This window comes from Dromaius novaehollandiae, chromosome Z, assembly GCF_036370855.1.
Source record: "Dromaius novaehollandiae isolate bDroNov1 chromosome Z, bDroNov1.hap1, whole genome shotgun sequence".
In the NCBI taxonomy this organism is placed as follows: domain Eukaryota; kingdom Metazoa; phylum Chordata; class Aves; order Casuariiformes; family Dromaiidae; genus Dromaius; species Dromaius novaehollandiae.
In genome coordinates this window covers 38,126,128-38,252,754 of record NC_088132.1, presented here as the reverse complement: position 1 = coordinate 38,252,754, position 126,627 = coordinate 38,126,128, and the positions used below count along the sequence as shown (strand labels likewise).

Here is a 126,627-nt window from a genome sequence, read left to right as displayed (position 1 = left end):
GTCTAATTCTAGCAAAATGCAGCATGGTCTTGCTTTGATCATTTTTTAAAACAGTATATCTTTAATACGAAGTAATAATGTGAAGTTAACCAATAATACTGGGAATGAGTGTCCCCCGGCATCCCAAATTATGTGTATTGTCTTGACTGTAAGGCATGAGAGACCATTTGATCATGTGTTTATAATTTTGTGTATATTAGAGACCTTAAAAACAGAAAACGAAAATCTTGTGCTGAAACAAAAACCTGGTGTTTTAGTAACATAAATTTTCTGGAGAAATAGCGAGTTGCCATATGCAAACGTCAAGAGATGGAGAGCCTCTTTCTTTGTGCGGTAACTTATTCTGGTTCTGAAACACTGCTCAATGCATTTTCTTGTTTCAGAGTTGAATTTGTCCGAGTTCAGTTCTGGTTGTTGCTTTTTGATGTGACTTCTTCTCTTGTACAACAGTACAACATTTGACACTACAGCACTCACCCTTACTGCTACACTCCGGGTTCTTGAATTTCTATCATTGTAAAAAAACAGGTTGTAGGTAGTTATATTGCAGGTTTTTAAGAAGGCCTGGAGGCTTGAGTAGTTTTGGCTAGGGAGGGAACATGCCCACAGATGCTGACAAAAATGTACAATTTACCTGGCAGCTTCTTTCTTACTCTAGTTATATTTGAAATCTGATTTCTCTTGGTGTAATTCCTGGAAGTAACTTCTTTTTATGAGTGGTGTATTGGACTTTATTCCATATTGAAGTGCTACAATGTGTAGCCACAATAGATATGATATCAGTAAATAACGATTTTTCAAAAGTTTTTAAATGATGTTTATTCTAGAAACTAGAGTCAGATTTTTTTTTTTTCTGGCTGAGAAAGCTAATTAAAATTTATCCCTCAAGTGGCCTCTCCTTTTTCCTCATTAACTTTGAGCTATCAACGTTCATCGCTTTTTGTTCCCTTCTATTTTTGGCCTTCTTCAGTCAATTCGTATTTTCCCATATTTTCTCTTTCTAACCTGCATAATCCTATGATAGATTTTTCCTCTTTCATTCTTGCAATTAATCTTTTTTACATTCTGTTCAACCCAATGCCCCAAATTGATATCTTTTGATAACCCTCTATGGATAATCTCTATAATCAGTTTTATCCCTTTATCATTCCTTTTCCTTTAATATGCTGTTTACCTGAATACAGACTGCTGTCATTTCTCTGCCCAGTCTTTTTTGGACAAAAAGATCTCAGGTCTCCAAGTCTTGTCTGTTGGTCACGTTTTCAGTATCAGGATCTCTAGTTATCTAGTATCTCTAGTATCTCTATCTGGATAGACTATATCAGATGAGGCCTTATCACTATTTTGTAGAACAGAATTACTGCATGCATTTTCCTGCATAGTCTCTACTTTCTCTTCTAAACTACCTAATGGAAAAACAATCACTACTTGCTGTTACTGTTCTTGGATTAGTTTTCTGTCCATTTAAGCAAGCTGGACTGGTTTAAGAAAGGGTCAGGCAAATGCCAGAGCAGGCGCAAGGAACAAATGAGAGCGTGTGTCTTGCAGCAGTGGTGTGTGGGTGTTTGTGTGCGCACATGTCAAAGCATGTGGGACCTCCCCCTTTGGCAGCAGCAAGCCCTTAAATCAGGTCAGCTACCTTGTGAAACTTTATCCTCAGATGTTCTCTCCCTGTTCTAGCCTGACTTCTTATCTTTAGGTTACAGGTATTAATTGTACCAAGAGCCTAATCAACAGTAACCTCTGCTAGTAAAGACTTAAAAAAAAAAAAAGAGAGAGACAGGAAAAGACATTACACTCTTTGGTCTTCTCAGCTTCTTTTGTGCATCCTGATCTGCAGCAGACCAAGTTTTTCTTTTATCTTCCTATCATCACCAAAGAATGTTTTCTTATTACATTTTCTTAATGTTGACTTGTTGTATTTCATCTTGTCGATTTGCCTGCCTGATACTGTCTTCATATGTTTCTGCTACATCTTATACTCCTCCTCAGTAATTTACCTAGATCATTGAAGAGCTCATAATTTAGCTGGAACTGTCCTTCCCAATTTTTGCATTTCAGTACTTTACACATATATCCTTAAAGAGTTTCTACAGGGAACTGTCAACTCTCCTGAACTCTTTTTCTATTAAACATGTTTTCTAAAGAAATCTTACTTATTTTTCCTTTGAGTTCACTGAAATCTGCTTTTTCAAAATCTGTTATGCCTTTTTTTAAACCAAATTGGGACAATCTGATGACTCTTAGACCTCAGTAAACATATTGGGGTTGGAAAGGCACCTAAATAGAACAATATGAAGATTGCCATTGTAGTAATAAGATTTTTAAATGTTACCATGCCACACAGTCATTTTTAGTTATTTGCTAGATAATTTTTATCTGTCTGAAAAAAGTGCATTTTAAGAAATGAAGATATATTTCAGATAGAGTAAAAAAATTGTTCATTAAGAACATTCAAAGTATTTTCTTAATAAAGTAGTCACCCCGTGTTTCAACTGCAGTCAGTGGTTTCTATAATATTGAATTAAGACTATGAAATTCAACATGTTTTTCCATTTTCTGAATTTAATTCTGTTTATGCACATTAGAAAAATTAATATCATTCTGCTTCTCATTTAGGAATAGAATTAGAGCTATAACACTTTCAAGATCCTTTTGTCAATTTATAATCCAATTTGCATGAAGAAAATAGAGTTGATTCACTGTCTTGTGCTTAATTACTACCTTCACTTACCCCACATCTCTAAGGAAACAACAGAATTAAAATTATGTAAATAAATAGTATCAGATAGCTCATAAAAACAAATATAGTAGTAAATATTAGAATATTTCAGTTACCATTGGTTACCAAATTTTCTTTATATAGCCAATGGTTGAGGTAATTATTGAACGACTGTGTGAATTATGACTATCATTACTGAATGTTTTGGTCAAAATTCATTGGGTTTTTTTTCTTTTTTTTCTCTTTTTTTTGTTTTGTGTTAGAGGCTATTCAGCTGTAACAGTATCTCTTCCTGACTTTCATCGTTCTAGTAGCCAAATGCTAATAGTAATGCATTAAAGACTACAACTGGCATCTCTTAGAAGCTGGGTTATTCATCCTCCTCAACAAGAAAAATATATACGGAGATTGTTTGTATTGTATTATTGTTAATAATATTTATTTATTTATTTTTTAAATGTCAGTGAAATGAGCTTCAACTAAGAGTAGAGGGTGATGAGTTTGGTAACTGCTGCATCTGTAGGTTCACTGTACTCTATAGTTAGTCGGTCCTTTCTCATCAAGCATTGCTTTCTGTTAGTTTGCTCAAATTAGGAACATTGTATTTCCCATTACAAATCAGATGATCAGTCTATCAGCTGTAGCCTGACCACCAGCTGTAGCTGTACTGCTGATGTTTCACAGCATGGTGTATTAGCTTCAAAGATCCCCCCTTGCCATCTTTAACTCATAATTAGAAATCAAGTGTACAAATTGAACAGGATAGAATAGAGTCATCGTGAGGTTAGCTGAGAAGAGATCATACACAATTTAAATAGGGATGAATTATGCTCTCCACTCAGACATTTGGTTTCTTTGTAGCTAGCCCTGAAGACCTTCCTGCTTGGAAGATGGTGTTGTTTCATTCACTGTTTGGTTTGGAATGGGTTCTACAATGAACATCTTAATTAAAAAAATTCTAATGCCTTTAACTTCATGTTGTTTCTGGTGTTTTCAGCTCAAAATGGATCATATTTGTTTCTGAAAGAATTAACAAATAACCTCAGAGTAGCTGTTAATTAACTCAAGTTCTTTCGTTTAACCTGCCTTGCATCTCCAACATTTGCCGATCATTTTACCCAGTAAGATTGTTCACACACTGAATGTGGTAAATTGCTTTATCCCTTCACGATAGGGATGGAAATTGCAATGTGTTCTAAAAACATAACTTGAATGCTTTTCTTGTGGTTGTTTGGTTACACTTGTTGGGGGTATTCTTAAATGTTTTGTTTCTTTTACCATAAAATAGAACTTCAATAAGAGCATACTTTATACAGAGGTTGAACATGTGGTAGAGTAAAATATACTGTCTTTAAGGCAGAATATAAATCGGAATCACTTCTCGGTCTTCGCTGCATGACCTGGTAATGCTCAGGAAGAGCAAAACAATAATTTAAATCAAGGAAAATGAAATTTAAGAGGGGCAGCTGGAGGCTCTTTTACAAAGATTGGATTAGCAGAGCAGTAGACTTTATTTTTCTGGAAATTTCTTCAGAATAACAAGGAAAAGACTATTTCTTCTCCACTGACTCTGCTGTACTATGTATCACGAAGTGGTGCAGATGTCACCAGAATGTTTATTGTAATGCCTAATTCATAGAAGCTGTATTGGTGAATAGTACCATCAACAAAATCTAGAAAATTGTTAGATGAATAGGATCTGAATGAAATGGGCAGTCCTATAGAAGAAATGAAATCAGAGTATGCAGTGGATATCCCTGTATTTGAGGCAAGAACAATGCCTATGTTCCACTCTCAGTTCTAAGACTCTCTGGAATTATCTTCACTCTATGACAAAAAATTAGAGCATCCTGCAGTATATCTTAATATATTTTTGAACTCCCTTAAGCTCACTTGTGCTATGATACTTCCAGGACTGTTCTTTGAGCTTACAGGATTGCTACCCTTTCTCTTCAGACCTTTTCAGCAGAGTATCAGGTCAGAGTCTCTGTGTGAAAATGTCTGTGATATCGCTAAGACTGAAGATGATTCATGCTTTTTAAAATCTAAAAACCTAATCTAATCATTGCATATCTGAGTGTCTTTGGTAACACGGGCTCCTGCTGCTTGACTGCTTTCTACTTGGTAGAGTATTACTAATACTAAAGAAACAAGAATTGCCAGACACTAATTACTTGGAAGGAGGAAGACTTTTATTCCAATTTTTGAAAAAAGCAGTCATTCTAATGACTCCTTAGAAGTGGGCATGCTGTTTACCTTAGCTTCATAGGCTCTGTTTTCAAATGCTCTGGTATTCTTACAAGCATTTGCATTTTTCAAAGTTTTAACATACTTGCCTTGGGGTAAAAACATCTTAAAGGGTACAGTGTGACTGAAATGTGCATTGAAATAATTTCAGAGAATGGCATTTCCTCATGATTAATGAGGAAGGGAATCTCTCATATCATCAGTTTCTCCTGGTCACTCATTCATTCCCAAGAAACTCCTTGCATCTTGTGAGCACTAATAAATCTAAGTTAGACTAAGGGCCTAATTCAGAATTCGTGGGAGTCAATGGGAAGGTTTCTTCAAAGGGATGATTTCAGTGGATTTTGGCTCAGGTCCCAAGCGACCAGTGACAAACTCCAATATCTCTGCAAGCAGAAAGATCAGCTGCATAGTTCATGTTGTATTTGAACACTAACCACAGTAGAGTTTTGTCATTTCACCAAGGAAAATAGTATCGTTTTGACTTGCATCACCTGGCAGGCCAGTGAAAAAGTGAGAACGTTGGTCTTCTGAATCTTAGTTCTTTTATCTATATACTAAGCCTTGCTGGTCTGAATATAAAACAAGATACCTTCTTTCTTCTCCAAAGACTCATTTGTGAAGCTGAAAATGATATTTAATATAAGAATGGAGAAATTAAGGACAAAGTCAGTAAATGAGTTCTTCAGTCTGCAGTCAGTGACAGCAAAGATGCTGAGCTGAGCTGATACATTTTAGCATATTTAAAGAAAAAGTCACTTGTGCCTGGTATTGCAGTTTATGTTCCTACCAGACAGAGCCATTGTTAGTAATGGGACATACACACCTAATTAATTTATTCAGACTTGAAAGATTAAGAGTAGGCAGGAGCACATCCATTGAAAACCAAAAGAGAACGTGGACTCAGGGAAGACTTAAATGCTGCATGGGAGTTTGTATCCCCTGCTCAGCCTGTCTGTGCTAAGGTTACAGAGCAAGTGTTCTTCAGAGCTTAGTGAAGAAAAGAAAAAGAAAAAATCTCTATGCAGTGTTCAGTGGAACAGCATTCTTTTTCCATTTATCTATCACAAGGATCAACTTAAATATAATTACCAGTTATAAGGAGGCAAGCTGAAGATTCAGAGTAGGCGTAAGTGTTACCAAGTCAGTGGTAAAATGTGGTTATGGAGTCTTAATAAACTACATATGACAAGAAGCACTAGTGCTGTTCTGCCCTGAGGGAATGACATTAATCAAAGACTGCTGGCACTCAGTCACCTTTCCAACTCCGAGATTACATTCCTTCCCTTAAATATGTGATTCCTAAGATTCTAACTGTACAGATGCACAACATCATTTTTCTTGACAAATTCACTAGTACTCTGGGGCATTCAGGCACAAAGAAAAATTTGAAATGAATGTCAAATACATGTCTGTGATTATGACATTAAAATCAAGTGATGTAAGTGACATTCTAGGATCTGCTTCCAAATATGTTAAATATATGTTAAGTATTCTGGAGCTTCCTTATAGAGGCTTACATTAGAGAATAGTCTTTACTGTGTGGTTTGAAGAGCAGAATATGGAGAAAATATATAGAAAAATATAGAGAAAATATAGAGAAAACTCTATATTTAAGAAAAATAACATATAAATATTCCACTCCAAAGACCAGAGTAGTGCAAGGCTGTTCAAGCCAAATCTAAAGGCAGCGATGAAGATTGACGCTTCGTAATTGTGACCTGTATAAGACACAGGAAGTGATATGCAGAAAGAGATAGCCTAAGTCCCAGAGAGTTTAAGAAGCAGTAATCCATATTTGCATTTGGGGGCATTTGCTCACCCTTCTGTTGGTAGCTCCTCACTAGTGGGAGTTAGTATCTGGTCTTAAAGGGAACAAATAAAGAGTTAGAAATAGGACATATTATTAACCCTATTATAGAGATGGGTGACTATGGAATAGAAGGATTGAGCGGCTTGCCCAGGGATGCATGGGAATGATCGAGTCACAAATTTAATCCTCTTTTCTCCATTCCGATCTGATGTCTTATCCAGAAGACCATCTTTTCTCTGAGAAGTTGCTGTTTGAACTAATTACAATGTACTGTGACATTCATAAGATGCTAGATAGTATGTTCTGTCATGTACATTGTTTTCTGTCTTTCTGATTGTGGTACAGGATACATGCTAATTGCTGTTTAAATTTTGAAATCACCAAAATGACAAAAAATTGCAATCAGATAAATGGATGAACTCCTTGCTTCTCTCACAAATTTTTTGTAAATTATTGTCTGAGTGAAAAGTACTTACAAGAGACTTCAGTATAGGATCTTAAAGATCTTTTCCTGTTTCTATCTTTTTTATTATGTTGTCTATGCATTTAGTACCCAGATCAGCATTCACTGAAGTCGGTAGGCTTTTTTTTCCACTGCTTCAAACAGTCTCCAGATCAGATCTGTAAAGCAGCATTCACTATGTACATTATCTAACACAAAGGACATGTTTGTAGTTTGGGCCTCAGGTTTATGATGTACAGTATCTGAATCATGCAAGAAAGGCTATACTCTAGAAACATTTTTTTCTCAGCAATGATATTCTAAAATGAAATATCAAAGTTAAAGTAGAAAAAGTAGACAGCTAACCAAAATTTGTCAATACAGATATTTTTAATTTACTACTTCACGTACTAAGTCCATAAAAATGGTGAAATTTTGATGGGATTTGGCATCCTGAGCCAAAAGCTTCATTCTTTATTATAATCTCAATCTGTCGCTGGTAGAAACTGAAGCTACCCCACTGAATTCAGTTCAGCCATGCAGACTGAAATCAAAAGATATCTTCGTTATTTATTTAATCTTCTTTTAATTTTGTAACTCTGATCTCTTTATTTTAAACAGATTAGTCTACTATATGTTACAGTGTACAACAGTAATTTTTCAGACAATGATATTTCAGAGCAGGATCAAGGCAATTAATGCTTATAGTGTTAGTGATTGAGCAAACCATAAATCAGTACTGCAGCTCCCATTGATTCTGACATAGTTGAGGTGAATTTGGGGTCAGGAGTTTAAGATGAGTTCATGATAAATGCTAAAGCAATAACAGATATTAAAGCTGGATTATTCTAAAGAGGATGTTAAAATAACCATACTATCATTTAAGTTTTCTCTTTGGCTAACATATGCATACATTGAAGTTACTAGTCTTATTTGTATGAAATTATAAAAGGTATGTTTTACAATGAGATGACCCAAATGGTTTGGTAGTACTATCTTTGATACTGGATATTTTTTTTTTCTGTCATTATCTTGTGTGGTTTATTATTAAACTCTCCAAAGCCCATTTGGATATTTGGCATCATGTACAAAAATGTATTTTTCTTCTTCCATTTCCTAATACTTTTTTTCTTTTCGTTTATTTAAAAATTAGTGTCAAATTTCAGCATTTACATAACATATATGGTATTTCTATTTTAAGTAATTAATATATAGACTGGTATTTATACAAAATAAGTCACTTGCTGTTTATATAGATTTTACACTAGCAGGATATTTAGAGATTATTTAGTAACATCTAGTATACATATATTTCAGAACACAAGAAGATGGTGTTCAAAAACACTTGTCACCCAAAGTTTAGCTAGTTATTGTTCTTGTTAAATTAGCCACACACCACTTGAGCCATGAAGTCCTCTTAGCAACAGGTTCCTGTGAAGAAGGTAATAGTAGTAAATATGTCCTTTACAAAAGTGGAGTATCTGAAGTACTGCGCTTATCAGGGCTAAATTAATTATTAGAAATTAGAATTATAGATGCTAGGAATTACATTAGAAATTACAGAGGTACTGATATTCTTTAAGGTTCAGCACTAAGCAATTTTTTGTGACTAGGTTGACCGGGCAGAGAATTAAATCCATCATTTGTGAGGTAGTAGAATAAGTTTAATAATATAATTTACTTACAAAATGTGTATGTTTTATGACTTTTACAGAGAGACTAAAACTCTAGTATAAAGCTGGATATAATCTGGCAGAACATTTGATGATCCCAGTGGGTACTTTCAGTCATCTGCTCTTTTCTCAGGACCCCTTACCTGGTGCTTTCCTTTATGTAAAGAATTCACATATTTTGTATGTAAATATGAAGGGGTTGCAGTTAGTGTTGGTCATGTGTTTTTTACATGTGTGCTGGGTCATGGGCACCTGCAGGCATTCCCCGTTACATGATGTGGTAATGATTGGTTATATGGCCCTCTGGTATATAAATAATAGGTCATGTATCCTGCTTTGGCAGAAAGCTTGGTTACTTTTGCTTTGCTGCATCCTCTTCCCTTTTTAAAAGTGCTGACGGTGTGAAAAGAAAAGAGAGAAATAAATAGCCTTTTAAACCATTTTTTCAGTACCTTTTCTCTTTCTTTCAGTATTCTTTTTCAGGGCACTTCCACCAGTATGCTAGTCTTTCACTTGTTCTGAAAAGATAACTCGTGACCCAAAACTGTAATTTTCAGCTTCCATATATTCTGATCTTTTCTATTTAAAAGCTGGTAGATATTTTGTATCTGTTTTGGACTAAACACCTGTTCTCAGTACCATTCTTGCCTGCTGTTTTCAGTAATGTACATTAATTTAGCAAGTTTTCTACCTTAATAGTCAATGATCTGAAATGGTAATTCTGAAAATGCTTGTCCTCACTACAGACACATTATCTCTTGTAATTAGAGATGAATTAATTTTGTGTATGTGATAAGAATTTATTTTTCAGATGAATGGCAAGCTATATCCAAATCTAGTGTGGGAATTTTTAGACATATTTATCTGTCACACCTTTGATTTAACAGTTAGGCAGATGGTGTGTTTTTTAAATGAATGTGACCTTGCAAAAATCACCTGTCATCAGCAGTTAAACTATATGGAGAAAAATGATGATGATTCCAGGCTGATTTTACTGTAACTGTGTATGCCAGACACATTTGATATGGATATTAGATTTGCTGGGAGTAGAACACTGTTGACTTTACTGCTGTCATGCCTTATTTATGATAACTAGTTTGTTGGCTGTTAGAATAAAAGGAGTGTACACACTCTTCAGCACTTATTATTCATGAAGTTAGGTTATTTCGGCTGTGGTAACTGGGCATATGGTGGCTCCATTGCCAACTCTTTCTTGCCTCCAGTGAATACCCAATACCTTGTACTGGCTTGGTAAGACAGCAATGGGCATTACGTTATGGAAGTATAAGGATTTTGTTAATCACTTGAGAATTAACATCGAGTAATGAAGAGATGCATGTTTATTTTCACAAAATTTTAGCATTAGGAAAGCATAGAAAATCAGTATATGAGAAATGTACATCGTGCCATAGCTGTACTTTGGCAAATCACAGTCTGTGCAACAAACCACAGGAATCCAGTAGTTGCTTCTGTGAATGTGATCAGTACAGACTCTAGTGGTTTGAACTGAAAATATTTCCATTTTAGTTCCAGCTTCAAGGCTGATCCTTTTGGAACACAGTTTGTGTCATTTATGGACCCATTTTCATAACTGAATTATTTGGTGCATCTCGCTTTCTGGGTATCCAATTTGAAATACATTATTCATGATTTTTCAGTGGTAGTGAAAACTCACAAGTGTCATTGATTTCAGTTTGAATTGTTCAACTGTGCATGAATGAGAAACTTCTGAAGATGAATGCCTCAATTTCTTCACCTTTAAAAAGGAAACAAAATTAGTTAATTGCCTACAGTGTACAATTTATTGTCTATAAGTTGACTGGAAGATATTATGAATATTATTTTGCATTGATTTGAAATTGTAGTTTTTCCTAATGCCCTCCTGAATTTCTCATAGTGGTTTTCAAATTTTATATCAAGCCATCTTACACTACATCTGTGATATTACTGGATGGATCTCTTCCCAATGATCATTGTAAAAGAGGGTTTCTAAAATCCTGGTCCAACTTTAGTTAAGTTTATAGGAGTTATCCCAGGCCAATCACATTCTACTCGGAACTATAAGGCCATAGTTATTTTACAAACATTTAACATCCATTCTGCATATTTAAAATATTCATGAGGTATGAATTCATTAAGTCTTTTGAATATCTGTTATTAACCTTTCTTGAATATTTAACAAAAGAATAGTTCAGGTTTAATAGAATCAATGGTTCTGGCAAAACAATTTAAGTTTTTAAGGAAAAATTGTTAAAACATTTTCAATCAGTTCTCAAGAAATGTGTTTTCTAAAGCAGCAGAACCATGACTTCTGTTGTTATGCTTGTATTTTTTGCAGATGCTATAAAGCATGAAAGCAAAGGCTCTCTTCAGATCTCTTTGAGACTGGAAATGAGCACAGACCAATGCTTAAAAGTACACTACATGGCCTATTCAATAAGATATTCAACAACACACATGAACATTACAAAACAATTTGGGGTGTGAAATGAATGTATACCTTCTTGATTAACATTGTAGAGAGAATGTTAGCCATAAAGTTCTTATGCAAATGACATCAGTAGTAGTATATTAGAACTATAATTTTTAGATAATTCTTCATGAAAAAATCAAAATATTTTTCATAAAAGTCTATGGAAAGTAATTCTGATTTTTAGAAAAGAAACATTTTGCTGGACATATTATCCAAAGAACTTTGTAACACAACATAATATTTGAAGAATTTTGTATTATCACCCACACTGGTGTTGCATTATAGCACTAGTTAGAACTGATTCAGAGAGAAGAGTAGCCCACATCCTGAATAACCAGTTATGCATCATCTTGTGTTTGCATGTTTCTGACATGTTTTCAAAGATGAGGCAAAATAGTTATGCCTGAGACTGAAAGGGTTTTATGTGCGCCACTTGAAGCTGTGCACCACCTCGCTTCTCTGCATTACAGCTTAGCTATAGGGGAGGAGAAGGAATTATCTGGCTTACCTGGTCCATCAAGCATCCTTATATTTCTACAAAGAGTGTCCCAAGGAGTTAAACCCCTCATGTGCACATTATTTGCACGACCATCCCCAGAAGTTTCCAGCACCCCGACTCACCAGTGAGACAGAATGAAAAGTTTTCACTCCATTGAGTGATATGGAGTGAAATCCCCTTTGAGATTCCTGCAGAGGAAAAAAGATTTTATTCCTGACCCTGCCTTAGGAGCTCAGCACATCAGTGCTCAATAAACTTGGTCTGTATGGAGACAGAAACCAGGGGCTTGACTCAGTTGCCCACACATAGGTGCCTAAGATTTAGGGTGTCTTGGATATCGATGTAGGACTGGCGTATATGCCCACAGGACCTACCGGGGCCCGTGTCCTTCTGGAGTGGCAGCTGGAGACCAGGCAGGATATTTCAGAGCATTTCAGATAGTACTTGGCACCTTCATGTGGCCAACTGAATCAAGTGCAAGGTGTCACAAGGTGGATCTCAAACTGTTTAATTAAGGACTTATCTAGGAGTGCTGTCATTGTAAAGGTTTTGTTAGCATTTCTATTGTAAAGGAGAAAAAAAAGCAACAGATGAGTTATTACCACTTGAAAGCTGGCTTCTGTATCAGTCAGCAGTTATACCCTCTGATGGTTTGGTTTCAGTCTCTACCCTGGTGCTTTGAGGATGCACTGAGGTGTGCTGAGGCTCAACACCCTGTGATACCTGTCAAAGTCTCCTTGCTCTATGAGTACAGATTAAAAGGACAATGGAAGTGCAACAGAACATATGGTAATGAAAAAACTGTCTTTTGTATCACAAGATAAATCACTTGAAATTTTGTGCAGTGGGTAAAAATGTAATGCAGTAAAGGCCAAACTGTTTGCTGCATTGCACTGTCAGCTTTTTATCAAGTCTAAGTACAGTGGTCCAAAGGTGGGGTACAAGGCAGCTTGTACACTGCATGCCAACATATGTTCCTTTTATGCCATTGGAAGGTTCTCCAGCCAGATAGTGCCACAGTTGCTACATATATTTAAAGCGGCTATCAGAAAGAACTACAGACAGGACACAATGTGGACAAAAAAAAAAAAAAAAAAAAAAAAAGCTTTTTCTCCTAGTCTTGTTAAAGAAAGGTCCACTTTCATTTTTCAAGAGGGTTTAGTTTTTTGGAAAAGATCATAGCTATCCCCCAGAAGCTAACAACTATAAATTCTGCTCAGGTGATTGTGCCATGTAGAGGCCTTTGCATTCATTTTTCTGGGAGCCTTGCTCAGTAGCATTCTCTGTGAAAAGATTTTCAGCTGTGCTTAGGATATGATTTCTCACAATGAATTACAGTGCTTCTCAGGAAAAGAAGAGCTTGTCTTTCTTACATTCTTTTTTATATTAGTTCTGGTATTAGTTATCAGCATTTCACCATCCATTCCATCTTCTAGAAATCTTATGGGAACTTGAAACAAATGAATGTGAACCCGTAACTCTTTATTTTTAATGATCTCCATGCAATTGTAAAATGTGTGTCTCTGGTATCATGTGTCGCAATGTCTCTCAGATACGTAATTTCCCATATAATTAGTATAAAACTGAAATTAGTATAAAACTGAAATAGATTTTTAGCAAAAGATTAATTTTTATACATGTGATATTATCACTTCTGGATTTGATAACTGCATCTGTCAGTACGAGATTGTGTATATGGAAGTTTAGATGATTTAATCCTACTGATAGTTTAGGACTTGGAATTTAGAGGTATCTGTTTTGACAGGGAAGGGTGTGAGAGAGAGAAAGCAAACATATTTTAGCAAAGTTTTTTTTAACTAGAATTAGAATAAGAGTTATAACTCCCAAGTACTAGAGAAAATAAGAAACTTTCATAACATACATTTTGTCTTGTCTTTACTTTGAACAATATTGTTAAAATTGTTATGGGGACAATTACTTTCCTCCACTTGTCAGAATTTTAATTTTCTTCTCTAACTACATATTTAGAGGAATTGCGATACCATAAACATCAGCTGCTGAGTACAGCAGCCAATCTTTGTCTGCTGTTTCATTTTAGTAAGCTAGAATTACTGTTCTCTAGACTACTCAGCTGCATAAAAAAACCCAGATATATTTTAGGAATAATTACATTTAAATTAACTAATTGAATCTTGCTTTGTTATATCATGCCCATTTAAGGAAATACTATTAATTAAGAAAATCCTAATAAATACGTTCATATTACATGTAAGCCATTATGAGATCTAATTCTCTAATGCATAAAGCGATGCTCCACCACATTTATGGTGTTGAAGAGAATCTAAGATAGTATGAGAATGCATAGACTCATAGCTACTGTAGAGCTGTTATAAATGAATTATAGTTAATTTATTGTTCGTCCCAGTTCTTAGATGCTCCAGTCAAGGATCAGGGTTCCCTGGTACAAAGTGTTGACAGGTATCAAAGGAAGAAATGATTATTGCTCTCTTAGTCACTACCAAGGTAAATCAATTTTCAGCTGGCTGTCAGACATAGCACCCTTCTGGCAAGAATCCTCCCTTACGTGTGAGCATAGTATAGGTGTTGGAGACTACTTAAAGCAAGTGTTATCATAGAATATTTTATTACCGAATGTTCTACATGTTGCATAGACTTTGCCCACTCCGAAAAATTTATACTTGAAATCCTAATGGCTTTGTCTTGTTAGTGCATTCTGATCAAGCCTAGATTCTTCCCTTCTACTCTTGCTTTCACAGCAATATCAGAGAAACATTTTTAGAAGTCTTAAATTCTTTGCTTAAATTGGGTAGTGTCCAAAGATTAGACAAGATATAATTTATTTTGGAATATTTTACTTTTTTTCCTACCTCTTCAGTACACTACTGACTTAAGGGATTTTAGTTTTTCCACTGCCTTCCATCTAAATGCTATTAGGTTTTAAAAGTGCTGTGTAAAAATCAATAGCATTCACTTACAGTTCCAGATAAAGAAAATCTAGCAGTGCCTGTAGTTTAGACTTAGGCTCCTCTAAATAACCTTGAAAAAATTAGAATGAATCAATTGGGATTGTACTGGAATGCAACCAGAAAGACTAGATTGTGAAGGACACTGCTCCCAAGACATACATTTTTAGTAATACACAGAATTATAACAAGATGATTTCCACATCACTGCACCTCTGGGGTGAAAAAATGTACTGTATGAATTTGCAAGTTAATGCCTTCTGCTGTGTGTTAATATTTCCACGTCCCCCAAAAACTCTTTGCAGAAGATCAATAATGCCTTAGTGCCTAAAAAAAAAGTTTATTTTTAATATAGTTATTTCAAATTGTAGTGGCTTCTATGAGTTGCTAAATCATAAAATATTTCTAGGATATTCTGTGCTTGTCACTTTCTTGGATAAATACTTTAATGGCAAAATGTTAAATGAATGACCTAGCAATGTGAATTAAAATAACACCTAAAAGCATGTTTTGTAGTGAATGAAAAATTTACTTGTATTGCTGAAATCAGTGTGTTAAATCACAGAAACTGCTCTCTTTCCAGGGGCTAAGTCTTTTTTTTCCCCTTAAGTCTGCAGTCTTAGGTTTATAGCGATCCACTTACAATATAGAAATGCTACCAGAAATATTTTTTAAAAGTTAGAGGAATTTTGCAAGAAGATTCATTTATTTTCTCCTAGTCTATTCATCCAAGGAATGTGATGAAATTTGTCTTGGTACTATACAATAGCAAGAAAAGTGAAGAACTTTATTTATTAGGATATCAGCATCATGTAGTTTTGCTCTATCTGTTTTAAAATGTGAATCATCTTTTCATTAAGGACTGATCTCTTTGAATAGAATAATTTGCCTTTTGCTTGCATGTAACCAGGTGTCCAAGCAGGAATTTCTGGGACTGAAGTCAAGGGCACAAAACTCATTGGCACTGATGGGTGGTTGATTCCACCCGAAGCATTATGCAAGATCACATGAATACCTCAGTATGAAAGGCTGAGATGTATGTTAGTGTGAATATGCACTTTGACAACAGAAGTCAGGTATAGTGGATAATGTTGACTTATGCGACAACACTAAAATGAAATTGCAGTAATTTAAAAATGCTTCAGTTTACTGGATACCTACACATCTGTTTAAATCTGTTTTATCTGCACTGTGTTTTCACTGTATTGTATTCTGGGGGAAGTCTGACACATGGTTTTGTAGTTTCTTAATATAAATAAATTTCTGCCTTTCTTATCTTGTGACACAATTTTTTAACATGATAAAAATTATAATCCTTATCCCGCCAACCCTGAAAAATGTTAGCAGTTCCTCTGAAGTCAACAGGGTAATTCATGTGGAAGAAAAGCTATTCATATGCTTGAGAGTTTTCAGGATCAGATCTTAAATTTGTTGCATGCCTTCTTCTCAATAGTGAGAACACATATACCTTTAAAATTGGCTTGCAGTCATTCTATGTGGTAGAGAAATGTATGTCCTCCAGCTCTGAAAAACTGATATGCTGAGGGAGGAAGTTATACCTCATGATTATATTACATTTTCACTCCATGACAAAACAAAATATATGTGTATCTGGAGAAAATTCACTTTTAGATGAAGAAAAATAATTAATACTAAAGTGAAAGGTAGATGAAATTATTAGAGAGGTGAATGAACATAAGTATTTTTTCATAATTTCCCTGGTGGTTAACCCTATTTGGACCATTTATTTATTTAATGCAATACATAGCAGAGGTAAAAAGTACATTGGGTAGCTCTTTGTCTTGTCTTTTCCTTTGTTCCTTGATTACTGAAAAGTTTTTATTTACCTGTGTGCTTTCACTACTTATTGTTTTAGATTGTTTTTGATTGTATGTATATTTGTAATGAGGCCTTTACAACCATATCATGCACGTGTGTACCTCTAAACGTAAAACTACCCTCATAAATTTATCGAATTTCCATAGACTCCAAAGCTTGATAGGACTGGGCTTTCAGCAGTTTCTCCATTGACTTTAAATGGGTTTTAGATTAGGCCATTAACACATTTCTTTCAGATCAAGCTACTTCAGTATTAACTTACTCAGTTCTATCTTTCTGTTTTTTAATACAGAAGTTCAGCTGCAGCTATCGATTATATGCACTTTTTAAGCTCAGTTTATAGGTCTATCCTTTTCCCACAGTGCTAGGAAGTAATAGAAGAATAGAAATATCATCCCCATAAAGAAAACAAAGCTTTTGCTTATGCTTCCTAATCTTACAAAAGTACAGAATTTATAGATTGACATGGTACTAAAGTTAAGGAGTGACTTTGGGGCTATATGCCCAATTATACTGTGATTGGAAATCTTGTAGGAACAGATTAGACAAGCATTTGGTTGAATTAATGTAGGTATAGTCTTTAAGTAGGGGGATGGAAATTATGGCCTCTAAAGGTCTCTTCAAGCATTATTTTTTAATTTAATTGTTTCTAATTGTCAGATGCCTACAATACATGTGTTGTGAATTTTAAATTGTAATTGAGATTTCAAGAGATTATGTGAATATAGATCACCTAATCATAAGGGTCAAATTTATTAGAAGTGAAAAAGCAATGTTGAACAAAGTTCAATAAAATGTTGGTATTTTTCGTATTTTTAAAAAAGCAATAAAACTGGGGGAGAAGAGTGGCTTCTTTGAATAGTAATACCGTTCAGTTAGAGAAAGTAAGAATGTTCGGTTCTTTTTCCTGTGGCTGAATATTAAAAATACACTGGTAGGCAACATCATTTAGTTCTGATAATATTGTGTGTGGACACAAAAAACATTTCCAGTTGCTGTAATTACTTAGCTGAAAAAAAATTTGCTTACAATGATCTAAACAACTGAGAAAGTAGCTTACTAAAAGCTGCTATAAAATTTTTATAGTGATCTCTCTGAGAACGGATAGTATATTAACGGAATAATAGCAATGGGGAAAGACTTCATAATTTCCACAAATTCGTATGGTTCCATTTATGTCAGCTTTGCCAGAGAAAAAATAAGAGGCACATAACCAGTGAAATAATAGATAATTTTGTTCCTGTTCACTTGGAGGAAATGGAATTTGTATACAGTATATAAAAGTTGTATCATTTGAATAATAATGGCAGAAATAAAGCTATTGGGATAAATGGAAAATGAAAAGAATCTTTCACATTTCAAGCAGAAATGAAAGAATACAATGAAATAATAGTGTGTACCACAAGCAGTGCTACAGCCTATGACTTGATGGGAACTCGCAATAAATTTTATATATATTCCAAATTATAGCTCTACAATGCTCTAGTCCATGAAATTGCTGCAATAGAAACAGCAGTGGAGAAATTACAGTGGAAAGATAACTCAGCACATTTAAATTGATATTGCTGAAAAATATAGGATTATTGGCAGATAATTATAAATGTTACTAAAAGTACAACTGGAAGGAAAAATGTGAAATTATTTCTACAGGATTTGTGTTAGGCATAAGCAGTCATAAAATGGATCAGAAGAACTCATATAATTTGGAAGATGTTATATCCCAGGAGAAAACCACACAAATGCACAGTGGAAAGAAAAGAAAAGAATAAAATAGAAGGATGCTATCTCAAGACACCTTTTCAAAGCTTGCGGTGGTCCTTTCAAGTCATTCCATTCTTCTTTTCCCTGTGACATCTCTTTTGTTCTCCCTAAAGAAAAGCTCCAGACCTTTCTTCTGTGATCTGGAGGGATAGTTCAGCCATAAGGACAGCTCCTTTTATTTAATTCAGGAGTGCTCAACATCCAGTCTAGCTTCCTCAGCCATTCATATTGTTGCTTGTTGAGATTTTGTGAATTTTCAGCTGTGCATTGGTAACTCAGATCCAAACACTTTTCCCTTCTGGTGTTTCCCATTCTGGAGGAAAGAAGTAGAACATACACATTTCCTACTGACACAGTTTTATCAACTAGAGGAGGAACAGAAAAGTCCCGCTTTCCTTAAAATGAAAGGATGTTGATCTAGAGCCTTTAAAGGTTTTCCTTCCTCCCTCCTCACCCCACTGGCAGAAAATGTTTGCAAGCATCATTTGCTCTTTCCGAACACTCATTTTGATTTTTCCTCAAGTTTTTATCTGTTCAAGGACTTCAAAAGACTTGCAGAGCCACATCACATTCGCTAGCTTCTATGTAATACTGTCCATGAACTGGACGTTCATAGTCTTGTTTGCAGCTTATGATATGCAATGGAAATGGGATTAAAAGCCTTTAAGCAGTGCTGATTCTATCTAAAGCAACATTGCAGTGTATTCTCCTGCCATGTGGAAAAACAGAGATATGGACTTATGGCCAGTTTGAATGGAAACAATTAACTTCAATGCAGTGTTTTTTGAAAGGAGTAAATTGCCTGTATTTTTTGGAGTCAGATGCACAAAGAAGATAATTCTTCAGTGGTATGTTGGCTTCCTAATGTACTGTACCAATCTTAGTATGAGGGAATTTCCAATTTTCTTAGGATAAATGTCTTGTCATTCACTTTTTCATTTTATGAAAAATTGTTTTCATCTTATGAAGACAAAAGATAAAACTACAAATCCAAGTCTGCTGTATGTGTTAAATGTAAAAAAATGTATATTGATATGTTTTTTTAGCTGATCTAATGATAAAACTTCCTGGACAACACAGCACCTTAGGAGACTGAGTGACGTAACAGGCGAAATGGCAGATGAACTTCAAGATAGACAAAGGTAAAATGATGGACGTGGGGAATAACAATACTAGCTTCACATATAAAACAATCGTAACTGTTCAGGAGCTGGACCCTAGGTTATAGAACATCTGTGCAAAATTTCAGCTTAATACTTTGTCGTAGTCAAAAAAGCAAATCAGGTATTAGGAGTTATTTTGAAAGTAATATGAAATAAAATATAGATTGCTATGCCATTTAAAATAGCCGTCGTTCTCCCACACCTTGAATAGTATGTAAAGTTCTGATCCCATTTTCTCAGGAAAAGTTATATTAGAAAAGGTTCAGAGAAGCGCAACAGGGATGACCGAAGCATGGAACAGCTTCTTTACAAGGAACAATGAAGTAAGATAGTATTTTTCTGTCTGGAAAAAAGAGACAGGTTAGGAAGCGCTGTGGCAGAGTCCTGCAAAATCATCAGTGGCATAGAAGGATCAATAAATTCAGCAGCTCTTTTAACACAAGGACCAAGGGTAGTAGGAGCCAAGTTCAAAGCAAGCAAAATTCCTCACACCATGAGTAACTTGTCGGTGGAACTCCACACTGGAAGATGTTGTGAATACAAAAATGTGATGTTAATTCAAGTGGAGCCTGGACTAGTAAGAGAAATCCATTGAGGGTTTCTAAATAGAAAAAGCCAAGGAAACCCTCAGAGCTGGAAGTAACCAGAGCCTGGGTGAGTACGTCTGGGGGGTATCACATATGGTTGCTCTGTTCTTATTATTTGTTGGGCATTGAATGTTTCATGTCCTTTGGACAAATAATAAGGTAGCTGTGGCCTGTTGGCCAAGGGCTTGTTTGCAAAGATGCTGAGGGCTTCCCTCAAAGTGTCTTTAAGTCAGTCTGATGTTACCTTTTTGTTAGCATTTCTTCAGATGCTATGAATACAAAGCACTTACAATAAATCTTACCAAATTAATTTTCTTAGCAGGATGGGGAATTCATCCATGGAAGTTCTGCAAAGGGTGAACATTTTTTTCAGATGAAAATAGGATGCATGCAATGATACCTCTGGGTAGTGATACATCTTTGCCTTCAGAAAGCAAAAGAGGAAAAATTAAGTAATATATGAGCTAGTCAATTCACGGATACATTCGCTGCCTCAACCCAGTTACATGCCAATGCCTCATTTCCTCATATAAGAATATAAATCAAGACAGATTTTACCTTTACAACCTTTTGATACAGGATATAACTGAGGATAGAATATGACCCATAGAAGTAGAAATCTGTTATTCATTTTTGGACTGATAAATTCTCTCTGGATTTTGTTGCTTAAAATAATGTCTAAATTCTTGGAAAAAATCCACAAATATATTGGTTTCTTTATGGATGTCTACATATTTGTGTGTGGCAATCTGTTTGTAAAAAGCTCACATTATACTTCTCTCTCTACCTCTTCCCACACAATCTAATTTGTTATATAGCAACTGCCAGAATTTATGGGTGACAAACTCAAGGTTTTTCATAGAAAGGCAGTTCATAAAAACATCCTTGATCTTGTCACAGTAATCATCATCTCTTGTGCTTATCATTATAATGGCTATACTATTAATTATTGTGAATGAAGAAGTTCTGTGGAAATAGCCATGTTTTCAGCACACCATTAGTGAACTCCATGATAAATTTATGTAATAGCAGTAATGCAGAGAACACAGTGAGCCTTCACAAACAGACTTTTATTGAATTAAATTAAAAGACAATGAGGTTAAGGGAGCAAAGCAATTAATATCTCTTCCCTTATGCTCTGACAACATGAACAGTTTCTATTTTTGGATGGAGCAGGAAATCTTTTTTTTCTTCAAATCCATGTGAAGCACTTCTTCTGAAATTTAATACTCTGATCTCAAAAAATACATTGAGCTTCTTTAGGGTTAATGTTCAAATAAAATAAAGCTTGAAGCTTTCTAATTCATATGTGTTGGAAGAAACTCTAAGCAATCGGTAGCATAAATACAAACATAAATATGCTCCTTTTGAATGCAGGTTAGCAGCAAAGTTCTTTTTTAGGGCCACAGTCTGCCCTGATTTACTATTTGTGAAATATAATTGATTAATCTCTGGTCTCAGAGAAAACATAAAAAGCAGTGATCTGTCTAGTGCAATATTTATATGTGGAAAACCAAATAAGATCAACCCAAATCTGAATATGAACTAAAGTACTGTAAAACTAGTTAATTCTAACAGGAAAGCAAAACTTAGGTGATGATGGATATGTTTTGCTTGTCTTAAATATTTTAGTGACAAATATGTGTTCCCATCCATTTTCATAGAAGCCAGTATAGTGGGACACCAATATTCACCTGAGTCTGTAGATTCTCCTGTACAAAAAAATATTTGGTCTAGGCTGCAGAGCCATAATTTTATCGTTTAGCACTGCATCTGCTCAATTCCCCAATTTCAGGAAAAATGGCAGAATGCTATTGATTGGGAGGACAACTAGAAAGCCAGAAAGGGGAAAATGGAAAACCTGTAGAATCTGTTTTGCCTGTTTAGCACTGTGACACTCAAGCACCTTTGTAATTGTCCATTAATCAAAGAACTGTTTGATAGAAAGGGCAAAATGTAAATGTACTCACACTCGCTAGAACCAGGCTGGAAAATGGCTCCCAGAAGGTGAATAAGGTACAGAAAGGACATAGCTCTAGGTATGTGAGAGGAAAGGCTGGATGACAGGCTTTGCAGAGGAGGAGAATGAACCCTTGTCACTTCTGGTAGTCAAAATTAGGGTATATACAGAATGAATGGCAAATACAGAGTTCAGAGGATTCCTAAAGAAAGGTAGCACACAGTTAGCTTAGGTGTTGAAATGGAGGAAGCCCTTGATGTGTGCAGTAAATTTGGCTTGCAGAGACTAAAGAATATGTGATGTCTCAATAAGTAACAGGATATTCTTGAACACTTTATATGATATTAAATGAAAAATAACAGGCTTTGGGAAAGAGCTGCTGCGATTCTCTCAGCAATCTAATTAATGATTCCCCTCATCTGCATACAGTTCTCATCCCCCACATACTTTCCATTTAAATGCTCTCCTGCTATATGTGGTGACTTCTGACCATATTAATACAATATGCAAAGTAACTTAGTGCTATTATGAAACATTTTGTTTCATCTCTCAGACTGAAAAAGTTTCATGGGAAGCAGACAGAATGCAGACAGTGGTGGGATGTCTTTGAAAAACACTGGAGGCCATCATCTGCCAATGTGAGAAAGGGCGAGAGCTCTAAGAGATGATGAGAGAGAGGCAGAAGTGTCTAAACAAAAAAAAATTTTCTTTTGCACTTTTCCCAGCTGCTTCTAATAGACCTTGCTTTTCTGCTTTGTTGTTCATGTAACCTATTCTGGAAATGATTAGGGGGCAGAGTGGGTGCATCGGTTATTGAGGAACAGCAGTTAGAGCAGTGGTTGGAAAATGTACATTTTGGACAGCAGCAGCAGCTTTAATAGTACTCTTTGTGTACTGAGAATTAGTACTCTTGTGACTAATTCACTATTGATTTTGTCAGGCAGAATCTGAACAGTTCATGAAATTAATAGAGAGATAACAGGATTTGAGGGCAGGGCATTGGGGTGTAAGAATGATAAAAATCTAGATTGGGCACTGGACTAATCATTGCTTCTTGTCAAGGCAAAGGATTAGAGAGTACTACAAATTCTGATGATGCCAGTTCCTGAATCTTTTAGCATTTGGCACAAGAAACAAGTACAATTTATAGTATAGTTTGTGATGTCTTAGCAAATGCAGCATTTAAAAAACCCCGAAACTTAACTAATTGCTGTTAGGAAAGTGGAAATATTTCAGAATAGCTTGAAACACATAAATGGTTTATTTGGATTCCCTATTACATTAAGAGAGAGAAATACACACAAAGATGCAGAGTGCCTGAAAAATATTGCATATGTTTATATCATAGAAGATTAAGCAGTATTTCTGCTTGATTTTTAATTCAACTTGCAGCCAGAGTTATGAATACATTTCTGAAGCATATTGAAAATGGAAAATTGGGTAAAGAGAACATAAGGAAGTACATACTACTGAAAAGAAAATGCTACTTTGTTTTTAACAGAAAAAAAAGCCTTTAAAATATAGTCATCAATGAAAACTCTGTTTTTAAAGTTTAGATCAGCTTTAAACTAAATTAATTACACTTGGAATCATAGATTAAATTAAATTAGTAGCTTCATAATAAAATCAACACACTGATTTATAAGCATCCTAACACAAGAATGTAGTTCCATTTTCAACAGTTACTGGGAAGCTTAACTTCGAAAGAGATTTTAAAGTGGGAAAACCTTTTAAAATACATTTTTTGCACAAGTCTTTATATTTTTCTTTTGCCTAAATTTTGAGCTTCCACTGTCATTTTTAGGTAAATGAAAAATATATAACTTCTGATGAATTAGGGTACAGTCCTCAGCCACCTAGATAAATGACAGTGATTCCCATTGACTGAATTGGGTACATGATTTAATGCTTAAAATAAACAAAATCCTCTCTCTACACGCTGCAGCCTTAGATCAACGTTCACATCACAGTCTCTTAAACTTGAGAATGCTAACGTTTTGCTGAAGTGCCACAGTGTTTCTGTACCTCAGCAGGTGATTCTCATGATGTAGTCTTTTCAGTCCTTTCACTTGACACGTCATTGTTTTTCCATTATGCACTTTAATGGCTTTATTCCCCAGTTGTACTGAAATAGATTTCGATACAGTTGAGGCATGGCCCCAATGAAGATAGGCATGTCCCCTTTCTTCTTTTTTCATGTAAATGTGATTTCTGCCACCTTTTAAAAGCTGGACCATTTTTTACGGTCTATTAGTTTGGAAGGCATCAGCCAGAGCACAGCACATTTCCACCTCTCTCCCACAACTAAGAATATCCCCAGTTTGTAGGGAGTTCTCTTGGAGAAAAACTGGGAATAGCAAACTGCCAAGAAGGCAGCTGAACCAACAGTTCCGGGATTGTGGAGAGAAAGAAGTAGGATGTTTGTCTATGGATCAGATGAAATAAGTAGCCAAAGCCTGTTTTTGCTTTTTTACTTTAGTAACGACATTCTATCAACTGCTTAATGTTGTATGATACATGATGATGATGTACACAGGGATTCTCAAACTGGGCATGCTTTTCGCCACCATTGTCAGCAGTGGTGGTACTACACTGGCAATAGCATGAGCTCCTGTCCCTTTGCTGGGCCACGTTCATGCACAGGAGAAGGTAAGTCCCACCTGTCTCTCACATGGAGTTAACACACATTATTGGGGTCTCTACATTGAGAGGAAGACTGTAAAAGGCTCTTTGTGGTCTTAAAATTTTGGAATCTATAAACATACCTCAACCCTAATCTGCAACACACACTGCTCAGCCCAGTCAGGTAAGGCTCTCTCCTTCACGAACAGTGTGTGCTGCCAAACTGCATGGATTTTAGAACAAATGAAAAATATCCAGTTTGCTGTTTTCCTGTTTGTAGGCAGGCATTTACAGCAGTCAGGCACAGATCCCCCTTTACTGCCTCTCCACACAGGGCTGAGAGCTGGCTCATCAGTCTGTAGTTTACTGTGTTGCAGTGGTTTGCATATCACAGACTGCAAACACAGTCTACAACAAAAAAGACTTTAGCTAAAAGTTAGAAATCAAACAGAATTTAGAGGACCCATAGGAAGGAATTAACTTGTGGCAGCAGCTTATATTACTTCCTGTTTAATTCTATTTTTAGGTGTTTAGATCCTCTGATGAACATGAACTAAGACTTACAGCATTTGAAAAGCAGAAATTTGAAAGGATGGTGATGGAGAGGCTGTAGTGAGAGCAGTCATTCCAAGTGAGCTTTCACTGGTTTGAGTCATGAGAGAGAAAAAAGCAATATTTAGAACAGTATATAAGTTTAAAATACTGGATGGAAGGAGGAGTCATATGGTTATTTCTTCCATGTAAGTGTGAAAAGAACAAAGTTTTTAACAAACTGGAAGAGCAGAGATTTTAAGCTGTTAAGGGAAATCTGAACTGTAAAAAGCCGTAAGTGATGAAGTTACATATGTGTTTTTTTTTCTTCTGTGCAGGTTCTTTATTTAAAAACATCTAATGATTAAATATTTTAACATGGCAAGGAAGAATATTTTCCTCAGAAGAACACTGCATAAATGAAATTTTATAGGCTTCTGGAAACAGCAGTTGAAATCTCAGTGCAAGACAATGAATATGAAAATGAAAGTTGAAATTTCACAGGGAATTAAGTATCTTGTTCTTGTAAACTTTGTGATAAGGTACTTTTTCAAAACAAAAAGCTTTGAAAAATCAAGAGGCCTGGTATCTGGCAAGCTCTGTTATTTTACTGAGTGCACAGGAATTTCCAAAAGATTCCGTGAAGGCAATAGAGCTCAATCTGGGATTAAACACTGGAAGTCCTTTTTGCCTCTCTTGGAACAGCATTAACGCAGGTACATCACAGTGTCACTGTGAAGTTCGAGCTGCAACATTCCTTTCCTATTTTATGTACTTGACATACCCCACGGTATGTCTGTGTTGTTCTTAATGATTAGTAGTACAAACACATTTTACATGTAGCAGTTACCCACTTTCTTCACCACTGCAGCCTAGAATAATTGTCTGGAATTCTAACCACCCCAAACAGATGCACTTTTAACTTCTGAGATGTGGGAGACTACAGTTTTCTCTCTTGCCTTATGTTCTTCAGTTAAATTCTAGAATATATTGTGTCAAATTAAAGGCTAATGAATTGCATTTTTTAAGTCATAACTGGAAAAAGCCCTTCCAGCTTTTTCCTAGAGCTTTTTCATACAAAAATAAGTCTCTACAAGTTGTTACGTTGCAACAGCCTTTTTAGAAAAATCAGGGGAAGGCAGGAGCAAAATGAGTGTGTGTGGAATATGTCCATTTGAATATTAAAGTTGATATATAATTAGAAGAGAGATTCTACAAAACAAATTATGAATCATAGTAATGAAAAACTCTGATTAGTTGCTTTTAAGAGTGCAATTCTTAAGTGTCTGACAAGACCTTGTAATATTAATGTCCACTGCTCTTTGATGAAACCACCTTTACAGGGGGAAAACTTTTCACACAAAACGGTTCAAACCTCTCTGCATAGTCCCAGGTCTCTACCCTGTGGGAGGCTAAAGGAAAGCAGGTGAATCACCCTAAGGAAGCTGCTGTTGTGAAGTGAATCAGTACTCCATCCACGTAATAAGGGCGGGGGGGGGGGGGGTCATGCATTTCTGTGAACGAGCGACACTGAGGTCTGCCTGTGGAATAGCACCTGACAGGATGGTTAGCATGTGTGCAGGACAATCACCAGTGGGTTTAAGCTGCAAGATCACAGTTACATATTAGCAACATCTTTCTAACGTTAGGGATAACAGAACAACAGCACGGATTACCCATGGAGGTTTTTAGGAGAAAGTGGTCAAATGTCTGTTGAGACCAGCGTGATGTACTGTTGGGAAGACGAGTGAGCAGATGACTTCTTAAGGTCTCTTTCTGGTGTATTGTTTCCAATTCTTTGTTCTGCAAGGAAGGGTTTCTGGAAGGTTCTAGAAAGCCACAGTGTTCCAGATGTCCCCTAGAAAATGGCCCCGGGTAAGCAAGTAAGCGATCAGAATCTCAGGATCTTGCAAAAGCCCGAGCACTTACACCTTCCACACTTTCTTATCCCCATGTATGGTTGTTATAAAACAGGCTTTTAATAAACAGACTTTTAAAGCTTCTTTTTAGAAGCTTTCTCATTCCAAATGAGAAAAAATAATCCTTTTATTTCTTTAAAGTCACAGACCCATGTTATCTCAGTTCCCTGAATGCTGCACTCCCCTGAGCGGGGAGTGAGGGAAGTGACTAAGCAGTTTTGCTTTTGCACAAGTGTTAGCACCAGGTCTGTTTTATAACATTTATACAGTAGTGCTCACAGCCATCAAGACTGGGGTTTTGTTGTCCATGCTTTCTATGTGCATCTGTATACAGATACACAGGAAACGCCCACAGCCTGAGTGACGCAAACATACCGTAACTACGGTGCTGATTTCTATCGAGGGCGGGGAAGGGGCCAGGAGCCCGCCGCCAGCCGCGCCACAAGCATCGCACCACCCCTGCTGAGGGGGGCAACGGCCGGGAACGGCACCAACCGCCGGCACCGCGGCCCGACCCCCACCCCCTCCTACCGCTCACGCCCAGGGCCTCGCTCATTGGCCACTTCCCCTGCCCACCAGCGGGTCTCCCCGCCGTGCTTTTGCTTTCCGTCTTCCGAGTGGCCGGCGGGCCTGTCAATCTTCCGCGCAAAAGGAGAGAGGCGCAGGCCGGTGGTTTGGCTCGAAGCCCCGCCTCTTCCCGCCCTCGCCCAATCCTGCCCCTCCTCTGCCGTGATAAGCCCCGCCCCGCCTCCGCGCGCCACTCTCCGCTGTCGGGCGATGTGTGCCGCCCGCGCGCTCCTCCGGCCGCGCGGGGGGCGGAGGGGGAAGGGGCGGTGCTGAGTGGCGCCGGGGCGGTTTCCGCCGTCTCTTCCCCTCTGACTCGGAACACCTCTCCGGCTGCGCCCTCCCTGCCCGGCCCCATCTCTCAGCTCACACCGCAGGCGGGGACGGCGGCGGGGCAGAGGCAGGCGGGATCCGTGCCGAGAGGTGGGGGCTCGCCGCCGATTCTGGTGGCCGGACATCAGACGCCTGAGCCGTCGCCGCCTCTTGCCGCTGAGTGTGGAGCCTCCCTCCCCAGTGCACTGCGGAGCCGGGTCTCTTCAGCCCCCGGCAGCGGCGGCGGCGGCTCCTCCTGCTTCCCGCAGCCGGGAGGTAACTGTCACCCGCCGCGTTGCCACGGCGCGTCGAGCGTCGTGGCCGCAGCAGCCCCGTCGGCCAAGGCCAGCGCCTTTTCCACCGTCCCACTTTCCCCCTGTAGCCCGTGGGGGCAGCGCCCCGCTTCGTGCAGAGGAGGGGGAAGGACCGCGGCGGCGGCTCGGGATGCGAGTGGCCCTGGGTAGGCGCCCCGACCCGGGTCCTTCGCGGGGGCAGGGCGAGCGCGCGGGGCGCGCGGCTGGCGGTTGCAGGTAGGGCGACGGTTGGCGGGGCTCGTGGGCACGGCGGGCCCATCCCGTGCCCTGAGGCGGCTGCGGGGTGCTGCCGTGCCGGGTGGGAGCCGGGCTGGGGGGCGGGTGTGCGTTAGGCGTGAGGGTGGGAGCGGCAGGCATCTGTCCTGACCCGCCCGCCCCGGGGGTGGCGCGTGTGGGGGCTCCGCGCTGTGCTGCTCCGACCGGGATCCAGGAGGGAGCCGGGCGCCTGCCTTCACCGCCGGGGAGGTGACGCTTGGCGAAACGGACTGCAAGCCCGCGTGAGAGTCTGTGCCGGTTGCTGCGGAGCGAGGCGGTGCTGGGAGCGCGGGGCGCTTCCTTCGCGCCCCCGGGGGACGGCGGGCAGTGGAAGGCCGCTCACTTTCCTGCCGTTTCTCTCTGTGGCAAAAGCCACTGCTCTGAAACCTTTAACCACACTCTTGTTTCTGGAGGAGTGTGGCTACCTGCTTGTTTCCTTTCCTGACTGATCGATTATTTCAATGCTGTTGGTGACAGTTAGTCTAACCACGAGTTAAGCTGTTTTTGTAGTGGATAAGTTTGTTTTCCTGCTCTGTAAAAGTAGGTTGCTGGAGTACATTGTACGGGTTTGGTTAGCAGATAGTGGAGGCAAGGTGAGCTGGCACTGCTGCTTTTCTTAACAGTAGTTTACAAATGCACACTGTGAATCTTCACAGAATCTTCTTCTTGTGGTTTTAAGATTGATTAATTAAAATCTTGAAGAGCAATCGTCTAGGTGATTTGCTGTGAAACTATTACAAAGCTTATTTTTAGGGGTTTTCCTGTTGACTTTGCAGGCAAGCCCTTAAATGGTATTAAAGTGATGTGCCGCATGTAAAAGCAGTTAAACATAATAAAAGATCCTTTTGTAATGCATTTTATGTATAAGGTGTTTTGTAACTAAATATATACTTAAAATTGCGCATTCATAGTTGTTAGGATTTACTTTAAATGTGATTGTTTCCATGTTTCAGTTTTTTAAAAAACAGATGAACTGTAATAAAAGTAAAGATACATAATGTCCTATAAGTGCAGTTTTTACTAGAATGAATAAGAAAAAATTCCTTAAATGCTGGTAATATGGTGATTTGATGTAGGTGAAAATTTGGGCTTTATTAACTTCAGAGTGTTCTAATAGTACATAGTGTTTTTCAGTCATAAAAATATTTGGACTGGAATGAATGAGTATGCAAAAATATTTCTTATTGTGCCTGTTCCTAAACATGATTGCAAGTGAAGCACACTTAAGTGTATTAAGTTTTGCCACCTGGATTATGACTGCTGTAGTGATAAAGAAATGTAATGATAAATGCACTGTAAATTTGCCCCTTTTCTGGATGCTAGTGTATCCTAGTGGATGGCATTTTGTCCTGAGTCAGGTTGGGGTGTTATAATCCAAGATGAGAGTGGTGTAGTTTTTCAAGAAGAAAAGATGAGAGATTTCTGTTAACTAAACTTAGAGATGTGTTCTATAGACCCAGCATCCTCCTTTTCTGTTAGCGTGGGTTTTTTTTGAATGGAGAAATTTCATTAAGTGAAACAATATTTACACTGGAGATAAGTTGTGTTGGTCTGAAATACAGAAGTAACCTGGCAAACAGGTAGACAAACTCTTCAGTGGAGAATCACTTTCAGCTGATGAAACAGCTCTTCTGTCTTGCTGCTGTACTTTCGAATCAAGTGGATGTGTTTGCTAATAAAATGTAAATGAATTTCAGAATTTTGAATACCAATTTTGATACTGCAGTACTTTGCTTTTTCAGTAGCTTTTTCTGCGTGATCAGGTTAAAGATATGCAAGGGCAGTTAGGAGATTCAACCTGCTTCATTTTAATACCCTTTCTGCAGTTCTTTTTTCCTTATAAAAGTCATTTAACTGTAGAGAGATTCTGTCATCTAATTTATTTATGTGCAGTTAACAAGACTGATATGACTTGCGGTAACATTTCACTGTTTAAAAGTCTCATAACTTGAAAAAATAAATTGTATTTAGTCTTGTTGATGCAATGTATCAAAACTTAGTGTCCCAACTGTACCTGCAAAATGTCCTATAAAAATAGGGTTGTTTATGCTTCCATAATGACTATGCTAAGTTGTTTAATGGTTAGAAGTATCAGTGCTATATATTTCTAAAATATTTTTGTGTTGGAAAATTGAACACTTGTGAAATTGTGCTTTAATAAAAAAAAAAATCTTAGGAAGTCTCCTGCTGCTCAGGATGAATTTAATTTTGTTAGGACTTAGATTAACAATAGATAAAATATGTGGAATAGGGAAGTGGCAATAGTTGTTACTCTTTACAAGCACCTTGTAATTACAAAAGTAACATGCTAAAGGACAGGATCATGATCAGCAGTACTAACTTTGTCTAGTGTTTATCAGTGAAGTCATACCAGCTACACAGTTTTTTTCAGTCTGTTGTAAACAAAACATACCTAGTTCTTATACATTAACTTTGTTTTTATTTGTAACTGTTTTTTTGAAAATGCATACCAAGATGATAATTCAGTTAAAGGCAGACACAAACCATGGGAAGAACAAAGTTGTTATAAAGGATTTTTGAGTGCTGTTTCACAGTTTGAGCTCACCAAGCCAGCTGGAAACTTAACACTGCAAGAAATTTTTAGTCAATCTTATGTGCCTCTTGGTTGAGCAACAGAGCTGATCCTGTGTTAGCGGAAGAGTGGGACAATGCTCTTCAACGGCAGAGTGTGCTTAGATGATCTTAAACTTATCACGAAGCATGGGGGTGGTTTAGTGATGAAAATGGGAGTCTAACATGGTGGTCCCAAGGAGCAACTAACATACCCTGGAAGAGCAGGCAACAGCGAAAGAACTGTGCGCTCTCACCTTTTGTGCCTTCTGAAGGGTTTTGAGGCTTATATATTTTTTCCCCCAATCTACTAAAAGGTGAAAAGCTAGTATTTAGCTAATTGTCTCATACTTAATTTGTGGAGGTCTTAATTTGGAGATTTTCTGGCTATAGAGGCATTTTAATGCTTCAGTGCTGGTGCAGAACCAATGCAAGTGAAATCAAGTGTGCTGCTGATGGGCTTGTTTTTCTGAGCTTCCTTCTGAGTAGCCACCTAGACATTGTTACCTGGGTTTAGGAATTTGCAGTCCACAGCTGAAATAATTTGATGAAGGAAAAGGTGTGTGTTTATTTAAGCTAAACAGTTGCATAAATAGAAGCAGAGTAGTAAGAAGGTTGTCAAAAGCTAGGCTGATGATTACAGTGGGAGCTAGTCGTAGAAACATCTGTCCCTCTCTGTGACCTTAGATAAGCTACTTATCATTTAATAAGTCTACTCTTCTGCATGGTGAGAATATCAGTCTGTGCTGTAGGATTGTTTTGGATTTTGACGTGTCTATTTCAGTAGTTTTAAAGTAAGTTCCTTTAATAAATAGTAAAATACTTAACTCTGTATTCAAAAAATATAGAACAACATCTTTTGGTCAGGTTTATCTCACCTCTGATGTATTTAGTTCTAGTCTGCGATAGAGGATATGTTCATTACCTTAAATGTTTGAATAGGAGGCTTCTTTCTAAGAAAAGGTCTAGAGAATATTTGTAAACATACGTAACACCTTTAGTATGTCAAATGTGTTTAGCAGTGCATTCTCCTAGGATGTTGATTGAGCTGTGTTTTTTATCTCAGCTATTGCATTAAAGAACTTTTATTTGAACACATTTCACTAGTTATTCCTTATCTGCTGCTCTCACTCACTGATTTTATCTGGTGTTTTTGAAGGATATCTACATATAAAAAACTCTATATACATTTCATGAAAGCTTTTTAATACAGGATAGAAATATCTACTTTTGCCTGTTCGAAGAGGATCATTTTGTACAAAATAAAGTTGTACCTTGTAGGTCTAGGAGGAGGGCAATTTTTTGCTATTAGTATGGCTAATATCAGTGCCTTGTGCAATGGAGTTAGGAGCAGCTTATAAATCAGAGAACTGCTTCTGAAAAAATGTGTACTCAGTGACTGTGGGTCACTGAACTCCATGACAGACACTCAAGTAAGGTATTTAAATACTGTAACTGTGGGTTGGTTACTTAATCTGACTCTGTGTAGAACATCACTAACCTAATACAACAGCTTTCCCTTTCCCCTTCATTCTTCCTTTCAGCTTACTAGCTTGTTTAATTTCTAAGATACAAATACTTTTTCATAGCTGTTTGTTGTACTTAAATATAATCTGTTAGTGATTTTAATGTCATTTTTCCCCAGATGGATTTTTCACCAAATTACATGGCTATAACTGTATGGCAAGCTGTACTCTCCATCAATCACAAGTTTAAGTTCCATTATCTTCAAATATTAAGGCAGTGAGAATGTGGAGTGTAACAACAGAAGATAATTAGTAGTATAAAAATCCTGAGGTGTTCTCTGACAAGGAGGACCTAGATTCCTTGATAAAGTATGTGGTTTGTCCACTTTACTGCATGTTTATTCTCTGAGTAATTCTTGAGATGCTGTTTTGGTGGTCTTTAGTAAACTATGTACAATAACAGCTGAATCATTTTAAGCAAAAGCAGTCATAGTTAACAGCAGTGTTCAGGTGGCAGTTAGCGTATGGAGTTCATTGAGGGCAAGTGTGCTGTCTTTAAAATCGGCCTTAAACCTACTGTGAAACACCAGTCTTTGAAATTACACAAGATGGTTTATGTGATTTAATGTCTGGCTGCCGCCAAGTGAGAAAGTCCTGATCCCTACTACCCAGACTTTCCTCCCCTGCCTCATTCCTGGCTGTACAGTTTTGTACCCCCTCTCTTGCTCTGTATTTGTCTCTTGTATCTTCCACTAAGTTGATTTGGCTGCTGGTTAGTAGCAAGTTATTGGTGAGTGTATGAACTTTCTGCTAGGGCAGTGAGTTTAATAAGGGGTTTGAGTGCTGAGGCCAAGTGTGTAAGCAGCAGGAGCAGCAGGCACCTGTAGCAGGAGAGGAGAGCTTTCCCCTTCTGTCTGTGTTGAGCCATTATACTGTCCCATGACATTTTTTCAAAGTGATTTCAGACTTAGATTGGCTGTCTTGCAACCTTAAAACTGTTTTGTTGGTTCAGTTTGTGTTTGGGCTCAGGAAGCTGGTTACATAGTAAATGTTTGTCTGTTACCTTTGAATGACTGCATGGACTAGATTTTTGTAGGAAAAAAAAGTGCTGAGCTTTGGAAGTAGGAGCTTCTGTGGCAGATCAGCTTTGCTGGAATGTGTAAATTAGTCCAGAGTATGACACCTTTGCAGTGCAGAAACAAGTACTATTTTAAAATTGTATTGTTATATGGAAAATCTCTCAAGTACCTTTCTGTGTTTAAGGCGCTAAATGTTTTCCTTTTTAGGACTTTATATTTGGACTTAAATGAAGCAGTTTGAATTTCTATATAGAAAGGTATGAATGGCATTGCATGTATCAACAGCTTAATGTGATATAAAGCAACTTTAAAAATATTGTTTTGCTTAAGAGGAATTCCACCAGCTTACAATTGTGATAGTTATTTTTGTATATCGATATTGTCTGTGTCAGTTTACATGTTGATGGTGTCTGTAAATGCAGAAATCTTTAACAAAAATTCTGCACTATGTGGAGATAGCAGTAAGGGATGTGATTGCAGTTAGGGTCATGGGAGACATGCTCTGCTTAAAACTTGACTGCTATTTTCTTTCTTGTGACTTACAAACAGTGACTTTTGAAAGCAAAGAAGCCCAGTGTAAAACATTCCTCCTTTCCTTTTCTAGGCAAATTTGCCTCAAACAGTTGCAACTCATTCATTTCCTACATTATTCTAGGAGCAGATTGCTCCATGTATCAAGTTTAGAAAGTTCCACTTTTTGCTTTTGTTTAATGTTTTCTGTCAACAGGCTGAGATCTGTCTAACTCTGAAAAGATGAAGGATGAAGCTTGGATTTATAGTGAGCAGAGGAAAGATTTTCATCAACAGACAACAGGAAGATGATGTCTAAATTACTCTAAAGCTTTACCAAAGAGATAAATGTCTTTGCATACCAGAAGTGCCCTTTTGATGTTTGTTGTTAACTTACTGGCTTTGAGCTCTAAAATCTGTTAAATGTACTTAGAATTTTATTACAAAAATGTTACCCTCTTTTTTTAAAGAAATGAGGTGTATCTGATCTGCAGTTCTCTTGTCTGTTGCCTATATAAGTGTTGGAACTTCCCGGACAGTTTTAACCAAGTTTAAACTTCTGTATCTCCATCAAGATACTATGCTCCTACAAGCTTTATAAAAATCAGTATGGTATTTAGATTGAGATCTATACCTTATTCACAGTCAGGAAAAGGCAGGGAGAATGTTTTCTGTTCTGTGTGGTAGTAGCTTGACAGCTATTCAACTTGCAACTTGGTAAACTTGCTAAACTTGCCAGTTGGTAAACTGGATAAACAGCAACACATGCTGTCATTTGGCCTGTTAGCTGAGTGAAAAAGGAAGGTAATAGTTTTATTGTGTGAATAAACTGGATGCTTTCAGAAAAGATAGCTCAAAGTGTTAGAGGGAGGTCTGGAACTATTGTGGAAACATGGAGGCTCTTACCAAGCAACTGAGGTTATTGCAGGGCAGCTGTGTGGGTATAGAACCCTAATCTGTAGATTAAAAAAGCTTTGCTAATATTGTTGCCTTTGGGGAGCAACCTGATGATTAGTCTGAATCTTCCTTAATCTCTTAAGTAGGAAATTAGAAGCTTAGTATCTTAATGTAGGCGCTATGTAGTAAAGTTGTATTTTTGTGTATTAGAATTTTGGTTTAAGTAAAAATCAGTGGAGGTGGTTAAGTTCACATTAGATCCTTGGCGAAACTGACTTCAGTAGAATGCTGGTTATTTAATTCTCAGAGCTTTTCATTTATGCTAGATCACTTCGTGTTCAACATTAGTTTTGTATAGAAACATTTGGGAGACCTGTGTTACAAAGCTTGCTCAGTTTGGTAAAAGGCCATGGGCTTAAGTATGTTTTACATGAAATCTTTAATTTGTTATTAGTTATCTTAATTGTGGCTTAATATCTTAAAAAATTAGTGTCACTAAGCATCTTATGTGTTTAATGTGCAAGTAGCTAAGCGTGTGATTCTGGTTTGGTGTTTGAGGTTTCTTTTGTATCTATTGCATGCTTTTTTTGTATTAAACTTAAGCAAGAAGAAAACATTTTCGACAAGCCTTTTTGAGAATATGCTGTAGCTGTGTTTTAATAAAGATATTTTAAGTAGACATTGTGAGAGCTATGCATGTGAAGGAAGAGCTGCAACTATATGTGGTAATAGTGTGTGACAGAGCTCATTGCTGTAGGAGATCTGTCTAATTGAGATTTAGAGATTATTACAATAGCAGTATCATATGATTTCCATGTTTGCTTACTGCTGTCAGAACACCTGGATAGATTCCTAGTTGCAAAACTTATGAAGGAGACATTTTCCTGAGACGTAGTTTATCACTTGTACTGTGTTATTCCTTTTATATACGGAGTTGGCAGGAACTTGTATGGTTAACATCTGTTATAAGGTTGTACTTTCAGTGGCAAAAACATTGTCAAATTAAGTCTGAAGCTTTTCGTACTAGTTTCTGCCTCAGAATTAAAAATAGTATTAGATCAGATTAAACTGTTTGGTTAAATTCTAAAATAGGCTTAGAAAGTGTATTCTACAAATGGGGGGGGGGGGAGGAACAAAACTCTCAACTTCTTATTGGTTCTAGTGCTGTTAAATTAAATCATGAACTAGAAGTTTAATGGGGTGGCCTGTCATCCTCTCCACTGCTGTTTAACCAAATTTTGTTGAGTTCTAAGGCTTTGAGAAACACCATTTATAAATATCCAACAGAGCTGACAGTTTGGAAGAAGTTCTACAAAAATTCTCTTCTAATCATGTCCAAGTCTAGGCTGCATGAGTGGAGCAAAACTTTTCTGGAACCTGCTCCAGGTGGTAGTGAAAGACCAGTGTGATGCTGGGCACTGAACTTAGCACAAAGTGACTTTCCAGCTTATAATTTCAGTGTTTCCTTTCCTGCTGCCCAAGAAAAGGAGGAAATACATGACTTGGGCAGTGAACAAGTGAATAGGCCTGTGACTAGCAGTGTTGTCAAAGCTGGAGGGATCCAGGAGTATTTCCTACCTCCCAAATCCAAGTGAACATAACCATACTGGACTTGTATGACAGAGCGTACCTTGGGCTGAAGTTCAGTACAGTCATAGTTGGCCTGAAATAGGAGAGTAGGAAAAAACCTGAATGATTCAGGAATGGTTGAGGGCACAGATTGGTTATGGAAGTAAGATCAAAATGAAGAAAGGCAGAGGTACTAAAACATACTCTCAGTAGTTCTGTGTTGTCAAAGCCTGTGAAACTTGCTAGGACCATATCTCTAGGGGTATTCGAGAAGAATAGTGTTCAGTAGAGAACATAAAGAATGATGTTAAATACAACAGGTGAAAGATGACTGTCTTATGGGATCAAATCATGATCTGTCAGGCAGCAGTATGTGACACATTATTTTCCAGGCTTGTTTTTCCCGAGTTTAGCACAGTAGTGAATGTCTGATGTGACTGCAGTTGCAAGCTGAAAATGCTGGTGTTAAAGTTGGTTGAGTTTGGTCCCCCGTAAATTCTTGTGGTAGAATACAGCTATGTAATTAGAGGTGGGTGAGGGGAAATTAGTTCCACTCAGTGAATTAAACAGATGTATAATAGGTATATACTGTACATTTGGTGAAGTGCTATTCATAATCAGTGCTTTTTGTCTAGCATTTGTGGAATGCTAAAGCACACTATTTACTTTATCCTATCCAAATTGTAACCTGAAAATAGAGTTATTAGTGTGTTTTGGGCTTTTAGGGAATGTTTTTCCTTGTAGTGCTGGAGTGCTTCACAGTCATGCTTAATTTTATCTTCGTATACAGCCAGGATATTAGATGAAATGTGGTAATGTCATCCTTATGTTGTTTTCTAACTTTCAGATATGTGTTCCACTTTAAGTTAAAGATATGTTAAATAAGCTGTAGTCTCTAAACATTTCAGTTCTAAGAGTGAAATGCTGGTAGTGCAATGATGTAAAAAATTGAAGCATTCATTATGTAGCATCAGCAAACTCAGCATTAGCTTTGTGGCAGCTGTGGACATGTAGCCCATTTAAGTGAGAGAAGGAAGTTAGAAAAGTGAGAAAAGTTACTGGAGTGCTGCTCAACTATCAGTTACCCTCCTTTCTCTGCTCTCTAGCAAATAAGCTTTTGCTGTCCCTATTAGATCCTTTTTCATCATCTTGTATGCTGCTTCTCTCCTTTCTGAAAACTGACTTTGCACATTTCCTTTAAAATGGTGATTACGTGAAGAGGCTTGATCTTGCAAGCAGGATGCATGCACAAAACTTTTAAGCAAGCAAATGCATCCACCTACATGGAATCATAAAATGAAGCTGGTGAGATTTTTGTGGTGAAAGCCTGTAATGAAGTGTGATTTGTGGATTAGGGCCAAACTTTTCTTCTAGGTCAGTGAGAAAATATAGATGTTTATACACTGACCAGAAAATAGATATCTGCAGTTGATATTCATTTTAAGTTTACAGAGATGAAGAGATTGCTTGAGGATCTTAACTTGTATGTAATTAGGCCATTCTGTCATACTTTTGGGAAAAGTTATGTTGAGTTAGGGTCCTGAGTATCATACATGTCTTCTGATGTGACAAAATTTTGACCAGAATTGACAACTGGATGGCAGGAGAAGTCTGCATTATTGTTGGTTAGATAGTCTTTCAGATGACAAAATTAAATGTACAGGTCAGATACTAAAGTTTGAATGTTTGCAGCCTTCAGATTTCTTTAACTGTGACTTTAGAGCTTGATACAAGAAAAATTGTAGCTTAACTAGAATGGACTTTTAAAACTAGTTTGAATGCAAACTGTATGCAAAGTGTATTTTTGGCTGGTTTTTGACTAAGCGGCTTACTGTATTTGGTTAAATGTGTCAGATATGCAAATTGATATGCAACAAGATTTTAATTAGAAGCATCAAATCTGTTTTTCTGCTACATTTTGAATATTAAAGGAGGATTTTACATGGTAATGTATTTTGCTGATGAACTTTAAGTGTGGATTTGAAAGCTCATACTAGAACTTTGAACTAATTGTTTGGCAGTTGATACTGGAAAAAGGAAACAGTTTTGGAATTTATATTTTGGCAGATATACATCTAGACAGGAAAACATAATTTTTTTGAACTTGGCTGACTAAATTTTTATTCATGAGAAAGTCGCTCTGAGTTACCTAGAGTCTTCAATGAGGCAGCTTCTGTGAGTGAAGCTTGTCAGTATGTGTTTGTGAACTAAGACTCTGTAGACTTGCTTTCAGTTAACAAAAAACATCCTGCTTAATGTCGAGGTACAATCTTATAAATGGGGATAAGTGAACAAATATATATTTTTTAATTTGGCAGTATCAGGAATGTTGATTACCTCATATTTGCATGTCAAAATATGTAATTCTGTTTCTTTTGTATTTATGCTGCTGGGTACTTTGCAAAACTGTTCTGTTAATCAAGAGTGGTGTGATAGCACAGAAGGTAGAAGTAGAAAAGACTGGATGCTACCTAAACAGTGTAGTTGTTTCAGATAGTCATAAAGTCAACAGAATAATCTGTGAAAAACTTAAAAGATTTGAAGTAAAAATGCCGGAAATAGTAATGGAAAAGATACTTGAGATGCAAACATCGTAGTGTTGGAATTGCTGATAATGCAAACAAAATTAAGAGCACTTATGATCTGGTAGTTGCCTCAGACTAAGTGGTGGGAAAAACCACAAATAAATATGAAAGTGCTTTGAGGCCATGTGCTTTGAGAAACAAATTGCACAGCTGAGTTCCTGCATACTCTGCTATAAGTGGATTTAACTGATTATGTTTGAAATTAGAGTATTATATTTCCTTTCCTAAATAGGTGCTTGTATCTTGTACTTCTGCAACTTGAAGTGTTGGATCTGCATGTCATCAAAAAGTTGTAGCTGATTTTCTAGTTTTCCCTCCTTGCTGATGAAACTCCAGGAAGAATTTCCAACTCAGTAGTATATTGCATACTTTTTCTTTGTGAAATAAATGTAGTGAATACACTTTTAAAGTAAGGTATGATGTCCAGGCTTTGTTCAGTATTCCTAAAGACAGAAGCTGGCTGGAAAAGACGGTCAGTAGTGGGTTTTGGTGGTGTGTATGTGGATGCTTGCTGAAGATCTGATTCAGGTGCATCCTTGCTTCTTGTGTTCCATGTTTCTCATTCATGTAGTAGTTCACTTTTCCCTAAAGGACTTATGCTAACTTGAAAATGTTCATTGCTATTTCTTGGATGCATTCAAATCTGCTGCAAAATATGTTTTGGGGGGAATAGTGTTGCTCCAGAGGATTTCCATGTTTCACTTAGAATGCTTACAAGGTGGTAGTCTTCCTGACTGAAATCAGAATGATATAATGATATGACTGAAATTTCCTCAGATGAATCAACTAACATCTAAAAACATGATGAATCTTGAAGTGTGCTAAAATGATAGAAATAGTCAGTACCAAGCTGTATTTTCTTTTTATCTTAAGAGAAAGGAAAAAAAGAAAAAATTAGACTGCTTTAGACTTAAAAAAAAATTTTTTTTGTCTGTCAAGTGGATGAAATCGATATGAACAAAAAAGAATAGAGTTACAAGTGGATAAGTTCTCTTATTGTTGATATTAATTTAGCCAATGCCTTCCAAAAAATGTAAAATGTAATAAAGTAATGAGCAACTTAGGTACAGATTATTGACAGCCAGGAAGAGGAAACATCATAAATTTGTTTGAAAATGAATTTTGCTTTACAAAATAAAAAATACTTTTAATATTTATTCAAAGACTGAGTCATGCTTGTAGGTATTTTGATGAGATCAGAAAATTGAAGTTGAATTCAGTCTCTGCCAGGCAAAAGGTATACTAGGAAATAGTGAGATTTGCTGAATTGTTGGAGAACATGTCTTTTTATGTAGCATCTGTGGAAGTTCTGTGTATGTTCTGAATGTTTCAGAGCTCTCACTTTATCTTTCAACTGATGATAATGTGCTTACTTTTTTAACTTCTGCAATGTGGTAAATCATGAAATATTCTTGATCAAACATATCTAATCGGATTTTGACCTGTTAAGTTATGGAGTTAACTTTTTTGCATTTGACTTTATTATGGAGTTCTTACATGAAAGTGTCTTTTCCAGCTCAGAAGTTCAAGCTAAAAACCATCCAAGTATTATGGTACTGACACTAGAAGCATCTGTTTAAAAAATAAACCTATAGATACATGTATTTGTAATATCAAGCTGTTGTAATATCAACTCTACTGTTTTTTTGGTCATATGAAGATCGTGTGAAGGTTTGCATTTCTTTCACCGAAATAAATTGAAAATAATGAAGTTACTCAACAGTTGATTTTTCTTTTTTCATTTAAAGTAAATGAATCTTACTAAATACCATCTAAATTTAGAGCTGATTGATATTCCATCACAAAAGCTTTTGGAGGCTAGAAACTGCTGAAGATAAGTCTGCTGTTGTAAATTTTCAGTGGTCTTCAATTCTGAAGCTTTTTGCCATGTGTTTGAAATTTCACTGTTGTCCTACTGCGTGGAGATGTTACAAAAATGAATGAAAATGGTGCAGTTGTCTTAGAGCTAACCTAGAAAGAATAGTCTGTACCTTCAGTGAGGCATGCAACAATACTTTAAATAGTTGATTAGATCTTTCAATTGTGTACTGATGACCTAGCAAGGAAGCTGTCAAAATCTAAGCTTGATTTCAGAATTGTGAAATAAATTAGTCTTTCTACTGTAAAATGCTTTTAAGGAGTTTTGCTGAATAAAAACAGTTCTATCAGTATACCTGTGTGGTTCACATCTATTTGTAACACTTGATGTTGAATGTTGAAAATTGAATAGGACTGTTCTTTGTCTGAAACGAGGATTACTTATTAGGTGAATTATTCCATAAGTGCTATGTATAATGCTAGAGGAAGGCTCCTGGAAATCTGAGAAAGAGGCAGTGGAAACTTCCTCTGCAAACTTTTGGAAGGTGTGAAGAGAAGTTCTGCTGCTGGGTTATTAAAGTGCCAGAAACACAGGACCCTGGGGCTGGAGGCCTGTGAACCAAGAAGCTTGAGGAACCAGGAAAACTGAAAACATGTGTTGTATGAAAACAGTTGGAACTTGGGTAAATTTAAGTACTTTATGTTCAACCAGGGGGTGTTTTATACCATGTTACTTCTTGTTTCATGGCCTGTGCTGCTGTATACTTCTTGTAAAATTAGAGAAAAATAGTAGTATACCAGGACTAATATGGGATCTTGTAGCTAAACCGTGTATGGTAATGCATATGGTACCTGAGGGAGCAGTTAAGATTGCATGTTTCATTTAACTTGGTCACTTCCTGATTCTGGCATGTTTTATTTAGCAGCTTCAATCCTCTCTTAAAAGGTTTATTTAATAGTAGGTCTGAAACACTAACAAGGAATAAACTAGCTAATAAGTTTTTATCTTAAAGGTGACTTGCACATTTGAAAGTGAACATTGCTATGGCATGCGCCCCAAAACATGTAAACTTGCATGCTATTATAGTGGTACTGCTGCAGGCTCAGCCACCTGAGATGTGTCTGAATGAAGGTGCTTAAATGAGTTAGTCTTCGAATGCCCTCTTATATAGGATCTTTTTAAAACTTTTTATTATTGTTAAGTAGAGTCTGTTATGTGGTATATAATGTCTAGAAGTGTTAACTGAAACACTTTTAACTAACACTTAAAGATGTGTAGATACAATTCATCTCTGATCTAGAAATATCTAAAATGTCTTCTAGATGTAGCCTTTACTGGTGTGTCATTCCCTGTATTAGAATTTGAATTTTAGCAGTTTGCTAATAGTCTGGCAGTAATTAGACTCTGCTGAAACTGACTTTGAATAGCATGTTCTTATGTCCTGTTGAGTGAGACTCTGCATGAAATTAAGTTTTCACATGATGATAAAACTTCATGGTGTTTTAAAATTGTCAGCCCATCTGTCTATCAAGTGAATGTGGGATTTTTCACCAGTAAATGTGAAAGAAACTGAGTGGGTATGTATGATCTTTGGTCATGGTGTTACCTAAAGAATTGACACTTGTCTCCAAGATGCTTGAAGGGGAAATTTGATACAAATGTGGTTATATAGTTGAAAAAGATACAAGCAAACTTTATGGTCTTGTGTGATTATCCTTTTTGCTCATAGCTGATGTTGCAATACTCTTAGATTATGAATACTGAATCTAGGAGAAAAAGATCAAGAGGATTTAAAAGAAAATTTCTCTAATGAAGATTAAGGAAAAGATGATTTTACTTCACAGCAGTATATTTGCATATTAAAATAATACATGTTCTGTCTGGGTGGTATATGAACTTGGAACAAGAGCAGCAAAGCTGCTGATTATACTGGTCGTATAGTGGAGCAGAATGGAGGACATTAGCCTGAATATTTTTCAACTCAGTGGTTTATGCACTCTGTATATAATATTGCAGTGCTTTTCTTAAGTGTATTTTCTTTAAATATTTTTTCTTTGTACTCACAAGCATAAATGATCAGGTCATCCAAAAATTACCACCTGCTTGTTGGGGAGTGGGGGGGATGGGGAGTGGGGAGTGGATGGGGAATACTTGAGTTTTCTTACAGTAAGGATGAATTTGGAACTGAGACTTGCTCACTTAGTTTCTCTGTTTCTAATTCTTAGGATAAAAAGTTTTCAGTGTTAAATTCTTTCAAATTATACAGCTGTGCAACATGGATTTAAGTACAAAATTTAACTTATGAATATGCCGTTGAATTGCAAGATCACTTTTGCTTACACATCTGTAGTTCCATCACAATTTACAGAGTTACTCTGTAGATTTATTTAGAGTGCAAAACAAGCATTTCAAATAAGCTGAATTTTGAGTTGAATCTCCTTTTGTCTTAACTAAGCAAGCTTTAGGTGCAAATCATCAATGTGCAAAACGTGATTCAGTAGAGTAAAAATGCCCTTGCAAGCAATACAGGGGTCTGTCATCCTCAAATATCACAAAATGCTCATCTAACCTTTGGAAGAGGACTTTATGGAATGGTTCATGTAGTTCTTACCTTGGCTTTAGTGAGCAAGCATGTAAACACCTATTGTACTGTAGAAAGAACACTACTGAAGTTGTAAGGTCAAGTATCTAAAAGTTTGGAAATGGTAATGCATGTAGGTAAACTATGGCATGGTAACTTCATGCAGTGGAGCACTGAGCAAACCCTCCTGAGCTGGGAGTAACTACTGTAGTTCCAGAAGCAGAAGTGGTATAGAGCAGTGTTGGGGAATCCAGGCTTTTGAGTTGCCTTTGGATTCATACTTCAGCTGAGATAAAACCAGTACTGGCAAAAGTAGTTCGTTCTCTGTGTACCTAGTAAACGCTGTGTCTTCATATGATTATTCATTACAAACTGGGGTTGTGTTTCAGGTTGATGTTACTGTAGTCTTGTGGATAAGTTGGTATTGTGTTAATTTGACTGTATGGTCTAGATCTAACTAGTGTACTGACAGGGACCAGTAGCCTGGCTGTCTTGTCATCACTAATTTTTCACTTGTCTAAAATTGAATCCTAGATCACTTTTCTTCTGCAAGTGTTTGGTTTATCAGTGGGCTTTCTGTCAGATGAAACATGTAACTAGCTATCATCTTCACTTTCTCTTGCATTCTTTACCACTCCTTTTCCTGCTTTTGAGGCAGTCTCTCTACAGTGCTTGGGAATATCTGTCAAATTCCATCAAATAAAACCTCTTTTAGCTAATGGCAGTTCCTGCATCGTAACTGCTTCTGTCCTGGTCTTCTAGTTTCATTTCACTGTTTATCCTCAATCTATATGAACTGAAGATCTAATTTCTAATTAAGATCTGATTTCTTTTCGTACTGTCTAATAGCATTCTGACTTTTTTCTTAACTTTCTTTGCCTTCTCTTCCTCTTTGTACTTCTCCTTAAGTAGTCATTTCAATTCTATGACATTGCTTTGTTAACTTGGCTTTTATTGTGTTTGCCCTTCTACTGTTTCTTAATCTTTTTTGAGCACATCCTACCTATATTCCCTGCTCTCTGGCTGAAACTTATTAGTCAAGTTATTTATGCCTTATGTTTTTTATAAACAGATTGCTTGTGAGAATAATGAAAATGGAACAGAAAAGCAAACTGAGAATTGGAAGAGGAGGGTGCACTGTATGGACAGAGTACATGTAAAGAGAATGTAGACCATTTAACTTAATGTAGCAAGAAAAGGAGTGTACAGTTAACTTAGAGCACTTACACTGTCTATGTTTTTCCTTGCCTTAGTTGATACGCACTTTTGTATGGTGTCTGACTTCTGAGTCTTAAATTATCTGGAGTCTTTGAACAAATTAATCAGCTGGCTCCTATTTAACGTTGTAAGAAAACTAATGCTATTAAACCTTAATATGTACTTGCATTCTGTATCGGAAGTATTAGAGTGCCGAAGTTGATTGCAAATGCTACATATGTTTCTCTTTGCCTTCTAGTGCTTTCCCCTAAAATGTGAGCATTATGGTGAAGAAAAGAGATTGCTGTGAGCAGTATAACTCTTTCATAGGTAAGTGTAATGAAAAAACCCCCAACCAAACAAAAGCGTGAATGCCTTTTATGTTTCTAAGACAAGTATTTCATAATGTTATACAGCAACTTGTGTGCAGTACAGTTATAAATGCTCTGTTTATGTCAAATTATGTGCAGATTATTTTATTAGGATATGGTATAAGAGAATGCTTGTATCCTGGAGAAACTGATAGGAATGTTTGTCTTCCTTCTGACATGTAATATGTCAGAAATATACAAGGCTTCTCATGTCCCTTTAGCAGGAATCTGACAGAAGGTACTCAGTTTATTTAAAAAGTGTACCTGTAATGTAACTGTAATAGCTGTTGATTCAAAGCAGAAAAGGTAAGTGCATAAATTGCCATATAATAGATTCATCTCTGAAAACTAAAATGTCTGTGTTATGTGTTGTCTTAATGCATTATTTCCATATGTTTCAGTAAAACACTCCGTAAAGCATTACTTAATCATCATGGAAGAGTATTTTAACTTTTTAGGAACACATTCAGTAATGTTTGATCATGATTTACTCTATTTTGTTTCTTTTAGTGGTTTTTCTTGCTTCGTGATTTGCTGTCAAAATGTTAGTACTGTTTACGAAAATGACTATTGGATATATACTCAAGCTTATCTGTATCCTTTGAACACAGCGTAACTTTTTGATTGTATTCTAATTTTTAAGGTGATGTCTGGCTAACATCTTTTTGTCGGTCTGATTTCAGAAGTAATAGTTTCTTAAATTGAAAACTTCATGCTAGGCTATTTGTGCTGGAATTGCTTGCTTCAAAAAAGTTACTCACCAAACACTGAGTGTTTGGAATTTCACAAATTTGAAGGATGTGACTGTTGCTTTTGTAAGACAGACAAGAAATAGAATTAATTTCTAATAAATGCTGAAGTACTAAGTTCACCCCCTTAACTTGGATATCATCCAGAAAATGGGTGGAGGTAGTTGTGACATGAGTAAAGAAACAGGCCACAGTGTGACCTGAGCAGGGAATAAAAACTGCTTATATGCTGTTTGGAAGCTATATGAATACTGAAAAGGACCATTTTAAAGAACTTTCTTGAATTCCTTCAAGTAGGAAACTCCATTGTGCTCCTTACGAAGAAGATGCAAGGAACAGCCCTGGATAAATAGGGTGGCAGAGCCTTATGATGTGTAGCATATTGACAACCCCTTCTCTTACTATTTTGCCTTCCTTTGGTCTTGGTCTTTCTCCTCTTAGTGCCTTTCTAGATGATGCATCACATCAGTTGCAAGGGATTTTTTTCTGAAAACAGCAAAATAAAGTTTTAAGAACTGTGTTTACGAGGAACAGCCTTGCTTGTTGTAGGATATCATTCAAACTTAGATGTAATTTGTGAAAATGTTTTGATTGCTTATTTGGAGAACTTGTATAAATTAAATTCTTTTTGCCTGGTTGAATGGCATACATTTGGGGTGGATGTTTTCATTTTCTATAATTATTATTTATTTTATTATATTTATTTTTGTAGATGCACAAGAAATAGTAAATACTACTTTAAGAATATTTTCTTAGCTGGAGAATCTTGTTTTATGGTACGCTTAGAAGTAAAATCCTAAAACACTAGCTGTCTTGTTTGTTTTAGCTGACACTTCTTGTTGGATAAGTTTTGCCAGGTCCTGGGACAATATATATAGCTGAGACGTGTCTTAAGATATATTGTGCAATTAATATTGGCTGTTCTCTTCCCCCTGTATCTTTATTTGCAGAAGATAACATTGTATAGATATATTTATAAATTGTCTGTTTTTGAAACTAATTATAGCTGTCAGCTACTATAAATTCAGTTGCAGAGTAAAAAGCAAAATTAAATATTGGTAGTAGTTTCTTTGACATGATTCTGTTCTAAATTGGCTATGTTTCAATTTATAAAGTAACCTTTGTATCAAATGCTTACAAAGAATATCTGATTTGATAATTGTTTAGGTGTGCAGTGTTATGTTAAAACACTGTCTGAGGCTGTATATATAAAAGCAATCAGGAAAATCTTTTCTTGATAAAGATTGTATTAGTATAACTGAGTTGAAAAGGTCAGTTATTAGTACTTCTATTAGATATCTAAAATATTTGACTCTTAAATTTGTGGAAATTTTTATTCAGGTATGCAGATACAATGTTTTTGTAAATGAAGAGTCTAACCTTAAGTCTCCATCTCTGATAACTTAATACTATTTACAAATTACAAATATACCACGTGCTTATCTCACATGTTTAAGTGCAAATCTTACATTAACGCATTTATAAATAGAACTCTTGAATAGAAAGTCAGCATAGCATACCATTTGGAGGTATGCCTAACTGGATCAGAGTAGGGCATAAGGTGAGATCAACTTCAAAAACTAGCAGACTTAAAAATACATAATTTAAACAGGTTAGAAACTTCATAAACTTAATATTTATAGTATAACTACAGATATCTTGGAGGAAACTCTCACTGAACCTGAAAAGTTGGATTATGTACTTTCAGAATAGGATATCTTGTGACTATGAATTTAAGTGCTTCAGTTTGGTGTAATGTGTACTCAGGCTGTTTTCACATTGCTGTGCTGTTGGCTAGGTATGTGTTAACAGAAATTGAGTTAGCTTCCATCACATGCAGTGAACAGAAATATTAACATTGAAAAGCAGAGTTTTCTCTTGGTTCTGTTTTAGCTTCATGAATATGAGTGAATACTTAAAAGGAGGAATCTTTAGATATTCATTTAATGCTTATTTATTAAGTTACATACAAGACAGTTTAAAATAAAGTTGAGGTTGTATAATAATGGATTAAAGAAAGGCAGAATAAAGGATCCAGTAGCTTGCTATTCACAGCTAAGATATCAGCATTTGGTGAGGTGTATACATAGCATAACTGTGTTATTGTAATGGAGATAACTGATATGGTAGGACCCCCAGGCAGATGTTGCTTTATGGCATATATACTTAACTTTGTTATAGTAAACTTTACACAGAAGATTGAAAGACTTTTAAACTAAAAGCCAGAAGGATGTTACTTGAATGAAAGCTAAACTCAAGGAGGGAACTAAAATCTAGGAAAAATGAAACAAAAAAAGGATGTTTGTGCGTGGCAGCTCTTACCCCGTTTCCTGTTGTAGGTGAGCCTCTGCTTCTAGGCAGCCTTATGACTGAGTGTCATCAAATCCTGTCCTGTCTTTTCTGGTTCCTAGGAACTCCTTTGTTACTGGAGGTATAGTCTGTGCTCTCTGCATTGTAGTCTCTAAGGCTGTGCTTGAGTGGTAGGCCCTTTACAAAGGTCTCTGGCTCTTCACTTGAATATGCTTGGTAGTTCAGTTGCCTTACAAGGGGAGCTCCACCTAGCACAACTCTCAAAGGAGCACAATTGTGAACAGAAAAATAAAGCATATGCCATCTGTCACAGATGGCAGTAGCAGGTTACCATGTCCTGTGCCAAGTATCTCATTCCCTCCTGGAATTCATCCAGGGCTATTCACATATATTCCAAAACTGTGGAAGGAAAATGAAATTTGGGGCACTTAGTCTCATTGCAGGCCATGATCTTTTATAGATGCAGCATCTTACGTTTGTCCATATTAGTCATCTTCAGCATTGAGCTGTGGGATTCAGATGGAGAGAAAACACAAGTGGCAGTCTTCTCTCTCTTCCCTCTGAGCCCTGGGTTTTTGCACTTACCACTTTTATGTCCCTTTCTTCCTCGACTTTTTCCCTTTCTCCTCGTTCCAGTGGCATCTTTCCCTGTTACTGTCAAGCTTTTGTCCTCCCTCTACAATTGAACTGGACTTCTCTAGCACAATGCTTGGGTTCAGCAGAGTCGGTTGAGAATGAGACTGTCAGATTTCTTGCTGTCCTTTGAAGTTCAGCCTCTGACAACAGGAGGCTTCATTTGTAGGGAGGATAGATATCTACAACAGCTGGAGTTGTTGGAGACTCTTAGCAGCAGCAAATCTTTTTGTATATGCAGAATGCATTTTTCCCTTTGGGGCCTATAACTTGGTGTGGTTCTACAGTGATGGTACAAGGCAGTGCCTCCAATTGTGCTTTAGATTTTGGAGATCCAAAGGAACATGTTAGTCTGTTTCAAAGAAGAGTTTTCTAGATCAATTTTTCAAATAAGGACAGAACACTTCTCCTGTTTTCAAAACCAGTTTTGATTGAAATATACCATCATTTTTTTCCCTCCGTCTTCCGAGCTTCAAAAAAGTCTGAGACAGTCAGCAGGTATGGACAACAGCGTTTTATGTGGATGACCATTTGTAAACTATAGTCTTGCTAATGGCTCTCTGGAGGCCTTCAAGACTGAAATCTAGAAGCTAAGACTAATTCTTGGCACTGCTGTTAGTGTTTGGTTGTGTGTGGGGTGGGCTTGGTTGTGATTTGGACTTTTCAAATTAAAGCTCTCCCAATGATTATAAATGGATTAAAGTTATTACTTGTGCAAATTAATTTCTCACTGGTAAAGCTTCAGCATCTTGGAAACTACTGAATAGGCTTCGTCTGGACAAGCATGCACACAGAGCAGCTAGTGTGCTCTGTGTAAATACTCATCTGTCCTTGAGCTCCCAGCTTGGCTTCTTGGTGCTGTTTTAATGTTACATGAGCTGAAACAGCATGAGATTGGGAGCTTTTCCAGTGATGATAGACCTTCTTTGCCTCACAGCTGCTTTCTTAATCACCATTGTCTTAGCACTGCTATTGAATCTCTGGTGCCCTTTGTCCTCGTTTTGCTGCTTGTTATTCCATGCTTCTGACACATCACTTACTTTTCATCACCCTGACTGTGCCTGGTACAGCAAAGTTTTCTGCTCTATTAGCAAGACTACATGCTGTGCTCAGGTGATACTGGCAAAGGCAAAATGGTCAGTTTGAAGTGGATAACAAACTTTCGAACTATTTTGGCTTTCTGAAGTGAAGTTGTGATGTGTTAGAGGAATTCAGTTTAAATAGTTTAACATATAATTACATATTGTATATGTTAATAAGTCTTCTACAGCTTACCAGTTAGCTAGGAGTCCTATTTACTCTGAAATCAGATTTGAATCTCTTCAGATTTGTCTGCATGCCCAGTCCCTTCTAGTGTTCTGTTGTGGAACCTATTGATGTGAACTGTTAGTGCCTCCCTGGCTTTTCGCTGTTCCAAGGTCTGTGTTTCTGCTCTTTGCAACATGAACATTTTGATGTGTGCAACATAGTGCCAAGAAGTTGAGCCTTCTCCTGCGGCTGAGATTACCAAGGCATCAGCTATAGTGGCTTTTACTTTTTGGTGCTGGCAGTACTATGCATAGCTTTTATTTGCTATGGAGGCTGTGTATTAGCACTTTGAAGTCTAGGATTGCTTAGCTTGATATTTCTCACTGGAGAAAACTTGGAACGTAAGTATTTTTTCTTTGGTACTTAATACATTTGTTGCGCATGTCTACTGCTTCAAATGTGCTGACCCTTCTTTCGAAGTACTAAATGGTGTCCATTTCTAGTTTTCTTATTTTTTCCCTAGCTTGTGTAGCACAGTGAGTGAAGGAAATTACCTGTCACTTCCCATTGAGTCTATTCCTCTGAGATCTGTAATTTGAAAAGTGACTTTAGGGTATCCTATGGTGCTTGAACTTGTAAGAGTATGCTGCAACAGAATGTGCTTGTGTTTTTCCCTTGCATTAAACAGTTCTACTTGGACTGGAGCCTGCATTTGCTTTCTTTCATTGGTCTCAGCAAGTCTTTCACCTCCCTCCCCTTGACATTAAAGTGATTGTGTTTCTTTACAAAATAAACTTCTATGTGCTTCATAATTCAGCTGGTAGGTTAGTCAGCTGTTGATTAGTGTTTTTCAAATATTGTCTACTTAAGACCATGCCATGAATAATCCATGATTCAGCAGATGCAGCTAGTAGGGTTGTGGTTCATATTCTTTTGCTATCTTTTCTCTACTGGCTCTTTGACTTTTTAAAATGAGCTATGATGTGTATAATTTTGAGAATTAGGTTAAAAAAAGCTTCTGATGACTGACTTTAGGCTATATAAATAACATTTGGAAGCATGTTTTTTTTCCTAGAGGATCTTTTCTCTGACTGCCTGGTATTCCTAACATTTAAAGTAGGCTACACTTAAGTGAATATAGCAAAATAGTTTTGAATAAATATTTAACTCTCCTTAAAAGTTGTTGCTATGTAGTAGGCAAATATCTGAATTTTGGGTTTTTTTGCATCAGTATTGTCAAACAGAAAACAATAACCAGTACTCTTATTATGGCCCAGATAAAAATAAAAGCTTTTTTGTGATTCTTTATTGCAGTAGTAAGCTAACATTATGTCCTTGCTGAAATCCCTGTTGAAATGAGTGTCAGGGCAGTGAAATTAAGGAGGGGAAACAAATGTATGATCTAATTAAATGGGGGGGGGGGGGGAAGGGAGGCAGAATTGCTATGGTAAGTAAATAGGTCTTATTTTCAAACTCAGGAGTTAATGAAAGTAGTACAGTGTCCTTGTCACTGAATTAATAAATCATATGTCTGTAATTAAGAAAAAGGTAATGCAAACATTTAAAGTTTGAATATCATTCAGTGTTATTTAAGTATTTCCTTTAGTAGGAAAACAGATACTACTTTGAAAAAAATAGAAATTAAATGCTTTCTCTTGCAAAGCTGGTGTAAGCTGCAATGACTGTTTAAATAGCAATGTTAAGTGTGTTCACTGGGTCAGGAAGTATTTTTTCCAAAGAAAGGCCCCTATAAAACTGTTATATTCAACTTTGGGTTTTTTTAGCTCACTTCAAAGCTGCACCAGTGTCTGTTGCAGTTGTGCTATAATCAGAGGATTTAACCTTACAGTAGTGCTATTCATAGAGGACCTATAAAGCAGATAGCATTAGTTATTTTTTAATTGTTTAAGTTTAGTTGAAGAGAGAGGTAATTCTCTACAAGAATCTTACTGCATCGAGTAACTTTGTTTTTCATTTACAGAGATCCTGTAAACACTAGTGAATTCTGCTGGTAGGATACATTCTGGAGACTTACTGCAGAAACAAGGAAAAATATTTCTCGAATGGGTTGAATATGCCATTGTTGACTGCTAAGTGACAGAAACCAGCTGGGCACTTCACTAGTGATGTTTTCATTTTCACATTGCCAAATCTGAGTTTGCTTATACTGATTTAAAAAGAAGAAATCAAAGTGGAGTACCGTAAACTTGATATGGATAGTAAAAAAAAAGACAAGGACAAACCAGATGAAAGAATGGCACGGCCTAGTGGAAGGTCAGGCCACAATCCACGGGGATCTGGTTCTTCAAATTCTGGAGTGTTAATGGTTGGACCTAACTTTAGAGTTGGCAAAAAAATTGGATGTGGTAATTTTGGAGAGCTACGATTAGGTAAGATCCCTTATTTCTTTGTTTTGGTTTACATTCTTCAAAGCATGCATGCAGACTAGGAATGAAAATGTCTGAACATACTGTTACAGTTCTATAAACTTTCAGATATGTTAAGTTTGCCTTGCAGCTCTATCATATGTTGATGTGTGTATATAGCAGAAGACTTTCTAGGACTAATAATACTTCATACCTAATTGCTATCCTGAATTTAGTCAGTTGTCTCTAAGAAGCTGGAAATGCCTTCATGCTTACTGTATTTTGCTCTATCTCCTGACCTCCTAAATCAATTCTGATCTTTTTGGGCTAAAATTGTAAAACATCCTCCTTCCATACTTCTAGGATAAATACTTTCTTGGAGATCTCTGGGAGACAGCAGAGAGCACAGTGTCTGCAGCAGGCATGCCAAAACTGCAGCAAGCTCTTGATTTCCTCAGTCATCAGCAGCAGTATGGCAAGGCTGAACGGGGAACTGCTTGCTGTTGGTTAGGCAGTAAGGATTCATCCGTAGGAAACTCTGGAGGTGGGGGTGATCTGTAAGTTAGCGTTCTCCTCACCAAGTCTTAGATGGATGAAGATAAAATGGTGGAGAGGGGCAAGGACTGAGAAGGACCTGTGGAGTTTTGAAGAATTTGTGGGCCAAAGTAATTTTTTTTTTTTTTTTTTTTTTTTTTTTACTGTTGGTTAAGGTAGACACAGTGTATAAAATAGATGTAGGCTTTTGGAAGAGTTTATACTAATTTATTTTTGAGGGGCTTAATTTCCGTGATGGCAGCATGATTAGCCAAGGCTTTTAAGATCTGAGAATTCTGTATGTGTTAGCAAGCATAGCTCAACATTTAATGCCAAGAATTTATTCCAGTATCCTTGGAAGGCTTGAGCTGATGCTCTGCTTCAAGGTATAGAGAGATGTGTTGAAAAGCAGGGTATTTGAGTAGGCTGGGCTGTGTAGATGTAGCTACTGTGTTTCTGTTCATGTTTTGTTTCTCTGGTAGGACAACTTCTCATTGTCCTGCAGAAAGATGATAATATGTGGTTTTAATATCGTACTTTTTGGGGCTGTTACGTGTGGTATGAGTCAGAAGTGTAATCAAGCTCAGCGTATTACTGCTGTGAGGGAAGAAAGGTCATTTCTGTCCTCTTTACTGAAGAAACTAACAGTCTCCTTAAGTGGTGTTCTGATTATTTGTAACAATAAAGAAACAAGATTGATACATTTCAACATTTGAAGTGTTAGATATGTGCCTCTGAAGTTTACAAGTTAGGCATGAGTTGTCTTCAGCTGTTCTTCAACTTTCCTAAATTGATCTTGAATGTTGTTTTTCTTTTAAAGCTCTGCACGAACTAAACCATACCAGTCTGATTAATATATCACAGTTAATACTCTAAACAACTGTAAATTAATCAAGTTAACATTTCCAGGGATTTTAGGAAGAAACTTTTTGCCTTGTCTGTTATCTTGGATTGCTCACAGCATATGGAGTTGATCGTCTGATATTAATCTGAAATAGGTAATCTCATTTACTGGCAGCAGTTGAATCCTACAGTGAAATTATGTATTTCATTGAGAGACACTAATATAAAAGTGGCAAAGCTTTAAATCTCATAATACTGAAATAAAATTGGGCCAATAAGTGAAAGAAAAAAGGAGAATACTGTGCTGCCCTTCCAACAGCCAAGGGCAGCAGGCTTTTTTCTTTCAACCTCTGCTGATTTTTTTGCATATATAATAGGTGCTTCAAGTCCTAATTTCTATCATATGTAGGATAAGATGTTTTAGATGTATAAATTACTGAAAGTAAAAGTTAGGATTGGTATTGTAGATTCTGATTTAAATATTTTGGTATTTTTGCAGCTGTTACTACACTAGCAAGTAAATTAAAACAGACACCCCTCCTATGAAGATGTATGCAAGCACTTAACTTGTTTTTGTACTTCAATGGAACTGGGATATATTTTGAGCATCTGTGTAAGGGTCCAGTCTTAAAGACTTAGAGGAATAAAGCTAATAAAGAGCAATGAAGTTATGCTTCAGGAAATAAGTTTAGTTACAACCCAGTAGCCATTGTAGTCCTTCCACCTGAGAAGAAAAGAATTGCCAGACTTCTATGTTGGCATACTGTAGTGGATCAAATAGTAAATTTGCTATATGTAGCAAATGAATATCTGATGTGCAACTAGCACATTTGCTTGCTAAGGGACTGTGTGCTAAATTGGTTTGAAGATTGAGCTGTTAATCTTAAGGCTGTCCTGGGTTAAAAGTTAGGTAAACTGATGGGGTAATAAAAGAAAGCTTATGCTGCTGCCGTATGTGCTGCATTACCTATTCTGTGGTCAGAGATCTCAACAGAGGTGTCACATCTGCTGTCTTCTGTATTTTAGAGACAGTTGTCTCGAATTCAGAGCTACAGTACCCTTTCTGGTGGGGTTTTCAGAATGATAGGCCTGCCATTACACCACTTTGATGAAACTCAATATCCAGTCACAGTAAAGGGATTTATTAGCTACTATAGTGGCTGCCTGTGATGCCTAATAGATTCAATGGGCAGGGCCCATGCAAAATTTCTTTTTAAAGTCTATGGATCCTAATAGTGTGTAGAGACACAAGCAGCTTTAAAGTATGCTTTTGGTCAAAAAACGTAACTCTTGGTTGGTCGTTAAGTAAGAATTAATATTTAAGATGCCTGGAAATCTGCTCAAGTCCTTGGATAAATCTTGAAATTTTCTTGGTGGCCAAACTAGATCACAGTGCCCATACCAACTTGCAGTTGTTAGCCTTTGGGTAACTCCTCTTCCTTTTGTAAAGCTGATCTTTTAACAAACAAATGACTTTGATATTCTTTTCTTCAGCTTTGCAAGAACAGTCTTAATAGGGATTGGAGCTGAGATCAGTCTTTGACTATAAATGTAACATTTTACTGGGAAGCTTTTTATCTTAGTTCCATATCTTACTTTTCCCATCTGATTTCTTTAAAAAAAAACTTTTCAACTAATCTGAATTTGGGCCAGCATAATATTAGAAATACATATGATTGCCATTAAAAGTAGTGCATGTTTTTCATTTCTTTTCAGCTGTCTGCGAAGGAGTTGAAAATGTCAGAAGTGACTACCTATTTTTGCATCTGATACTTTTCAATTTTATACCTCTACAGCTTGTTTAACATCTTAGTTGTCTTATAAGGGATTGATGTAATGCTGGTCAAAGTACTCATTAAGCTGTATATTGGTGTTAAAATAGCAGATGCATCTTTGAGGTGTAAGCATTTAATTTAGTAATATTCTTGCTCTCTGTCCTAACACTGTTTAGTGAATTACAGAAATGGGGGAGGTGTGGGGAGGAAATAGCCTTTCCTAATTCAAAGTTGTGGTAGGGTCTGATATTCCAATACCATAATATAATTTAACTCAAATTTAAATGGTTTGCAGTAATAAATCTAAATATAGCAAGTCAATACACATTCCACTTGCAGTAATTTATCAATTTTTCAAACTTCTTTAGGCTATCAAAATTTCTGCAAAATTGGCAAAATAGCCCAAACTATCTCAGTGAAGAGATCAACCAGTTCTTACACTATTCAAGAGTCAAGTTTTCTGTAAAGTGTGGTATCACACTATTAAAATCATGTTTTAAATCAGTACCAGAATATTTAGGGTCTTAGATTAAAAGTATTAACAAGAATTTCTTGAGATTTAAATATCTTACTTGAACAGGGAACATGATCGCACAGTACCAGAATCTGTCATTTTTTGTCACAGTAGAGCGCGGATGTTTCATTAGCTTTTCCTTTTTTAACCTCTAGTCTTACATTAAAAGGAAGTGCTTAAAGTGTATATAAAGTTAACGTCTAACCAGAAGCCTCAAAACTAGTTTGAAATAAGGATTTGTTTTACTCAAATATGCATAGTAATTGTTTCTGATGCAGATTTGTTTTATATATCTTGTGTTCTAGTGGTAATGGTTCTGTGTTCCAGGTAAAACATTTTCAGGATATGTCGATATTAATTTAAGTGATTTTTTTCTGAAGGCCTCTTGTCATATAGCTAACAGCTATAAAAAGCTCTGAAAACTTACTAAAATGTTACTACATCTTGAGTTTTACTCACAAATTTATAGTAGAGCATTCCTGTGTTTGACTGTGAACTGTATTAAAACAGTGAACTATATTAAAAGTTGACATAAGAATTCAGCATGTTTTAGATTGTTTCAGTAACTCAAACCAAAAATGTTAAACTCTAAACCACAAGCCAAGTCCTCAGACTTTGTTAATCTGACTAAACTGCTATTTACGCTTTACTTGAAAAAGTCATATGTTACTTTAGTGCAATTAAAGCACAACATAAACTGTTAGCTGAACTAGTCACAAGCCTAGTTATTACTTTCCAAAGAGCTCTTTGGTGAGTAGTGGCTGAAGAAAGTGGTCCTAAGTCCGTTTGATATGGATGGAGTTTTTGGCAGAATAGATCTCCCACAGTTCTGTGCTTTTATAAACTGTCACTGCCATAGTCTCATATTCTTGTTTTTTTTTTTTTAAGGAAAAAATTTATACACAAATGAGTATGTGGCAATTAAGCTGGTAAGTTAATATTTTTTTTAAGATTTGGGGTGAAAAAAATCATCAGACTTTCTTATATAATGGTTTGATTTCCTTAATTGAAATCTTTAGTGCTTGTGTATTTTCAGCTGATTAGATTAAAGTAGTTAGTGGTAGACATAATTATATGCCTTGGCCATATTGAATAAAACCAGTGTTAAATGTTGTCGCTGATCTCAGAAGTAAGTTTACATTTGTAAAGTCAATGGTGGTTGACTGTTTCTTCAAGGATTGGTTGACTGCTTCTTCAAGGACATGCTCAGCATTCTTACCTGGTAGATTCCTGACTTTCAGCAAGCGGAAGAGAGCAAAATTTAACATCAGACATCAAATGACAACAAAAAAAGCTCCAGAGATCCTGCAGAATGCCTGCTTTCCAACACCCTTACTCCTTCCCCAAATTCAGTTTTTCATCTGTCATCATTGCTACTCAGACTTCTGATTGTAAAAGTGTGTTTTTACTTGCTAAGATTGAAAGGTTTCCTTACAAATGTGCATAACTCATGTAACTGTTAATGTGACATTGTTCTGCCCTTTCCAAATCTTTCTTTAGAACTATTTAGTTTACTTCATGTTGTACTTCTGGATGCGTCTTCTGAAAACAGTCATTTACTTAGAACTTAACCAAGGTATACTAAGATGAAATTCAGTTCTGTAGGTTTTGTTTTCTGAAGGCTTTTCAGGACTTGCATAATTCTCTTGTTGCTGCAGTCAGACAGTTTTTTTTTTCATAGCATGCTATGGTAAATACTCTGATTCCATAAAGTAAAAGGTAACTTCTGAAAACAAAGATATAGCTTAAGTCTAAAGAGCATTGCATACTTATATAATAAATGTCTCAAATATCTGTAACTATCTAGTGGTTAGAAAAATAATTATTTCGGGAGTAGTTACAGATCTAAAAAATGCCGAAGTTACTCCTTGAAAGAGCGATACTTGAAAATGTTCTGAAAATTCCTCTAGTTAAATTTTGTTTACTGAAAAGCACCTTAAAGTGGTTTTTGAAGCACTAGTTGATGATGTAGAGCAAGAGAACTTTAAATTTGATTATTGGGTTTTTGGTAAACCATTTTTCTGATTTTTTCTGATATTAAACTCACTTTTTAAAAATTTTAATGCATAAATTTATATTACTGATTTATTTCTATATTAGCCTATTTCACTTTTCAAAGATGTTGTTCAGTGGCAAGCTTTACTATATTGGTTTCCAAATGACTCAGTCTCAAGTTCATTTAAAGCTGTGCAGAAGGCTTTAATAACCATTATTGGCTAACTTTTTTAGAAGTCACTAGAGATCCAGTGTAGTGTAGTAGAGTGTCTGATTTCCTACTGCTGCTTTAAGGAATCTGAATATATAGTTGTCCTCTTGCATTATTGATATGGAAAAGTATGTCATCACAATAAACAATAGCTAGAAGAATCAGTAAAAATACTTTTAGTTATTGGCAGGTAGCACTAGTGGCTTCTTTCAACATAGTTCTCAATTATTTTTCTTTCAAATTCTATGGAATGTTTTCTCACCATTGAAAGGGATTTGGATCATAAAGTGTAGTCTTTCTGCTACAGACAGCTGCATCAACTTTCTGCTACAGACAGCTGCATCAAATTGTGTGTGGGACTTTAATTTTGCTGTGTGGGTTTCTTCTTCTACTCCTATTGGACACTGTTTCAGGACTTTTTGTGTTCTAATGGTTAGAAAGGTTGTGTTTATTCATGACTGATATACCTTCCTTCCTCCTGTTTAAGCTTAGTCTAACATTAGATGTGTGGTGTTCCTCCCCTCGCTCCCCAATGCCTGGCACTCACTCTGATGGTGTTTTGAAAGCAGCCATCAGTACCTATGCTCAGCCTTTTGTTTTGTTAGCCTAAATGAACCAAACTCTTAATTTCTTCTTTATCTCAGTAATTCTGTGCCCTAATTCTAGTTTATTTTTCCTGAATGGGCTAACGAGAACTATATGTATTGTGTTTTGATGAGCAGTAACCCTTACCAGGTACAGTTACAGTAATACCTCTCCCAATTTATCCTTGAAGCACACTTGTGCTCTTCATGGCAGCATTCCACTCTTGACTTAATATTCTCTTGTAATCACCTGGCAGGAGAATCTTTTTCCTCTTATGCAAGATGTTTTGTGTGTAAATGGTAACCATTTACCCTAGCACAGAAGGATTGTGTGGGTTTCTTCCGAAAGGAAGAGTTTTAATTGCTGCATTTGCAAGGCAGCTTACAGGCATGTCTGTCACTACTGCTAACAGTAAATGGTTTTTTTTAACTACTGTTTTGACTTCAGCTTTCCACTGTGTGGATCACATCTTAATATTTTCCTTCCTGGATTAAAGTGTATGAAGTACTTTACTGTTTATGATGCTTGGTTTCTTAACTTTTGGAAGATAACTTTAGGAATTACTTCTCTAAGGAAAAATAGTTCAGACAATTTTGCTTTTATGACACTCAGGCCTCGCACAGGTACACGTTTTAAAGCATAAGCTTTATATGTAAATGCATATTCTAGAAAAATGATTTCAGTTGCAGAGTTTTAACACTTCTGGCCTCTTTGTTTGGCATGTTTGGGGCAGGAATTTGTTTTAAAGGTCAGAATGGATTTTTTTAAAATGAGTGAGGATGTTTACAGCAGGGTTTTGTCAATTGTATGCCAGCTGTGTGTGTTTCTGTTTGTCTACCAATTTGAGAGCAAGTATACAGATTGGTATCTTGTGACTAGGTAGTTCTTCAGTAACTACTGTTTGCTGATCTGAACTGCACCTTTCCTGTTAAATCTGACAGTAAATGAAGAGGTTAAGTTTCTTACTACATATCCCTCTACTTTGCTTTTACCTTATGTTTCTTCCCTGCTCTTCATTCTCCATCATGCTTCTTCCATTTCACTCTGCCAAATTTCTCAGTTGCAGAAACTCATCTCCTTTACAAGATGTTTAACCACTACCCAAATAACTAAAAATTGCTGCTTGAGCTGCATCTGGGAATAACTATTCTTTTCTTTCTATCCTTGTGTGAAAGAGCAAATTGAGGTAGTCACTGCTATTTTTAGTCTGCAATCTTGAATTCATTAACTATTTAGCTTTTAGATATTAAATCATAAAATTTTTGGGGTGGAGGAAGGGAGGTCGCAGTTGGTGCCAAGGCTAGAATTTTTCTTTTCATGTTTTGAAGAATTATTGCTGTCCAGGATGACACCATTTCAGAACCTCTGTGGAGATGCACAAACCACACAAGCAGTAAATCCAGATCTAGTGCAACTGTTTCATAGACTGATCTTTTCCTTTTCACAAAACCTCTATATTTTACAGAAATTTTTCTTGGAAATAATTTGATGGTTTTCCTTAAGAGACTATGAAGCAGAGATAGAAAACATACTGAGTAATAGCTCTCATTGGATTATTAAAAGTATGAAAACTAGGCAATTTGTAGCTGAATGTTTATATAGTGCTCTAGGTCAACATCAGAGATCTTAAGTTTCTAACCTTATGGTTAGAGCAAGCAAACTGCATCCATTGTTTTCTCAAAGCCCTTAGGAAGGGAGATGCCATATGTTCAAAAAGTGTACTGTAGCTTACTCTCTTTGGAGCAAAAACAAACTTGCAATAGTGTCTTTATCCTATTTGAATATATAAGCATCCCACAAAGGAACAAGGAAAAACCTCAGCTTGAAAGAACCTGAGTTAAGCAGCTGTTGTGTCTGTTTCTCAGAGCTGCTGAGTAAGCTGCATGTTAATTCTTTGGCAGCAAAAATGCAGCTTGAGCCCCAAGTTCCCTCATTAAGAGGGAGAAATGCTCTTTTTCAGGGAAAATGAACTACCTACTTTTTATATAGCAGCTTTAAAGTAATTAGACCTGAATGTAAACTGTGTATTGAAGGTGGTTTACAGAATACTGGAAGTCATGGAATGGTCCTTTGAAGATCTGAGCTCTTAAGAAAATAAAAAATACACCTCATCTCTTGATAAGAGGATAAGGTGGCTTTAAAGTCCTTAAGGATTAACTTAAGTTTGAACAGTGCTCCAATTCTGGGTTGCCAAACTTATTTTTAGATGCTGAAGCACACTGAAACACTCATGAAAAAAGGAGGAGCCATGACTTCTGGTTTCTTTTTATTCTTGAATATACTTAAACTTTTTTCCGGCTTATTTATAAAAATATAGTTTCAGTGCTGTATTTTTCACTTCTATGCTACAGTGGAGAAGCTAGCATTTATCATATATTTGTCTTTATCCTTATGTATTCTACTTTTCTCATATCAATAGTTCACTGCATGCTCCAGTGTGATGTATAGAAACAAAAAATTGGTTATCAACACTTTATTGTGCTTTTCCCTCTCAAGTTTCATCAAATGAAAGATTGTATTTGCTTTCTATGTTTGAAGCAGAGTTACTGAACAGCTAGTTGAGGATGTATCTAACCCCCTTTCCCAGTCACCGCCACAAGGTATTCCAGAAATCCTACAACCGGTATATGGACTATAATTACTATTATCACACTTTTTTCACCATTAGGGGAGGGTGTAAAAGTAAAGTATTAAGTACCTTTTTGCAAAGTATGTTTTTTTCATTTTAGTCTTTGGCTGATGTGCAGTTGTCAAGTTGTTTGACTTTTTGTGAACCTTTTCCTTCTGAAGGTTTATCAGAACTGTTTTCTGCTGAGCAAGCAGCATTCATTTGAAGATCTATCTTGTAGGTGCATAGGTCAAAAATCAGATTTTGTTTTCCCTAGCAAAATTCTTTCCTGTCTGCTTTTAGTAATACACAGAAGCCATCTCACCCCCTTAATGGGAATATCTCATTACATTGAGTGGTAATAAATTGATAATTTAGTGTCAATTAAAGCAGAACTGTATTACTAAAAGAACAAAAGCAAACAAAATCCCTAAAAGCCAGGGTCTTCTTTTGGTAAACTCCACAAACATGAAGAATTTCATGGACTTCAGAGCCTGAAATATTTTTCTTTTAGCAGGCAGAGTTACAAGCAAAGCAGAATTACAAGCTTTAATTAGAGAATGTATATACCATTGTATACTGTGTAACTGATAGATTTTTATGATACCACTGCAGGCAAACTATTAGGAAAATTTTTGTGCGGTTTCACAACTGGATAAAATCTTTTGGTAACATGCTTCAAATTGGGTTTAATAAAATGTGAGAGTTGATCACTAAAGGTGGATAGTTTTTTTGGGGGGAGTGCATTGATATGCTTGGACCCATATTTACAGTGTTTTTTAAAAGAAAAGTAGTCATTAATACTTGACACTGAATTTCATGTGTTTTCTAGATCCTCTGTAAGTGGGAGTTTGTGGTGGGCCAGTTAGTCTTGCTTAATAATGTGGTCCTTTTGTTTTAGAAAGTTCTTGCTCAGGTCTCTGCAAAGAACTTAAAGTATTCAGCTAGGATGAATGGCTCTGGAGCTTGGAAAGTGTATATTTTCATTAATTTTTACTCAATTTTTGTGGAAACTGTTCATATGTCTGTTTTTGCTTGTGTTCCTCAAATTCTGGTACCCTGCCAAAATCAAATGCACAAATGGACTGTGACAATGACTTTGGCATTGGCAGTAGCAGCAATTTAAAATGCCCAAATTAGATGAACTGGGAGGGAGGAGTAGGTTTCTCATGGTTGCACTTTGGCTTCTATGGCCTTGGATATACCACTGCAGAATATAATATAGACTAAAGATGGTGTGAGAAAGGAGGTAACCTTTCCCAGACTTTTCCTGGAAATTGCCATTTAGCAGTAGATCTTCTTCTTTCATGGATAAATAGTATTAACAATCTTACCTGTTACTAGTGACAGTTTTAGTAGCAGTGTGTGCAAGAATAGTTAATATGCAATTATTGTTCAAATTGCCACTAATGCATTGTAAGATGTTATATCATAAAGCCAAGCATGACTTCAGAAGGATGCTCTAGGAAGGTGGTGAATGGTCTTATGTTAAAGCACTATTTACTTTAACAAAGTGAAATACTTGGAATGTAGGTTTATGTTGCTGCTTTCTTTTGTGTGAGTGAAGTCTTCAGTGATGATGTGGCCTTTTTTCTGAGACCCAGCCCCATTTGCATGTAAGACATAGAACTAAGATTTTATTAACTTAAATTTTTCTATTCCTGATATAAATTATATAAGTTGCAAAATTGTTTTGGTGTTTTCTCAGGTGTTATACATGTAGTTTGGAATTGTGCTACTTAATCTCTATAGGCCATTACTGTTCGGAAGGATTTGGTATTTTTTGTCACAATCCTGGTGTAAAGCTGTTTTTGTTGCTAAAAATGCATCTAGGACATGTACCAGAGGTGTGGACAGTCTTTTGATTTGTTGAGCTGCATACCAACACTTTCTTTTGAAGGCTGCAAGGTGTATATCAACCACATGCTTTGGAGAGCAGAGAGGAGGAACAGGTTAGCTCACAGGTGGAAGAAAGTTATTGTGGGTGGGGACTGAGGCTGGGTTTGCAAGTTGGGCCCTGAGATGATGGAGCAATACAGGATGTAAAAGCCCCTGTACACTCTACTCCTATCTGACTGGGGTTTAGGTTTCCCAGTAGCCTAGTTAGCAGTCATTGTAGAAAGAATACTCAAATTTTTTCAGGTGGCTCAGAAGCTGCTGGGCTAGCACGATTGGTACCTAGGTTAAGGTATTGATTTTTGGGGTTCAGGACAACAGCTGAGAAGCTTTGTTTTAAATTTTGTTTTTGTTTTTAAATCAGGAGCCAATGAAGTCAAGAGCACCACAGCTACATTTGGAATACAGATTCTACAAGCAGCTAGGATCTGGAGGTAAAAAAACTGTCATGCATAATACTGTAATGTAATCCAGTATCAATTTTCACATTACTTTGCTGATCTAGGGTATAAATCTTTTTTATTTAAAAGTGTCCCTAGGTACTTAAAGAAACAAAGACCTTGAGTCAATGGATTAATCTAAATTTTTCTACTGGTGAAATATTTTTGTTCTTCCTCTTTAAGGTGTGTCCATTAGATCCTCAGACTATTTAACAAATGGTAAATATTACAAAGTTTGTGCCATATGGGTATACCTTATACTAAGTAGTCTTACAGTATTCCCAGCATTTTCCTTTTGAATAAATGTCATAAATTACTAAATGGCTAATCTACTAATCATGCATTTTTATTTAACTTAAAGTTGTTAAGATATTTAAGTAGCTGCTTTACTGTCAGTTTTACTTCACTGTTAATTCTGTTGACACTGTCTCTTGCTTCATGTAATGTTAAAGTATCTTAAACACATTAAATGCACTTAAAATTTGAATTTCTCATTTCACTATCCTTGGTGCTTTTATACCAGAAATACTTTTATGATTGTCCTCTCAAAGTGACCCGATAAACACCTTTTGCTGTTATAGGTGAGCGATACCAGAAACTCTCATTTTTGCCCATTTTTGCACCTTTCACAGAACTGTGTATAGTCAGTTAGCAAGAGCTGAAGCTTCTTAGTCTAAGAAAGTGAGTACAAAGCTTCCCAAAATTAGTTAAATCACTAGAAAAAAATGTTATTGTATCTGTTCCTTGAAAATGTTTCTTAGAACTTCTGGATTAGCTTTTAATAGGTCATTTAGTTATTGCTTCTGCTTTTTATTTACTAATGTAAAAAGTTATTTTATAAGCTAGACTAATAGTTTGTTTTATATATGCACACTATTTTTTTCCTGCCCAAAGAGATTTGATTTCTGTAACAGTGATTTTTAGGAAAGTTATGCTTAAACTACACAGAATATTTAAGCAGAAGAGCTGTATTTCCAGAAGTCAGGGAATGCAAACTGAACATTGCCTGTGTCACTAATTTTGTCCCTGCTTGTATGTTGTGATGAATTTTAATACTGTTTTTAATGCTGTTTTAAATATTGCTTTTGCCTTTTAAAATTTGGGACTATGTTCATTGTACAGGCTGGATAGTGGTTTTTCTGGTTCTGCAGCTTTCAAAATTGTTGTCTTTGAAGAACCTTTATTTTGAAAGATATTATCTAATTCTTTCCCTTCATATAGAACTTATTTTTTGATGCTGTAGCATGAATGCTGTGCAAGCAGGAACTCTTTAGAGAGAACTCCTTCCAAGACAGGAGAGTGTATCTTTTAGTCAATAGATAGAAAGTTAAGTTGCAGATAGTAGTCAAAATCAGGTGCCTTTGATGATGGCTGATTTGAGAAAGTCATCAGGGGGTGATGTCTTTTTTAAAGTAGTTGTAAATTGTCAGCATACACTAGATTAGCATGCTAAAAAGCTGATACATTCAGAGACATGTCAACCAAGAAGTTAGTAGCCAGCTGTGAAAGCCAAGGTTACATCCTCTAACATCGCAAAAGAGCTGTGTAGCAGAGGTGAATAAAAGCTGTTTAGATTAGACTGCAGAAGCTATGCAATGCTTCCTTTCTAGAGACCACCTGGGAGAAAATCATGACACATGAGTGAATATTCCCAGAAGAAATGAGGTGACTTTTCTGGAAAACCGTACTGAAACCCTGTAAAGAGTGTGATTAGGCAACATTATCCTAACTTCTAATGCTTTTTAATAGAGTAGTTTAGTGCTTTCTCTGTTCTTGCGTTGTTCTTGGAAGTCCCCTTGGTGGAAGGGGTAACCTTTTGAAATTGCATATTTTCTTGGTATTCCCTTCCTCTAATCAGTATTTGCCTACTAAGTCACAAGATCATTAGAAATGAAAGAAAGGGATATCAAGGAACCAGACATAAAGATTTTTTTTTTTTTTACTTTTCTGTGATAAGTTTTTTTTTTTGTATTCTGCTTCTTGAATGCAATGAATGGGGTAGAAGACATGCCTGAGTTTGAAAAACATCTTGGGGACCTCTTGTAGTTCTGCTCCCTGAAAGAACAAAATACCCAAGAAAAACAGAAATGAAATGCTGGTAGGTGTGCAGTGTTTATACACAAGACCTTTGACTTGAGAATCTTCATTCTTTAATAAAAAATGTTTGATCCGAATATAAAACAAATGTTTCAAAACTCCCTTGAGAGAATCTACTGTTAAAAAAGTGTTAATTTGTAATTTTATACTCAAATGTTTTTTTACTGAACATGCCTGACTATGCAGTAGCATGTGGGAGTTTGTCAGGAAAAAGTATGCAAAGAATCTTTCTTAAACAGAAAACATTTTCTGTACTTCTGGAAAACTCCTGAAACACTTAACTATTTGAGGGATGAATCTAAACGTTGTTAAAAATGAGTGCTAAAAATCAGAGAACTTATTTTGATCCTATCATTATTTAGCTTTCATTTAAGTTTTACATGATAAGATTTTAATTAAAATTGCTTTTAATTTTTTCTGCCATAATCTGAGTCTTTCAGTAACTGTGGGTAGGAGAATCTTGCTTAAAATGTGGTCATGAGGTCTGAAATTTAATTGTCATTATTGCAGAAGTTTCTAGTTAACTGAATAAGCATTCTTACAGACAGATGGAATTCAAGTTGATTATCTTTAATTCTAATATAATTTTAATTAAGTGTTTTTTCCTAATACAAGCATGAAGGACAAAAACAGTGATACATAAACAAAAACATAGTATTACGGTTACAAGAAAATCACAAAAATACCGGAGTTTACCTGAAATTATAATAAGAATTATACTAAGACTTTTAGGATGAAGAAGACAATTCAGGTTAATTTTTGTCCTTATCTGATCTTCATAGTATCAATATTTATCACTTATACCCAGCAAACTTGTTTAAAGAATGTTTTGAATGCACTTTTGTCCTACTGCATTGGAAAGTATTATGCAAGCTGGGACCTTGAGTCTTTTGAGAGTTGGAGTCTTCTATGCTGAGGAGAAAGCCCTCCACACAAAAAAGCCCTGAACTTGACAGGTTCAAGAATTCATGCTTTTAGGGTTTTTAAGCTGATAAGTGAGCTATGCCCTCATGTTTCATTTTCTGCAAACATAAATATGTCCCACAGTGTTGCAGTATGTGCTATGAATTGTTATCTTAGTGACCCCAATATTATGACGGGTGAAAAAGAGGGGAGGGTACTTGAGACATCCTTCTGCTGGGCTGTATTAAAGTACACTTCATTGGCTGAATATTTGCATTATTACAGTCCACTCTTACTTAGTCTTAAACAATGTTGCTTTTGGTGGGTTTGACAGGAGAAGCTTTGTTGTTCTATGGTTAAAGATCTTACCCTGTAAAAGTAAACAAAGTGTAAGTTTTCTCATAGTTTAACTTAATCTTGTGGGCTAATATATTCTCAGCAGGGACGGTATTGAGAGAGACTGAAATCAAAGGTAGTATGGTAGTGTATCTACAAGTAGGCTGTCTTTTTTGTAGGTACACTGCTAAGAATTATATGGCAAGAGTAAATGATAGAAGAGTAAAATCTAGTTTGCTTGCATGATGTAGAAGGTCCCCAAGTCTGTCTTGGTTGAGGAACCTGAGTTCTGGAGCCAGATGTTCTAGGTTCAGTACAAGCTACTTCCTGACCAGCTGACCTAGGAACACAAATTTGGGTAGCAGCTTACTACCTCCTTGTATGCTTCAGTTGTATTTGCTTTTTTGGAAAATGTGGCAGCCTAGCATTTTTGTGATTTTTTTTGTTTCTATATATATTTCTTTTACACTAAATCTTTCTCTTCATGGTAAGAAAGTTAGCTTTGTAAGATGTGAGATCTATTTCAAGTGCCATGCCCTACTTTCCTACTAGGAGAGACTGGTGGGAGGAGGGGGAATCAGGAACTGCTGGCTCATTTTAAGGTTTAAGTAGTAAGGCTGAGATTTTTTTGTGGGATTTTTTTAATTTAAACATTAAAAATGAATGTATAAGCAAAATTATTGGAAACATTCAAAATGCCTTATTTCTTTGACAGGTAGGAATTTACTGTGTGCTTCAGTTTCCTCTTGCAATAAGGAGTCCACACATTTTGCGGTGTTATGCACATTTAGCAGTGCAAAAATTATTCAGCTTTTACTATCTGAATTTTCTATTATCTGTTAATAGTATATCTGTGGGCCATTGATTATAATGGCTTGGAAGTGTCTGCAAGTGAATGAACTCTATTGTGCTTACCCATCTGACAAGTAGAACAAAAGAATGGTTACTTCTGCTGATCCTGCCTTAGAGCTTGTGTCTGTAATGTTGCTGACTTACTAGAACAGATTGTTAACATGGTGTCTGTTTATAGCAACAAGGGGTATTTGTCAGGTTTTCATTGGAGGTCTTTTGTGGAAGAGACCAAGATCTGTTCAGCTGTGGATTATCCTAGTTCTGGAACTGCTGTATTGACATTTCAGAGAAGGCAGATGCTCAATATTGTTAATATTTATTTTTCTTAAATTCTGTACTTCAGTCCTTTCAGATGCAGTTTAATTAGCACTTCCATTCTTAGAACTGGTGCTAAAACCTGTTTCTTAAAGGGCAACCAAAAGAGGATACTTTGTTCAATGGAGGTGTAAGATACGCAGTTGTGTACTATAGAAAAGTGTTGTATCTTAAAAGGCTATGACAAATATGAAACAAACAGTATTGTGTGCTCTTCGTGAGAATTTTTTCTGTGGTTGGGTTCTAGCAGTCATGTGGTAATACTGTCTGCATGGCTTCATAAGAAACACATGATTCTATTCTGAAGTTGAGAACCCAACTAGATATATCAAAAAATCATATTATTTGGACTCTAATGAAGAAGTTAACTTCGGGTCAATGGATGAGGAAGTTGCAGTGCTGGCATAATGTGACTTAGGAAGAGATATACACACCTGATAAAGTTGCTGTGTATTGGCTGGTAAAGCAATGTTGGGTAGGGTAAGAGAATCTTGAGAAGCTGCAGCCACGGAAGTACTAAGCATTTATGCAAGTATGGTCAGCTGCTGTTGTAGAGAAATGGAATCTGCTCATTTTAGCCAATCAGGCTCAGTAGCATATTCATTTTTGTTTTGGTGTTTGGAGCATGTCAAGATTCTCTTTCTATCTGTGATTTATTTTTCTTTTGGGAATGTAACAAAGGCAGTTTGAAATACATTAAGCCTTTCGTGGTGCAAAATGCCTTGAGGTTTGTGGTAAAACAATTTTTAGTCATAAGCTACTTTCTGCACTGTTGAATGTGACTGGTAGAGTAGGCATTACCAGTTATTTTCCCCTCTTTTCATTATTAAAAAAATTGCTTGAAAGGCTGAGGTTACTGAGAGTAAAGTTGGTGTTCAGTACTTTTTCCCCTATTGTTAAACACCTAAATATTCATGGTTATGAAAATAAGGTTGAGCATGTGTGTTGAAAGATTTAACATTCAATGATGACTTTTCAGTTTCTTGTACAACCCCTACTCAGTGTACAGAATACCCTGAACTGAATACGTGATTGAAGCAGAAATTTAAATAGAAAAGGATGCTGGCTTTTGTATTTAAGGTAGTGCTAGATTATACTTTTAGTATTTTTACAATGAGTTACCAAAAAAATGTTGCTTTGATCTGAGAGAGAACAGTGGGAATTCGAAGAGCTATAGAGGTGGATCCATAGATCACTCCTGCCTTATTGCTTGGTGGTTAGTCAGCCTTCTTAGGTAAGGGAGGTGGTCATCTCTGTCTCTGGAAGACTTCAGCCCATGTGAAAATAGAGTTTTGACTTTTCTGTGTCTTGGTTTTCTCACTTCATAATTTGCCCACATATCTTGCAAATGATCATCAATATAAACTCAAAGTGAACTTTGAGTAACTTTAGATGGACACTGCTTTAAGCAAGGTTCTTAGGTTATTAGCAGAGAGTTTGCTCTTAAACTGAGAACAGAATGCTGATTTTTTTTTTTTTGTAATGCTGTTTTGCTTTTACTATTGCCTTTTGTTCAGTTTTCACTGGGGATGTTGTTATATAGGAGAATAAGCGATAAGCAGTTATATGTATTTTTGTGTATGTATGCCTGTGTGTACATATATTTTACATATGATGTCTATTAATAAATACAGGTCAGTTGATCTCAAAACAGTGTTCTATGCTTAATTTAAAATTTAATGTTAGTGCCACTTAAAATGCATCACTCTTGAATGAAGAGGTATCTGTTCATGTGCACTGTGTGTGCACAGACTGCTATAGTTCTGTAATCAATTGTTTGGGAAATAACTGGCTCAGTTTCGAATTCCACTGCAGCTGGTATGCTTTGTTAACAGCAAGGCTGAGCTGTTGATATTATATCAATTATTAATGTGACTATGATAGTATTTACATTCAAGGGAATGTAAATTTGAGGCATTGTGGGTGCCTATATACTTCACTGTAGGGGTGCCATTGTTAATAAATACAGTGTAAGTGATTTGTAAGAATGACAGTTGTATAAATTTAAATTAGACTTACAGATGCATGTGTTGAAATCTTTTTGAAAACAGGTAATTACTGATTGCAAGAAGCCTGGTAGCATACAAAAATTTCTATTGATTTTTGGAATATGACATCACACAAATGGTTTCAGATAGAAATCAGTGTACTTTTTGTATAAAGTAAAGGAGATAGCTGTAATCATAAAGGAGGTTTGATATGGTACAATGAATGTTCTGAATATGGCAGATGAAGAATGGGTATTTACATTTAATAGAGATGTACTTGTTGCAAATTTATTTACTATTTTCATTATGTAAATAACTTAGGTGTTATATCTATTTTAATGGAAAAAAGTCTTGTAGTAACTATTTTAAAACTTTTTTCCTAAAAGATTTGTACATTCTGTAAATTGAGACATCTCTTGTGAAATATAAATTTTTCTGACTTTACTTTCAGCCTTTTTTGATGTTCTTGAACCATATCTTTCTTGTCAAAAAAAGATACAAGAGGGGAAGTGATGTATGACTACCTACTTCCAAATGTATGATTACTAGTTCAAAACAGGAAAAAATGCATGTAATATGTAATTTAGCAGTGTATATTTGCTTTGTTTTGATTCTACTCAAAAATAAGACTATACAAAGTAAGACAATTCTGTATCATAAAATGGTATATTATAATATACATCACAGATTATATATGGTGTATACAGATGGTATATAGAATATACTAAATATGATATAGATTAATAGGTAGCAAGTATATCTTGTTATATATTGCATATAACATGTATAAAACAATTTTTATTCTATATAATAGTGTGCTATGTCTATATTTTATAAGTAATATATGATCTATGGTATAGACAATCTATAATTCATGGGATGTAGTGTTTCAGAATATTAAGAACGCTTCCAGTCTTTTGATGTCTGCATTCTGTCAAATGTTCCTCTAATAAAGTGGGTGATTCTATGTGCAACACTAACGTAAAATGAAAGTTGGTTATGCCTATATTAGAAATTTAGAAGCTTGGTGTAGCTATGCCAGGAGAAGCCTGCTGTGTGGACATGTTTATTATGCCTCTGTTCAGGGAAGATGACAGAAGAAATTGTTTCAGGTAACATGTAGTTTTGCTGATCTAAGCTATGCACATCAGGAAAGCTTTGCTCCTTTATGCCAGTGGCAGAGTGGATAGTGAGGGAATTTTTTCTCGGTTCAACATGTGATTATCAGCCTTTCAAACTTCAAAGAAAACTGTGATCTCAATATCACCAGCTGTCTGAAGAAACATGTACTATAAGTATGTATTCCTGTCAGTGTTTCTGGAATAGTGCCATAAAAGAAACCTCATAGTCAAAAATCAATTCTTTGTAGACACAATAGCACAGTCTCTTTAAATTTTTTATAGCTTTGATGGAAAGCAAATAAACATGGTATGTTCTTAAAGTGCAGCGTGTTGGAGGTTATAACATAGATTTTTTACTTTTATACTGGGAAATGTTAAGGTTACACTGCAAAAAAGGTGCTAGGATGACAGGTCACATTTTAGACTTCATTAGTTCCATAATTTAAGTATTATCATAAATATTTTTCTGACATATTCCAAATGTGAATGACTAGATTGTTTCTAAAATGATTTAAAATCAGTGATTAAGACTTTATTTAAACTACTTTTAAATTTAAATTTGTATTTAATTGTACCCAAAGCTTGAAAACAAAGGTAGCTTTTACACTAAACTTGCCCTTTCCCTTCTAGGTAGATACATTTCTACCTGTTCACACAGTGTCCGACATTGTTACCTTAACATATAGGGGATATTTTTGCTCATTTGTGTTTGGAAATGCTATATGATGTTTTATTTTCAACTTAATTCTTATTTTCATAAAAATCAAAGCAAAAATGTACACAACTAAAACTTAATTTGTATTTGTTAATATAAATGTTTAAATATTTTTGAATAAAACAGATTTTCATCTTAAACCATTTAAATGATTTAACACTAATAATTGAACTTAATGGATTGTGTCTGGACAGCATGGACTTGATTTTGAAAGGATTGTAAGAATTCAAGATGAGTTTCTGGTGTGATGCTTCAAAAGTGGGTTCAGGGTGAATTTTTTTAACATAGGTTCCCCTTGAGACTTCTGAAAATCTCTTGTCATCTGTTTTTAATACATTTAAAAATCTGTCCTTTGAATGCTTTGAATGAATTGATTTCCATCTACCTTACATTTTATTAGAAATCTAGATTTTTTTAAAGCTCAACTGTTTTAATGAAATAATTCAGATTTAAGAAAAAAGCTTTTACTATGAGCTACCTAAACAGAAATGAGAAGTAGTGGAGGAGGAGAAGACAGAAAAGGCCTTCCCATGCAAATTTAAGCAGAAAATACTTGTATTTGAAAAATAGTAATACTAACAAGTGACCATTACAGCTTGTTGTCAACAGCTTTTTCATTTTAATAATGCATGTAAAACTTAATGTCTTATTTTAAATATTTTCTTCTTTGCTCTATGTAAATTAAAATCAATACCCTTTAACTTACCAGTGCTTGAGGATTCATTAATCTATTGAATCTTTAAATGATTTTTATTGGTGATATGGTGTCTTTATTTCTGAAAGTAGCTTTGTCAGTCCTATTTTAAAAGTTTATTTTGTGAAAAGGTACTTATTTAAAAACCCTCTTGAAATGTTTTTTAAAACTTTGTTTCAATTTACCCTTTCAAAAGCTAATGAATAGGTTCTGATTTTTTAAAAAAGTTTTAAATCTTTCACAAGCCAAACCGTTTTCAGGAAAACAGTTATTGAAACTGATATCACATTCATTACTCCTGTTGTAACTTTGGTTTTTACAAGGTTTTATTGCTGCTTTTACACGAGACAAGTATTTTTAACTTCAAATCACATAAGAATTTTATGTTCATTAATCTTAACACTTTATAATTGTATTTTAATCTTCCTTTTACAGATGGAATACCTCAGGTCTACTATTTTGGCCCATGTGGCAAATATAATGCCATGGTGCTAGAACTACTGGGACCTAGCTTGGAAGATTTATTTGACTTGTGCGATAGGACATTTTCTCTTAAAACTGTTCTTATGATAGCCATACAGTTGGTAAGTAAAATACATCCATGCATGTTAATTTGAGTGTTAGAATACTAGGTCAGTTTTTAAAATGCAAATTTGACTTGTTGAAGATTTGTATTTTTCATGATTTAAATTGGTGTTAGTGCTATTTCAGTCTTCTAAAGAGCCTGTGGTAGACAGTTTTAACAGGAAGACCTTACACACATTGTTTTCCTTGCCTTTTGTTCTAGTTTTTCAAAGAATTGCTGTGTGAAAATAGTATCATTGTCTTCTGAGTTCTCATATTTAATCACAACCTGAAACCATGAATTCTAGTGATATTTAGTTAAAAGCAAGATCTTCTTGGAATAAAAATATTTTTAATCCATGAAAGCAGTTGGATGATGGAATTCTTAACATTTTTCCTGGATGTCCTCAAACAAAGAAAGAAATTTGAGAAATAGTAGGATGGTACAAATTACTCAATGAAGAATTTTTCAAGGTTTTTGAAGCATTTTGTGGTATGCTTTTCACTTGAGTAGAGAGAGAGAAAGCTTTGCATGCTTGCTTTGGTGCAATATGTTTTAATAGGTCTTTCTGAAATATTAAAGATCCAGAGCCTCCTCTTTAAATAGTGGAAGAGTTTTTCCTCATGAAGACTAAAAATGGCCATTTAAAACACTTTAATTAGATAACAGAGAGATCTGAAACTAGTATTCAGCTTATTTACAGCATTTGTAAATAGTTCATTTTTAAACCTTAAATTATCACAGATCTGAAGTCATCACTTATAATTGCTGTTCCTTTGCAAATACATAAACTTTCATAGAAAACTTCCTAGAAAGGAAGTTATATGGATATTGGTGACTTTCTAGTGCTTCTTTAGTTTGATATCTATAATCTACATGGAGCTTTGCTGCTTACCGTTTGACATAATTTCTGGTTATAGTTTTAATATGCACAGAAACTTACTTGTTGCTAGTTCTCAAAGAAGGTCAAGTTTTGTAACTTGTATAGTGATTCATGTCTGACTTCAAGAATAGTTTTCTGTACATGATGTGTATCTACTCAAGGCACGTGCCATTTTCGTGAACTTTAACTGGGAGTTACCATATTAAGAACAATAGCCCTTTGGTTTTAAAGTTGAGAGGATAATACCCTCTAAATATAAAGCTAATGTAGAAATACTGAGCTTCTACCACAATTTCATGTGGCAATCTGAAGCTTAAACTAAACTTTCTGTCGTTTTTTCCTTTTATTAAAGATTTCTCGTATGGAATATGTCCATTCAAAGAACTTGATTTACAGAGATGTAAAACCTGAGAACTTCTTAATAGGACGACCTGGAAACAAAACCCAGCAAATTATTCATATTATAGATTTTGGTTTGGCAAAGGAGTATATAGATCCAGAAACAAAGAAGCACATACCATATCGAGAACACAAGAGCCTTACAGGAACAGCTAGATACATGAGTATAAATACACATTTAGGAAAAGGTACGTGTGCTTTTTAAGTGCAGAAACAAGAATTCAACAGCTGTCATTATTTGTGTGAAATCATCCTGTTTTCAAGTTGTAATTTTTATCAACAGTCTGTAGTCATTAAGAACTGAAGTTTCCTGTGCTGTGCAAAATTATAGTTCAGCCTCATTAAAGTACCATTTATGGAATTAAGGTACTCTGGGTTTCTAATCATTGTGGTTATGTCTCAGCAAATAACTGAAGTATTTTCATTAGCTATATGTAGAAGAAAGATGGTGTGTTTTTGTTTATCATAACATCTTCACATTAGGGATATCCCAAGTTTAAAAAAAGTGAACCAGTCAAATCACTGCCTGGTAATGACTAAATAGAATACTGTTTGAATCAGTGATAATGTTGCACAATGCTTATAGTTCAAAAGTACTTCATGTTAATATGGCAGATGTAAAACCATTTACTTTTTCCTAATAGCAATAAGGGATTTTTATCACTAAAACAATCGTAGCTTAAATAGTGAGCTACTGTAGCTGAAGAAGTTAAATGAAATTAAACCACATGTTCTTTTAACTTATTTTTTATAATGCAGTCTTGAGATTCCCGTAAGAGGCTAATCGTGTACACATGTTGAGCGTTTATTCATTTTTTTAAAAAGTTGAGTTATCTTGTTTAAAGGCACAATTTTATACTTAATACGGGACTGATCTTCCTATTTCTGCTTATCCTTTCAGTTCAAAATTTATACTTTTGTGATAGAAGAACAGAAATTGCTCTTAGTTCCCACTTCAGTCTCATAATGAGAATGAAAGACTTGTCTTTCCCTTTCACAAATACCTATGCTGGCTTCAGATATACCTTTTCTACAAAAATGTAGAGGGAGATATATACACTTAGTGTTCAGTGTTTCATGGCAGATATAGAGCCATATTTACTACATGGTCTTCAGTAGCACTGTGGTACAGTAAACTTGGGAAATTTGTGGTATCTCCAGGCAAGTTAAAGAATGCAGAGCTCTTTCAAAGTAAACAAAAAATGCAGATGTTCAAAATAGAGAGAAGACTTCAAGTAGATACCTTTAATTGATGGTGAAGATGTGATGTTTTTATGTTGACTATTCCAAAGGGTATTGATTTAAAATGGCCAGAAATTACTTTCTCATTTTAAATGCTTTGAATTGTGGTATCACCTGACTTTCATCTCTGCATCCTCTGGCTACTTTGCTTTTTATAAATATAGCTGAAGGGTTTCATTTTTATTATATGCAAACCAATTCTGCTATGCGGGCCAGACTTCAGCATGAATTAGTCTTACTTTCTCCTGCAAAGTCCCAAAGCAGCCTCAAATTTCTCCATGAAGTAGGGAGAAAGAGGCAGGTATATGTATGCCTATATTAGATATTCAAATATAGGATCAGCTGTATATATCCTCAGATAGGAGTATGTGGTTGGAAATCACTGAATCGTTGCTGAAAGGTCACCTAATTAAGTCTGGTAAGAGTTATAATTGCATACTGTTCTTCACCTGCATCTAAGTAACTTATTACATACTTGCACGGATTTTCAGAGAAGTAGAAAAAAGCTGCTGTTTAATGAATAGCTAGCTGTCTTGCCTTTATATGTGATACCTGTTTTTTGGAGGCAGTCTTGAAGTTGCTTTAAAAAATCTCTTTGGTACTCATGTGTCTTGGAAACATCTTCATGGGCTGGCTAACTTCCTTAAACATATGTTCAAAGGAGAAGTTCTAAAAATAAGATAAAATACTAGTTGCTTCCCCTTTTAAAGGTGGGAAATTACACTTTTCTGCTGATCTTTTTAGTTTTTTGGAGTTGCTTCTATAGTGAGTATTAAATTAAAAGATATTTGATTTTTTTACCAGATGCTGGAAATACTGGTGTAATTCTTGGCATTTACATATCAGGAATGCACATAATTCAAAAATATTGCTTGTCAAAAACAATTTTTGGAATATAACTGGGTATTGTGAAAAGCAACTGGGACTCTTGGCTCCAGGAACATCTTGGAGTATAGCTTGTTAGCACACTAAATGGGTTTATATGTAATGAAACATCTGTGAGACAGTTATCCAGTCTGCTTTTTTTAGACTAAGGCCTTTGTACATAAGCAGAAGCTAATCCATGTACCAAGTTTAACTGCCATATTGTAGTTGAACTGATAACATGAGATAGGTGAGAAATATTTTCCTTTCACTCACAAGCTGAGTCTTGGTAATTCGGGGGGGATTTTTGTCATCAATCTTCCAAACATCCTTTTCTGCTGATCAGAATTCATTCAGGAAGAATGAATTCAAATAAGCACCGTATGAAGAAGGTGGTTGACATGGGCAAAAGAGTTGAGGGCTAGCAGGGCCTCAGTGATTCATAACTTTGACTTTCAGGTAATTAAATAGCCCTGGTTTTCATATGTAGATTCCATGACAGTCTCTCCTTCTCCAAGATTTTCAACCTCTGAAATATGTTGATGTTTAATGTAGTTTTCCACTCAGGTTTTCACTTACAAGCAATACTTTTAATCAAAAAACACTTTAATAAAATAGGATGAATAGTGAAGGATATTAGTGCACATTTTCCATAATTAGTGTTTAAAAACACAACATACAGAATTAGAGATGCAAATTGCCATGTTAGAAGTTTGTAATTTTAAAGATTGCTTATTGGTATTCATTCTAAGTAGTTTATTTTTTGTGTTTAAGTAGAATACAATGGTAAAAATTTTAAGAATTTAGAGTTTTTAATAGCTTGTTTGAATTGATAGAAGTGAATTTAACAAGTTATGCACCAGTTTACTGTAGGGTTTGGATGATGGTATATAACTCACAGTGCAATAGCAGATTAAAAATAGGACCATTTAAGATGGTGCTTACCTCTAAAAGGAAGGATTCATGGCTTGTAGTAGTCGTGGGAAGGAAGACCAAATGGCTGATGAAGAAAGTTATGAGCAACTATTGATCTCAGCATTAGATGAAGTTAACAAACCTTGAATTCAGTTTACCAAAATTAGACTATGCTGCAGCCAGCTGTTTCAATGGTTGCTTCATGAATGGTTCAGTTACCCCTAGCACAGCCCCTAGCAAGAATTTCAGGGTGTAAGGGAGAAGTCGGATTCTCTTCAGCTGGTCTGACTTTCCTCTTCCACAGCACATAAGCTAAAGTCTCCAAAGAGATTTGGTTTGAAACTTGCTACTTCAGACTTGATAGCAATCTTTGCTTTCAGATCTCTAGATGTGTATGAAGGGGGGAAATCTTTCCTCATCTCAGCTGATACTTCAAAGTATCAGAATATTATCCTGTTTTGTGCCTCTTGAAGTGCTCATTTGGGGCTCAGAAAATGTCTAAAAATTGAAAGCTATTGGGTCTGTATTTCAGTTGTGGTCAGTTTAAAGATCAGCATGCACATCTGCCATAGCATCATGGCCACTGTAGTTTCTTTCCTCATTACAAAAGTGTTTGGAGACCCTTGGCAACTAAAGGAAGATTCCGTTAGTGGGCCACTAATCCTCTAACAGATACAAAGCAGAAAATGTTTCCTGCTTTCCCTCTACATTAGATTATGACTGTTCAGTAATTACAGTCAGAAATTTGTCAGGTGGATTAAAAGATTATTTATTACCTTGTTGATCTAATATTTATTAGAGGTGATGGTCATGACCTTAAATTCATTATATTTTTTGTTATCATATTTGGGTTATATAAAAATAGGAATCTTTCCTTTCTCTTTTTTAGTTAAACTACTTCTGAAAAGATTTTGAAACAACCTCTGAGGACTGGCCTAGCAGAAAACTTTTTGGCCTTTTACCCACACTGGAAGTGAAATACAGTATGACAACTTTATTTCAGCAGTTACTTTAGTGTTTGAGAGAGAAACTTTTTTTAATGCTTCAGCAATAGTTACTAAGGTGCTACAATATTTTCTAGTTATGAGCGCAATGATGACAAATTTCTCACTGCTCCAGAAGTCTTGTCAGCATTATGTTTAGCTGTTTCTAAATTAAAATGGATATAGAAGCATATTTCTGGTATTTAGATATAATGAAGACTCCTCCTATCCACTCACCATCCAAAAGATGTTTAAATATGAAACTGGGACCTTAATATCCTTACACATCCTTGTATTATACCTGTGTATAAAATAGTAACTTGGCTATTTTAAGTTTGTCATATTTGCTAGATCTATTGTTCTTCACCAGGTAAAGATTTCAAAGACTGCACTGTATTTATGCCACGTTAAAGACAAACAACTATGGATGAAGTGACTTCTTATGCTAACAAAGTATAAATAAAATAACAAAATTGACTTTTAAAGTCAAACAAGCTTTAGTCCTTAAATAAAATACCTCCCACCTTCCCTTGTATTATTTAAGAAAATAAATCAAAACTTATAACTGGTAATTAATTGGAGAACAATTGAACTTTGAAGGGATTACATGTTTGATATTACAATGGAAACCTAGTAAATGACGCTTCCCCTGACCCCAGGGAGAGTCTTTTCCACTCAGGCAGAATCTTGTTTGGCTGGATGTGTTTATTTTCATTTAATGGTACCTCAACCATTAAAACAGTCTGTGTGAACGTTCTGCCAAATTTAGCTGTAGTGTCATGGATATATCTATACCTCTCAACCATGATACAAAACTGAGAATGTGGGTGGGTAGATACTGACACCTCTGGCAGGGTAGCTGTGACAAAGCTAATACTCTTTAGCAGCAAGTCTTGCTTCACTCTAGTATGCCTGCTTCTCAAAGATATAGGTAATTCTTAAATATAAGCAGAAAAAGTGAGTCTGAAACCTTAGGATTCTCTCCACTCACAGCAGTTAGTCTGAAACTTTAGGACACTGCATTCAGAACAGTGGCTGCTCTTCATCTGGGTATGTTTTAGGCATTCCATGGGTGATGGAGAACTATTAGTCATATCTCATAATCCTCTAATGCACACTGAACAATGTAAATGAAGCTTTTATTTTCACAGAGTCTAGGTTTTGTGTGGAGCTTGGTTTTTGTATGCTCTGTGATTCCCCTCTAAAATTTTAAGATTTAGTTCAGGTAGCAGGACATACAGAATGCTGAAACTATTTAAGTTCTGTTGCCCCTTAGATATTTCTCTGAGAATGCAGTATAGGATATGCTTAGCACTGTCGGAAAATACCGATTCTGAGACTTTTTAGGGCAATGTTTTCAGTCTGAAGGTAATTCCTCCAGCAACTTGAATGGTCGCATAGCAAAACTAATGTGTATTATGGCTTCTTGACCACCCAAGGTGTCAGCTGACCTTGTGAAAAATCAGTACAATTTGACTAAATAGATTATCAGATTCAGATTCTTTTACAGGTTGATCTGAAGTACACATTTGTTAACTCTAACTTGATCTATGTTATTACAAACGAATGAGAATGTTCTCCTTTGTTCAAAATTGTTTGAAGATCCAGAGTGTTTAAACCTATCACAGCAAGTACATAGTAACTAACAAGACTTTAAATGGTTGTGTATGTTTGTACAGAATTAACAAGGCCCAGTCTTCTGAGGTGCATATAGAAGGTGACATATAGTTACTAAGCACTCTGTAGCCAATTGTTTCAATAATTTTTTTGTTCTAAATGTATGCATTTGATCAAGTGCTATTAGGGGCTGTGTACGAAGCTGGGTAACATGAATCCTGAGTGGGAGATATTTCCCATACCTGGCAAAATAAGGTGGCTTTATTCAGATAGCTATTTGTTTGAAGGAGATGGAGATATTCCCCAGCCCTTATCAGCATGTGACTGATTCCCTTGCACACATGAAGTTATATCCCTTTGGCATAAAGTTACTTCATGCTGCTTTTCCTGTCCTGTTTTTCAGGAAGGGAGAAGGAGATCCCAGAAAATGTAGGTTCTGACTAAAGGTGATAAAAACAAAAAAAACCCTGCCTCTAAAAATTCTAGGATTTTTTATATTTGCTGAAAATCTAAATATATAAAATTGTTTTGGGATTTTGCTGGTTACTGGTGTTTCCCTAATTTCAGAAAAATAGTATACTGGATTTTTCTGTTTGTTTAATTACTGTTTGATTATAGGAAGCTTAGTCACATGGAATTGTAATTGCTATAAAATGGATATCTTTAATGTCTTCGGGGGTGGACAGCATGTGCATATATTTTTTGTTATATTGGTCTTCTCTTGGTAATACATAATTATTGAAGAGGCAGAGGTTAGTTGTCTCATAATAAATGCCTGAAACTCTTGGGAATGAAACAGTTTTGCTCTGTAACACCAACTGAAAGGCCAAATGAAGCCTTGTTTTTTTAAACAGCGATTCTCTTCAAAGAGCTAAACAGGGCAGACCGATCATTTAAGATCATTAGAACTGTCTTATGTTCTAGATTTTAAAATCAGTTTTCTAAAGACTAAGCTTTTCTGAAATCCAGAACAGCAAAGATGATTCTACATTGGATCAATTTTAATGCATTTCTAAGCATAGTTTTGTTCATAATGCATGTCTGACTCAAAGCTATTAGCTTAAATCCTAGTGAAACTCAGAAGAAATGTTTCCTGTACTTTGCAGCAATGGCCATCCAGGAGTCCCAGCAACTTTTTCTTGCCATTGAAATGGTGGTGATGCTAGCAGGAAGTCCTTTTCCAAACTTAAGACCAGCATAGGAGGTTTGCTAGTCTCCTTATCTACTGAATCATCAGCTGACCTCAGGGACCTTAGGCCTAAAAGCAGGGAATGCTCAAAAACTGATCTCACAGATGCAACAGTACCCCTTATGGGGCTAATGCAAAGTAGTGGTATGGCAGGCAGAGCAAGGGTTAAGTGGAGTGTTGTGCTATGAACAATGGTTGACAGATGTGGCTTGTAAGCAGCAAATGGGGTTGAAAATTTTAGAATATGGTTATATGTTTTTTTTCCAGAGATGTTATTAATTTTTAATAATTAAAATACTGTTTTTCTTATTCCTGAAAAGTTAATTTGGCTTTATGCTCAAGTTAATAGAGTAGCTTCAAAGTCATGTTCTGACTGGGTATCAGGACCGTGTTGCCACAGTGAAATCAATGTGCTCAAAGTGAATTATAACAGTTATTTAATGTTATTGTTTAGCATTTATTTCAGAGATACTTAAGTTTGTAGTTCTCTGATCTTGGTCTGCTTTTGGATAAGTGTTAGCTGAATAGTCTTTTTTCTATGTAAACTCAGAAAATTCTTGGTTGTATATAACTGCTTCTAGTATGCACTGCTTTGAGATTCTAAGTGACTAAATGAGAAAATTCAAACTCAACATTTGCTAATAAGTTACTTTGCTCCCTTAAAGGTACAAGTTAAAATAGGATTTTTCCTTGAAGTTCACGTTTTTCTTGTGTAGCAATGTGACATGCAGTGTGTGCTTATTGTAAAATCAGCATATAACTTTGTTTTTAAATTTAATGACTTTGTTAAAAAGGGGATGCTATTGTGTTATTGCATAGAATCATACCATTTTGAATAAGACTCCACATTATCACTGGGTGATAATTTTTAAATGCGGTTATGCTAAACCTTTATAGACTTACAGTTCAGCTTGTGTAGGTAGCCACTAGCCCTCTATTCTGTGATTACAGTAAAGAGTTATCAAGTTATCAAGCCACATAATCACCTCAGTACCAATACTGTGCTTCCTGTTCATCCAAATATACAGTAAGTTTCTACTCTTTCAGCATTCCTGTAGCAAGCAGTAAAATACTTTCTCTGGAGGGGAAAGACAGTGCTTATAATAGATGTATACGGAAGATTGAATGTCTTAGTGGCTTGTGTTATGGTTACTTTACATGAAGAAAAGGTAATTTCTGCAGATGGCCTACTGAATGAGGTTCTAGTGCTAATTAAACTTGACCTACCTGAATTAAGATGATTAATTTGTCTGTAGTTTGTGAGCTAGATAATGGGTAGCCAGTTTCTGTATCATCTGTAGTTGGCCTCAAGTGACTGTCCTTGAGAGAGAGGATTTTGTGTGCCCTAAAACCTTATTTTCTGTTTGCCATCTTATGATCGTATTACCTTTGAGGCAACAGATCCTCTCAGTCTCATTAAATTGTGATGCAGTAGGATCAGTGTACGTCAGCAGCTTTTCCTTCAACTGATGTTTGAAATCCTTTTGTCTACCAGTTAGTCCACTCCTAGGCTTTTTCAGCTTTCGTTGAGGCCCTTCTCTTAACAGTAGCAATATAATCTTTGTGTTTCCTGTTTCTCAGGTTTACTGTGGGTGTTCCATGCCCGGGGACAGGATATTTAATTGTTATTTATTTTATCACTCTAAAGTGATCAATGAAGGACTCTTGAGTGTATTTTGAATAATAACTCACAAAAAACCCGAAATACTAGGAAAAAAAATGCTTTCCCATAGCAGAATTTTGTGAAGGCATTGTGAATGGTATATCCTAGAAATAGTTTGCCTACAGAAATGTCTCAAACTATCCAAAGTTCATGCAGAAAAACCCCTCTTAGCTGGAAATCATTTCGGGATAATGATTAAAAGTTTCTCCTTTCTTGGAAAAGGCTCTTGGTGAAGGAGCAGTGGCTCAAAAATAACAAGCCTTTTAAAGAAGAATGGGTTAACCTTTCATCAGTGTGATCTGTAGAAGTTAATGCAGAGGAGAGGAATTATTTTCCCTTAGCAAAGACCAAATAGAGCTTTCCAATGTCTTTTTGTGGGTTATACCTTAATACTGCTCACAGGCCTTTGACTGCACTTCTCACACTTCATGCTTTGCCACAATCTGCATGCAACCAGTGAACTGTCATATGTAAAATATGTTCATGGTGCATTTTGCTCATGACAGAAATTTTGTACAGCGCTCTTTAAGTGCTCATTATCTCATAGAGCACAGGGTTCCATGAGGCAACTGGAGTCAACATTTCCTTCACATACTGGAATCTGTCAGGCATGGAACTCTTATATTTATTCCTGCTCTCTCCTTATGTACATGGATGCATCAGCATGGCACTTAAGCAGCATGAATCAGCAAATGGGATGTTGCAGGGTTAGCAGAGAAATTCAGAGAAGACCAGGTTGTCTGGTGGGTACTCAGTTTGAGTGTGTTGACAAGGGAACTGGAAGCATGATGAAGAGTGAAGGACAGCTGAGTGCAAAAGAAGCATGTCATATCACTAGCAGATGTGTGATGAAGTGAGGGGTTCTAGTCCATGCTCTGAATTGTCATACATTTTACTGGTATTTCCTTAATCATTTGTTAATATGCATTTACGTAGTGTTCAAATGTGATAAGACAGGGCTAGAAAACAGAGTAAGAAGTAAAACTGCTCCTGTTATATTGAATTAAGAACTGTTGTTTGGGTGCAGTGTATTTACTATTACATTTTGGGTTGAATGGATCAAGACTAGATTGGCTTTGTTGAACTTTGTGTTCAAAATGTAACTGAAACAGTTTTCCATCTCCTTTTTTCTGCTCTATTTCTCTCCTTGTCAAGGCATGGTCATTTTGTCTTTGTGAAAATACTGAATAGAAGGAGTGTTAATATTTGGGCTTTATATCTTCTGTTGGGGAAGATGTCAGAGGGAAGTAACGGCCCTTAGTACCAAACATAACACACTAATTCCTCCTTCTACAGCAGAACAGGATGGAGTTGGTTGATAACGTAAAATCTGTTTTTTACTAGTTCTTTAAAGACCTTGACTATTGTCTCTATTACATTGAGAATTCCTAAGTATATTAGATTTTATTTGAAATTAATATGAATATACTTTGAATACATTGCATTGTGTTACTTTACTGTTTCATAAAGCTTCTGTAAGTTTTTTGAAGGACTTCAACCAAAATCTGAATTCTGATTGGATGACTACCACTTCACAACTACAGACAAATTAATTTTGTGCTGAGCAGTTTCTTACATAACTTAGCTTTAAGTCAGCTATGTCTGAGAACAGACTGTATGTACATGCCTCATGGATGCTGCTTTTTGATCAAATAGTAATACTTTTTGGCCTTCTTCAGAAGACTTTTGGCTTGCTCGAAATCCTGTGAAGGGATTTTCTGTGATTTTTTTTTTTAGAGGAAAAGTGTGTTCAGTTAGTTTTCTTAAATTGTTCCAAACCCACAACTAATGCATGAAAATTGATAATAGAATGCAATTGGATATGTAAAAAGTCAAAATATAGTTTAAAATCAGAGCAGTTTTTTACACCAACATGATTTGTTTAAAGTACTGTTGGTGAATATACCAGCAGTCTGCATCTGCATTTTCTGTTTTAGCTCTGTTCTTGATGGTGCATCAAAAAAACCCCCAAAAAATAAATGCTCAGTTTGATTTCAAGTACTTTATACCTTTGAATTGCTTTTATGTGATTTGGAAACTAATGTTGTTAATGTAAAATTATGCAAATTTCTTGTCCTAATAGTATTTGAATTTTGTTTCAGAGCAAAGTAGAAGAGATGATTTGGAAGCTTTAGGTCATATGTTTATGTATTTTCTCAGAGGAAGCCTTCCATGGCAAGGTTTAAAGGTAGTGATTTTTTTGATATCTTCACCTCCTTCCTGTTTTCAGATCATCAGCTTTTCTTGGCATGATCTTTATCATTTGGAAAGTTTGTCTGAAAATTGTATGACTTCAGAAAATGTTTTTTGTTCTTGTATCCTAGGCTGATACATTAAAAGAACGTTATCAGAAAATTGGAGACACAAAACGAGCAACACCTATAGAAGTATTGTGTGAAAACTTCCCAGGTAATGTCTGCTGTTAACAAAAACGTGTGCTGAACTGAGAAACAAAACTGGCATAGATAATTTTTAATAAAATTTGGTATTGTAAGTAAAATAAAACAATCCTTCCAAATACTATTTTATGTATTTTAGTAATGGTTATAAGAATTGTCCTTTGAAACAGCAGTAAACTAATGCTGATATTTTTTTCAAAGAAACTTTCTTCTAAAGGGAACATGAAAAAAATGCATATTCTTACAGTGATCAACTAGTTTGTTTGTATTAAAAAATAAAATATTGCAAGCCTTCTCAACTCTAAAACTGATACTTATTTCAAACCTCTTTTTAAAAATGACCGTCTTTTCAGCTGGTACATGATCATTAGCAACAGCTTGAAATATTTAAAAAGGTGAGTTGCAAGTCGCTTCAGATGACACTTGCTGTATGGTTATCCTTGAACTTGTGGAGTATCAATTAGGTATTAGAAGACTTGAGAAAAGCAGGCATGGCATTTATCTTTTAAAAGCTAGAGTAACCGAAGAATTGCAGTTCTGGGTGGAGGTGGGGAATCAAAATAGAAACTAAGATTGTGAAAGAATCAGGAGGTGATTGATGGGCAAAATGGAGCTGCCAAGAACAGCTCATGGCAAAGCGATTAGATTACGTTTTATGGCAAGGCAGGTCTTGTGGAGAAAAGAGGCAGATGTTCTATGTCATGAGACCTTAGTACTTTTGACACATTTGAAATATTCTCATAAGTTATCTTAGAAGCATAATCAAGAAGAATCTACTCTGGGAGGAAGGGTGTAAAACCATTCAAGGTACTCAAGTACTGGTCATTGTCATTTTGAAAACATGACAAGGGATTCCAAAGCAGTCTACTGGGACTGCTTGGTATTTTTATGAATGCCTTGTATAACTGAGTGTGTTTATTAAACTTGCACATGATAAGCTTGAAATGCATTGCTTGGACAGTGGGAGTTAGAATGAAAGGATCTTGATGAATTGTGAGTATGGTTAAAAATATAAGGTACAGTACAAAAATGATGCATTCTAGGTAATGTGAAAATAGGATCAAATACAGATTGAATTACTGGGTACAGTGAGGTTCTTTAATGATTTAAAGGTCAGTCAGTCACAAAGTGAATGGGGGACTGTCATGCTGTATTTAAAAATACATGTGTGTGTATGTATATATTTATAAAAAGATATAACCCCCTCCCCCAAACTGACTGACTTACACAGGGTATAGCCTGCAACACACATGAAATACCATTTCTACTCTACTTAATACAGTAAAGCCTCAGCTGAAGCAGTATGTCCAATTTTGGGAACTGTGCTTCAAGAAAAATGTCCTGTTTTAAAGGTTTCTTGTGAACAGAAGCGAGAATAATAAGTCATATTTGCTAGATCTCTTAACAAAGACTGAAGGAACAGGGATTGTTTCAGTCAAAATAAGACTGAAGAAATGAGCGTTTTCTATACCTTTTGACTGCTACAAACATGAAAGGAATCTGTTTGCTATCTCCACAGCAGAGAAGACAAAGTAATGGACTTAATCCAAAATAATTAAGTTTGGACTGAAACTTCTATGTTCTAAATATAGTGAAGAGCTGCCTGGGAGACTGGAGTTTTTCACTGGAGCTGTGTGAAAACAGACTAGACATGCCTATAACTGGCTATGAGATAGTGGTGTACTAGTTGACCTCCTGAAGTTCTTTCCAACCCTGTGCTACTAAGGAGGCCCATTATCTATTTTCTGATGCTTTTAACTTCATGTTCCCTATACCTAAAGGTTTTCCTTCACTGCTTGGTTTAAAGAATGAAATCAAGTGAAACTGACTTTCAGTACAGAACTAGTGCAAATGTCTGAACATAAACTTCTGTTGGCCCACAAAATAAGTGGGAGAAAACCTCCTGTGTTTTGGCAGCATCCTTTTACAAATAAATATTAAATCTAATTTGACTATGTATAGTGTAATTCCTGTAAATAGTTGTGCATAAGACTAGCCCCATATATCTAGTGGACTACTTGCACCAATGTTGATCAAGTACATGGTTCTTTGCAGGGTTGCCCCAAAAATGAAACAGGAAAATATATTTGATCCTGGAGAACACACAACTTCTTGGAGAGTTCAAATCATAATAGCTGTATTCTTGCATATGGAAGTTCTTGCATTTCAGATCTCCACAGATGATATACCTTTGCCCTGTTGTGCTTCCCTCTTATGGCATTGAATATAATGAGAAGTGCGTCTACCACCTCTTCAGTTCCTTTCAGTCAGTTAACTCAAGTTCCAGAAGGCAAGACAATTCAGTACTTTCAGCAGAAGATATTTTGGTTTTTGTTGCATGTGAAATGCATCTTTTTTTATCCCATGTTTTGTGGGACTGTACTGTCTTTGAGAACTGCCAACATGGCTGCTCTTTCAAGCCATAAATAAAATGTGAGTAAAGACTTAAACTCTGGATTTCTGCTTCAAATGTGCAATGAGGGTCTTCTCAAAACTGCTGATTTTGGGGTCAGCAGTTGTTTTGTAGCAGGTTCATCTGTATTAAATGGCTCAGCTCCAGACTCCATACCTCTGAAGATGCACCTTTATCCTTTGAGTCCTGATTTACCTCAGGAAAGGTTGGTTAAAGAGGTCCTTGGTGATGTATCAACACTTCTTCTCTTCACCTTCTTCAAATGCTGACCCCCTTGGGCAGTGTGGTTGTTGAAGACTCTTGCTTGCTTGCTGAGTTGGACCTTTGTTGCCAAGGAAATCTTTCCAGTCACTACTCCATCTGCCCCAACCATAGGGCTTACTAATGTGTTTTTGTCAGAACTGATTTATTATTCAGTAGTTCTGGGTGACTTGGCACTATCCTTCTATGCTGCAGTGTGGACACCACTGACACTTAGCTGTGTCCCAACTTCTTGCTGTCAGGCTGGTCCGGAACCTATCCCTCTGTTTCTACCCCACTACCTCTGAAAGGGCATAACTTGGCATAAGTCAGCCTTAGCACTGCCTCTGCAGTTTTCAGCCATTCTCTGTCAGAGGATAGGATCCTTTCAATACCATGTCTGTACTGCAAAATGTCAGCTTCACCAGACTTACTAGTGTGTGATGTGTGGCTTAGAGAATGCAGTGATACCGTTGTGCTGCTTCTGGCATGCATGGCTCTTCATGTGATCATTAGATGTCGGTGGCATCTTTTCTGAACCTTATTTTTCCTCTGACTTTATCTTCTGTAGTTAGAGGTGCCTTCTCTTGTGCCTTGGGACCACTCTGAACAACCTTTTAGGCTTGAGTGTGAGGAGTCATTGCTTTTCTTTGATTGGTTTGAGTGAAGATGTGGTTCCCCATTCTTCCGTGGACTACAAAGGATTCTATGCAAGTTACTTTGACTTCAAGTTCTGCCTGTCTGTCAAATTTGTGTCCCAAAACTGAGGTCAAATGCTTCACCTTGATATATTTCAGAGTGTGAGGAGTTCAAACAGTGCTCTATTCCAAACCACCACAACATGATTTCTTGTCTATAACAGGGAAATGGAGGTGGATGTGGTCTGAACAAGCCAGAATTTCAGCATGGTTAGCCTGTTGCTCTTTGTTCCTCCAGTACTTTAGTTTTCTTTCTTTTAAGACCTGTTGGAGTGGAAAGACCTATAGGACTTTTTTTTTTGAAAGCTTAGTAACTTTTATCTCATCTCACCATATGCTGCTTTCTCAGACTGCTGTTTCCACACCCTGCTCAGTTCGTTGATTCCTAAAGGCATTATTGGAAATGTGATCACCTGTCTGAACAGTTTCTCAATGGGAGTTGAAGCCTGTGCTTCAGCTGCTCATTGGCCCTCCTTTTCAGCCCTTGGATTCTTGTCTTCTGTCCATAAGGGTGGCTGTTCCTTATAGCTGTTGTCTCAGGGTGTTGGAGATTCAGCCCCTCATGGCTTCTGTGGTTCCTAAAGAACAGGACTTCCGTGATGACTTGCTCTGTGCTCCTGCCAAGAGCTGATGCTGGAGTTCCATCTTAATTAGGACGCTCTGTTTGCTACTGCTCAGTCTATACTTCATACTCTTAATGACTAGGACAGTTCTTTCCTTTTATCTTTACAGGTCCAGGCCCTTTCAGAAATCTCCCTGGTTGTCTCTGCTACCGGGAGATCTGGGAGTTCTACAGTTTCCATGTAATGCCCACCCAAATGAATCTCCATTTGTATGCTGACCTGCTATTTAAACAGTGATAGTAAATGTCTGACACTGGTCAGAAATCATTCTACAAGAGCTCAGGTAATGTCAGTCCTTCTTTGAGGTGTTTCTGTTCTGGATATCTGCTGCTTCTGTCCAATACCTTCGCTGAATATGATACCTGAAGCATCCAGTGGTGCTGCAGTCTTCCGTAGGGTCATATTACAGTGATTGCTCAACAGCAGAGACCATACCAAGTGTTTTTTGTCAGGACAGTTGGAATTGCCCACTTTAGAATGTACATGTGGATCCTTTCTCAAAGAAAGCAAGGTTACTTTCCAGTGACAGGTGCTCTTTGAGACATAGTCCACCCAGTATGTTTATATGCCCCTCTTTGCCTTTCCTAAGGCTTGTTTTTTGTACAGTTTCTTGGCGGAGAAGTAAAGAGGCATTTCCCTCTGCACCTTTGTCACACAGAACATGAGGTAGGGAAGGTTGGATGGAAGATGGATAGTCTCTACAGGTAATGCAAATGTGAAATTAGGGAGATTCGGATGGTAGGATGTGAGTGTATTTTGCTAGAATACATTTAGAATGTGGCAATGCATCTTGAAATACTGTTAGTAACTTTCTTTTCTGATAACTCACAGAATCATGGCAAACACCTATTCATTTCTTATAGTGAGAGGTAGAAGAAAGGGTTATTTTAAAATGTCATAATTTTGGAGAGCCATTGAAACACACATGATAATTATGCATGTTTCTTATTTATGTAGAGGAAATGGCTACATATCTACGTTATGTAAGAAGGCTAGATTTTTTTGAAAAGCCGGACTATGACTACTTACGAAAGCTGTTCACAGACTTACTTGATCGGAAGGGCTATATGTTTGATTATGAATATGACTGGACTGGCAAACAGTTGGTGAGTACAATTAAGCTGTTAAGGTGCTGGGTTTTGTCATCAGTTTTGAGACATTGTTAGTCTTGAATTATAAGATACATGTGCTTCTCGTGCCAGTTATAAGAGTTGTAAACGATTTCGATTTTCAGATGCGTTTTCAAATGTTACCTTTGGCTTGATTTTTTTCATACTGAGTCTCTTCCCAAACATGTACTCTTCTTAATATCAAACAGAATCCCTTTTCTGTCTTAAAAAAAAAAAAAAAAAAAAAAAAAATTGTAGGAATTCAAACTGTTTTTTCCAGCTGAAGAAGAAAGACTTTAAAACTTTGCAAGTGACTGTCATCACTGCATGTATTTTTCTTCATTTGGGAATTTCCCAGAGTTTCTAAAATATTAAAAAAAATGACTTCTCTGCACCTGAGATTTATACCAGATATTTATAAGTTAATTGTGGAGAAACTGTACGTACATTTTATATGCATTGTTATAATGAAATACAATGTAAGAAATCAATTTTCACTGCAGTGCATCCAAAATTACAGCAAATACTGTTTTGTTTTTTAAAGAAATAATAAAATACAAATTTTTCAGAATGTAGAAGTTGCCTTCTCCCCTCTTTTAATGAGTAGGAGAGGGGTTATTTGTGCATGAATTCAACAATACCAGATTAAATATTTTCCTCTGAACTTCTTTGTGCCAGTCTCTGGAAGAATTGCGACATTTTATTGCTAATATATTTTTCAGTGTTTAGCATTAAAATGTGCTTTAAACCTGTTTTCTTTACACTTTCACCAGAATGTCCCATAAATGGATGCTAATTATAGAGATCTCATAGAAAATTGACATGTAATATTCTTAACTGATATTTTATGCAATTGTGTAGTTGTTGTTCTGGGACCAGACTTCTGAATAAAGCACAGACCACTTTGAAAATTACAGGGTTAGCAGATAAACTTTAAAGATGTTATACAATTTCTTATATTTATACCAGTTTAGAATAACTTAAAGTTTTTAAGTAAATAACTTTAGTTAAAGTTGCTGTCATCATGTTACATTTTAAAGAATACAGAAAATAAGATTTGCTTTGATATTTTAGTGAATATCTACTGTAAATTTGCTTGAACTTCATAATTTGAGATTATAACTATATAACAACTGATGACAGATTTAGACTTTATTTTGGATTACAATGCAGTAATTTTTGGTAAGACTTTGAAATTTATTTTTTTACCAGTTGCTACATAATGTTTATATTTGTAGCCTACTCCAGTGAGTTCAATTCATTCAGACCCTGCGCTATCATCAAACAGAGAAGCACATCAGCACAGAGATAAGATACAACAATCCAAAAATCAGGTAAACCGCTCATGTGAGATAAGCAGCATTACTTTGTCTTCTCTGTAATGATTTGCCATGTATGTGTGTGTTTCTTACTTTTTTAAAACCAGGATAATAACAGTGGTAGTAAAAACATGAATTTAGATCTTTGTCCATGTACCTAAGCCTAGTTACAGGGTTACGGTGGTGGTGGGCTTTTTCTTACGAGGGATTTAGTCTTAGCTGAATTGCAGCTCTTCTATGAAAATATACTTGTATGTATGTATACATATAGCATGGATGTACACTCTATATAGGAATTGAATGTGTAGAGATTCTGTGATTTTTAGAAAGATAATTTATGCATGAATGGTTTAATGTTTTGGATTTTTATTTTTCCTTTTGCATATATGCCTAACATGTCCAAACAATGGTAGTCAACAGATCATAAGGCAGCTTGGGACTCCCAGCAAGCCAATCCACATCACTTGAGAGCTCACTTAGCAGCTGACAGACATGGTGGCTCGGTACAGGTATTTTCTGCTTCTTCACATGACTGATTGGTTTTGTGTTATGTAATGTTAGTCTCCTGTAGTACCTGACATCATTCCTGTTTTCAGCTTAAATTTGCTTTCCAGTTATGTTCAGAATGTGCCTGCTCTTTCCTGCCTTACAATTACCAAACTGAAATAAAAACAGGTGCAAAAAGATACAGATCTTCTTTTATGGTGAATTTCTGGTGCATGTTTCTCAGTGAAAGCCTAAAATCTTGGAACTATCCATCTTTCTAAAGGAATATACACTTACATCAGTGAAACCAGTTGAAGTTTAGACATCCAATATCGTTTTAATTGGACTAGCGCTAGAATACTATCAGTTTAATTCAATATTTATTAGTTGTACTGCTTACGCAGACTTCAAGCAAAAGTATTAATGAGTGATTTTGCTTAAACTTTACTCATTTTTCACAAACACTAGCTGACTAGAAGAATGTTTCTCAGGGCTGTACTTCATACTTAGCAGTGGAAAATGAGAATTTTTCCTTTAGTATTTATTTTTCATCTATAAAGAGCTTTTCCTATTTTTTCCTTTCTTTTCTGCTATCTTGTTCTTTGAATATATTTCATTGGAGTGGGATGTTTGGAATAATATGCAGGGAAATCTAAATTTAATATAGAAAGATTCAAAACTTCAGCTGCCTAATCTGTGTAATAATTTGACATTTCAGTCCTAAATTAAAATAATTGATGTTTGTAATATGTTACATGGGGAAAAATTAAGTTTTTCCTGTGCTTGCTTTTTCGATTCTGAGAATATAAGTTATGTATGTTTCTTTTATGGTTTGGTTTTTTGGAAAGTTTGTGTCAATTCCTGAAGATAAGGGGTGAAAATTCCAGGGTAAAGGAAACAGACCTACAGTCATACCACCTTGATAATTCAGTAGAATAAACCTAGTATCTTCTTACAGTGCTTTGATATTTAAATTAAACTTTACATCCACTAAATTTTGCTGCTTTAGAAACTGCTATTGTGTCATATAAGAAAAGCTAATAGATAATTATTAGTGTTTACCAAGAAAAGTTTAATTGTTCTAGGCTACTTCCTGAAAAGCTTTATTTTTAAAGCCATGTTAATAGTTTCCCATTGACAAATACCTTGTAAACTGTACCAGTATTTCTGACTTGAGAATATAATAGTTCTGTCCATGACATCAATTTTAAATGTAGTCAGTTTATCTTTTGAGAAAAGTATAATAATGTGGACTCTAAACTGGATTTGAGATTGTATCTTCCAAATTATTATATTTCTTCCATTTTTTTTATCATTCAGGTTAGGAAATAATTTTTAACTTGTTAAATTCCAGTTGGTAGAACTTTCAAATTGTGCAATGTCAGTATTTTGGCAATCCCAGCACAGCACTTTTCTTTTTCAGGTAAAATGTAACCATCACAAAGTATTTTATTTGATATATATTAAACACCTTTTAGAAGAAACATTTTCTTAGGAAATGTCAGGAGTATGCCTTCTGTGGATATAGATCAATGATGTTCTTCAGCTTTTTGCTAGTATGAGTTCCCTAACTTCAGTTTACTTAGGTCAGTTGAGAATAAACAGTTACCAGATAAGAGCAGTGTGCAAAACTACAGCCATTTGTTCTGTCTTTAGAACTCGTGTTTTACAGAAGGGTATTTTCAAACCAGCTGGATTGAGTTGTTTTTTAATGTGGAGATGGTCATGCTGCCTTATTAAAAGCAGATATAACTACATAGTATTCATATCTGTTCTGAAGTTTGATTCCTCTGAGTGCTATTAAATACCTCTTTGTTGTAGCAGACACTAATTAAACCATGCTTGTAAGTTGGAACATTAACTAGCTAGGTTAGCCAGATTCCTGATCATCTCCAAGATAAGTTCTAAAAGTATAGATAATTGTTCAAAGTTGAGTCTAAGAAATGGATTTAGTGTTTATTTTGTGACATTGAGTCATTTCTCATCTTTGAGTTTTGCTGAATTATCATCCTTTCTGCAGTCTATGAAAATCTGGCAGAAAACTTTCTTTTAAAGCGATGTCAGAATGTTAGGTCACTGCCATTACAGATTTTTAATTCATTGCCATCTGTGAGGTCCTTCTGTAGCAGATTTGTTTATTAAAATGTTAGTGGTTCTTCATTGTTAATATATATTAAATTCGAGTGGATTGTATGCTGGTGTATGTGTGTACATATGTAGTTGGTATGTATGCTTATGTTCTTTGTAGTAATGTTGAAGTAGGAAACATTCAAGTTCTAAATTGTTTGGTCATTAATAGTAATTATTCTAATTTTTGTATAAACTTATGCTGTCTTAAACTCTGTAGGCTATGTCACATAAGGAAGTTGTGCTTAATGTGTCTAATACTACATTGTAGCATCAGTTCATGTTAAAAATTCAAATGCTGCTAGCAAACTGAACTCTAAAGAGAAAACTGTATTCCTACAAAAATGTCACATCCATTCTTTCACATCTCTATTTGAAATAAGCTGAAAATGCTGTAGTACAGCAGTTTTCTAGTTTTTATAGCTTTATTAATGAAAGCAGCTTGCTGTATGTCACAGCAATTCACTAGACAACCTCCTATGTCTTTTTATCTTTTATCTCAGTTCCCAAAAATGTCAGCTGCTGAGAAACGCTGTTTCCTTGTCTGCTTGAATTGCAAACTGTTTATGCACTTGTAAAGACTGTACTAATCAATTCTATTTTTTCATCATTTGTGAGCTGGTGAGATTGCTGGAATGTCTCCTTCCTCCTCTCCTTTCTCTTTGTTTTCCTGTTTGGGAACTCACTAAAATGAGGATAGGTTAAAAGATCAGGTTTAAGAATTTCCAATGAAAATCTGTGGGGTTAGAAGGTGCTTAGAAAGTAGGAAGTTTAGATATTTGATGCAGTTACTTTTGAGTTGCAAGAAACCTCTTTCAAGAAGTTAAGATATTAATATGAATCTAAAATTAGGTGAAACAAGTCAGTATCCCTAACCTTTTGTGTGTTAAAAAGGTAGCATGAATTATCTTGATTCTTTTATCTTAATTGGAAACTTGTTGAAAGTAAAATACAGCATTCTAGATGTCACTAGTGATTTGCTCAGTTATGCAGACTGGCTTTATTTTTGAAGAGTGGGGAATGTGGTTACTGAGTAATGTAATGGAACAAAAAATTATTTGCTAAGTCTTCAACTTTTTGTAATTCCTTATTGTGATGGGAAGCAAGTCAATCATACATTTTTTGAGAGTCTTTCTGCCTTAATTTTGAACACAGTAAATAAAAGATTAGTTTGCCTGTACTCGAATCCAAAACAAAGCATGGTAATAGCCTGAAGATTTACTGTTTTCACTTGAGAAATTGGTATTCAGGCTTAACTTTAGTCTTATTATTATTGGCTCTTATCAAACTTTAAAAGGAATAAGGATCTAAGTTAATCTATTTCACAATTAATATGCCTGGCTATTAGGTAGTAGGTCTAGTGTTGTAAACTTGTTAGCTTTCTGGCATACAGGACAACAAACATTGTCCAAAGTGTGTATGTGTATTCTTCAAATTAAACTTCTAAAGAACTGATGTTCTACATTTAAACCAAGATATGATCTGTTAGCAAGATGCTTAAAATTGTTTTAAATCTCTAGATGACTTTTGTTCTTATCTTTGTCAGATTTCCTTATTTTTTTCCTGTGACACATATTGTGTTGATTTCTGGGACCATTAGCATCTTGTCTGAGAGAAAGAAAAGTCCAGTGGCTGGTCTGACTTAAGCTCATATGCTCTGGGATCAGGAGAGTACAAGAGTTTGTTTTACCCTGCTTTACCAGTCTTTTACCAAGTCCATGTTTTGGTCAGATTCTGAGATATTTTACTGATGTCCCAGGAAACTAATTTCTAGTATTGTAAGTTGTTTTAGCAAGGTATAGAACTTATGATTGTAAGATCACAATTGTAGCCTCACTGATATTAATATTTTAATGAGACCTTTCCTAGAGCTGTCTTTGGCAGTAGCGGATTGGAATGAAGCTCAAGACATTTGTGTTTGAGGAGCAGGACTGATGCTATTTTGCAAACTGCCAGTTCTCTTTGGTTCGCTTCTGCTTTCTGAGACCTCATGATCCCTTTTCAGACAGATGAAGTTTATATTTTCCTAAAATTAAGCCATGCAGTAGGCAGTTGTTATATTTGGATGTAAATCTGGAATATGTGTTTGGGAAGGACTGAGGTCTCTTTCTCGTTATGCTCTCTAGAGGTTAACTAGAGGGAGGCAAGACAGTCTCCTGCCATGTGGTGCTAAGGCTTTTATAAAGTTCATATAGGTGAAATTCCATAGAGAAAACAGACTTCTTATAAATAAACCTGAAGGCAAGTGCAGAAGGAAGACTTTTTCTGCTAAAAGGAATTGTCAAGAAACACTCTTGAGTCTTGAAGTTGGTTTGAAGACTTTCAAGAAAAGAATCACCTAATGGGTTGTTACAGCTTCAGAAACAGTGTGCTCTCTCTGCTTCCTCTTTTGTAAGCATATAAGTTTGCTGAGAAACCCCAATGTAAGCTTTGTTCTTCATTACCATAAAGTAATGCATTTTCCCAAGCAGATCACTATTGCTGCTTTAAAGCTGAAGTCATCTTACATCTAGAGTTGATCCTATAAGTTCCAAAAAGATCAGAAGAGTTGCTGACAAAAGGCTGATAAGATCCATCCACAAGTTTTGAATCAGTGTAAAAAAACAAACCTACCTCCTTATTTTACTCATCTGCCTCTTCAAAATAATTTCCTCTAGCAGTGATGAAAAGGCAGACCATAAAGTGTTTAGATACATTTTTGTTCCTGTCAAAATGTTCTCAGTTTCTCACCACTGTTTCATTCATCGGAAGAGAGAGGAGAAACTACAGCTTGTAGCTTGAGAAGTAGTTTTGATAACTGAAGTGTTAATGTAGGAATGACTTTCATATGCCTACTTCTCTGTTTGCTAGTTCAAATGAAGAATGTGTACATAGTTGAATTTGATCCCCTTTTTGAATCTGCTGTCCAATAAAGGTAGACGTGAATGATGGAATCAAGGCTCCTAGGAAAGAGGCGTGAAGGAGAATGCCATGTGAAATCTCCAGAGATGACAGGGTTGGCCAGTGTGTTTGATCTTTAAAAAGTTTCAGTCATAAATGCTTACATTCACTTTTTGAAAGGAAGTGGGGAAAACTCTGACTTTTTTTTGCCAAACCAGTGGAAATTATCTGTTCTTCACACCAGTCAAGAATGTTAAGTTGTACTTCCCATCCAAAAAGATGTTTTTTGTTATTTCTTGGGGTATCCTAGTCATTTGAGGAAGCTGAAGGCAAAGGCTTCTGGTTCTTATCACCTGTTACTAATTCATGAGCACAGGTCTGAAGATTTCTTTGGGAGAAACTTATTTAAGTCTAGATCATGGAGCAGAATTCCTGACTGATTTGGACTGCAGGCAATGTTGATGACAATCTTAATTGGGTGGTCATTGCTTTATATGCATTAGTACAGGCTACAGTTGTGATTTGGTCTCCTTGAATCCAAACTCATTTGGATTCAAACTCAAGATGAGCAATACTTATCTACCCCTACAATTTCATCAGATTTTTATCTGATTTAGCATGTACTCCTTGGATTTTAATCTGCCAATAGATTATTCTGCGCAGTTTATTCTAAAACACTATATGCTTCTGTGGTGCTTATCACTGCTATAGCTGGATATCTCACAAGTAGTGATGAATTTCTGTACAGTGCTGGTGAGATGGTTAGGATGATTCTATTTCCCCTTGCCAATAAACATGGCAAATGGTGACAAATATGAAGATATGCCATTTTGTTTTGTTGAAGTACAATTCCCACTTGCTTCTGTCACTGACTGTTCAGTGCTTCTGCAGTCCCCAGTGATCTCAAATAAAGCATCTTGTGAATGAGGAATTCTGTTAGTTAAAGCCACCTGGTTGAAACTTCACTTGACATGCATCACAACAGAAATCAAGTCTAGTTAGTCTCCCATGATTGCTTTCAGCAATGTTGACCAAAAATGGAGAAACGAAGTTCTTGCAATCTCAAGACATCTTTTCTTCTGTTTTGGTGTTGGTTTATGGAGATTGCCAGGGAGTGTATGTTGCTGCTGTTTGGGTGTTTTTGGCAGTGGTTCTGATATTAGTGAAACATCAAAAAGAAGAAAATTCAGTCTGAGCCAGGTATATGGCATGGAAAATAGCTGAAGTTCAGCATACTTCTAAAGCTGCTCTTGGTTACAGCAGGAACTATAGAGCAAGTCTTAGTAGGCAAGGCTATTAATTCTGTGTATAGATAGAGACATAATAGTTGTATTAAGGGGGTGGGAAATAGCATAATGATAACTTTCCTTCCCTTTGCTTTCTTCTGCCTTAATCTCTGACCTTCAGGCAATGGCTGGTAAGAATCTTGGAATACAACTACTACTGGTTCACTTTCCTTTAGCTTAAGCTATAATCTTGATTATGTTTTACAGATGCTTTCTGCAGGCTCTTCTATTATCTGACCAGAATGATGTTTTTGTGCAAAGATGCTTGGCCAAACACCAAACACTTGCTGCTACTCTGTAGCTATTAGACCCCTTATACTTTAATGGATGGGTTTAGCACTGTCAGTCCTGATCTGATGTCTGCTCATCTATATCCAGTTAACATCTGCCTGGCAGATTTGTTGAGGTGAATAAGGGAGAGGCCTCTGGAATGGCTACATTGGTCATACAGTAAAACTCACAGGAATAGTGAGAGATGAATACTGGATTCCTTCTGGTTTAAAGTCAAAACAAACATTCCCAGAGAACCAGGATTGTCCTGGTGGCTCAAGAATTATGAAGGAACTTGAGAGGAAATTAATGGGATTGAAGGTAACCTAAATTTTTTGATGATAGTAATGCTCTTGTGATCTTGGGAACAAAGAACACCTAGACTGCTAGGTCTGCAAACTTTTCTCTTCTGATGAGTGCTCTTTGAGATAGAGCTGAGTCAGCCCCCACGCAGAAGGAAACAAAGGAACTTGAATACATCAGAGAAGCAGAGATAGGATAAGACTACCTGAATTAGCATCAGGAAAGGAAAAGACCCTGGTCCTGCTTTTTGCCTTAAAGCTTGTAGAAGACACTTAGGGGAAACCAGCAAGCCTAACAAGCAGAGTTGCTTTGTTTTGTCCACTCTCTGAGTCTTCTGTATAGATCTCTGCTCTGCTAGTAGAGGTGATGAAAGTATGGCAGGAAGCCAGGGGTATCTGAATAAAAGCGTAAATATTATTAGAATAAAAAGAATTGTGGAATTAACTAAAATAAGTCTTGATGATGTATTATAATTTCAGGAATTTACAAATACAAAGTCTGGCACTAGCATGATTTCACTTATTTCTGGTGATTACAGGTAGTAAGCTCAACAAATGGAGAATTGAACACAGATGACCCAACTGCAGGCCGTTCAAATGCACCCATCACAGCTCCTGCAGAAGTAGAAGTCATGGATGAAACAAAGTACGTACTTCATTTCGTATTCTTTTGATCCTGTGTGCTTAGCTACTTGTCTCATTATTTGAAAAATCTTGTCTGAACTCAATAACTACTGGTGAGGGGCAAAATAGTACAGCACTATACTTAATTTTGGCATTAAATATTTAAACAGTATACTTCTTGTGCTGTTTTGGGCTACAGCTCTCAATAACACATCTCTGTTAGAGGAGTGCTCGCATATTGGATTTTTTTAACCAATTTTGAAATAATTTTAAAATGTGTTCCGACTACCAAAATTTATGTATAAAAGATGTAGAATTCTTCCTCTGTATTGTATTCTGATTCTTTTCTCCCTTATTTTCTTTGTGTATAGCTGCCAGAAAGTGTTGAACATGTGGTGAGTTCTAAAGCAGAGGCAGGCAGAAATAGTCCCACAGGCTTTATTCTCATTGCTCTAAAATTTATTTCGGAGAACTTTAATATGGCAATTCAAATTGGAAATTAAAAAACAGTGTTTAATATAATTAAACAGTTAATTTTTACAAATAGTCACATTGAGGAACTATTTTGCCTGCTGCAAATCTTGCTTGCTTTTAAGCTGTGCGGTCTGTGGTGTACTCTATCTAATCCTTTTTAGTGAGTAGTACAATATTTTTACTTATTTGCTATGCTGTTTTAGAGGGGAAAACATTGTTTTTCAGGTGTTATAGCATTCAGCTAGTGTTTTAACATATAGAAAATTACATACATGAACAAGCAATAAATACTAACTGTTGTTTGAACTTTGCTTATTATCTCTTTAAATGTTGTACTTATGAAAGTATCAGTCTTTGACAACCTGTTAACTACTTACTAAAAACAACTTTGGGGTGCCTAAAACTACAGTGAAATGAAAGGGGAAAATATTAAGATTTTTAATATGAGGTAGACCACTAATATGTGTATATATATTCAAGTAATAGTCAAGTGTACAAAAAAGTACAGTGTCTTGGAAAAAAGTACAAAGAAGTACAGATCTTGATAGCTAAAGACAATCTCTTAACATCTCTTAATTTTTCTGGGATTAGAATTTTGAAAGGGCACGGATCTTAGCTGATCATAGAATAGAGGCACTCAAGTATGAAAGCATACAATATAAGCAGAAAAAACAGTAAGCATTTCATTATAGCCATGAGTTTTGTAGGACCCCATTTTCCTAACTTTTAAACAACCGAGAATTTGTTTCCTGAAGTGATTGTCCTATAGATTCTGGTTTTGATATACATGGTCTGTGTGCATATGTAGTTAACTGTGAATGGCAGTGTCTATTGTACCACACCTGTGCTCTAGCTTTCTATATTAGATGATGTGTGAGAAGGCCAGTTCTTTACCTGCCATCTTTAAAAAGAGTGCTGTGTTTTCATTTATTCTTCTGGCAAGAATCCAATTTGTTTAAAACAAACAAAAAACGCAGCAGCATCCCACCACCACCAAAAAAGAAAACTAAAAACCCCCACCTTTAAGAGCTAGGATATTTGTGGGTTCCACATGGCAGAGAAGTTACCCACCCCCTCCTTTTTCTGAAGCCTAAAGGACCCAGTTGATGTACATACAGGAAAAAAGATCAAATTTTTACAAACTTGGGGTGGTGCTGTTTAAATTAAAGAATGTTTAAACCTATGTTTAGATTTCTACTGTAAGCAAGGGAATTCTGAGAAACTGAGATACTATTGGCTTCTTTAAAAGTATAGAAGTTACTAGTTTTGTTCATTTCCTCTAATTTGACTAACAGACAAATGTGCAATTCTTGACCTTTTTGGCCTAGTCTTACTGGCTTTGTTGCATGCGAAAAAGATTTAATCTCAAAATCCTACTGTTTATTTTTTCAGTATGAAATGTGTATTTTCAGAGGGGTCTATTTGAACTGAATTTTCCTCATTCATCATTTCTTAAATTTTTTGTATTTTGCCAGTAATTAAGGCACCCTCGCACACATGCACACACCAAATCTTGCCACCAAACACCAATATACAGGTATACATACTTTTCTCAGTAACAATACTTGAGAAGGCTTAAGTAATTTTATATTTTGACATAATAGTTGTAAGCTTAATATCAAAAGGTGTTGATGTTTAGTTGCTGAACAGTGTAAGGAAATGCAAGTATCAGCATTCGTGCCTATAGCATAGACATTCTGGTTTTTTAAGGAGACTTATTGTTTTGTCAACAAGTTATTACTTTGTACATTTTTCATAATCTTTTCTTCATCTGAAAATACAAAGAAAGTTAACCTCTCTTGCTGAAATCTTCTGTTTGTAATATTCCCTCATGTTCTGAGGGTACAAACTTGAATATTTTTTCTGAAGCACTTCTTTGTTCTGAAATTTTTTTCCCTAGCTTGAGAAACTTGAGATGACTATATCCTGGTTTAAAAGACTGAAGAAAGGGTGCTTTTTGTCACCTGTGGTTTAACTATGAACATAAGGATTGTTTGACTGAATATTAGATCTACCATTACTGTTTCAGTGTGACCCTGTGAATCAGGCTAAGCTTTTCATCAAGCATTTTATTGTTCGGGACAATCTGGCCAGCACACTTCCATTGTTCTATGTGTGTGTTTACATATGTATTCACATAGGATTCTAATCTATACCTTATCATAGTGCTCCTCAGGTATTGCTGTGTCACAGCCTGACTTTAGCAGTGGGTCTTTCTTAAATTAAGACAATTTCTTTTTCTTGTAGAAAAGTAGCTTTTAGCCATTTCAAGTATTACAACAGTTGTAGAGTGGGAAGAAAAATAACTTGATTGCTCTGTTCTTTTATCATGTAAAGAACTAATTTTTACATTTACTTCTATCTAGCTGTTGATCCTGACTTCTAGAGCTGGTTTTCCAGTTATCACTGAGCAATTAGCCTTTCTTTCCTTAACTCATTGTTAGCCATCTTCATCAGAAGTTTTCCTCAGAAATGTGTAGTTTGGATAACCAAAAGGCTCTGCCATAGGCAGACAAGACGGGTAAACAGGAAATTATCTTCTATCCTTTCTGCAGCTCACATTCTTGAAGCACATAGTAATAATGCTACAGTAAACTACTCCATGTACACAGTTGCTTTGTTATGCCAGGAGACCACCCAAGTGATAGAGGGAAGGATATTTAACAGGAAAAAAGGTATGATAAAGATTTTGAAGCAGGACAAGAAATTTTAGTAAAAAATACTGAGATTGCTAGCCTGGGTCCTATCTTAAAAGTCACATAACTTCCACAGAAAAAGTGAAAACGTTTCTAGCAGACAGTATACTTCCCATTGATGAAACTGGGTGAAATATGCAAACAGGTTAGGGGCCATTTTTGTACATTCTTAGTGGATATTGAATATTATGATAAACTTGTATTGTACTCCATAACAATGCCCCTGTACTCTAACTTTGTCTTCAAGCTGTGTGATGTGTGCATAAGTGATAATGAGGCCCTCTAGTGATTATATTCTTAAAAACGTGCCATCATTTCTGTTATGAATGGTTATAATTCAAGAGGTTATACTGTGGATCTCTAGCTTAAGGATAACATTTTTTCATAAAATTTCTCACCAGGCAACTTAATCTGTCATCCTCATCCCATCCAAATGTCTTTATATTTGGCTTTGGAAGATTTGCCAGGTCTAGCATTTCTAGGGTGTTAAACATGCATTTCAGGAATGGTTTCTGAGCCAGTCCCCTGCTTTACAATACTGTGTGGAATTTATATGTGGAATTTATATTCCTTTAAGACAACATTCTAAATACATTAATAAAAGACTTATTTTCCCACACCAAAGGACTCTTGAGCATTATATAGTGAAATTTCCTGAACTAGAATACAGTAGAATAATTTATCAGATAAAATCAATACTTGTTATTAAAATACTCTTCATAACAGTATTATGCAAAATCCAGAAGAGGAGGTTAAAAAGGTGATGCTTAATATTGGTTAAGGGTGGGATTCTTGAATTCTCTGTTGTTTGATGCCATCCTTCTGTGGCTGACAGAAGGAACAAACTAAATAGGCCAGGGAGAAAGGATAAAGGACAGCACAGGGATTGCAGCAAAGGATGGGTTGAAATTTGCTGGGAAGGAAAGCAAACAAACCCAAAGCATCCTTAAATTGCAGAGAGTTAAAGCAGTACTAAACCTTGGAGATGTGGACTTACATTCTTTGTATACATTCCATTTAAGCAAAATATACTACAACAGCAAAGGCTTAAAAAAAATCTAGCTAGTCTTTCTAGAATTCAAATTAACAACCTGCCACACTTTTTTACTTTTCCTACAGTTACTTAGGTAATGTGTTCTCTATATAGCAAAATTGAGAATCAAGACAAAACACTTCTGTAAGCTCTCTTTGAGGCCTCTTAACCTGAAGCAGATGCAAAAAGTGATTTACCATGACAATCCAGAGTAGAATTTCCTTGATCACTGAATACTTCAGGTTGGAGAGGGACCATTGTGAAATATTTTGATGTGATGTATACCATATATACATAAATAATATATTTGGAAAAATGTTGTGAATGAAGGGTTAAGCTAGATTGGACCCCATACATCTGCTTCTAAACTGAAAGCTTAAGTAATAGTGGATGTTAGTGTTTGTAGACAGATGCTTTAAAAAAAAAAAAAAAGCTTGTAGTTATGGGGGATTTTTGGTTACAGTTGGTGGCTACCAGCTTTCCAAAGCAATTATATCTCTTATAAGTCTTTTAAGGTAAATTTAGTATTATTTCTAGTAGCTATAAAAATACTTATCCTCATAGTTTCCCCTATTGAATTTTAATTTTGGGCTTCCTCTCTATCAATAACCTTTTTTTTTTTTTTTTTTTTAACTGAAAGTTATGTAACTCTTAGAGCAGCTCTGGTCTGCCTCTGCCCACTGCTACTTTTTCAGTGACTGAGCAACAGGGTGCCCTTGGATATTTTGAGAAGGTAACTTCTATCTCTCCTTGCTTTGGATGTTGTTCTCACCCCATTTAGAACCTTATTCTTAGACCCTTATTCTCCCTGGTTTTCAAATTCTTTTCCCTTTTCCCGTATTCCAAACAAACTCAGTAGGATTCCTTTTGAAGTTTAACTACAGATAATGCTTAATGAGCTTGAGGACTTGCTGATGGCATATTGATGCAGTGAATTTGTAGTTTGTCATTTCTGTTGTGCTCCATAGCTTGAGGAAAAACTCTCAAGTATTGGTCTTCACAGTGTTTATAGTACTGCAATAAGCAGTTCATTAAGCAAGCTACAGAACTCCCTGAGGCAAGCTGTCCTGAGACAGGAAGCTTGCATGTTCATTTTTGATTGCAATTAAAGTACTGAGAATATTCCTGAATGGGAGCTTTAATTTTATAGGTGATAGTCAGGAGTTAGCAATTGCTTAAAATAATACTAGGTTTACATTGCATGGAAATGAAAAAGTTTTCTTTGTATTTGTTGCTTCCTTGTCTTTAATTTGCTTTCAAAAATACTTCCTGGACTTCTGTAGTCCTCTGTATTATCTCTCTAACTTCTCCTGTGCCACCTCCCTGCCACTCCCACCTCCTTTTTTTTTTGCTTTTGATGTTTTATTGCTATCTGATTTTCTCCATTATTAAGCGAAATTGACAATATTTGTCAATTTCAGTTTTCTTCATATGTAGGGTGAAGCAGAAGAATGTCAGTGTACTTTATTATACACTTAAAGCTGTGATTCTCACTTTAATATCACAGCACTGAATTAGAACATTAATTTTTATTGCTGATGAACATTGTTTCCTAAAATGTTTTTTTGGGGAAAAGGGCTTTTCAAAGTTTTAAGTGCCAAGAGGAAGTTCAGATTGTTCCACTGTGTTAGCAACAGGTAAAGACTTAAGTATGCTGTTCAGGTGATGCAAACTTAAGATATGTTCAAGCTTATACTTGGCATATTGACAGTTATGTGAAAGAGTAAATAGGAATTAAAACTTGTCTTATTCTTACAAATGTATTTTTAAGTCAGCCTGTAATGCTCATGCTTTTTATACCATCACACAATACTCTAAGCTTTACCTATTTTTATTTTTTCTATTGATACAATTTGTTTACCAAAAAAGGGTGAAATGTGCCAATTCTACTTGAGTTTTAGTTTCACTAAAAAGTCAATCATCTGCAATAGGGCTTAATATATTCCTTGTGGTGGTGGCTATAACTTATCTACATACTTCAAGCGAAGCAGTGTTTCACACAGGTTTTTTTGTGGCTTCTCTTTTTATATCATATGTAATCCATGTCACACCTGCAGGTGCTGCTGTTTTTTCAAGCGAAGGAAAAGGAAAACCATTCAGCGCCACAAGTGATTTTAGAAGCAAGCAGAACATGGGAAATTGCTTACTTGTTCAACTGCTGTCTTGTGATCTAAGGAAAAAAAAAATCTCTGTAGTGACCACAAATGTTTTCCAAGGACTCCCTTAGGAACAAAATGTCATGCCTCTGTTTTGATTTGGTTCTCATACATCCATATTTTTCAATTCATCTATTCTGGAAGCTTTAAAGTTTTGTCAAATATGAGTGCTTCTTTGACCATCAATAAATGGACCAACAAAATGGACACTATCTTCACTAAAGCTAAACTTCAAAAGCATTTCTCCTGCTCTACAAAGTGTTAGCAGTGTCTTAGCTGAAGAAAGATGTCATAAATCTGGTATTTGAGTTCTGTAACAGCATATCAAAAGCAGTCTTTTTTTTTAAAAAAAGTGGGAAAAATAGATGCACAAGCATTTAGAAAAATAAGTCTTACCTTAGATTTCTTTTCTTTTGCATTGATTTTCTTTTTCCAGTATTACTGATGGTACTGCAGTCAAACTGTATTAGCATTGTACACTCTGATATCATGGTACAGTCACTGACCAGAGATATCAAATAGGAAGATGTGGTGCAGTTGATGAGTTGTCTAAATGCTGGTGATACTAATGAACAAAAAGCATTTCTAGTAGTCTGAGTTTGAAAATCTGCTTTTGTCATGCCTATAATGGAGTTACAGTATAGTAGAAATGACGAGATTTTTTTACAAAAAATAAAATGTTTGTATACATTAAGTTGTGCTTCCAATAATGTTAGTAAGACTGAAATATCTTCAAGAGAGGATCTCCAGAGGAATTATAAAATACACTAAGAAATAAATGTGAATTTGGTTAAAGTGGAATCGGTATTAAAGCCTAAGTGTTCACTGCAGTAACTGCTGATTGACAACATCTTTAAATTGAACATATGGATGTGCCATGTAATAATGTTAGAGATCTGTCTGTAAATTATTTTACTCTGATTTAGGAAGCAAATGCAATGAAAGTGGGTTAGACTTCCATTGCCTTCTCTGCGTACTAGCCTGTAGCACCCATAATTTGCTGTGATTTCTTTGTTTTCTGGAATCTTATTTTTCAGTATGATATTACTGCTATTGTAAAATACTATGGCAAGGATGGGTCAGGTACTTTCCCCACAGTCCTAGGAAGTGCCTGCAATATGAACAAACTAGCTGTTCTGTAGAAAAGGCAGCCCATTTTATTTTTTCAAGTCTGCTTCTTTTAAAGCCATAATGACAGAGGTGTGCTTTTGTCGTGTTTAGCTGCCAGTTGGAAAGGTGGAGTAAAAGATGGAAGTGTCTAGACAGACTTGTTGACCAAAACTCTCATTCTCTCAATTTTTTTTAAGTCTTCTAAAGCTAACTAGTTATATTTTTTTCTATACACGCATGCCTTTTGGCATACTTATTTATTTTTAAACTGTTTTGTGGTAACATTTAAAATGTATATTAAAGATAAATGCACACCTTTGAATTCATTATTGCATTTACAGGGATTTTAATTGTATTTTGTAATTTATTTTTCCTTAACAGCCAAAAGTGTAATGCATTGTTTGGGTTGTGTGCTCATATGAACACATTGTGTACTTTGATCTTTGTTGTCACATTTCTTTTGATGGTCTTAAGTTTTTGTTTTAAAAAAACTGAACTTGGCCTACAAAAACATGGTGTATAACTTGATCAACAATCTCCACTCTACCTGTTTGTGGTATTGATTATCTCAAACTCATGGAGTTACTTTTCTTCTGAGCTGAAAAGGTGGGAGGTTGCTTGACCATTCTAATGTGAAAACATATCTTTTTTTTTCAGTATTTGACCAAATTTATTGCTTCATAATATTTGTAAATACATGTAGTATCTGTATCTCTCATGCACCTGATTGGTTTCCTCCTTGGAGGTTTTTGGCCTGTACAGTGTTTATAAGATGAGAACTCCTTACACATAACAAGAAAATGTGTATATTAATCCAGTTATGGACTTAAAATATTTTAAAATGTAAAATCTGTTTATTTGCTGCAATGACCAGTATCTAGACACTTGCTTTTTAGCATTATTTTTAAGTGCTCCATTTTAATGCTGAAGAAAATTTTCTTCTAGCAAAACAAACTGGTCAGTAGTAAGTAATGCAGGTATGTTCAGGTAAAGCCAATATGATTTGCATTTATATGCTTTTTTTCCTGTCTAAACTAATGAAGTCAACATTGTCTGGATGTCTAAATGAAATACATCCCTGTTTAAATGTAACTGAAGAAAAAAATAAAGGTAGTTTTTTTAACTTGCTTTTTTCCCCTTTCCTACAGTCTTGGATGAAATAGAAGCTGTTATTTTAAGAATTGCTGAACAATATTAATCTTTTTGGACGGCAGGAATTTGAACGTATGTTACTCAGAACAGTACCTCAACATTGCAGTTATGGGTATGTTTGCTGAGTTAACAGGTGTTATTGTAATATGCTTTAGTACACCTAATGATAAAAATAGTGAAGGGACTTTGAAACACATGTTAGTAAGTAGGAAATCTACTCAGGATATCCATGGATTAAAGTCTGTCCTTGATACAGTTCTGTGCTACCTAGAATAAAAACCATCGTAGATGCGTTGACATATACAAGAAATGCATCTTAATTTTACAGGGTACGTATCAATAAAAGGACTTACAGTTAACTCCTCTGTCAGCAAACATGCACTATAGAGATTATTGCTCTTATCTGTAGAGCATTTGCTGTGATAAAAGTAGGGCATATACATCTGAGATCAATGTTTATAGGCAAAATTGGTTGCTAGACTTCTAGTTAAGATTCCTAGAACTTTCTTTCATAGGCAGATGTTTTTATTTGCTTGTACCCTTACAGATTTAGAGCAGTGAGTGATAGTGTACTATAAGAGGCACCTGTGTCTAACAATGGGAAACTGAGCTATTTAAGAAATTCCACTAGGGTCAATTCTTAGTTCTATTTGAGATCGCCTATAACTAGATAGATTGATCAGCTAATACAAAGTGAGATTCTAGGTTCATGCTGTTATTCTGTTTTTCAAATGACCAAAGTTTTGGCACTCAGTAGCCAAAACTTGGACAAGAAGAGTCATAAATGAAGAACAGCCTATTTGCAGTTGAGCTTGAGTTTACTTAAGGACCAGAGTTATCTTATGTCCCATCAGCTGTGGATATACCATCTGCATTTCACCTTGTAGACTTGTGCTGAAAGTCTCTGCTTTAGACTTATTTTCAGTATCAGTGCCCAGTAAGAAAGACGAATTGGAGGGAAAGTTCCTCTAAAGCAGTGGCTGGATGGCAGTAGGTATGTTGCTCAGAACTGGACAGATAAATCTCATTGCATGGACTGAAATCACGAGTCAATTAAGCAATCTGAACTTGTTGAGGCAAGACTAAACTTTCCCCTTGAATGTGAGAAATCTCATGTGATGCTCAAAATCAATGTTCTTAAAGATTTTTCTAAGTTCAGAAATCATTCTGTAACTTGATTGTGCTATACTCTTTTATAAAATAGTTGCAAACGTTTTTTTTCCCTGGCAAAACAAAGTAAACATATTTAGTCTGCTCAGAAATAGCTGAGTTTCAGGAAAAACTAGGCCTATGTTTCAATGACCACTATGGGGAATTTCAGCAGTGTGTCTTAATATTGCCCCTGAGAGATTAGTATCAGCTTTGGCTATTGTATCAGCAAACAACCTATCATGCAGTATCTAAATGTCAAATGACATACTGTGTATATCTTGTACCTTTGATTCAGTAAAGGCGATTCCTTTGCCTTCTGGCTCTGGCTATTTCCCACTGCACAAAGGCCACATTTTTGGTATTATCCACCCCCCCCCCCTACCCCCCCCCGAATTCCTCAAGGCTTGGTTTTCTGGCTTCTATTGCTAGGAGTAAATAACACTTGAAACAATTTCAGTTTGCAGTGAAAACCTCTGCCTCTTGGAGGCAGATGTCATATTTTAGATGGTATGGTGTCTTTGAACTTCAGACCTGTCTAAAGGAACAGATTCCACTTGACAGATTTATGATGAATTTCTGTAATGGTGTATGTATCTATCACTTTAACCATTTTTCCTCTTATGCTTCATCCTAGGTTAAATACTATAACAAAAGATTATAAAGAGTTGGTGTATGTGGATATATTTAAACTGATAATGTTGTTATGAGAGAAAACAATTCAAACTACTGAAATTTGTCCTGTAAGCTGCACATTTGTGCTCTTGGGTGAAAGCTGAAGCTGCAGCAAATAACAGCACCTGTTTGTTGCATTCTACGTGCAGATTTTCCTTCATGAGTAATGAATGTGTTCCAAAGCCATAGATAGGATAAAAATTTTCATGCAGAATTTGCATAATCATTATGATCCAGTGATACCTCTTCTAAAGACCATGTCTTATGTACATCTTTCCCTGGTGAGTGAGGAGGAGACATTCAAGAAAACATTACTTGCATACAAGGCTTTCTTCCATTTCTCCTTTCCCATTCTGCTTCACTCTCCTTTTCATGGAGAGATCCCATGTGGAGCCCTTAGTGTTGTGCTTGAAATGGCTTTTGGGCAGACTGAATACTTCTAACTAGTTAAATTTATTGCATGGCCAGAGAAGTGCTTGTGACAGCACAAAGACTGGGGAAAAAAGGGGGAATGATGAAGAACAGGGACAGGGTGGAACTACTACATTTGAGAGCAAAACTGGCTTATGTTGCTTTAAAGTTCTGGTCCAGCAATAGTCTTAAGTGGAATTACATTCCAAGCTCAAGGAAGTAACTGAGAAAGCACATGTGTGACAGAAAATTAATGAGGTGCTTCTGTGTTTGGTGAGAAGGTATCTGTGGACCAGCACAGAAGCCCTGTCTTATATCATCCTGACACCCAAATTTTAATTCTTTAACTACAACTTGCTATGCCTATTTACTTTTTCTCATTTTGGACACAATGACTTGCAATCCTAGGTTCAATGGTTCAACCTCAAATGGGTCAAAAACATATTCAGACTTTTTTATATTAGGGTTCTTTAGTGAGAAGTGAGAGGGAGAAGTTTGATCTCTCTCAGCCTCAGATACCCCTAGAACCAGCTGTGTTAGATGAATGTTTTACCACCAAGCTAGTAAGGAAAAGCTGGTTGCTGTTAATAGTGGGAACATCAAGAGGATGAACAGGAGTGGTAAGCTTCTGTTAATCGGAGAATGTCCTATGTTCTGGATCGGGTGTAAATTTAGGTACTGTTTTTGTAGGCCTGACCTGCACATCTATTTAACTCCTATCTCCCTAGAGTTCAGGATTGTAGCATGTGGTTGGTCTTACTGATTAAAAAGCTCCTGGCTTGGGGAGCGGAGGGAATGGGAGAAAGAGAAAAGGGGAATTGTCTGTGACCACCATTTGTTGAGATGGTTCATTTTGGAGCCTAAGCACCTAACTCTCTGTCATTCAGTTGGGATGTGCATTTCATTTTCAGGAATTGCACTAAATAATTTCAGAGTGCTAAAACAGGTGCTCCAACTCTCACTGCAGATACTTATTGTTTTAGAAATGCTCAAGCTGAGGAGGGAAAAAGGCATTAATGTTTACAGAAGTCTAATGACAGGTAGCTTGTTTCGCTTTGTTTCCTGGTGGCTTGAGTCAGCTAGCTTGTCTATTGTTGCAGATTCATGCTAAGTGAAAGATTGTTCTGTGCTTGTTGTATGTTATGTTTCAGCAGACTGTGTGTTATAGAATACCTGCATGTTCTGTAGAAAGCTTCTCCTGTTTGGGAAGTTTTACTGCTTTCACTACTTCTAAGCTTTTCTCATTCTCATAGCATAAATGTATTTGATAATGCTTTATACCAATATATTTCATTTTCATTTAGAAATGGTAAGAAGTTTCAGTATAAGGTGTCTTTATACCACTACAGCTGCATCTTCTGCAGAGCTCATTGCTACAGCTATGCTGGTTTAAAAACACCACCCCATCCCCCCCAATAAGTTGTACAGATCACTTGATGTTATATCAGCAAAGTTTTAAATGGGAGCAAGCTCTCAAACACAAAATATGCTACTTTGAGCTTTTTTTGGAATGTTATGCGGTTTTCCATCTTGTATCGAATATAAAGCCATGTGAATGTAGAAAATAGTGGAACAGAGTGGGGGGTACTTACAGCAGCTAGAGGTGGAGCACTGAGTCTAAATGAGTCAGCACCTTGATACCAATTTTGATTCAAAGAACAGTTGTATTAGATTACAAGCACTTTTTTAAACCTGTATTTGGACACTGTCAAAATAGAACAGCTTGCTTTCAGCAGTGATTTGGATCTATTGAGACCCATGAAGGAACAGGAAACATGTCTATTCAGTTGTTGCCCTGCAGCATCAAAACAGAATTAATAATGGCTGATGTAATTACAGTAGTCATTAGATGTCTCCAGTTACTTTGCTTCCTTCAGATAAGTTATTCATTAGTGTATTGAACATACAGCAGTTTCCATGCTGTAGTCGGAGCAAGTATATTTTTATTTAATGAAGAAAGCTATTTACAAAGATACATGTTTAATGCTGTAAAAGCATGAAAATTTGTGCATGAGCCTTATTTCTATTGGCATGTTTAAGTATTTTTAATAAATTTTTACAGTATTGATTACTAATAAGTTAAACCGCTATATTCTGTTTTAAAGGTGTTCCAATTTTTTCTTTTTCTTTTTTTTTTTGCAGGAAGAAAACATCCACAATTAATTTGGGTCATGTTTTAGAGCATGAAACTTTGACTAGCAAAACTAGCAGACTTAAGTAGGAAGTGCAGAAGCATGGTTCAAATACAAGAACTCTGCAAAATAAAACTTTTAGGTTAAATATTTATGAGGTAATGGTGCGATAGGATCTTCAATGGCTTATAGTTTCAAAACTTGTCTGAAGATAGCTTTTGTATTTGTCAGCTACAGACTGATTTAGATGACTTGCAGTTCAGAGGAAAATAACTTGAGTGATCATCTGGTTGAATAATCCCTCTTGGACATGCACCAGATCCCAGTTAGAGAATCCTAGTACACATCCGTGGATGTTCCCTACTTCTGGCATCTAAACTCCAATAAGGTGCTCTTACTCTACGGATCTGTAGATATACTTGCTAGGCACAAAGATTTTCTCATACACCTTCTTATGAGCTTCGATTTGCATTTTTCCCAAAGTCAATGTCTCTGTTTCCTCTCGGTTTTTGGAAGGCCCAAGGGATTCAATCTGCATTTAGAAAGGCTGAGTTCTGCTTTCTTATCAAGCTTGGATATCATAATTTGCATAGGCATATTGCTTGTTGTCACAGTTATTTATTTTAAAGAGAGTTGTGACAACAGACATGTATTTCCTATTTTGCATATTCATTTAGGGATTCTGACCAAAACACTTGATGGATATGATGATTACTTTTACCTTCAGGCTGAGTATCTGGTTCATACCCTTAAGAAAATAGTTTCATGACCAATATTGTTGGCTTCTGGAATGATCTACTTATACCCAGAAAGCATTGCGTCTAAAGAATATGGTTCCATGATGACAGTTTATGGTTACTGATTGGTAAGTAACCTTTCAGATTTTCCCTGAAGTCATAATAAGAACTCTTATTTTTAGCCTGCACAATTACACTTTTAGTTTCCTGCAACCTTTCCTTATGTTAAGCAGGTCTAGCAGTCCACAAAGGGGTTGGATTGGGTCCTAGAGTTTGAGAGCTACAAGAAATTGCTTTAGTAGGTAGCAGTTGTCTTCATTTATGGGGGGAGGGGGAGGATGTGTGTTCATTGTTGCTAGCACTGCTAGCATTCAGAAAGCAAGAAAAAAGGAGTGGTGATTATTAAAAACATTGACTTTTGCAAGAATCAGACTTATTAACCACATTATGAAGTTAATTTTTACTTTCTGTTGCTATTTTCTAATGCATTTTAAAATAGATAACTTATTTTTAAATTATTTTTGACCTTTATTTTTGATGGTTAGCATCATTTTATCCTAGAGATGGTACTGTTTTCTGTGGTATGTAAAATGAATTCTGTTGCTATTATGTGAAAGTCATGAAAAAGTATAGCTACTAACACCCTAGGTATCTTAAAGATGTGTAGTCCACATTTGTTTCTGGATGACTATCCAATAAATACTTGAGGCCATTATTGAGGTTTTTTTTTCCCTAGCAATCTCTGTAAGATGTCACCTACTTCTACCCTCAACACCTGTGTGAATAGTTAGAAAGACCCTCCATAGTCTTTTTGGTCTTAGTTTGCAATGTGAAAAACACTGAGATTCAGAATAAAGACAAAATACAAATCAAGTTTTTAGCCATTAATACTTCATCTCAGGTTGCTCTGTGTTGCTTAGTTAATGAGGGAGCAAGCAAAAGTTTAATGACAGAAATGTAGTATGAAGAAAACTGAGCTGTGTTTACACTCATTATCTTGCTATGCGCAGAAAGGAACACACTTTATATGTGGAGCTAAGAGTTATCAAGAGTCCAGTTAATCTGAAAACAGGCTAATTAATACAGAAAATTCTCATCAATTACACAGCTGAATTTGTTATACAAAGCTGCCTAGTATTTACTCCTTTTATTTGGTGTTTGCACACCATTCCAAGGGTTCTTTGGATCCGAAAGCTGATGGGTTGTCTTCCTCAAGAAGAATGAGAGAGAGCTTGTGACAAGTTGTCAGCATCTTGAGGTTTTCAACAGGAGTATTATGATGTTTGAGGTTTTCTTCCTCCTCTGTCTTGGGTCTCTTTGGGTTTATTTTTAGTAGTTTTTCTCGACAGTCTGGTGATTATCAGCGAAAGTTTGAAGGTTGTATAATAGCCTCCCACAGCATAGCTGAGGTAAGGAGCTATAGTTGATTTAAAGAGCTATTTGTTACACAATGACTCCCAGAGCTTAAGACAGACAGATGAGGCAAGAGTCACTTGACTTTTAGGTGGTTGTTAAAGCCAGTTTAGGCCAAGGCAGTCCTAAACAAGACCTGAGGCCCTTCACTGTTGTCTAAATAAAGAGCCTGTGGCCTTCTAATAGTAAAGGCAAAAAGATCATACTTACTAGGCTACAACTAAAGTAAAGCTGGTCAACTGAGATGGGCTGAGGGCATGGACTGTGAGCTATATATCTATGTATCATTTTGGCATAAGGTAGGGGAGAGGAAATGCCATTGTAGTGTACCCTATGGAAACTGGCAGGACAAAGTGTTTCCAAGTTTGAGCCCTTGAAGGGCTGCTTTTTTTTTCTCTCTTCCTTTTTTTAGTTGTCATAAATTTGGTGGTGTTAGAGTTCTGCCAATTTCTAGCAACAGACATTTAAAGATGCATTGTTTCAAGTTTAACTAGTTCTTTTTTCGATATCTTTTTCCCAGAGACTGGCAGCTCATCTTTTTGCACTTCTACACATTTTCTTGATATTCGTTATCAGCATTCAGTAAGCATCTTTAATATAGTTCAGAAAATAGAATGGTAAATTAATCACCTATTATTTGCAGCAGTTCTAGATGACAGAATTACTCATTTCTTTTTTAGACTTCAAAAGCAGTGAGCAAGAAAAAGGGACCTTATTTGTCTACTTTACAGTGGCAATGTGTGACAAGTCAACAACACATCTTGGATATTATTAATATAAATTGACATAACTGCATGAGAACAGTAAACTGAATAAACATAATTACCGTGTACTGCATTTGTTTTTCTTCTCTGATTAAATATGCCTGCTTTCGTTTTGCTCTGTGAATAGTAAAAAGCTTCCTGTTCATTATGGATGCATTGAGAGCTTCTGCCTGCCAAAGCCAGGTCAAACTTCTGTTTCACAGCTGATGGTAATGCAGACCCTACAGGAGAAAAAGAAGCTGTGGTGTTTGGAGTAGTAGTGTGAGATCTTCCAGAAAAAAAGGAGAATTCCAAACTCAGTCCTGGTGATTTAAATTAATGATAGACTGATTTTGGATATAGAGTTTTCAAATATGTTGTAGTCATTCTTTTAGGAGCTATCTAAAATTTATTCATTTGATGCTTTTTTTTATATTTTATGTTGCTATAGTTTACCTTTTAAGAAAACATTCAATAACTTTTAAAGCAATTGCTATAGCTATTAATAAAGAATATGTTGACATCAAATGAAAGGTGAGATTTTGGATTTTCTAAAAGCTAGATTGTTTCACAAAGCAACTACCAACTGCTTAAAAAAAAAAAAAAACAACCTGCCAATTTTGAGGAAACTGTCAATATGCCAGAGAGTTCCTCTTAGCAGATGCATTAACTCAGGGTGAAATTCACTGTTGCAGATGGGTAATACAAAGCCTTTTCTTTAGTGCCATGAGGGCTGGCTTCATACTGTGTCTGACTGATTATACAGCATCCATGGTCTGCGGAGTTCTTGTCAGTGCTTACAAATCTAATGTATTATGGGAACAATAGATTGTGCCTGACCTTAGGGTGTTTTTGGGCTGGGGTGGAGGATTATAAGAACTTACAAGATAGAACTTCCAAAAAGATTAAAAAAAAAAAAAGTGATGTAAATATCTTGCCACAAGTGTCTAGTCCACTCAGAGGGCCGTTGTATATACAGAGGCTTTCAAAAATGTTTTGAATCAGATACTGCTGTGAGTATCATTGATACATTTTACCTGGTAGCAGTGTATAATTTAAACAAATTCAACAGGAATCAATTATTGGCCTATCTGAATTGACTTAAAACGCTTTCAAGAAAAGATAATGTCAAAAATGCAAAACCAGTGTTATTTGATATTTTGACCTTGAAATAGTTTTATTTACCAATTTTTTGATGTAACTTAAGAAATAGCTATTAAAATGTATGGTTATCTTCAGTGTCATTTTGGATAAAGGAAAAATATGGACTATTTAGAGAAAATGTTGTGTGTAGCCATTTCTACTTTCTTTTGCTGTAACTCTGATTTGCCTTATTGATTAACCTGCTGAGTCCCAAAGTTAGTATTTATAAATGAGATTAATTTACTGAATGCATTTCTGGGAATATTGGATTTTATTGGCTTGCTTGTGTTACTTTTATACATCTAGCTTCTGTTCGTAGTTCTCCCTGTTCAGGTTTCCTGTTCTTTTAGTCTTGTAAAGCCACTTAGCAATGATGTGACCCATTTCTATGTTTTCGTCTTTGAGCTTGCGTCAGGGAGCAGTAGTGAATAATTGACTGAGTGATACTTATAATGGACTCTTTTAGACTTGTGTTTCCTTTTATTAGAAAAATGTGGATTAATGCATTTAGTCCAAAAACTGCTAGGGTGCTGGACTATTTTTCCTGATGGAGATGTGTGCCTTCCTTACTCTGTTAAGAATAATTGCAATATCCAATAAACTCATGTAGCTTACCTAAGTTCGTCTAAATGCTGTTCTCCAGAAGATGATGATCTAGATAACAGTGGAGTCCCTGAGAGGAAGCCATAATCTTGAAAATTTTGAGTTAGTAGGTACCATATATGCTCTGTTTCATTACATATCCTATATGCACTGCACAAAGTTAGAGTTGAAAGTGTAGTATTAACTGTGTAGCATGATATGTTTAATGATGCATTAAGATTGTTAGCAAATATTGTTTAAAATTTGTATTCATTATAAGCATACAAGATGTTTTTATATCTGAAAGTTTCACCAACAGCCTTGCTTAATTAAGAGTTGTTTCTTGTTTGCATTGTTGATGAATTGGTAGCCATAATGGGCGTCAATTCTGAGATCGGAATTATTTTTGATAGCTACAGGAAATCATGATCTTATGGGCTGTAGCACAAGAGGACGATTGCTGTCCTACATTGCTTTCGTGCTTTAGAGATAGATATGAATACATCAAATGCTTTTTAGTTTGTGATCGAAGCAAGATTTTAGATATATGTGTACACATACACAAACATGTATCAATGCTTCAAAAGCCCACACCCTGTGGCTTATTCATTAATTCATTGGGCTTGAGTATGATTATTGTATAAACTTGTTGAATTAAACATACTGTGCATAAAGGAATCTGAGGGCAAAAGATTAAGAGTTAATAGGATAAAAGCTTAGCAGATTTGGAGATATTTAAAAGAAAAAGGTCTAATCTTTATGCATATAGTTTTCAATATGTGTTTTCCAATCTTGATTTGAATGATCCAGAAAATGAAGCTAATTCAATACTGTATTTTTAGGATTAACATTAAATGCCACATACCTTAGACTAGTTTTCATTGATAACTATTTTCTTGTGTCCTGGTGAAAATAATTGTATTCAGACTTTTAGCTGATTTTCTCAGTGCTATTCCTATCATAAATGAGTTTCTGAGTACCTTTTGCATCTGCTGGATTGGTGCATTAGACAAGTACAATGCATCCATATTAAGTCATTTTTAAACTATGCAATTGTCACAGCTGGTTAAGTAGTTGTTCAGTTGTGTGCAACTGGTGTATTTTCAATAGAGAAAACATTAGAGGTGCTTCACAGTGATGTTTGTCTGTCAGGCAGGTCATCCATGCAGATGGTAGCATATTGAATTCAGTGGTCTGCATTCTTGTAGAGTCACATTCACTTTGGAGGACACATTCTAGAAAAGAGTTATAATCCTAATGCCTGTGATGAATTTGGTCTATGCAGGCAGAATTTAACCCTGCCCTGAAGCAGGTCAGTAACTATTGAATTGAACTATTAGATTACAGGACTGTTTGTCTGGTCATGCCTAGTACCACACTGCAACCCTTCTTTAGTCTTGCTTCTTCGTATTGAAGTCTGCAGATAACATACAAGACGAATATCCTTGTCTTGGAAATATGCTAGACAATATTAGGATCAGGTTTAACATTTAGTATGCTAGCAAATTTTTAGATGTAACTTTTGAGGTATTTAATAATAGGGCTGATGGCTTAAAACATGATTATGGGCTGAAAGTGCTATGTATTCAAGAGTTTCAGCTGTACAGTGTAGCTTTTTGACCTTTCATAATTATAGAGTGCATGTGAGTGCATAATGGGCAATGGTATTCTGCAATGGGGTGGAATTCTTGTCTCTCCAAATAATAGTACTTTTAAAAGCCCTTTAATACAAAATCTTTTATTTATTTATTTTGCTAAGTGTATTAAATAAGCATTTCTGGATCTTACTGGATACAACTGGCACACTTAGATTGTATTGCTGTTAGTGTGTTGCTGTTAGTGCTGAAGTTGTTTCTATCAAGTTCATGTTTTCACATGTATAATTATGCCTCAGCTGCTCTCTACCCCTGTACAAACATAATACTTTGACAGTAAGCTTTTGTATAACTTTCACCCTTTGGTAATGCACATCTGTTTCCCTCTCTTTCCCAGGCTAACTGCATAGCTGGTAAATTTCCTACCTCTTGGTAGAGGTAATCCCTTATGTGAAGGCAGAAGCACAGAGGTAAGGATTCTTGTGAGAGGCGAGTTGGGCTGTCTAGGATCAGAGATATGGAGCTACTGAGAGTGAAGGAGCCCTGGGCTAAAAGTTCTTGTACTACCTGTGCAGACATAAAACTGCTGCTGAATTACAGTTTTTTTTCTACAGGGTTATGTCCTTTGTTTTTTTTAACAGACTTCCTGCTCTGGGTGCTAAAATACTTTATTCCAGGTGCGCTACAGTGCTATCACATAGCATGGATGTTTGCAAGTTCTGAAGAGTATAGATGCTTTATAAGTAAGATTGCTAAGGTGCTTTCCAAATAAAATACATGTAATCAGGTGAACAATAGAATAAGTATTTCAGAAAATGCTTCAATTCATAGCTAAAAAACACTGCTTTAATACACAAGTTATCCAGTATGTTAAACTCCTGTAAATGTTGATGCCCTATGAGTGTTCAGTAGGTGTCTCTCATAACCAGCCTATGAAAAAGACTCTGCGTGCATTTTTTAAAAACTATAAATATTTGTAGGTTTTTACATTTTATTGAAAGTATATTGTTTTAAGTAGTACAGCAAAATGTTTTCTGTGAACATTTCTGGTGGAAACATAATTGCAAGGCACAAATAACTACATCTGCATATTTCTATATACAGTTACCTATCTTAAAGAAAAAGTAATTGATGTTCTTGACTAGAAAAAAATGAAAATCGTAGTAGAGGTCTTTTCATAATAGCATTATCCATTATTCTGAGCCTTCCAAATACTTGTGCAAGTCTAATGTACAAATGTGTAATACAGAAGTTAGCACAGTAGCTATAGTCACTGTATACTAATGACCAGCTAGAAACTGAGAAACTGGTGTCCAGATAAAACTGAATTAGGAATCGACCACAAGTCTTTTATCATGGAACTAGACTTGTATAGATATTCTTATTGATCAACTTTAATAAGAACACCAAGCTAACAGCTCACAGATCTTTGGGGTCCTTTCTTTGCGTGCAGGCTTCAGAAAGGTAAAATTATTTTCCAAGGGGATAAATACACATGAATAAAACTCGGACAAGACTGAGACTTTTTTTCTTAGCAGTTTGCAAGTATGGGTTTGAATCTGAGTACTTGGTGGTGCAAGTGCTAATGATAAACAATATAGGTGACTTACGTGGCGGAGCGGAGGGAAGAGGGTCAGGAAAAAAGCGATTCTGGCAAACACCATACTCCAGGTGACTAAAACAAGGAATGTAAATGGTATGACAATGGAAAAACAAGAAACATTTTGTTTCCCTTTGTGTGAAGCTGATATGACCTTCATGGTCTGAAATATCAGGAAATAATATTTCTCCAGTAACTATTCTACACTTTTAGCCTGATGGTTGTTAAGCAGAAGCTTAGCATGAATAAATATAGATAGAAATTGTCAGGTCACATTTCAGTGAGAGTTCATGTTAAGCAGTAATATAAATGTAAGAGCTTACAATGAAATGAAATTCATAGTGTAAAGGTCAAACCTGCCTATAAGAGTCTTTTAAGGCAAGCTGTTGGACTGAAAAGATTCCAATTTTGTTTTAATAGATGGTAACATATTACAAAACTGGGGCATTTCTGCTGGATAAAATATGACATAAATTAGGGTCTGATTCAGCAGAAAAACTGCATCAGATTCCATGTGGATGATCTTTCCATGTGACAAAAACTGGCTTGCTTTCTTCTGAATGTTGCTTGCAGATCCAACTTAAAAAAAAAAAAAAAAAATAGTTCTAATTTTTTACTTAAAACTACTCATTTATTAAAAAATCTTTATGAATGCTGAAGTGCTTCAGTGGTTTAAATTCAAGCATCTCATAGTTTGAATATTAGCATAAGTAAAATATTAGTTTATGGTATTCACAGAGGCTATGTTTGCACCTTTTCTGCAGCAAGGACACTACTGTAAGTTAAAGAGCAACGCAGCAGTGAACCATCATAACCTATAAAGGAAGGTGCAGAGTTAAATGTGGAAAAATTCAGCCTGCGTGGAAACTCAGCAAACCACTTCTAGTCAGTGGTTCATGTGGGGATACAAGAGTTGTCTGGCCCAACAGCTGTCAGGCTTTTAATGAAGTGTACTTAAACTAGGATGGCTTAGCAGAAACCCTAAGCAGTCTCAACATAGACAGGTGGTGACAGGGACATTGCTAAGGAATTTCTGTGATTTTTCAAATGTGCTTAATTTAAGAGTGAAAACAGAAGTGTTTTGAAAATCTCACTCTGAGAACAGCCATACTGCAGCAGACCAAATATTTATTTAGCAGAGTATCCTGTCTCCAGCAGTGATCACTATCAGATGCCTCAGGAGAATACAAGAGGAGGAAAGCATATAGTAATACTTTCCCCAGTACTCTCCTTGTTCAGCATTCTGCAGTTCAGGGACTTCCTGAGCTGCTACTTCCATGTGCTGTTTGTCTGTTTAATATCCTTGATGGATTCTTTTCTTCCATTAATTTGATTACTTTTTGAACTTAAACATCTGCATATATCCACAGTATCCTGTGACGCAGACTTTCATGTTCTACGATGAGTTGACTGAGAGTCGTGTACCTCTTTAGACACTAGATACTTGGAAAATCATGCTGTTAATCTTCCTCGATTAGTTCAGCAGCCCTTGTCAAAAACAAGCTTTTTTAACTTTTGAAAATGTACCTTTGTCCTACTATATGGAAGAAGTCAGTTCTGTGCAGTAATCTTAAAACTTCAAAGACTGATTCTCAGTATGCAAGTTCATAAAATGTTACCACTTGACCTGGGATAGTTTTTCCCCCTGTAAAACATCCTACTCTGCTTACCACAGGTGCAATTCCAGTATGCTAAGAATGAAAGCTTTAGGGCCTAGATGCTGTTGCTACTAGTGTTTTAGAAATTGGCTGTAGACTGTCACTGAACAAGTTTAGCAATGCCTGATTACAATGCCAGGGCCTGATTTCACAGATTTCCCCTCTAGTGCTATAGCATAGCAGTGGTGGTGAAATTCAGTAACAGCTGCAGCATTAGTTGTATTGATGGGTTCTGGTTGTAGTTTTGGTTGCACTGGCACATTAGCTAGTGTTATGTATTATTATATATATATTGTTAACAATATATAGTGCTGCTTCCTTTTTCATATTTATCTTTGATTTTAGTTTGTTGTTGATAATGTATTGCAATATTTATTGATGTCAAGGAAAATCTGGAACAGACAATTGCCATCCTCTTTCCCTTTGGAATACCAGTTTTACCATTTGGCATCTTTTATCTGTAGCTAAATTTGTCCTCAACTGGTAACTGTTGGAACTTAAATCAATTTTCAGTAAACACTGAAGGTCTCTATTTCTGAGCAACTAACACATGATAAGATGTAGGCTGTTCAATTATCCTTCTCCCAGTTACATACATGTCTGTTTAAAAATACTTGAGGCAGAAATTAAAAATGTCAGTGTGACACCAGCTGGTTCCAGCTGTGATCTTGGAACACTGGAAGGGAAAAATACTGATGCTACAGCATATGCATCACATTTGAACGTGAGGGTTTTTTTTTTTTTAAATGTTCATTCCCTGTTCATCCACAGGCTTCCTAAATGGAAGTTTTATTCTGCACTTCTTTTTTGCCAGAGTGAATTGTGACTTGTATTTAAAATGCTTCCTCAAGACCTTTCTTTTTCCAATCATCTGACAAGTGTATCTCTAATTCCCTTTAAACAACAATATAAGTTAATGCTGTAATTAACGAAAGTGCTATTAACTAACGTTATGCATACGTGCCTGTAACTGATTCTAACTTTATTTTGTGCATTTTGTCTTCATGATGCCATTTTCCCCTAGGCTTCCCCTTCTATTTCAGTTCTCATTTTAGCTTGTATATTCATTGGCATAATGACTTGCCTTTACTTGCCATGTAAAGTACCATGCTATGGCATTAATATTTACAGTGGAAATATATTGCTTTGTGACACTGTGCATACAAAAGCTCAGTAATAAAGGGATGGATAGAACACAAGTTTCTTGCCTGCTGCCTTAGCATCATTACTTACAGTTTATGAACTGTTTACTGCAACATTAGGCACATGAAAGCAAAACTCTGGAGTCGTAATAGCTGGCTTCAGTAAACCCAGTCTTCTATCAAATCAGCCATTGGCTACTCTGAGTTTCTGCTTGTAAAGCTCTGGAGAGCACCTAGTAATACTGTAACTTGAAAGAGATTGTGGTGGTTTCTTATTCTTTCATTTCTTCAACGGTGTAATAGTTAATTTGCCATTCACTATAAATGGCACTTTAGTGGCTAATGCTTGTAACAGTCTGGCTGGTGATGAGTAAAAGTTGCACATGTACACAAGAACTGGTTTAGATCACCCTTCTTCAACACTTTGGAAGCTGTCCATGCAGAAATAATGCATGGAGGAAGGGGTCTCTGAGCATACTTAGATAATCTGACTGCTTCACAGACAAATCAAATAAAAAGAAAGCTCTTTCCTCAAATAACTTCTGCCAGTAAAGCAGTTACTTTCTGTCCCACACCTCTTTATTTCTATTCATGAGACAAAAGCTGTAAAAATGTATTTAAACACCTGCTTGAGCCCAAAAATGTTGAGTCAAGTTAATTGTCTAAGGAGAGACTTATCTCTTTCAGACAAGTGCTGGTTTTGTTGGAGGGTAAATCAGACTCTTATTTTTTTGGATATCCTGTTTTACCCAGCTCTCAGGAATATTGTGAATAGCCTTGCCTGTGAAGTGTTTGGAGATGGTCAGGTGATGAGCATCGTGAGTGTGAGCTCTTCAGATACAACGGGTCCTTGTCTCTTTCTGGCCCCTAGGACTTACGTAGTATATTGAACACCCTGAATTACATGCCCACTATAACTGCAAAGTGTTTTTATTTTTCTAGGTTGTATATGTGGGCAAACTTATTTCAGAAAGTGACAAAAGACCCTTTGCTTGGCAGGAGGCTGAAATGTGCTTACTGATGTTTTAGGGTGGTTTAGAAGATCTGGCTGTAGATTTTGGTCCAGGGAACACAGGAATGAATAATCTTTGGTGGTCTGTCTAGGTCTTGGGGTTAGGCTTGTATGAATTTATTAGTCATGGGGTGTTTGCTGCTCTTTGTCACAACCCTGAATGTGGTAGCTGGCAGTGGATTGAGTTTCAGCTGGTCAACAGAGCTGAGGGATGGTAGACAACAGTACCCACACCCTGGAAGAGCTGGTGGGACACTAGAATCCATAGGGAAAAATATGAACTTGTCCAAAAAGAGTCTTGCATCCCTTCCCTCTATTTTTTGTGCTCTTCCTTTTATTTGTGTACATATTGGGAAGTATATGCCAGTAAGTCAGAACTGGCAAATACGACCAGTATTGCAACTGTTAAGTTTTGCCGCTTGATGGCAGCATTGGCTATATGTTTGCGTCGAGTTTACTGGCTCTAAGGCTAGACTGAGCTCTTGTTCGGCCTCGTTAAACATCGGTCGTGTAAAAGATTGATAGCAATGCAAATGTATTTATAACCACTAGAGATAGTCACCTTCCACCCCAATTAGCCTTTGAATTGATTTAGGGAGAAAAAAACATCTATTATGGAAAAAAGTCTTACAGATTAGTGTTGCATTATTTCACCACGTTTGATGTATCTGTAGGTAAAAGGACCTTACAGGCATCAGTAAGCTTTAGTAAAATAATGTGCTTTTAGGCTACATCAGAAACAAGTTACAATGTTGAAGGTTTGTTTCCTGAATGAAGTATAAATACAGGTATGCTGGATTCTGTTGGGCCTCTGTTGCATTTACAAATTCTAGATCACAAGTTTTCTTCTCATACTTTTATTTTTGAAGGTGATTAATTCATGAGCAGTTGCTTAAAATGATTACAAAAAATCTGCTGCTTTTTGCAAGCTAGCAGAAATCAATTATGTCTTGAAGTTAAGTCTATTTTTTATCTATTCTCCCTTCTCCCCAGACCCAGCATGCTGAAAAGAGCCTTGAGAGAGAGTAGTGGTAACAGTTCTCACTATGGAGTGCAAGTCCTAGATACATCCTGGTGACTGACTAGTGCTGCTACAGGAGGGTCCAGGAAAGAGCAGAGTTCAGGTATAAAACTTGACATGGAGCAAAAAGGAACAATTGTGAAGGGCTGAGATGGTTTAGTGCTTTGAGTTTAAAGGAAGGAAAAACATTCTTTCGGTTTAGAAAGAAAAAAATTAGGTCACGTTGTGTTCTTATTACAGGTGAGAAATGCTTTTTCTCTGAAAGACAGAATTTCCCCAATATTTTATACTATTGCCCTGTTTTTTGCTGCTTTGCAGTTGTGATATAACTAAGCTCTCTTGCTAAGGAGTATAGTGTGAACAAATAGGAGGTTTTGACAACAGAATTGGTGCAGTAGCTGGGTGCTTGCTGATTAAGACTTCTTCCACTCTTCCTAGTGTAAAATCTGTGCAACTCTTTGCTTTCTGTTTATGTATTCATTTGTGTTTATATGAAGGACTGAAGCTTAATGAAGTTTATGAGGTCACAGCAGGATAAACCACTGAGATCAGATGTGGCCCTCTGCTGTGTGTGAGAGCAAGACCTTTGAGCTGTGAGTGTTCTGTTCATTGTTTCTCGGTACATTTTTACTATGTAGCTTATATGGTTACCACCATTAGAACTTAAAGGTCATTTCAAAATATATTCTTTTTACTTTTAGCGCAAAATTGAGGCACCAATTTATTACAAAAGAAAAATATTTCCCACAAGCCAGTTTGCTATGGGTTTTGGGGAATGAAACCTTTAAAGATCACCTTTCAATCCTCACAGCAGCTATTGTGACCATTTCAAACCCTACTCTTAAATTTACTTGAATTCACAAAGAACGTGTTTCCAAATGAC

At 36.0% G+C, this 126,627-nt stretch overlaps 1 protein-coding gene and 1 long non-coding RNA gene across 11 annotated transcripts; one reads left to right on the top strand and one right to left on the bottom strand.

Annotated features, from left to right (window-relative positions):
• Positions 1–16,470: 16,470 nt before the first annotated feature.
• On the bottom strand, positions 16,471–27,740 carry LOC135324826 (uncharacterized). Its single transcript, XR_010386081.1, has 4 exons — positions 27,572–27,740; positions 26,954–27,135; positions 20,467–20,588; positions 16,471–18,727 (listed from the first exon to the last, which is right to left on the bottom strand). It is a non-coding gene; the product is annotated as an uncharacterized LOC135324826 (long non-coding RNA).
• Positions 27,741–27,954: 214 nt separating this feature from the next.
• CSNK1G3 (casein kinase 1 gamma 3) lies at positions 27,955–106,676 on the top strand. Of its 10 annotated transcripts, XM_064502695.1 has the most exons (16): positions 27,956–28,348; positions 45,175–45,245; positions 45,797–45,830; positions 52,208–52,616; positions 57,147–57,187; positions 63,918–63,987; positions 73,450–73,598; positions 74,815–75,049; positions 85,437–85,522; positions 85,659–85,743; positions 90,665–90,813; positions 92,055–92,150; positions 92,549–92,644; positions 100,026–100,132; positions 100,482–100,505; positions 104,954–105,042. In XM_064502695.1, exons 4-16 carry the CDS (start codon positions 52,439–52,441, stop codon positions 105,009–105,011), a joined length of 1,374 nt encoding a protein of 457 aa, XP_064358765.1. In that variant the 5' UTR covers positions 27,956–28,348; positions 45,175–45,245; positions 45,797–45,830; positions 52,208–52,438; the 3' UTR covers positions 105,012–105,042. The 10 variants fall into 10 exon arrangements, with proteins under 10 accessions (XP_064358768.1, XP_064358765.1, XP_064358767.1 ...); XM_064502698.1 differs by lacking the exon at positions 45,797–45,830 and having other exon boundaries at positions 27,955–28,348; positions 92,549–92,638; XM_064502697.1 differs by lacking the exon at positions 45,797–45,830 and having other exon boundaries at positions 27,956–28,183.
• Positions 106,677–126,627: the final 19,951 nt, after the last annotated feature.

Excerpts from the sequence above, each read along its gene's own strand:
- CSNK1G3 (XM_064502697.1), top strand. The coding sequence starts at position 52,439 with ATGGATAGTAAAAAAAAAGACAAGGACAAACCAGATGAAAGAATGGCA. Across the intron at positions 57,188-63,917 it reads AGTATGTGGCAATTAAGCTG|GAGCCAATGAAGTCAAGAGC; the intron begins GTAAGTTAATAT and ends TTTTTAAATCAG. Across the intron at positions 75,050-85,436 it reads AAATACACATTTAGGAAAAG|AGCAAAGTAGAAGAGATGAT; the intron begins GTACGTGTGCTT and ends ATTTTGTTTCAG.